This window comes from Danio aesculapii, chromosome 20, assembly GCF_903798145.1.
Source record: "Danio aesculapii chromosome 20, fDanAes4.1, whole genome shotgun sequence".
Taxonomy (NCBI): domain Eukaryota; kingdom Metazoa; phylum Chordata; class Actinopteri; order Cypriniformes; family Danionidae; genus Danio; species Danio aesculapii.
The window spans coordinates 5,568,062-5,712,240 of NC_079454.1; the positions used below are offsets into that span (position 1 = coordinate 5,568,062).

The window sequence follows — 144,179 nt, forward strand, 5'->3', positions numbered from 1 at the left end:
GCATAATATTCGTTCTTTCATTTTCTTTTCAGCTTAGTCCCTTTATTAATCCGGGGTCGCCACAGCGGAACGAACCGCCAACTTATCCAGCATGTGTTTTATGCAGCGGATGCCCTCCCAGCCGCAACCCATCTCTGGGAAACATCCATAAACACCCACTCATACTCATACACTACGGATAGCCTGTCCCAATTCACCTGTACTGCATGTCTTTGGACTGTGGGGGAAACCGGAGAACATGCAAACTCCACACAGAAACGCCAACTGACCCAGCCGAGGCTCGAACCAGCGACCTGTGAGGCGACAGCACTACCTACTGCGCCACTGTGTCGCCCCATAAGGCATAGTAATAATAATAATATAAAAATAATAATAGTAATAATGAACAAATATCTAAAATATAATAAAAAAATATTTTCTATTATCCTTGCCATTATGTAGTGTTTCTACACTTTAATGTTCTGATTTATTTTATTACAGGCTTATTTACTTATCCTTATTTTAAAAGTAACATTCAGTTATGGATTTACTTTGATCTCATGTCATTTTTTATTTATTTGCAGTATTATTATTATTATTATTATTATTAGTAGTAGTAGTAGTAGTATTTTATTTGTTTACTGTTTTCCTCTTAACTTTTTAGACCCCTTTTAGACCCCCTAGATTCTCCTTCACCTCCTTCGGGTTTCCGGACTACAACCCCTGCCCTAGATGATTGGTTACTGGAGATTTTCCAGTGACTTCGCCAATATGTATGTGCACACTCATGTAGTGTGCACACTCATGCTATTTTGTTAGAGATTTGTGTTGTGCGGTGTTTGGTCCTGTGTTGGACCTGTTTGTTTTGGTTCTTTTTTTGTGGTTTGCAGAACCTGCATGGTTGCTGATATGTGGGTAGGTCATCTCACCTAAAACCTATTATGTGGCGCCTATAAAGAGTCCAATATTTAACGTCAGGGTGGCGCTCGATTAGCAGACCTCCTTCCCTGTTGTTTTGATTACTTTCAAGAGTTCACACTTAGCTGATGATTCATCAAAAGCTTGTTTGGCATGCTGTCCCGGGAGAGAGCCCCGAGCTCAAGGGATCCTCGAGCCCGGGGCTTCCTCCCGTTTGCAGAGCGAGAGGGGAGCCTGAGCTCGGTGGATCTCAGAACTCCCCGTCTGCAGTAGCTAAGGGAACACGTGAGGAATAAAGGGGTTTATTGGGGGTTTATATCATTGACAGATGTTTAACAGGCTATTATGTTGTAACTGTTGCCTGTCGTGTTTTTGGAGAGCAAATTCTACCTGTGCGCTATGTAGGACAAGACAATGATCTTTGGGAGGACAAATGCTTTGAAACATTTATTTTCACGATGGTACTGCAGTGCTGTAGATAGAGCTTGATATTCATTGCTTAGCCATTTTTTAATAACACTATTAAAGCAGTGAATGCAGTGCAAAATAAAAAGCATCAGCCAAAAGCACACACATCTCATCTCTGTTCTTTTATGAAGTAATTTTGATGTCTTTAGGATACAGTATAGGCTAAATTGCTATCAAAAGACACAGTTGATGTCGCTGAACATAAATTTAATCAGATCAAGCTGGTCTTGTGACAGATAGTGTTTTTCTTTATGGTATGAGAGAGGAAAAACTCTGTCAAAACTGGTTGGATCGTACAAATCCACAGCATATTAGATCCTGCACCTGCCAAGCAATCGAAAGAGATGCTTCTAGGAGTTGTACCTAGTCGAACCTCTTATAAATTATTATTGTAATAATTAATTATTGTTACTTTAGTCATTAATCATTATATAATCATTACTTTTAGGATATGTGCCCCAAAATCTGTTATTAAAGGCATAGCTCAGCCTAAAAATGAAAATTCGGTCAACATTAGGCTTTCTCAACCCAGACTTGACCCAAAACAGTTTTTTTCTTCTTCTTTTGAACAGAAAACAAGAATGAAAAATGTTGGAAACACGGTCACTGCTGACTTCAATTGCATTTCTTTACCATCCCAGCAGGCACAAGATGTCAACTTGATGTCAGACTGACGTTGTACCCCAACATCGTGGGGATGTTGCATTTTATTTGGAAATGAAAATCAGGTTGACGTCAGAACCCAACGTCAGGTTAATGTTCAACCTAAAATCAACCAAATATCAATGTCTAACGATGTTACAGCTTGACTTTGTGTGGATGTTACCACTATGACGTCTATCAGATGTTGTATTTTGGCTGCCCATACATGACAAATAAATGTCAGTATTTGACGTCAACGTGACATTAGTTTAAGGGTCATTATCACTATAAAGTGCCTTTGAGACATCAAAATAAATAAAAAAAACGTTTGAGATTTTTGATTTAAGCACATAGTTGTTTTATTAATTAGACCTTAGGCTGTAAGGAATTAATGTTGGTCAAGCTCTTGCACTTTTTACAAATAATCTGCAAGCAGAAAACCAGTAAACAGACCTCAAACTGGGGCAACCCTGTCATGGACATCTTCAAAGTAGTATAAGTATATTTCCATTGAAGTGTGATTATAAAATGTATATTTTCAGAAAGGTAATGTGTCCCTTCACCAACCCAATGTTATAGATTATGGAAAAAGTCTATTTATATTAAAGAAATAATGGACAAAACATTTATTTCCCAGTAAAATATGCAATCGCTGCACGTTCTTTTCAAAATAAAACCCAAGATCTAAAATCTTTTTGTCAAACTTTTAATCAATATTAACTGGTCCTTATTGGTTAATTAAGAAATCCCACAAGATGTTTTGCTGAGGTTATAAATAATTTGTTTATTTTGCTTTATTTAGTGAACTAAATATGGAGGGACATTTAAAAAACGACAGATACAACAAGAAATATTAAAGGGTTAATATAAAAGGGTTTTGAAAGTTTCTTCTGTTTTCACTACCTACTGCAAACCACTGAGCCACCATGCCACCTCTTCTGTTATCAGTTAGCTTAATCAATATGCAAATTAATGGGGAAATAAACAATTATTGTCCTTCAAATTAAACTAAATTTGCTAATGAATGTAAATCTTTACATTGTACATTGTATTGAAGGAGTGAAGGGAATGTTGGATGCAACTCTAGGTAAACACCTCAATAATACAGTTTTTTTTTTTTTCAGAATAAGGTAAATATTAGATTACAGATGTTCACATAAATGTACAAATTCTTAGGGCTGTAATTTTATTTCAAAAAGTAAATGAGCTCCATTATATGGACTTTAAAAGGATATTGTTTATATAGACTGAGACAGATATTGCCAAAAGGTTTGTATAGTCCACTCATGTATTGCATCTATTGGTGTAGTATGTGTTTAAGTGTTGTGACATAAAAACATTAACTAATTAACAATAAAATATTGAATAAATAAATAAATAAATAAATAAGAAAGACACATTACAAATATGTCTTTTCTATCAGTTAGATGACACAGACCCCCAAATATAATCATCCAAAATATTATTTAGAAAATATTCTATTATGTTAGATTACATTTCTATTGATTAGTATAGATCTGCATTTGTTTATTTACGCATTTATGCACTTATTTATTCTAATCTAAATTATGGTTTTAATTTTTATTCATATAATTTGTAAATTGGCTTTAATCAAAACTTTATTTGTATTAGTTGTATGTTTTTTGTCTTGATATACATTTTTATTCTTATAATAATAATTAGGTAATTTAATTAGATCTTTATTTATTTGTTTTTTTATGCTAATGTGTTGTTAATCTTTAAAAAATATTGTTTATTTTATTTTATTAACGCAAGTGTTCATTTGTTTTAGTTTTTTTCTTTCATATGTATGAAGGAGGAAACCTGCAAAAACAATAAATAAATAAAAATAACTGAGTAAATAAATCCAAAGATTTCTGCATCAAACTCTAAATAAATAAATATGCAAATAAAAAAATTAATTAGTAAATAAATCCATAGATTCCAGCATACATAAAACAATAAATAAATACACAAATAAATAAATAAATAAATAAATGAGTAAATAAATTAAAAAATTCCTACATAAACAATAAATAAATAAATAAACAAGCAAATAAATAAATGAGTAAATAAATCCATGAATTCCTGCATAAAACAATAAATAAATAAATAAATAAATACGCAAATAAATAAATAAATGAGTAAATAAATCCATGAATTCCTGCATAAAACAATAAATAAATAAATAAATAAATAAATAAATACGCAAATAAATATATAATTAAATGAGTAAATAAATCCGTGAATTCCTGCATAAAACAATAAATAAATAAATAAATAAATAAATACGCAAATAAATAAATAAATGAGTAAATAAATCCATAAATTCCTGCATAAAACAATAAATAAATAAATAAATAAATAAATAAATCCATAAATTCCTGCATAAAACAGTAAATAAATAAATAAATAAATAAATTCCTGCATAAAACAATAAATAAATAAATAAATAAATAAATACGCAAATAAATAAATAAATGAGTAATTAAATCCATAAATTCCTGCATAAAACAATAAATAAATAAATAAATACGCAAATAAATAAATAAATAAATGAGTAAATAAATCCATACATTCCTGCATAAAACAATAAATAAATACACAAATAAATAAATAAATAAATGAGTAATTAAATCCATAAATTCCTGCATAAAACAATAAATAAATAAATACGCAAATAAATAAATAATTAAATGAGTAAATAAATCCATAAATTCCTGCATAAAACAATAAATAAATAAATAAATAAATAAATACACAAATAAATAAATAAATGAGTAAATAAATCCATACATTCCTGCATAAAACAATAAATAAATACACAAATAAATAAATAAATAAATTAGTAATTAAATCCATAAATTCCTGCATAAAACAATAAATAAATAAATACGCAAATAAATAAATAAATAAATGAGTAAATAAATCCATAAATTCCTGCATAAAACAATAAATAAATAAATAAATAAATAAATACACAAATAAATAAATAAATGAGTAAATAAATCCATAAATTCCTGCATAAAACAATAAATAAATAAATACGCAAATAAATAAATAATTAAATGAGTAAATAAATCCATAAATTCCTGCATAAAACAATAAATAAATAAATAAATAAATAAATAAATACACAAATAAATAAATAAATGAGTAAATAAATCCATACATTCCTGCATAAAACAATAAATAAATAAATAAATAAATACGCAAATAAATAAATAATTAAATTAGTAAATAAATTAATAAATTCCTGCATAAAACAATAAATAAATAAATAAATAAATACGCAAATAAATAAATAAATGAGTAAATAAATCCATAAATTCCTGCATAAAACAATAAATAAATAAATAAATAAATACGCAAATAAATAAATAATTAAATGAGTAAATAAATTCATAAATTCCTGCATAAAACAATAAATAAATAAATAAATAAATACGCAAATAAATAAATAAATGAGTAAATAAATCCATAAATTCCTGCATAAAACAATAAATAAATAAATAAATAAATAAATAAATACACAAATAAATAAATAAATGAGTAAATAAATCCATACATTCCTGCATACAACAATTAATAAATAAATAAATACGCAAATAAATAAATAAATAAATTAATGAGTAAATAAATGCATAAATTCCTGCATAAAACAATAAATAAATAAATACGCAAATAAATAAACAATTAAATGAGTAAATAAATGCATAAATTCCTGCATAAAACAATAAATAAATAAATACGCAAATAAATAAACAATTAAATGAGTAAATAAATCCATAAATTCCTGCATAAAACAATAAATAATTAAATAATTAAATAAATAAATAAATTAATTAATTAATTCCTGCATAAAACAATAAATAAATACGCAAATAAATAAATAAATAAATAAATCCAAAGATTCATACATAAATAAAACAATAAATAAATACGCAAATAAATAAAAAAAATTATTATATATATATCAATATATCAAATTCCACAAATTCCTGCATAAATAAATATATAAATATTAAATAGTGCGGGCAGAAAAATAACTAAATAATTTACACGAATGTTGAGGGAATAAGAAAATGCTAAACATTGTTGATTTCTTATTCCCCCTACATTCGTGTAATTTTTAAAAATTATTTATCTGCCCGCACTATTCATTATTCATATATTTATTTATGCAGGAATTTATGGATTTATTTACTCATTTATTTATGCATTTGCGTATTTATTTATTTATTGTTTTTGCCGGTTTCGTCCTCCATACATATGCTCGAACACCAGCTACAGAAGAGCAGTTCACGTTCACCTAGATTATAATTACATTGTCCATCAGAGTTAAAAATTAAACACAGCACAGCCTACTTAAAAAGGCAAACATTTAAATGAAAAACAGCATATGCTATCACCGTTTATCCCAAGAGAGCACAAACCTCCTGCGTCAAGCGGAGCGCCTCCTCCTCAGCTCAGCATCCAACCCGTACACATTTCCGCGATGTCGGACATCCAGCCCAGCCTCTAGGAAGTTCAACAAACACTACCATTACCAGACCTCTCAAAAACACACAATGAGCGAAATAAAAGCGCCAGAAGCGGCTTCAGCAGATAGAAAAGCAGCTCCGTCAGAAGAAAAAGACTGGGCGGCCGCTAAAGCGCACTATGAAAACTTGAAGTCTAAGAAACCGAGACCCGTAAGTACTGTAGCCTGATCTGTGAAGTTCAACAACACGACAGTTTGTATTGTTTAGTTGCTGACAGATGTCTTGAGTTTAACTTTCGCTGTTTTTGAACAGCCCAAGCCGAAATATGCTGTCACTATCGCAGTTTCTTCCCGGACATTGTTTGACTTGACGGCGGAAAGGAAGATCTTTGAGGAAGAAGGTGTGGAGAAATATGTTCAACATCAGCAGGACAACGAGAACCAGCCCCTCAGTCCAGGAGTTGCCTTTCCTTTCGTCAAAGTGAGAATAACACTGATCAACATTAGAGTATGCAGCAGCCACAAAACTGTGTACATTAGACTTTATTTTTATAATGTATTTTTCCTTTATTTAGAAAGGTTATATCATGTACACTGCAAATAAGCAACATGACAATCAATGCCAGATGTGTCAGCTCTTCTGAGAGCTACATTCTTGCAGAGTTGGGCATCAACTTAAAGGGATAGTTCACCCCAATTTTTTACCCAACATTTAACATCAATATTTAATCACCCTCAAGTGGTTTCAAACCTTTATGATTTCTTCTCAAAAAAATAAACATAATAAATAAAAATCAATAGCCACTGACATTCATAATATGGAAAATACTATAGAAGTCAATGGCAGCAGGTTAGCATACCTTCTTTTGTGTTCATCAGTTGAATGAAGCTTAAACAGGTTTGGAATAAGTGGAGGAAAAGTAAAAGATGACATAATTTTCATTTGTGGGTGAACTGCTTCTATAAATAACACACCTGATCTGGCCAATCAAGTCCTTCAGGCTTATTCAAACTGTAAAATCGTGGCCCTGTCATAGAAATATAAACTTTGGATTTTGAATCCCAAAGACTAGTTTTTGAGGAAACAATTTCTTAGTGTAAAGCAGATTTTAATGAGTAAAAATAACTGTATCACTTTTTGTGATTTGGAAAGGTCCTGTTGATATTAAAGGTTCCTCATGGAACTATTGGTGCCAGTAAAGAACCTCTATTTTAAAGACTGAATTTTTAACAATGTACTGAAAAATTAAAAACACTTTTTTTTAAGGTGTCCCGTTTCACACGTTCCATTAACTTACTAGTATTAACAATCAATTTTGTCAGTCACACATTATTTTAATGTACAATTCAAAATATTAAGGGTGTACTCACACTAGGCACGATTGCCGCCCCCATTCCCCTCGCACTCACTCAACTTGTATTATTTTAAGTCGTGGCACACAGTAAAATCTTTTGCTCAACCAACACAATCTCATGGCAATTCGTAACTTTTTTTTTAGTGGCTAATTCGTACAAATTCGTACGATCTAATTCGTACAATTTAGTACGATTTGCTCATCCTCCAATGACGGTTGGGTTTAGGGGCGGGGTTTGGTGCCACGCCTCCTTTTTAAAACCGTACCATTTCGTACGACTGAACGAACTCGTACGAATTCGTACGAATTAGCCACTAAACTGTCAAAACGTAAAATACTTACGTTTTCTCGTGAGATCAGGCTGGCTCAACAGATCCACCACTTTTGACGCTCATAAATTATCATAAAAGTCATCGTGCTACACTCATTAGGAGCTTTGCTGAAGGTGGCAGCTGTTGTGCAGCAGGGTTTTGTATCTTTAATAAACTAAGACAGTTCATGTTCATTGAAAAGTAGGATTGATAAATAAATCCATATGAAATAGTCCCCTAAAAGTGACGTCGGGTCTTCAGTTTCATACTCGGGCACGATTTGCACTCAACACTACAAGCCTACCATACCAAAGCCCAACCTAACCGTGCTCTGGCACGCCTCTTTCAACTGGGCCAGGGCCGGCCAACTGAACTGCACCTAGGTTCAATTCGGAACGAACCGGGAAATGGGGGTCAAACATGCTTGGGCACAGTGCAGATATCCTAGTATGAGTACACCCTAATAAACTATTAAATAAACTTTTACCTCAATAAATTACTAATTAGCTGCTTATTAACAGTAGGTAAGGTAGAAGTTGGATTTAGCTAAAGTGTAAGATCAGGGATGTACCATTTAATAACCATCTAATAATAGGCAGGTAATAAGCCAGTAGTAAATGGTGTGTAACCTTCATAATTCCTGACCATATAGCGAGTATATATTACTCAGTAGTTAAATGAATTATTACACTGTATTAAGAACACCTTCAAATTAAGCGTAAACTAAATTTTTACTTACAATTTTTTGTGAAGTTTCATGTGCAGACAAAGGCCGTAATGGTCTTGTGGTAAGACATTTGTTTCAAAGTATTCACATTTTTATTTATTGGAGTGTTTAGGTAAACTGTAAGTACAGTGAGGCGTCATTAAAGTAAGCTTAATAAAATTAACACATTTCATTCACCAGACATAGATAACACCTGATAACAAGTCCTTACAGTTGTATTAAGTATTGCTGTACTGTACACAAACAGACAATACCTGTAATATAGAGCAACAGACAAGTTGGACCAACACAATCACACTGCAATTCGTAACTTTTTGATTTAGTGGCTAATTCGGATGAATTCGTACATTCTAATTCATACGATTTAGTATGATTTGCTCATCCCCCAATGACGGTTGGGCTTAGGGGTGCGGTTAGGTGCCACGCCTCCTTTTTAAAATCGTACAATTTCATACGAATTCGTACGAATTAGCCACTAAACTGACAAAACGTAAAATGCTTATGTTTTCTCGTGAGATCAGGCTGGTTGGACAAGTTGTAGCCTGGAAAGGACTGACTGGGTAATTCCAAAATAAAGTAATAGTCCACTTTTGGCAATAGTCCAGTCTAGATGAAATAAAACATGTCTCGATCATGCTACTCTCGATTTACCTGCAGTAGTAAAATATGTTGCAAAGTAAATAACTGTACACAGGTTTTTGATTGTTCATCATGAGTATTATTCTTGCGATGTGCACACAGGCACTGATGACTGTAAACGAGCGTCTGAGGGAACTTTATCCGGAAAGTGAAGAGCTGTTTGACATTGTTCTCATGACCAATAATCACGCCCAAGTTGGGGTGCGGCTGATGAATAGCATAAATCACTACGGTAGGTGTGCCATTTCTTCCAACACTAACATTGTGCAAGTCTTGTAAGATCATCATAATTCTGAGCGACCCTTTGAAGTTTACAACAGAAGTCGAACTCATAGTTGACTTCTTGACTTTTTATTTTTATTTATTAAGTTTATTGACTAATTAAGAAGAAATTTGTCTGTGTGAAATACACCAAACAGACGAAAACACAGTCAATATAACACATTGGGATCATGTAATGTGGTAGTAATTTAAAGATTCTCCCCTTCCAGATTTGACCATAGAGCGATTCTGCATGACTGGAGGTCAGAGTCCCATCGGCTACCTCAAAGCCTACATGACTAACCTGTATCTCTCCAGAGATTCCAAGAAAGTCGGGGAGGCCATCGAGGAAGGTAAACTGATAACAAACTCACAGTTCTTGCATGACTAGGCCTACTACAGCCTGCATTTCGAATGAAATTAAAGTGTTCTTGTTATAGGTTTTTGTAAATGTGGCTCGATTTCAAATATAGCGTTTTTATTTTAGCAATTTTTTTAAAGCATGATGGTAAAACACGAACACGGTTCTGAATATATTAAAACATGTGCTTGTTTGTTGTAAAAATTCGTAATAACGACAAAAAACACTAATTTGTGGATCTCCTTACTTCCGGGTGTAGCTATGGTACTGTTGTAGCTGATGTATTCTGGGAAATTTTCTTAACCCTTGGTTTCGAGTGTGGTCTTGAAAAATCCCAGTTCGAAGGGCTATCTACCCCTTCCCCTTAGCCCTACGCCTTCAAGCTAAAGAGAATTGGGACACCCCTAACCTTTCAAGTGAACCCGCAAAACGAGGGGTAAGGGGAAGGGCTAAAGGGTAGAATTGGGATTGGGCCCTATTTTCTCTTGAATCGATTCTGAGCTTCATTTTTAACAGCAGATGGCGCTCTAAACTAGTTTTTAACCATACACTCAAATGCTCATGAGGAAGAGTTGTGCGTTTGGCTGTGTCATGCAAGTTGGCATTTATGCATTCCTGTCAACATTGGGATGTGAAAGAAGATAGCCCCCGCCCATAAATATGTTCATCTGGAGGTGTTTCATTGTAAATAAACAGAAATGGACAGTAATATGTTTTTATTATTGTTATTTACCAGGGATAAGATAAATAGCCTTCATTATAAAAAGCTTAATAAATAATTAAACAAATAAACAGTTTATTAATTGCTATTATAAAGAAACTTATTCAAATGATCAATTCTCATTAACCGTTTCATCACTGTATAATTTAAACATACTGATTAAAGAGCAGTGAATGATTCTCTCATTTAGATTTTTCATTCGATTACATTAAAGAGCCCCTATTCTGCATTAAAAAGGGTCATATTTTGGTTTAAGGGGTTAAACACCAGCATATTACGCTACTCTTAAACCTAACCTCTAGTAATAACAACAACACGCATTCAGTATTAATCCACAAAAAAAAAGTTGAACTATTTTGAAAATTGACCGCGTGTGTGAGGAACAGCTGATAGTGGCTATAGCAAAGGCAAGCAGCAGAGGATCGCCAGTTCAGAAACGCATTTAAATCGGTAAAGGTAGAAGCACGCGTCTCATTTTTTGGACGCGATATGTGAACAGCCCCTTACAGATTTAACCTGAGAGATACAGTACAAGCATTGATCTAAAATAGATACGTGATTACAACTTATAACACACAATTAAACACATATTTTGTAAACTACACAAAACGACGCAACAATTTTAATTACACTTATATGTTATGATCCGGAGGAAGATGAAACTGGTCCATATGAACTGTAAAAGTTACTGACAAAGTCCCAGTCAAAATCTGACAGTCCGATAGTCTCTACTGCTCCTTCAATAGCTAAAGGCTGGCAAATCCCGCATTGCAGTGTAGGTTATTGTATCAATCGTCAGAAAAATGACAGCAAAAAACTCAGCACACGGTTGGCTATACTGTGGTGTTGTTGTGAAAATGAACTTTAACCCTTTGTTCCTAGTGTGTGGAGGAAAGCGCGTGCACATTTTACCTGAACTGGAAGTACATATTTGGTGTTGTACCGTATCGACGTCGATGTGATCAATCAAAAGATCCAAACCCAGCTCGATTCGTTTATTCAACTCAGAGTCGAATATTTCACTAAAGAATCAATAGTTTTAAACATAGTTTTAAAAATAGTTTTAAACTTTTAGATTTAAACCTCAGATGGATGTTTTCATTCACTTAGAGCTATGTTACACACTGCATTCAAAAACCCATAATAGGTGCTCTATAAGTAAAAGCAGTGTCACTTTAAAAAGGCACAGATCTATAGTGAAAGCATTCGATTGCTTTCCTAAATTTTTATGTTCGTATAAGACAAAATTTGTTGTGTTTAAAAGAAAACCGACCAAGATCAACATGTTTAGATATTATTATTATTAATATTATTATTATTATTATTATTATTTTTACTATATATAGGGATGCTCCGATCAGGATTTTTGCAGCTGATACCGAGTACCGTTTCCTTGTCATGGTGAACGGCCGGTACTGAGTACCGATTCTGATGCTTCAAGCTTTATAATGCATTTTCCATCTAAGTATGGTACTTAATTGGAGATCTCTCCTTACCTAAGCAAATAAATTAAGGATGCAGCATATAATCCCTTAAACACATCTCTTATAACCAGATATTTAGGTGTGAACACATCATGGCCAGAAGCAGCTTTACATAAAATAATAGATAAACAGCTCAAAACACTGGATATACAATGGCTGCAGCAAAGAGACCATTGAAAGCCATTGTTCTTACTGTGGCTGCATTTTCCAACATTCTTCAGGATATGATGTTTTGTGTTCAACGGAAGAAGGAAAATCACAAACCTAGAACCACTTGAGTATGAGGAAATGATTAGGATATTTTCATTTTTGTGAGCACTGTTTTAGGATTAAAAATTAAAGAGGGTTCATAGCAAAATGAATATAATTTATAGGTAGGCATAGATATATATTTTTTAATCTAGATTAATCTTGGAATTAGTCTAGATTAAAATGGCTCATTTGATTTCTGCCGAAGGCATTCAGAATATGTGTGCTACCCAAATAATAAGTCTTTGAGAACGGGTTTCTCAAGCCAGGTGGCGCATTAGACCAGGGGCTTATCTCCTGTTTCCAAAATGCATCACAAACTGCTTGAGAAACTGTTCTGCTATGATAATTGGTGATGAAAATAAATTGTCCAATAAGATGTACTTGTGTTTACTAACTGTTCATTCAGTTAAACATGAATTTTGAACTGTAGGCCTACATAAGCTCCAAACAGCTATTTTGATTACCTTAATCCAACTAAAGTCATAACTGAACTAAACAGAAATGGAATTAAGACACGTGGAGTATGCATATATTAGTGGCATTATTGAAGTAAACACAGCAATCAAACTATTACCATCATGTAGGACTTTTCGCCATATTATGTATCTCGTATCTCAAAATGCGGAAGTTTTTTCTTTTCATTTGATGTTCGTTATTAAATTCCATAACACTCTCACTAGTCATTGCTCCTTATTTGCGTCTAATACACCAGTTTGTCACGGAGGCACGAATGAAATGTCATGAGTTAAAGTGAAACAGCCGAACTGCAGTTAAAGTCAGGCATCCTGCTGATTCGATACAGAAGGGCACTTTTTTTGTCAGACGGCTCACCGGTCAGGTATAAATCCGTACTAAAATAACAAGGTGAAAGTCATCATAGCTTGCGTAGAATAGACCCAGCTCCCAACCCAACTTTGAGAATAGATTAACGGGGATATTTATTATCGCGTGATAAGAGTCTTGCGTTAACGTAGCACGTTAATGCCTATAACAACCCACCACTAATATAAAATCCATACATATTCAAAATAAGAGATTCATTTCACAGCTTCAGTGATTATAATGGGATTTTTTATGAAAGCATGCTAGTCATTCTAGAGTAGATCGTTTGTGTCAACATTTGCTTCTTCTCAACAACACAAGCCAAAAACAGCCTTTGAGGGTCAAAGCAGATGCTGTTTGTTGCAGAGGACCAAGCTGGCAGATACAGCTTGTTATGGATCAGTGATGAAGTGAAACTGGAATTGCTGACAGCACGTTTCATCAGTTCAGAATTAAGTCTTTCATCTAGGACACAATCACTTTACTTTTAACTTTGCATATCTTTTACAGTCACAAACATCGACATTAAACACTGCATGAATGCTGATATTGGGGGAAAAAAACACGATAGGAGCACTTTAAAGAAATAGATAGACAATTCTGTTATCATTTACTCATTCTTCACTTGTTCCAAACCTGTTTGACTTTCTTTCTTCTGTTGAACACAAACAAACAAAGATATTCTGAAGAAAACTGGAAACATGTAACCATTGACTTTCATTGTATTTGTTTTTCTGGCCACTAATGTATACAGGTTTTCAGCCTTCTGCAAAATATCTTCTTTTGTGTTCAACAGAATAAAGCAACTGGTTTCTTGGACATGACAATGAGTTCACTGTACTCAAATGACCTCCACAGTCACCAGATCTCAATCCTATCATGTCAATCCACTTGTTAAGTCATGACTTATGGGATACTGTTTTTGAGTCCAAGCGGCTACTCATTTGAATTGAGTAATGCTCATTTATGACCACTTTTTAGTCATTTCATACATTAAAGTGAATTTTATATTAAAATCATGATGTACACAACAGTCTCTGCATCACAAACACCAATATTTTACCAATTTATAAAAAATTTATTACTTTTCGGCCATCTGATATTGGGCATGGATATATATATATATATATATATATATATATATATATATATATATATATATATATATATATTGTGATCGTGATTTTCGAAAGTATTACGTCGCTTTACAAATGTTTATTATTAACATTTGATGAGACTCCCCATTCAGTTTGATAGAGCACTTGGACCTGAAAGGCGCTTCGCGTGACGTCACACATAACAAACGGATATGGACCAAAATCTTTGAGCAATATTTCCAGTAGGCAAAATGGGGTCCAACCCAGTACTAGTAAGGTGTACCTAATAAAGTGGCCGGTAAATGCACGTTGCGATAAGTAAACAATACCAGCAGTTGGCTTAAATAGCTCTATTTGGAAAGAATTATTGCATTTAGATTGATTGAGATGATTCTGAAGGGTGGTGATTCGTGCATAAAATATAATAAACAAATTAGAAACATGGAAAAATGCAATAGAGCAAAAGTAAAAGTGAAATAAACACTGCTTTATGGTTTTCCGGACAGCCTATCAGTATTCAGGTACAGAATTAGGATAATGAAGAGTAAAATAAAACTGTATAGTCTTCATCGTGTAAATAATTCAATGCAATTTGTACTTAAATATTTACAAACGATACAATTTCTTGTCTTAAATAGCTCTTGAACTCTCTTTAAATGCTTAAGAACTCATGCAAATGATAAACTTTAACTTGATTATGGCTTAACTCTGCAGTGACTTCACAAATCTAATGCATTCTGACATTGCATATCCTGCGATGTGACTATTGTGGATGTGCACATTGCCATATCCATGCTGAAATGATATACTGTGCAACCATAATTTACAGTTATGGTGGCTTCTAAGAGTGGTCTTTGTATTTCAGTAGCCAAAACAAGTCAAATATAAAGTCAAAACAAGAAAAAAACCTAAATAATGTTTTTTTATCTTGAAGTTTGATGACTTTTATTATTAAATGACCCCCGAACACTATAAAAGTGATCTATTTTCATGTTTTCGTGAAGGCTGTACGCATGTAGGGTACAACAAAAGGCGCTGTTGTAATGCTGTGTTTATTGTGACAGGTATCGCAGCAGCCATCATGTTTAAGCCTGATGTGGAGACTAAGCTGTCTGAGACTCAGCTGCGTGTGGCGTTTGATGGAGACGCTGTGCTCTTCTCGGATGAGTCTGAGATCATAGTGAAACAGCACGGCCTGGACACCTTCTTTGAGCATGAAAAGCAGTATGAGAACAAACCACTCGCACAGGTACGTCAGGCATTTTGATGGCGATCACATGACCTCAGAGTCTTAGCGAAGCTTGTGATGTTAGATCAGCACAGTAACCGATGTATAAATGGCAAGTATATTCGAAAATATGTAGGAAGCCAATGAAGCCAGAGTGCTTTACTTTTAATGAGTTAATTTACTGAAGCGCAATCACATCAGTGTTCAGTGGTCAATTCGTGATGTTTTGATTTAGTGGCTGATTTATACAGTCTTATTCATTTTAGTATGATTTGCTCATCCCCAATGAGGGGAAGGTTTTGGGGTCTGGTTTGGGGGCATGGCTCTCCTTAAAAATGGCACGTTTTCATATGAATTTGAATTAGTGACTTCGACAATACATAAAATAGTTACGTTTCTTCTTGAGATCGGGCTGGGGTGTCATGATCAGCTGCTAAAGAAAGAAAACGGAAGAAATATATATATGTATGTATATGTATATATATATATATATATATACACTACTGAACAAGGGTGCTGATTGAGATGTACCCATTGTTTTTTTTTTTTGACCTGCATGAACAGCTGTCAATAATAGATGTTCAGACGCAATGCATCCCTTTATATATCTTCAGGGCCCTCTAAAATGCTTCCTGGAGGCTCTCGGGAAGCTCCAGAAGAAATTCTATGCCAAGAACGAGCGTCTGAACTGCCCCATCCGGACCTTCCTGGTGACAGCCAGAAGTGCAGCCAGCTCTGGGGCCCGTGTGCTGAAGACGCTCAGGAGCTGGGGCCTGGAGATCGATGAGGCTTTGTTTCTCGCCGGAGCCCCTAAAGGGCCCCTACTGCAGAAGATTCGCCCGCACATATTTTTTGATGATCAGATGTTCCACATCGAAGGGGCGAAGGAGATGGGCACTATTGCTGCCCACGTGCCATATGGCATCGGACAGAAATATAACAAAGGGAAGCTGATTGAACCAGAAAAGCAGCAGAACTGAAGAAACATGGTCAAACAGGTCAGCAGGAGTTCATTATACAGTTGAGATAAAGATGTCTACATGTTCTTGTAATGTTTTGGTGCTTTTACCAACAATGTAGAAATATGTTTTCTAGGACATCCATATATTTTTGCTTGCACATAATCATTGCTAATGAATTTTATTAGCAATAATGCAGGAATATTATCTGTAGTTTGTTTGACAAGAGAAAGGGCTACTGTTCTATCTATCTATCTATCTATCTATCTATCTATCTATCTATCTATCTATCTATCTATCTATCTGTCTGTCTGTCTGTCTGTCTGTCTGTCTGTCTGTCTGTCTGTCTGTCTGTCTGTCTATCTATCTATCTATCTGCCTACATATCTATCTATCTATCTGCCTACATATCTATCTATCTATCTGCCTACATATCTATCTATCTATCTATCTGCCTACATATCTATCTATCTATCTATCTATCTATCTATCTATCTATCTATCTATCTATCTATCTATCTATCTATCTATCTATCTATCTATCTATCTATCTATCTATCTATCTATCTATCTATCTATCTATCTATCTATCTATCTATCTATCTATCTATCTATCTACCTACCTACCTACCTACCTACCTACCTACCTACCTACCTACCCACCCATATATCCATCTATCCATCTATCCATCTATCCATCCATCCATCTATCCATCTATCATCTATCCATCTATCCATCTATCCATCTATCCATCTATCTGCCTATCTATCTATCTATCTGCCTATCTATCTATCTATCTATCTATCTATCTATCTATCTATCTATCTATCTATCTATCTATCTATCTATCTATCTATCTATCTATCTATCTATCTATCTATCTATCTATCTATCTATCTATCTATCTATCTATCTATCTATCTATCTATCTATCTATCTATCTATCTATCTATCTATCTATCTATCTATCTATCTATCTACCCACCCATATATCCATCTATCTATCTATCCATCTATCTATCCATCTATCTATCATCTGTCTATCCATCTATCCATCTATCTATCTATCTATCTATCTATCTATCTATCTATCTATCTATCTATCTATCTATCTATCTATCTATCTATCTATCTATCTATCTATCTATCTATCTACCCACCATCTAATATGTCAGTTGTTTTATATAAACATTGTCTGTGTACTATATTTATATGGAATATTGGAGATCAGGGTGCATATATAGCAAGGTTTACTTAATACATTACTATCCCAGCAAGCATTTTATGTGTGTGTTTAAAAGATGTCTAATAGACATCTAAACATAGCCGTCTTGGCTAAAACAAGGCTAAATTTGAGCTGTCAGGGAAAATCTGTCAAATAGACAATTTATTTGTGTAGTCGGTCATTTCTGTTTATTTGATGACTAGTCTAGTTTTGGGCTATTCTTCTGTCTATTCGATTTTCACTGACAGCCCAAGTTTAGTCTTGCTTTAGCCAAGCTGTCTACATTTAGATGTCTATTAGACGTCTGTTAAACACAAAATTATCTGGGAAAAGGTCTATTTAAAAAATAGGAAATTAAGTAAATAAAAATGTTTTAAAATAGATAAAGTTGTGTTTTAAATGCATTGTAGATTTTGTCAACAGTGTAAAAATCTATATTTTAGGTAACACATGTTTGCACAATACTAGTGCTAATGAAATTGTTTTATCAGCGGTAATGCTGGAAAATTAGTTGTCCAATATGTCCATTGGACAAACAAGACCTGCCTTTTTTTACTTTTTATACTTTTTATAGATTTATATCAATATATTGGGTTGACGTTTTACACATGTAAAAATTTGATTAACATGATAACAATTAACATCTGTCTGTTCTGAATGCACTGTTTTTGAGGAGGAAACATGCCTTCAGAATTCATTAGCGGAACATTCATTATGATTACAGTTTGCTGTGCAGTTCAGACTGATCATCTGCCCATTGCGCTGTTTTTGTGGTTGCAAACTGTTACTGTTGTGAAATATTCCCATCAGTGTTCTCCTGGGGTCATTTACTTGTTTTGCAAATGACAGTTACATAATGTGTTGATGCTGCTCCGCTTGTATTAAAAAGCTCAGAAACACTATTGATTGCTTTTAAGGTTGTGTTGCCTGTCACTGAATTTGATAATCGTTTAGTGAAGCTGTTATATCTGATGTCTCGGTAAGCTCCTATACCTTCAGTGTAATTGCACTGCAGTTTGTATGTTTATAAACATGATCAGGGCAGGTTCAGTAAATGACATTTTATGCTGCATTGGTTTTGTTTTGGTTTCAGGCTGCTTGGTAAAATTCAATTTCAGACATGTTAGTGGGATAAATAAAGGTAGGTGCAACATTTTTAATGTCGTACCTGTAATGTTCTATTAGTTTCTACGATTGGACCATGAATTGAGATACTCAGAGATATAAATTCTCCTCTTCATAATACATTGAATGTATATGTCAACATTATTATGACTCCTCTGTTCAAATAATAATAAAAACAATCTGCTGTACTCAAATTGACCAGCATTTGTTTTTTGACTCCTGATGTGAGCAATTAAGGACACATTGAGGCTTTAGCATCTCTAGAATCGAAGCATATAGGATCACAAATAGGATACCAAGAGTACAGTTTGTTAAAAAAATATGATATTAATATATCTTTAACACACACACAAACATTGGTTCTTCAGTATAGGTAGTTAAGTTACTTTAGCAAATAATCATAGGGAACCATAGTGCTATATAGTAGGGGTTCTCAAACTTTTCAACCTGCGATCCCCAAAATTACAATGCCAGTGACTCGTGACCCCCAATATGCTCTGAGGTTGTTATAAATATATAAAACTTTCACAGAATGATGCACACATACCAATAGGCCCAAGTCTATTTATCATCTATTTATCATCCATGTTCAGTTGTGGCTTGTATTTATTTTTAATGTACGTAAGCACCGTAAAGGTGTCTGAAAGTTTAACCTGGTGGGATAAAATCAATGTACTGTGTCTTTAATATAACATAATCACCCCAGGGTGTGCTAAAAACTCAAAAGGCTGACGGCTTTTTATTTGCATGTTGTTTTATAATATAACTATTAATTTTTTTCTTCTGTAGGTTATGGATAAAATATTAAAATTCTAATAGTTTAATAAAATGAATAAACTTTTTGAAAATCCCACGTCCCCCTGAGGGGTCCCGACCCCTACTTTGTGAAAAACTGCTATGTAGCACAAGTAATGGTTCTTTAGGGTGGTTAAGGGGCTACATATCACCATCTTTAAATGCATTGTTGCTATGTAGCACTCAAAAAGTGGTTAATAAAGTGCCAAGAAACACTTTTAGTATTATTTAGAACTTTTTAGAGTGTACTTCTTGAGCAAACCTTTTAAGAAATCAATAAACATTTCAGTAGTTGCTTATAAATATATATATATATATATATATATATATATATATATATATATATATATATATATATATATATATATATATATATATATATATATATATATATATATATACACACACACATATATATATACATATATAAATATACATATATATATATATATATGTGTATATATATATATATATATATATATATATATATATATATATATATATATATATATATATATATATATATATATATAATGCAATAACAACTGCTGATGAAATTTTCAATTTACATAAATATAATAATTAATCCCTCTGAAAATTCTAAATTATTTATCTATTCTTAGATTAATAATTGTGCAAATTCCAGTAAATTTACTGCCACAACTCTTATAAGATAGCTTTCTGTGATTCATTTCACATTTTTAAACAACTTTTTAACAATGAAAGAGGTTTGCAAGCTGTTCAGTCTGTGCCCAAATTCACATAACATCCTAAGGATAAAAGAATCGCCTAACATGCAGATTTTGTAGAACTTTGTAAAAATAATGGGTGTGTCAGTCCCAAATGTTGGACTTTTGCTCTAAAAGTAGTTTACAAAGTGTTCAAACTAGTTCCTAAATCAATCAAATGTTAGGGGTAGTAGAGAGAAGTCACTAAGATCAAACCACAGACTATCCTAAAATGTCTGTTTTCGGCAATGTTAAAAACATTTAACAACAATGAGCTCTCAATAAGTTACTGCCTTATCATAGAGGTATTCTATTACGGTAAGAGATGTGACCCTGGACAACAAAACAATATAATTGTGTGTGTTTTTGTTTTAGATCTGAGATCTCATTTGAAATCTTATTTCTTCTCAACTTTTGGTATAATGTAAGTACAGCAGTCAGGAAAATATATAACACTGTAACTATAAAACAAATTTATACTGTAAACAATTTTCTGTAGAATCTACAGTAATTCACTGTAAATCAGTTTCAGCAAAAATCCTGTATTTACATTTACAGCACTATTTATCTTTCTCTATATTTACTGTATATGTTTATATATGTACTGTTTTACTGTAAAATATACAATAATTTTAACAGTGCAACTTTAAAATACAGTAACATACTGCATAACTGCCCTACAGTAAAATACAGTTCACATCACAGTTAAATACTGTGTAATTTACAAAAATTGTTAACAGTGTACATATTGTGCCTTTAAGAGCAAACTCTTGCTAAAATCCCACGGTGCCTGCCTTGTGCGTAGCCATGCATCATACTTATGCGTGCTGTTTGTGTTGCTCTGCAATAACACTTCTGGAGCGGTCGCTGCCAGTAGGTTATGTTATGTTCCTCTTTATCGAGTTTCATGTGTGTACATGATGTACAAGTAGCTAAAACTTGCTTATTTAGAGGCAGGAACTGGCCGACGTGCAGCAACTTTTAATAACAAGGTAAACACAAAATAAAAGTTTCCACCTGGAGCTCCTTAACGGGACTTGACACTTGTAAACACTCGCTCCGTTGGGCTCGCGGCTCTCAGCACCGCCCACACTCAGCACAACTACCAAGCCGACCAATCACAGAGCTTGCACTGAACGTCGCTGCGACGTGTAATTACATTTTGTGAGAGGTGTGTGTCAGCATTGGTATCAGCCATGGCGAGGTCTATGCGACCGTGCAAAGGCTGTGCTGGACCATACGCGTGCACTTGACTCAGAAGTGACAACGGAGTTGAGAGTCCGAATGCAGTTTATCAACAGCTGTGTCAGGCAGACAATGGTCAAACAGGAGCAATATCATGAGGGTCATCCAATGGCATTGTTGTGGTCATAAGCAGAGGTCGGTGCAGGCAGCAAACAGGATAAATAAAGAAACAAGGCAAGGATCTAAGGGCATGGTAAGACTAGACAAAGAAAACGCTTAGCAATGTTACAGTTAAACACAACAAGACTCAGCAATGAGTACGTGTGTGAGAGATGAATGTATAGTCCATGTAATCAGCCTTTGATTCATTTCCAGCTGTGTGTGTTCAATCAGGGAGAGAGCTGGAAGTGGTGTGTGTGTGAGGTGCATGATGGGATTGAAGTCCAGTTCTGTGACAGATTTGTGGTTCTCCAGCAATCTGCCCAGGCTAAATCGCTGGTGATTGTGAACTCTCAGTGGTAAGAAATGCTTTATGAATACAGGCCTATATGGAGCCAGATCAGTCTCAAAAATTCTACATTTACGAAAGAAAATTCATACATGCACAGCACAATTCACATTTACAATATCCAATTTGTAATTTCAAAACACATTTCATAAATACAACACACAGTTTGTGAATTCACAAGTAAAAATCATAAATATTTTCATCAAATGAATGAGATTTGTCTATATTATGAATAGTGTTTTGAATTTACAAAAAGCATTTGTGTATTTTTGAATCGTGTTTTGAATTTACGAATTGGATTTGTGTATTTTTGAATCGTGTTTTGAATTCACGAATTGGATTTGTGTATTTTTGAATCGTGTTTTGAATTTACGAATTGGATTTGTGTATCTTTGAATCGTGTTTTGAAGTTACGAATTGGATTTGTGTGTTTTGAATCGTGTCTTGAATTTACGAATTGGATTTATGTAGTTTTGAATCATGTTTTGAATTTACGAATTGGATTTGTGTGTTTTGAATCATGATTTGAATTTACAAATTGGATTTGTGTATTTTTGAATCGTGTTTTGAATTTACGAATTGAATTAGTGTATTTTTGAATCGTGTTTTGAATTTACAAATTGGATTTGTGTATTTATGAATCGTGTTTTGAATTTACAAAAATGATTTGTGCATTTTTAAATCATGTTTTGAATTTCTGATTTGCATTTGTGTGTTTACGAATTGTGTTTTGATCTTATATACTGGAATTTGTAAATGTGAATTTTGTTGTGAATATATGAATCGTATTTTGCAAATGTACTATTTTTGAGACTGATCTGGCTCCATCCAGGTCCTACCCCATAATTTGTGGCATATTCCAGCGAAGTTTTATGAACCCATTTTAAAAGGAGCACACTGAGATGTTTTGACGAGGCTAATTCATCATTGACAATCATTCAGTTATACAACTAGTGCAAGACCAAACTCCTATAATCATATAATCAAACATGTCCTACTCCAAACATCCCTTCATCACCCCTTTAAACCCGATTTCTACTCAAATTGGAGCGGAGGCATTATGAGGCCGTTATGAGGCCAGGCTACACAGACTGGGACCCCTATCTCTCTCTCTTTCTCTCTCCTGACAAGGGAAATGACACCAGCTAGAGTGTCTTTCAGAGTCCTATCTTCAGACAACATTATGCATATTCTATATTTTAACTCATAACTCAGGATATAATGAATGCCTGACCAAGGGTTACATTTCTGCAAGTCTCAGTAAATGAGAAGAAAATACAGTGACAAGAGCAGTGAAACGTTTAAGCAACATACCATATCTTTTCTCAGAAAAGAAAACAGAAGAAAAAACAACAGACAGAGTAACTCACTTTGAGCTGTTCTCAAAATGAGCAGACTTAATGAAAATCCCGGTACTAATCAGAAGAGGGCACTATGAGTCTTCAGTATGTTCGCGCCATTAATGCGAAAGCCTTTTATATCCCCACAGAGCACTTTCTAGTTCTTCAAAGACTACACATAATGAAAAATCCTTCATGTTTAGTGAACTATTTCTCATTACAATTTAAATTCTATTCCAAAAAGAGCGCATATAAGCACCCGGGGCCTCAGACAGACAGCGTCCCTTCCCGGCGCCTGCGAGCGTTTGTCCATTCTCTTTGTGTTGGGCAACAGACCGCTCTCTTTATGAGCTCTGCCTGTCCTCCAGTTTCCATGGATACTTCAGCTCTGACTCCAGCAGAAGTGAGTGGGCTCAGTATGTTTGAGACATAATTAATGACAATGGATTACAGTCAGCGAGCACCCTGAGCTCCTGCACAAAAAAAAAGAAGAAGCTTAACCTCACATACACTATAATTAGTGTTCATGAAAGAGGACTAAACATAAAACACAGACTGACGGTTGGAGCTGAATTGTGCCATGCCTTCAGTCAGAGGTGATATGGTGATGTGTGTATGTGCCGGTTTGCACGTTCTGGGTATTGGGAGAAGTGTGACTGCGACACGCGTGGGTGTAAAATAGCATTAGAAAGTCATGGTCGGGAGCTCGGATGTTTCAGAGTGTAACTGAGAGTGGAGGTGAAACATGAATTTTAGTTTGGTGGTGACAGCGTATGTTGTGTTAAGAAACAAGTGATTGGACTTGCTAATCACCAGTTCGAGCACAAAAACTGAAAAACCGAGATAAAACAATGCCAAGTCAATCGGAAATAGAAAATTCTTGACCTCAAAATTATTTTCAAAATGATGAAACCAAAATGTAGGCACCTTGATGTCAAAACGAACGTCAAACACACACGCACGCACGCGCACGCACGCACGCACACTATGGAGAGAGATTAGACTCAATAATAATTCACGCAAAAGACACGATGTACACATGCGTAGCCAAATTCACGTACGTAAAATATTTATTTATACTTACAAAAACAATTCACATGCACAAAATAAAAATACATTTTCATAAAATACGTTTCACAAATGCACTCTGACTTAATTAACGGAGATAGTCCTCTAAGAAGAAGAATACTCCTCTATTTAGCATGGCAGGTGAAGAGCGGGATGCGCGGGTAAGTGGTTACTTGATTTCTATAGTGGTTTATGTATGCAAAGATTAAGTATCAAACGTTTGTTAAAGCAATGGCTGCTGTTATTTATAATGTAAACTTTATAACGTAAATTAAGATCATTTCCGTTAATTAAGTCAGACTGCGCAAATGGTGAGTTGTGATTGGTTGTGATTGGTTGAACAGTAAGCTCGCATCTTATTGGCTACAGGGCACGAGTGACTCACGTGGGAGGTGTGTGCTGACAGGAAAGTCTCAAAAATGCACACACTCGTATTCAGGGTGAGTCGTACGTGAGAGAGGATTTGCACATTCTCATTCAGGATGAACTCGTGAATTTTAAACATTCAAAACTTTTTGTACACTCTTATATATTTGCAAATGGTGTTTTGCATTTGTAAAACGTATTTTATGAAAATGTATTTTTATTTTGTGCATGTGAATTGTTTTTGTAAGTATAAATAAATATTTTACGTACGTGAATTTGGCTACGCATGTGTACATCGTGTCTTTTGCGTGAATTATTATTGAGTCTAATCTCTCTCCATACACACACACACACACACACACACACACACACACACGCACAAGAATCAAATCAATTGATGTCAATTGTAGTGGCCGAGAGAGCTTAACGTGCTGCAATTTAAGTTGGTTCTAAATAAACTTCACCTCATTTCGAGAGGATCACGTGCTTATTATTGAACACACCTGGTACTGCATTAGCTGTGTATTTTGCACCAATCAGATAAATACTGACACACTATAAATAACCAGAGCTTTCTACTCCAGTCATCTTCGTCTTGAAGAATCCCCCCTTCCACCCCTACTCCTCCCCTTTTCTGATTGTTAGCTAGTTGCTAGTTGTTAGCACTGTTGCCTCACAGCAAGAACGCTGCTGTTCTCTCCAAGCCGGTCGGCGTTTCTGTGTGGAGTTTGCATGTTCTCCTCATGTTTGCGTGGGTTTTCCGCGGGTTTCCCTGTTTCGTCCCACTGTCTAAAGACACACACTATAAGTAAATTGACTACTTCAAAATAGCATCTTAAGACAACTCTTAAGGGGGTCACACACCAGAAGTGCCGCTCGGCGACGCGCCACGCAGCGCCATGCATGTTAGAATTCTAAACATAATTAATTTGTTTGCGTTGTGAGAGTTTACAGCACATGTGTTTACAAATGGATGAAGATCTTTTCTCTATTTGCTGGTGTTTTTTGTAATTGTATGTGTTTTCTTTAATTGCAGCATGTTATGCTCTCTCAATTCTCATGTTATGCTCTAACAATTCTCTACTTTCAAGTCATGACATCTAACTTTGACATGAAAAACCATGTGAAAAACGCATATTTATAGAAATAAATAAATAAATATATATATATATATATATATATATATATATATATATATATAAATATATATATATATATATATATATATATATATATATATATATATATATATATAAAACATGTTTTTTGATGTTGCTTTGACATCAAATATCATAGATGTATATTTGCTGAGTATTTCACTGTTTTGTTGGCTGGGGTCACCTGAAAACTTGATGACAGGACTATTATGTTCTTTCTTACACAAGATGTTTAGGTCTGTTGGTAAAATATGTCGACTTAAGCAGTCTTTGTAGCAATATATGCCAATGTTGACAGCTCAAAAATGAGAAAAAGACCAGTCTTATTTCCCCTCCCCCCCCAGGGCACCTTCTTATTTTTCTCCCTGTATCAAAATACTATCAAAAATATGACAAAATAGTTATGTTGAGGGTCTCTGTGGCTTTGTTTATAATATTCTGTATTTGCATTAATTTCAGAGAATTTGTTTGTTTTACAGCTTTTATTAATTTCCTTTATAATCTTTTAATTTCTATTTTTATGAAAATATATTCAAGATTTATAGTATATTTATTATATTATATTGATTATATTTTATTATATCATACTTATATTTAAGACTTATAGTATATTTATTATGTTATATTGATTATATTTATATTATATCATACTTATATTTAAGACTTATAGTATATTTATTATATTATATTGATTATATTTTATTATATCATACTTATATTTAAGACTTATAGTATATTTATTATGTTATATTGATTATATTTATATTATATCATACTTATATTTAAGACTTATAGTATATTATTATATTATATTGATTATATTTATATTATATCATACTTATATTCAAGACTTATAGTATATTATTATATTATATTGATTATATTTTTATTATATCATACTTATATTTAAGACTTATAGTATATTTATTATGTTATATTGATTATATTTATATTATATCATACTTATATTCAAGACTTATAGTATATTTATTATATTATATTGATTATATTTATATTATATCATACTTATATTCAAGACTTATAGTATATTATTATATTATATTGATTATATTTTATTATATCATACTTATATTTAAGACTTATAGTATATTATTATATTATATTGATTATATTTTATTATATCATACTTATATTTAAGACTTATAGTATATTTATTATATTATATTGATTATATTTATATTATATCATACTTATATTTAAGACTTATAGTATATTTATTATATTATATTGATTATATTTATATTATATCATACTGATATTTAAGACTTATAGTATATTTATTATATTATATTGATTATATTTATATTATATCATACTGATATTTAAGACTTATAGTATATTTATTATATTATATTGATTATATTTATATTATATCATACTTATATTTAAGACTTATAGTATATTATTATATTATATTGATTATATTTATATTATATCATACTGATATTTAAGACTTATAGTATATTTATTATATTATATTGATTATATTTATATTATATCATACTTATATTCAAGACTTATAGTATATTATTATATTATATTGATTATATTTATATTATATCATACTTATATTTAAGACTTATAGTATATTTATTATATTATATTGATTATATTTATATTATATCATACTGATATTTAAGACTTATAGTATATTTATTATATTATATTGATTATATTTATATTATATCATACTTATATTCAAGACTTATAGTATATTATTATATTATATTGATTATATTTATATTATATCATACTGATATTTAAGACTTATAGTATATTTATTATATTATATTGATTATATTTATATTATATCATACTTATATTCAAGACTTATAGTATATTATTATATTATATTGATTATATTTATATTATATCATACTTATATTTAAGACTTATAGTATATTTATTATATTATATTGATTATATTTATATTATATCATACTGATATTTAAGACTTATAGTATATTTATTATATTATATTGATTATATTTATATTATATCATACTTATATTCAAGACTTATAGTATATTATTATATTATATTGATTATATTTATATTATATCATACTTATATTCAAGACTTATAGTATATTTATTATATTATATTGATTATATTTATATTATATCATACTTATATTCAAGACTTATAGTATATTATTATATTATATTGATTATATTTATATTATATCATACTTATATTTAAGACTTAGCATCATATTTAAGACTGAATGATTTTATGGTCTTAAAACTGGTTTCAAAAGAAAAGTTAATTAACAATATGAACATAATTTTTTAATTAAATTACTATTAAAACACATTAAAGTATATCAAGAAATGTTTATTAATTGTGGAGTTGCAGGCTTGTAAACTTTGGAACTTTTTAAAAATAATTTTTGGCACATTTTATCATATTTCTAGTTTTAAAAAGACAATTCATTTATTATTATTAGTAATTTATTATAATTTATTATTGAACAACTTATTCTTCGAGACACAAAGACATTTCTATATGTAGAACTGAATCATATAACACTTTCAAAATTTAAGATACCAAAAGAAAATAATGTTAACTACTCAACAATTAGGACTGAAATACTGTACAGCATATCACAATATAGTTAGCAATATATATATATATATATATATATATATATATATATATATATATATATATATATATATATATATATATATAAAACATCTCATAGCTACAAAATAATTGGCACAAAAAAAAATAATCCTGAAGAAAATATAAATATCCCAAATATTTAAATATGTAGGTAGATATACAGTATAAAGAGAATATAGACCGATGTGTGTGAGAGAAAATAGAAGTAATAGAATTTAGATGGACACATGTAGCTGACCCTTAATGATTCAAACCGTTCAGTTACCAAACTGCTTTAAATCTGAACGCTGTTGTTGACACTTAAATAAAAAAAGATGAGGAAACATTGTGAAACAGATCTGAAATACTATTTCTGTGAGCCCTTGAATACTGAGTATGTTTACACTGTAAGCCAAACCCACAGAGAGAGCAGACTAGAGTTTTTTTTTCTGTAATGTAATGTAATGAAATGCATTGAGGTCAGACCAGCCCTCGTCTCGCCTCTGGGACTCCCAGAGCACAATGCTTTCCAGGTCAACAGGAACCAAAACCAGTAGTCAGTAAAACAGCGTGACAGCATGTCTTTTACAGCGAGGCATTTAAAAAATTCATAAAAGCGTGACTGACAGCTCTAGTTTTCAGCACTTTGTGGGTTCTCCTGAATTATATTTAAATCTGTCCCGCTGCGACACATTGGGTCCCATTCATGAAACATGAGCAGAACAAATATTAGTGTGAATTGTTCATAATGCTTTGCTGATGTAGGCCGAAATTTTTGGATTGATAAGAGCATTCGTATTTTCCAAATAAAGTTGAAATGAAAGCAACGTACACCTGCTTCCTATGAGTTCTAAATGCTTCTTCTGATTACACTATCATATATATATATGTGTGTGTTGTTGTTCTGCTGTGACGTCGCAAAACGGTTACTAAAATAGAAATTTTGCACATCACTCTAACAGATGATTAGGACAAAAATTACTTTCAACATGAAAAACATATTGCAGTGCCTTGTCGCATGTAGTTAGGACATGGCTCAAACAAACATGGCTGTCCAAACCTAAGCTCTGTATTGATTTATGTAATAATAACTGAATGATGATTTATTTATAATTTATTTATATAGTGTGGCAAGCCAGCGTCATGGTGGCGCAGTGGGTAGGACGATTGCTTCACAGCAAGAAGGTCGCTGGTTTGAGACCCGGCTGGGTCAGTTGGCATTTCTTTGTGGAGTTTGCATGTTCTCCCCGTGTACGTGTGGGTTTCCTCTGCGTGCTCCGGTTTCCTCCACAGTTCAAACACATGTGGTATAGATTAATTGAATAAACTAAATTGGCCATAGTGTATGTGTGTGAATGAGTGTGTATGGCGTACACACACATACACTATGGCCAATTTATGAGCCACACTGTATGGGTGTTTCCCAGTGCTGGGTTGTTTCTGGAAGGGCATCCGCTGCGTAAAACATATGCTGGATGATTTGGCAGTTCATTCCACTGTGGCAACCCCTGATAAATAAAGGGATTAAGCCAAACAAAATGAATGAATGAGTGTGGCAAGCCTACCAGTGTGGCATCAGTGTTGCCATGGAGACAGCTCCCTCATCACAGTCAGCACGCCCCATGTGCTGATCAGCAACACCTGAAGCCCTTCAGGAGAGAGGAAAATAAGCAGTGACAGAGGAAGAAACTCTTCTCTCTTCTCTCAAGCATGTCCACCATAACCACAAGTTAGTCTAGACTTCATCCAGCCATTTATTAATAGACATTTTTTTCTATAAGCTATATGCTTAATTAAAGATCTAGTAATTTATTACAGCTCAGATCAATCATTTGTTTAATTAAATGTGTAATAAGTGGGATAATGTACATTTAGCCAGTTGTTTTTGCAAAATAAAGCCCTTTATGCCATCCTTCTACTGCAAGAACAACTGGCTGGATGTACATTATCCCTTATATACAGTCATGCTTGAAATTGTTCATACGCCTGGGGTAAACTTCCTTGATAAAGGTTTTGTTCCGGCCCTCCAAATAGAGTGACCAAGACATCAAAAATAAATTTAGTTCAGTCAAAAAACGGCTACTATAGTTATGAAGTGACGTACTGCAGGAAGGGCATTTTTCAGTAAAATGTATGCCAGAATAATTGGCGGTTCATTCCACTGTGGCGATCCCTGATAAAGAGACAAAACTCAGACAAAACTGAATTATTACTTATTGGGCCTAAATCCTGTACACAGCAGATCTCACAACTCAACCTACAATTAGAGGGATACAAAGTTAGCGTTAGCTTTACCATAAAAGATCTGGGTGTCATATTAGACAGCAGTTTACCTTTTGAAAATCATATCTCCCATGTCACAAAAACTGCTTTCTTTCATCTGAGAAATATCGCTAAGTTACGAAGTATGCTATCCATCTCAGATGCAGAAAAGCTAGTTCATGCTTTTATGACTTCTAGGCTGGATTACTGTAATGCTCTGTTCGCTGGCTGCTCAGCATCCTCTAATAACAAACTTCAGCTAGTACAAAATGCAGCTGCCAGAGTTCTTACCAGGTCTAGAAAATATGATCATATCACCCCAATTTTATCCTCCTTACACTGGCTGCCTGTTAGGTTTCGTATTGAATTTAAAATAATGCTTCTTACCTATAAAGCTTTAAATAATCTAGCTCCTGTTTATCTAACCAATCTTCTGTCTCGCTACAATCCAACCCACTCTTTAAGATCTCAAAACTCAGGGCTTCTGGTAGAACCCAGAACAGCAAAGTCAAGTAAAGGAGGTCGAGCCTTCTCATTTATGGCTCCTAAACTCTGCAATAGCCTTCCTGATAATGTCCGAGGCTCAGACACACTCTCCCAGTTCAAAACTACATTAAAGACCTATCTTTTTAGCCAAGCATACACTCAGTGCAACCCCTTAGTGGTATGATACATGAATATGCTCCACACAGGTTTCTGCATCTCGTTTATATACACTATGAACAGCAGCTACGCTAATTCTTCTCTTTATTCTCTATTTTCACCTGGGGATACTCATCCCGAGACCCTCAGACTATGCAGCGCAACTGATTCGATCCAAGACCAGCGATGAGATGATCCCAAGGTTTCCATAATCCTGGACCAGGCCGTATCCTGAGCAGCTGCTGTGGTGGTCGTGTAGGAGTGGAGAGCTGATTCCTGTGATGCTCCAGGGACAGATGAGTCTTCGCTGAGGTCCAGCTTCCAGCCTCCGGCACCTAGACTGCAGCTCTGCACAAGACGTTTGGCCAGTGGAGAAATGGTCGTGCCCAACTGAGTCTGGTTTCTCTCGAGGTTTTTTAATTCTTCACTTTCGCCAATTGGTGAAGTTTTTTCCTCGCTGCTGTTGCCATTGGCTTGCATGGTTTGGGATCTGTAGAGCTGCGCATCGATGGATTTGCCCTTCAGTGTTGGACTCTCAGTAGTGATTATTAACCACACTGAACTGAGCTAAACTGAACAGAACTTAAACTCTGATAACTGAACTGACACTGTTTCAGTTCACTATGATCTTCTATGTGAAGCTGCTTTGACACAATCTACATTGTAAAAGCGCTATACAAATAAAGGTGAATTGAATTGAAAGAGACTAAATCAAAGTGAGTGAATGAATAAAACTTTAAAAGGAGTCCAGAGTATCCCACTGCATTCCTGGACAAGGAACTTATAGAGAACCTATATAGAATTAATAGGTGAGGATTATGCTACATGTTTAACCATCAAATTGAATGTTTAAAAAAAAATTGTGAATCATATTTAGGAGTTTTTGGGAAGGTCTGTTTTACGCACAAATTACTTAGAGCTCACCAGTGTATGAATGTTTCATGCATGAGGCGCATATGCTGCTTTATGGCTCATACAAAAGCACCATGCCTGGTCCAGTAATGTTATCCAAAGCACAAATCCCCACCCATCTGGGAAAGCCTGTCTTCAGTCTGTTATTCTACAGACATTTCTTTAATGCATTTGTTTGCAACACATTTCTAGGTAAAGGCGATGCTGAGAGCTATGGAGCCCCGGTGGGGGGTGGTGATTTACTGTTTTAATTCTCTCTCTATCACTGTTTCCCACAGCAATACCTATAATAATTCACCCTGCTGGGGTTTTTGGATGCAGACATCTAAAGATTGTGTCTGTGGATGATAAAGGAAGGATTAAATGTAGCACTCAACTAAAAAGGAGAAGAAAACAAACAGTGCATTAACTGAATAACCTTTATTTATTGTTTTTTTTTAGAGCATTGTCATTATACTGTTTGAAAAACGCAACAGGTTATAAAATAGATTTTTTTTCACTTCATATTCTTTGTATAATCTAAGACGAGATGTTTTTCTATTTTTCAATACCAAATAAGCATATTCTTTTTAGTTTAATCTCCTGTGTATTCATATTAGAGGTGTAACAATGGATCAATACATTGATTAAAAGACTCAGCAATTTAATATTTCAACGCTAGATACAAAAAATTGACACCTACGTACATTTCTAAGCACCTTAATATTGACAGCTGATTGGGAGTCAGCTTCAAAATAAAATTGGCTCTCTTGATTCTGAGGCATTGGGGCAACTAGAGGTTGAGTTCAATGGTTGGAATCAATTCCATCAAGGGAATCAATTGAAAAAAGAATTGATTCGTTGATTCTGAGGCGTTAGGAATTCAATTAGGAGTCAAATCCAAAGGTGTTAAGAAGAGTCCATCAAGAGGTGATGATTCTAACTGATTACGTATACCAATATGCATTTCTATGACAGCGAAATACGCAGAGATGGATAGTAATGAAGTAGAACTACTTCTCTACTGTACTTAAGTACTAAAAGGCTGTATCTGTACTCTACTGAAGTATTATTTTTTTCTCCTACTTCCACTTTTACTTCAGTACATATTTTAAATGAGTTTAATACTTTTACTCTGATTGATTTTTCATGTGCTACAGTTACACGTTACTATTATAAAGATGTTACGAATCTTTCCAAACTCACATTATCAATGCCAGAGCAGCAGATGGCTCTGTCACAGGTTTGAATAAGCTGGCTCGTCATCATTCAGACGATCAAAGAAGACAGCGCTGCCAGCCTGCATTGAGAGCACTTTAGTTTGTTTCCGACATGGAAAACCCAGAAATCCACCTTCGACTCCTTCACTTTCAACTGTTCGTGGCGATGAGGAAGAAGACCACCCATGACCCTATTTAGAGTTTGCATTTATCAGAGTGAAAGACAATTCATATAGAATGAAGTGCATACTCTGCCTCCCCAAAGATTGCGAAATAATGGCCTTCAAAAATTCACCATCGAATTTGAAGAAACATATCAAGGTAAGTTCAAAATAATATAATACACAAATCACAACAGTTTCATCGCTAGATAAGTTAACGTTAGCTATCCGCGGTTCATAACATGCTGCGATGTTCACTTAATGTTAACTAGCTGGGTATCATAAAGGCTGTGTCACGCTGAATGGTGTTTTTGACCCATCATATATATATATATATATATATATATATATATATATATATATATATATATATATATATATATATATATATATATATATATATATATAAATCGTAAACCATGTTTCTTTTCATTGGTTTTTATTTCATGGTTTCAAGCAAAGTCACAATGATGAGGTCATTGTGTAATTTCCAGTATGGTGATTGGCTGTCTATACACTCTCAGAAATAAAGGTACAAGAGCTGTCACTGGGGCAGTACCTTTTTAAAAGATACGTATTTGTACCTGAAGTGTCCATATTGGTACCTCAAAGGTACATTTTAGGTGCATTTGGGTACTGATATGTATCTTTGAGGTACCACTAAGGACTCTTTAGGTACAGATATGTACCTTTTGAAAAGGTACTGCCCCAGTGACAGCTCTCGTACCTTTATTTCTGAGAGTGTACCAACCAGTACAAAGTGACATCATAGAGTTTTCAGCATGTCTGTGCTTTAATTTATGAGGAAAAAACTTGCATTCATAGAACTTTCACATTCCACAAAAGGAATTCTTTACTGTAAAATGCTTTAGATTATTAAAATGTTCTTCCTTTAAATTAGATTTTCTCATTGTTTTTCCACCCTTCACTTGTTCCAAACCTGTGAAAATTTCTTTCTTTCTTCTGTAGAAGTGTAAAGTAAATAGTGAGTAAACTTTCAATTTTGAGATGATGCCAAACACAGAGCACTTCTAGAGGTATCCATGATCCTGGACCAGGCCGTATCCTGAGCAGATGCTGTGGTGCTCATGGAGGAGTGGAGTGCATGAGACTGATTCCTGAAAGACCCCAGTGACAGATGTGTCTCTGTATGGATCCTGTGGGCCAGCCTGAACACCCGCCAGTGACCTACTCACACCTCCAGCTTCTCTACGATGGATGTCCAGCATTCTTCAGCCTCCGGCGCCTAGACTGCAGCTCCATTCAAGAATTTTGGCCAGAGGAGAAATAGTCGTGCCCAACTGAGCCTGGTTTCTCTTGAGTTTTTTTTTACTCCTTCACTTTCGTCAATTGGTGAAGTTTGTTCTTTGCCACAGTGACCATTGGCTTGCTTGTTTTGGGACTTGTGTAGCTGCGCATGAACTTCAACTCTGAAAGCTGGACTGACACAGTTTCGATTTACTAGAACTTCTATGTTAAGCTGCTTTGACACAATCTATATCACAAAAAAGGGGGATAGAGATAAACATGAATTGAATTGAATTGAATTAAGATGAACTATCCCATTGACTGAAAGGTTCTTTGTGGAACTCAACATGGTTTTTCAATTACCTTTCTGTAAATACTTGCAATGAAATTTTTTTGCAAGTGCGCCGCAGAGAACACTTGATAAGTCAAGTTTATTTTCTCATATTTAAAATCTGTGAGCTAGAATCTGTGAGTCTCAGATTCCCAGTTTTTCACTGTATCTCCCAAGCCACTGGGGTTTCCTGACGGTGAACGATTGGACTGTCTATTGAAGAAAACAGCGAGCACGTTTTTGCAGAGCCATCACCAATTATCCCCGCTTGTGCTGATGTAACAGGAATCAATTTCACAGCCACGAGCTCCCAAGGGTCCCATCAGCCCATCGTCTTCCTGTCAGAGAGTGCGGAGCTAAATTTGCCTCTGGCACCATCGGAATACAAAGATTATTAAAGGCATTTATCATAGGAGAATCTAAAGCTTTCCACTTATTATGAAGTACAGTTCATATAACAGAGATCTGCGGGGCCTTGTGGGATGAAGATTCTCTTTTCCTGGGCTTTTCCAATCCTTGGCTGCGAGATGGAGCCCAGAAGGAGTTGTTTGCCTGAACGTGTACAGAAGGCTGGGCTTGAAGCACAGCACCAGGGGGAACTCATGGGTTTGCCCTCCAGCCAATGCTATATTTAGTATCGTCCACAGCAGTAAGTAGCACCATGAGCCTGGGTTGGTTTTCTGGGTAATTATGGTAGGTTTCTCAGAGGGCTCCGACATGCATCTAAAGAGTTGCATTCTGTCACACTAGCTGTTTCCTGCTGGAGTGCCATTTTATTTGGTGCAACAATGAAAAGGCTTGAGTCAGTGCTAAAAAAAACTGTTATTTTCAGAGCCGGTTTATAGCCGCTGACAGCGCGAGGACTGTGTAGCACGAAAGGGTGTGCAGAGCTGAATCCTTCAACTGTAATTGGGATGTCAAATCTTTTATTCACTTAATAGCTTTCAGAAACATTGTGATTTGCGCACATGGATCTTGCAGGATTGTCCGTAGTTGTGCAGTGTTAACCTTCATGAATGCAGTTTCCAATAAATGTACATTGTGATGGGAAGACATATTACATACACCAGCGCCTTTGCATTAACTTGCATAACTTTCACGTTACACAGGGAAACTCAGCATTTGCTTGCAAAACGTTTTGTGTTCAACTGTTTTGTCAGAAAACACAAGAGCATTGAAATCTACTTTTTTCTATCACCATATTCGTTAAAGCACTCTGTATGCTTCTATCGGCTCTAACCTTGCAGCACAGCATAACTTACAACAGCTAGCAGATGGAGAAAAAGCAATGCATGAAAGTTATTCATACAATAGGGGTATTTAAACTACATTGTAAAGGTCTGGTAATTATAGTTGGCCATGTATCGTGTTATATACGGGTTTCTATTTGCTTTCAAATTGTAAACTATGATGACGATTTTTATGTTCACTATAGTGAATCTGATTAATGTTAGCTCCACATCTAACTATCAGGTACCTGTAGTGTTACTGCGTTCGAGTAAAACATATACAAATAAAATGGACCAGGTGCTTTTTAAAATGAACGACGGTGAATGAAAGTCAAACCGGTGAGACGTCTGACAAAAACTGCCCTTCTGAATCAAATCAGCAGGATGCCCTTCTGGTGTTTTCACTTACTTCGGAGAAACTACTGACTACGCTTACATGGACAACTGGAGTCTATAGTTATTTGCCTTAATAGACAATAATATAATTCAGGTGTTTACGTGAAGTGCTTTCATGTAAGAGTTTCCTGTAATTTTAGGTGACTTTAACTGCAGTTCAGCAGTTTCACCTTTACTCATGAACATTTCATTCATGCCCCCGTGACAAACTGGAGTATTAGACGCAAATAAGGAGTAAGGACTGGTGAGAGTGTTATGAAATTTAATAACGCACGCTGAATGGATTGCATTTCGTGATGTGTGCGTGTCTGCGATCCTTTACTGACAGCCGCATGTGTGGATCTTGTCGGAAAATATGGCAACAAGTCCTACATGACGGTAATAGTTTAAATGCAGTTTTCACTTTTATAATGGCACGGGTGAAATTGGCCAAACTTGGTGGTCCTAAAAGGTTGAAAACTCCTTTAAAGTCACTTATCAATTGCTTTTCATTTGCGCGGTGGCACAGTGGGTAGTGCTGTCGCCTTACACCAAGAAGGTTGCTGGTTCAAGCCTCGGCTGGGTCAGTTGGCATTTCTATGTGGAGTTTGCATGTTCTCTCCGTGTTCGCATGGGTTTCCTCCGGGTGCTCCGGTTTCCCCCACAGTCCAAGACATGCGTTATAGGTAAATTGGGTAAGCTAAATTGTCCGTAGTGTATGTGTGAGAATGTGAGAGTGTATGGGTGTTTCCCAGTGCTGCAGCTGGAAGGGCATCCGCTGTGTAAAACATATGTTGGATAAGTTGGCGGTTCATTCCGCATGGCGACCCCAGATTAATAAAGGGACTAAAAAACTAAAAAGAAATTGAATGAATGAAGTTTGTTCCTCGCCACTGTCGCCATTGGCTTGCTTGGTTTGGGACTTGTGGAGCTGCGCATCGATAGATTTGCACTTCAGTGTTTGGATTCTCAGCAGTGAACTTTAAACCACACTGAACTGAATTAAACTGAACTTCAACTCTGAAAGCTGGACTGACACAGTTTCAATTTACTAGAACTTCTATGTTAAGCTGCTTTGACAATATCTACATTGTAAAAGCGTTATAAAAATAAAGATGAATTGAATAAAATGAAACACTATTGGCTGTTTTTTAAAAAGGGGAGGAGCTACTATTTGTCCCACCTTGTCTTCATGTTTCAGTATGCAAGCCTCAAAGCAATTCATTGGGCCTTTAAAGTCATTTTGGTTAACTTTGTGTAACTTTTCAATATTAAGATATGTTGGAGCAGTTGGACCCATAATTTAATTCAAAAGGTTAAAATTGCCATGAATCAGAAGTTAAGATTGTCCTTTTCCCCTCTGTCAAGACGTACATGCAGGAAATGGTCAAAACAGGGACAGTCAGAAGCATGAAGACAATCCAAAATTGTAAATAGAGTACAGGCGGATGGTCAGGACAGGTGGCAAATTGACAATAACAGTAAAACAAAGCAAAGGTCAAAAACACAGCAAGACAAGACGAGACAAGACGAGACAAGACGAGACGAGACGAGACAAGACAACACTTCGTAATGCTCACTTACGGTTAAACAAGACTCCGCAACAAAGTGTGTGTGCTGTGTTTAAAGTCAATTTGATTAGTCCTGAACAGCTTCAGTTGTGTGTGTTTGCAATCAGGGGTAATCTGAGCCAGGTGTGTGAGTGAAGTGCATGATGGGATCTGTAGTTCATTAAAGTGGCAGATTTGTAGTTCTCCAGTGATCCTCAAATGCTTGATCGCTGGTGATTGTGACACTGGTGCATGATTTCATCCTTTGGGAATTAAGATGGATGGTTAATTGACACATATTTTATACCCCAGGTCCCCCATGAATCTCCACCATTTCCACCACTGTATAATTATTTTTTCTTATTTATTTAATTATAAAAAAATTATTATTGTTTTTTTTTTTTTACAATTTTAAATGTAATATATTTACATACAAGAAATATATTACACATCACTATATACCTTTATGATATCCATATGTGTATATACATAAATATATGCGCAAATAATAATAATAATAGTATTAATAATAATAATAATAATGAATTGTATGAATTGTATTTTGCATATAATAATATTTAATATATGCAAAAAACAACATCTACAATGATAAGTGCTTATGTAGGGAATAAAGATCTCTGCTCTATTTTAAACAAGCACAAAGACATTTTTTTTTCATAGACCTATGGAGTGAAAAAGTGCACAAACTGCACAAAGGGAAATCTTTCTTTCGTTTTGGGTGTTTTTTTTTTGCACAATGAGAATCCTTGTATCTGCGTATTCTGTCGACTCGATTATAGTTTGAAATGCTCAGTGTTCGATTGTGCTAAAATAGACTTGAGGGCTTTCTAACTATGCTAGTTTGAATTGAACAGAGCCATTACACTCAACTGAATTGTTTGAGCATTATCTTTGAACACCGCAGAGACATCTTTGCATGTCCAATAGTCCACTTCACACCTAACTCATGTTCTCACTTCAGAATGTCTCGGGACTCTACATAACCATTGCCATACAGTATATTGGAATATGCGATTGAATGTTTTTAAGTACATTTTTACCCTGTGGTCTGCAGATAAAGCTTCACTATGCTTTGAGAAGATATCTACCTATATATATATATATATATATATATATATATATATATATTCCCCAGCATAAACCACGCCACACTTGTAGGGATGAAAGGGATGGTAAGGAAACAGTGGGATGGGGGGGTGGGGGTGGGGGGACTAAGAGGATAAACAGTAAACAGGTAGGTAGGTCGATCGGGCGACCTACGATGATGCCCAGAGACTCAGAGTGGGGGTACCATCTCTGTAATATTTTGGTAGAGTGAATGGACCTGCCGATTCAACCTAGGAGGGAAGAGAGGGTTATAGGATTGATATATGTATATTTTAATCTGTAATCTTGGAATTGGAATCATTGATGGCTCATTTGAAATGGCTCATTTGAATTCTGCCGAAGGCATTCAGGATATGTGTGCTACCCAAATAATGACTTTGAGAACGGGTTTCTCAAGCCAGGTGGCGCATTAGACTAGGGGCTTATCTCCTGTTTCCAAAATGCATCACAAACTGCTTGAGAAACTGTTCTGCTATGATAATTGGTGATGAAAATACATTAAGTTCAATAAGATGTACTTATTCAGTTAAACACTAATTTTGAACTGTAGGCCTACATAAGCTCGACACAGATTTTTAATTACCTTAATCTGACTAAAGTCATAACTGAACTAAACAGAAATGGAATTAAGACATGTGGAGTATGTATATATTAGTGGTATTATTGAAGTAAACACCGCAATCTAACTATTACCGTCATGTAGGACTTTTTGACATATTTTCCGACAAGATCCACACACACATGTCAGTAAAGGACCACACACACACACACACACGCACACCGCGAAATGCGGAAGTTTTTTCTTTCCATTAGGCAAGCGTTATTAAATTCCATAACACTCTTCCACCAGTCCTTACTCCTTATTTGCGTCTATAACCCCGGTTTGTCACAGGGGCATGAATGAAATGTTCATGAGTGAATGCGAAACTGCCGAACTGCAGTTAAAGTCACCAAAATTACAGGAAACTCTTAGATAAAAGCACTTCACGTAAACACCTTAATTATATTATTGTCTATTAAGGCAAATAACTATAGACTCCAGTTGTCCATGTAAGCGTAGTCAGTAGTTTCTCCGAAGTAAGTGAAAGATCCAGAAGGGCATCCTGCTGATTTGATTCAGAAAGGCACTTTTTTTGTCAGACGGCTCACCGGTTTGACTTTCATTCATCGTCGTTCATTTTAAAAAGCACCTGGTCCATTTTATTTGTATATGTTTTACTCGAATGCATTAACTCTACAGGTGCCTGATAGTTAGATGTGGAGCTAACATTAATCAGATTCACTCTAGTGAACTGCATCCATGTTAGCACGTCACGTTTGATGTGGTAATTTCACAGTAGGAATACACACAGGTTCGAAGACTCGTTCTCACCACCTACAGTACAATTCGGCATCCGCGCTAAAATATCAAGGTGAAAGTCATCATTGCTTGCGTAGAACAGACCCAGCTCCCAACTCCACTTTGAGAATAGATTAACGGCAATTTTTTTTTTCAATAACACCAATAATGGTCCAACATAATAGTTTCAGCAATTGAAGCTTGATTAGTCTGATTAATACTTAATATTATAGTTAACAAACTTATATGAATGCCAAATGGCAATATAAAGTATTTGAAAGAAAAAAGAGACATAAAAATTAAACACATTTTATCTTGTTGATAATTCAGTTTTCTTTCTTCTTCATTTGTTCAAAATGTGTTTATTGTTGTTTGTTTTTTTTTATTTTTTTATTTACTGGGCTTAAAAATAAAGTTCAAGATTTTTTTTATTATTTACATAAGATAATAGTTTTTTTTCCCAGGCCTATTTAGAACAAGAATCATTTGAAGGCATTTTTAAGGATCACAGTGCAGCTCGAAAATACTAATTAATTGTCATTTTAAAACATTGTCCTTTGCTATTGTTTTTATGCCACTGTTTTACCCTTATTTGTCCCCAATATGTTTTTAGTTATTTACAATTTGATGCAGTTTGGTACGGTCACTTATTCTTTTATTTATTTTTATGAGTACAGGTCAGAAAAAGCATTGTGCTTCATTTTTGCACAAATATATATGCTATGGACATTCATTTACCCATATTTAGTAATTATATTTTCACAAACATTATTTAAAACATTTAAATTAAACAGATTTAAATAATTTAACGTTTAATGTACTACCTGTGTATATAAAATCCTACATTTTAATTTTAACTCCATGCAAACAACAAAATGAAACGTCTCATTTTTAAAAACGGTAAAAAATTAAGGCCTCCACACAATTCATTCATGTTATCCAAACACAAATTAAGTTAGCTGTTTTTATCAATTTAAGTGGACTGAACATAAAACAATGAAGTTGTCCCAAAAATGCAAGATACACTGAAAAAAGTGTTGCATGCAAAATTGTTGCAAACCATTTGTTTGTGTTGAATTTAAACAAACAAATTAAATTGAGCAATATTCAACTTAATTTGTTTGTTTAAATTCAACACAAATAAATTGTTTACAACCACTTAACGTAAAAAAATTGAGTAAATCCAAGGAATCATCTTTGAATATTTTTTTTCAGTGTAGAAATGGATTTTCCAGCTTATTTTTGATAGTTTGAACAAGCAGCAAAAAATGTCTTTGAGTGAAGAGATAGTTAAGTTCTGTCATCATTTATTCATCCTGTACCTGTTCCAAACATGTTTGATTTTCTTTATATTTTTAAACACAAAGGAAAATACTGATTAATGTTTGGGAAAAAAGCAACCATTGACTACCATAGTATTTTTTGTTCCTACTATGGATGTCAACGTTTAGAACCACTTGAGTGAGAGGAAATAATGCGGAAATTAAAATTTTTGGTTGAACTATTCCTTAAACCCAAAAGCATGCAATATATTCATTTGACGTTAGGATGATCTGTTATACCAACACAATCTCACGGCAATTCGTAACTTTTTGATTTAGTGGCTAATTCGTACGATCTAATTCGTACAATTTAGTACGATTTGCTCATCCACCAATGACGGTTGGGTTTAGGGGTGGGGTTAGGTGCCACGCCTCCTTTTTAAAATCGTACAATTTCGTACGACTTAACTCGTACGAATTAGCCACTAAACTGTCAAAACGTAAAATACTTACGTTTTCTTGTGAGATCAGTCTGGTTATACGGTGATAATGAAAATTATGAAACCCGTTTTAAATTTATAGCTAACAATTTCAAGCTTTGCAGGCTTTATTTTCCATATAGCTTTCCCAGCAGTGCGAATGCTAATAATGATGAAGTGTTTGGAAGGAGTCAGCAGTGATCAGCATCACTTTTTTTATTGTGTTCTCTCTTCTGTAACAGTTCTGCTCAATAAAATTAAAATTACTTGTGAACAAGCCCCCTGTAATCATCTAGCTGTTTTAGCGCCATTATTTCCCTTACTCCCTTATCAAAGCTCCTCTAGTCCTCTTCTCTCCTGCTCTCATTTAGATAAACATTGATTTACATTGCATCTCTGAATGTTGTTATACTCTTAAATCACTATTAAGCGTCAACTCTTCGTAAATACACATCGAAGTGAAAGTCATTTGTGTGTGGATTTAGATAAATGCATGTGAGCTTGCAAATTTGAGACATTCAAAAGAATATTAGTTTGGTATCACATGCTACAAGCCAAAATCTTTTCTGCAGTCCAATAATACTGAACTATTGCTTTTGTTATGGCTTTTGACCACAAAATTTCAGTTTAGTCAAGCTAGCTAGCATATACCACGGCTGTAGCCAGCAGATAATATATTGTGCAAATGGATCAGTGATGAAGTACAACTAAAAGATTAAATGAATATTAAACACAAACTTGGGTGACGCAGTGGCGCAGTAGGTAGTGCTGTGGCCTCACAGCAAGAAGGTCGCTGGTTCGAGCCTCGGCTCAGTTGGTGTTTCTGTGTGGAGTTTGCATGTTCTCCCTGCGTTTGCGTGGGTTTCCTCCGGGTGCTCCGGTTTCCCCCACAGTCCAAAGACATGCGGTACAGGTGAATTGGGTAGGCTTTATTTTATACTCTTTATAGAATTTATACTCAAGTAAAAGTACAAGTAGTTGCGGAAATTTTTACTCAAGCAAAAGTAACAATCTTAAAAGTTAGTTGAATAAGAGTAAAAATAAAAGTTACTAGTTACTTTTCATTATATATATATATATATATATATATATATATATATATATATATATATATATATATATATATATATATATATAGTCAGTTGAGGTCAAAATTATTTGCCCTCGTGTGAATTTCTATTTCAAGTATTCTTTCACAAATGATGTTTTGTCTTCTTTCACAAATATTTTTTCTTTTGGAGAAAGTCTTATTTGTTGTTTTTTTTTAGCTAAAAGCAGTTTTAATTATTCAAATTAGTCAAAACTATTAGCCCCCTTAAGCAATAAGGGTTGCAATTCTTTTGATTGTTTACAGAACAAACCAGCATTAATGATTTGCCTAATTACCCCAAATTACCGAATTAACCTATTTAAGCCTTTAAATGTCACTTTAAGCTGAATACTAGTATCTTGAAAGATCTAGTAAAATATCATGTGCTGTCATCATGGCAAAGATGTGTTCATAAAATCTTCTTTCAGTTAAACCGAATTTGAGTAAAAATATACAGGAGGGAATTATAAATATATATATATATATATATATATATATATATATATATATATATATATATATATATATATATATATATATATATATATATATATATATATATATAATTTTAAGGGGAACACTTTTGTACTTTTTTTAGGTACCAATATGTACCCTTGAGGTATTAATATGGACCTTTTAGGTACAAATTTAAATCTTTTGGAAAGGTACCACCCCGGTGACAGCTTCTGGACCTTTATTTCTGAGAGTGTAGCACTACTTTGAATTACAGCATGCAAATGTTATAAAGATTTTGTAACTACTAGAAACAAGAATGTAACACGCACCAATTCACAGCATGCAAATGTTACCTCTTGTTTATCGATGAAATTGGTGAATGAATGTCTCACTTTCTTCTGTAAACTCTTCTGTTTTTGATGACTGGACATCTCTAATTTTACAGTAATTTGCCAGACTACTTTGGTTTACTACAAATAGTTTTGTTACTAATAAAACCAGCCCAATCTCATAAGGAAACTTAACTATTTCACGTATATTGACAGAAAAGTGGCTAATTTGTATAAATTAGTATGATTACACTCTGTTACGAACCCTTTTTTTTTTTATCAACACAAAAGAATTAATCCTTAAAGGGAATGCAACATAATGAGTACACACGAACTAAGTGGTCTAAATGAATAAATTAGAACCAAAACAAAGAAATCATGTGTAACAATTACACTGAAAAAAAGTGTTGCATGCAAAACTGTTGCAAACTATTCGTGTTGAATTTAAACAAACAAATTAAATTGAGCAATGTTCAACTTAATTTGTTTGTTTAAATTCAGCCAAAATAAATTGTTTACAACAACTTAACGTAAAACAATTGTGTAAATCCAAGGAATCATCTTTGAATAATTTTTTTCAGTGTAAGAAAGAATGAATAAAGAATCAAAAACTCACGTTTTCCAACAAATATACAACAATATACAACAAAGACTAAACAACCCAACAATTAACAAAGCAGATCAAATTAAGACTTAAGGGAATCAAACCAGTAAATTAAAGAAACTAAAAGCTTGATGGCTGGCTGTGGTCTCCACTCTCTCTCCACTCAACGTTGGTCCATATTTATAGGCAATTTTCAATGAGCGCAACTCACCGCGGGTGCGAAAAGGCGGACTCTAGGAAACAAACAGTGAGTGACGTCATGACACACACGCAATTCAATTCAATTCAATTCAATTCACCTTTATTTGTATAGCGCTTTTACAATGTAGATTGTGTCAAAGCAGCTTCACATAAAGGGTCATAGTAAATTGGAACAGTGTAGTTCAGTTTGTAGTGTTTAAGTTCAGTTCAGTTGAGTTCAGTTCAGTGTGGTTTAATAATCACTACTGAGAGTCCAAACACTGAAGAGCAAATCCAACGATGCGCAGCTCTATAGATCCCGAACCATGCAAGCTAGTGGCGACAGTGGAGAGGGAAAAAAACTTCACTAAATGGCGGAAGTGAAGAAAAAAAACCATGAGAAAAACCAGGCTCAGTTGGGCACGATCATTTTAATTTCTCCGATTGCCAAACGTCTTGTGCAGAGCTGCAGTCTCAGCGGCGGAGGCTGGAAGCTGGCCTCAGCGAAGACTCGTCTGTCTCTGGAGCGTCACAGGAATCAGTCTCATGTTCTCCACTCTTCCATGACCATCACAGTAGCTGCTCAGGATACGGCCTGGTCCAGGATATGGAAACCTTGGGATCATCTCGTCGTTGGTCTTGGATCGAATCAGTGACTCTGCATAGTCTGAGGGCCTCGGGAAGAGTATCCCCAGGTGGAAATGGAGAATAAAGAAGATAATTAGCGTAGCTGATGTTCATAGTGTATATCAACAAGATGCAGAACCTGTGTTCACGCAAGCACAAACACAGACAGACAACAGCCGTAACACACTCCTATGAAAATCTATGAGTTTTATAAGAAGGCATTCCCCCCAAACCCCACCCCTAACCCTACCCCTCATTGCGGGAAGAGAAATTCAAACTAAAATGTATGAATGAGATTGTACAATTTAATGCGAAGAAGCCACTACACTGTAAAAAAAGAACTTCTTACTGCCTTAAATTGTTTAATTTAGTCAAAGGAGTTTTTTGAGTCATCCAAACTTACATTAGTCAAACTGGCTTAAAAAATAAAGTTAAACCTTATATAACAAAATATGTTTATTGAATAGAAAACTGATGAACACAGTAAAATAATTGAAAGTAACATAAAAACATTTATTGTCATGCCCTTTATTGTCAAAAAAATATATGTGCTGTTTGCTTAAACTACTTTCTTAAAATGAGCTGAAACAATACAATTCTTGAGCTTTGTAGTAGCAACTTAATAGTTTTATGTTCAATCCACTTAAATTTGAAAACTTTAAATTTGAACTTCATGTTTTTGGACACAAATTGATTTTGTGGCATTTTTACAATGTGACATTTTGACATATCATTTAGAGAGTATATCAAAAACGTATGAATTGCCATGGAAAACAAATCTCTGAAGGCCTCAAAATTAAGTTAAAGTAACATAAAAACTTTTGTTATCATGACTGTTTTGTCATATAATGTTTTACAGTGTAAATCAAGATGTTGGATGATGTGCTTTGATGGGATTCTGCTGAATAAAACAGATTTCTTTAGGCCCTAAAAGTGCATGGGCTCTTACAATAGAGTCATCCTGACTTTCCCCCACACTAAAAAAAAAAGGATTTTGCTGCTTGTTCAAACTACTTATATAAAATGAGGTGAAGCAACACAATTTTTGAATTTTTTTTGGGACAACTTAATTGTTTTATGTTTAATCCACTTAAATTTGTTAACTTAATTTGTGTTGGGACAACATGAATGAATTATGTGGAACCCAGATTTTTTTTTACAGTGCATTTGGTGGCTCCTGGGCTCATCAGAGGCTCTGTTTTAGTTCAGATCATTTGTTCGGTCTGCATCTGGGCTGTTTTTTGCATGAGAAACTTCACAGATGTATCATCGCAGAGGGCCATCTTTCATTGTGTTGAACTTTTGGTACATTTATTAGCCACAGAAGCAGCCTAATTAAAACTAGTCATCAGTAACTCATTGCTTTGCCCTCAAACAGACGAAAGAGGAGCGCCGATAATGTGGTGATATTATCAGGAAATAATGAATTTCCCTTTTTGCACACCTAAACAACAAACATTTTTAACATTCGCCTGTGTGACAGACGCCCTTATACTGAATGAAAATGTTGCTCTCAGCGTTAAAAGTGGGTCCCTGCGAGGTTATCTGCTTATTTGTGATCAATGTGTGGTAGGAAGCATTGGCCTGGAAGAAAGAAGTTGAAAAACACACACACACACCCTGTTGAGCTATCAATAGATGTCCTAATTAAGGGCAAACTTCTAAAGCAATTTTCCCCTGTGACCTCACAAACATCACTTCATGAAAATGAGCTGGATTAAGTATGTTAATTAAGTAATTCATTCATAAAATTGATCTACGTGTGTTTGGCTATACAATAAATATTTATTAAATAGCATGAATATCATATATGACTAATATAGTCTTGCTAATCTCTGAATTTTCTTGGCACACTTTGGGCCCATTAGTACCAATTGAGCATTGTGTCAGCACCACAGCCTACCTGAGTATTGTTGCTGACCATGTCCATCCCTTTATGACCACAGTGTACTCATCTTCTGATGGCTGCTTCCAGCAGGATAATGCGCCATGTCATAAAGCGCGAATCATCTCAGACTGGTTTCTTGAACATGACAATGAGTTCACTGTACTCAAATGGCCTCCACAGTCACCATATCTCAATCCAATAGAGAGATTCACATCATGGATGTGCAGCCGACAAATCTGAAGCAACTGCGTGATGCTATCATGTCAATATGGAGCAAAATCTCTGAGGAATATTTCCAATACCTTGTTGAATCTATGTCACGAAGGATTAAGGCAGTTCTGAAGGCAAAAGGGGTCCAATCCGGTACTAGTAAGGTGTACCTAATAAAGTGAGTGTACATTTTGATATATTTTGGTGCCATAGACAAAACAATGATGATCATGACATTAATTATCTCCACGTTCTGTGACAGTAGCATAATAATTTGATGGTATTTCTTTACATTTAGTTGTTAGTCTAGTGCATGTCAAGCTAAAATTCATAAAAAATTATTAAACACTTCAATAAATCATGTGGAGTATAAGTTGACATTCGTTTTTATATACACCAAATTCTATTATTGAGAATTGTTAAACAAACATACAAAAAAAGTTGCATATTGGTGCATGAAACACAACTACTGTAAACAAATGTCTGTTAGTTAACAGGTTACAGTATATATTTTATGATTCTTTTTTTTAAATATGATTTTTTTTTTATTGCGGTAGTAAATGGCTCTATGGGACTTTTATTTCAGCTCTGTTGATTTTTAAAAAAGTTGAACAAAGTGACTTTTATTGACACTTTAGTAGTTTAAAACAATATATTGTATAAGTAAGAATATATAGAGAATTAAACCTGTATAATAACAGGATAAGTCAACATAGGCTCATTCTGAAAACGTAGCCCTATATACATGTCTGGAGAACACGAATTATGTGGCCTGAAGTACGTATGGCTGCATTTGGTCTTTAAATGAATGCTTTTTGTGTTTACCAGTTGACCGCTTACCTCCATATAGACTGCTTTCTCGCTGTTACCTGTGTGAGCAGTGAGCTCGCCATGCATGTTGACGGATTTAAGACGCAGTTAGAAGTTGACCATGACGATGGGGTTTGAATCTGGTGAAGAACGGTTCCAGACAAAAAAACAGAAGCCCCCCCAAAAAAAATAAACAAGTAAATAACTTTGTGTAATAATAAAATTGTGGTAAAAATCAGGCTGGGGCTTTTTTTCTAGACTGCTTTTGAAAACTGTCGGTTGAGTTTAGGGAAGTGGGTAGGTGGGTCAATCGGTGCTTTTAAAACACTATCGGTTGAGTTTAGGGAAGGAGGAGGGTGGGTCAGTTAGTAGTCAGTCAATCAGTCAGTCAACAGCGGCCTCTGGTGGATTTACATGAGAACAGCAGGCGTGATTGGCACTTGCGAGAGAAATTTAAGAACTGAAAAAGCGTACACAGCTGCCTCTGGTGAATTCACAAAAACTGCAAAAAACGTAGCTCCTGGGACGTATTTGGTGCTCTCCAGAAAAATATTTAGGGGTACGTTTTCAGAATTAGTCTGGAATAGGTTCTGGTTGATGATAACAAGTTTTTTTTGTGCTGTAATTTACAAAACCAAACCAGAGAATATATGTCTTAAGTATTAAAAATGTCAATAAAAGTTCCTTTTTCAAACCTTTTAACATTTGACGATGTCGGAGGAAAGATCAAGGTCCAATATGCCTTTAAAAAGCATAAATCAATAACAAAACAAAACATGGTTTACAAAATATGGAAAACTGTTAAATTTCTGATATTTTTTGTGTATTTTTAGTGTATCTGTAGCCATTAGCGCAATTTTTAGATACCCAGAGGTTTTCATATGCTGGCTACAGCCATTCAAATTTGACTCTATTGACCTTATTCATCAATGTGAAAGTGCGCTCGATTTTGCGATTGTTTAAGAACTTCCGATTCAGCTGCCTATGGGAGAAATGATGACTAGGAATAATAAGCAGCAGAAAACGGTCAAACAACTTGCTCTACAAATAAGTGTGTTCCTGACTATGCCAATAAAGCAGAATAATATAGTAAGAAAATATCCGTTTGCAACATCAAGAAGCGTAACAAGCTGTTTTTAATGTCTAAAAATGAATGGAAGTGAATGAGATCGGAAGTCTCAAGCCAAAAAGATTCAAATGGCTGCGCCCGCTCGTACATGAAGAATAAGGTGAATACAGTATGTCTGTTTTAACAAATTGAATCATTATATATTAAAACATAACAGCTTAACTCTATTTTCAAAAGTATGCTGTTCATTTGTTTTTATTATTTAAAATCTTTTTATAAGTGACATCAAGTTACAACAATACATTTGATTCCATTGATAGGCTTAAGGGTCATCCAACACAATCTCATGGTAATTCGTAACTTTTTGATTTAGTGGCTAATTCGTATGAATTCGTGCGATCTAATTCGTACGATTTAGTACGATTTGCCCATCCCCCAATGACGGTTGGGTTTAGGGGTGGGGTTAGGTGCCACGCCTCCTTTTTAAAATCATACAATTACGTACGACTGAACTCATATGAATTCGTACGAATTAGCCACTAAACTGACAAAACGTAAAATACTTACGTTTTCTCGTGAGATCAGGCTGGGTCCTCACATCAACAAACCCAGAAATACTGACAAACTTTACAAATGAACTGGGATGCTAGTTATACTGTATGACAACTAAACGGGAGGTTTGGTAAAGCAGAGCACTTTTTGTTCTGCTTCCCTTGAATCCACAAAAAAAAAACTATGCAGTTATGTTTGCTTCAGTCTTCCCAATAGTTCTGCCTCCACATAAATTATTTTCTAGATCTGCCTCTGGGAATATGGTATTTTTTATGCCATCACAATGATGCGCCACTGTAAATCGGTATTTAATAAACCAGTGATGGGGTGAAAATGCTCTATATAAGAGCAGCAATTGCCACCTCATGCCACCCTGGAAGATCTGCCCCTGGGTATAAAGTCAGAATAATAAAGTTCAAAGTCTCTAATAATTATTTTTTAAAGCTATTTTATTCAAGTAGCTATGATTTACATCTATAAAAATGCCTGTCCACCAAATCATATCATAATGAGGACACCCACACACCCTCAAGGTTCAGGAGTTGCTTAAAATATAAGATTACTTAAAATTTTTAAGACATTTATTCATGAAATTGAACTTTATGCATAAATTATATTTAATATTAGTTAAAAAAATAATCACGATAATATGACAATATCACAATTTTGCTGCATGACAATTGTGAAAGCAAAAATATGTCTGTGTTTAAACAGTTGAAGTCAGAATTATTAGCCCCCCTGTTTATTTTTTTCCCCAATTTCTGTTTAACTTAAACATAATAGTTTTAATAACTCATTTCTAATAACTGATTTATTTTATCTTTGTCATGATGACAGTAAATAATATTTGACTTGATATTTTTCAAGACACTTGTATACAGCTTAAAGTGTCATTTAAAGGCTTAACTAGGGTAATTAGGTTAACTAGGCAGGTTAGGGTAATTAGGCAAGTTATTGTGTAACGATGGTTTATTCTGTAGAATATTGGAAAAAAAATGTGTTTAAAGGGGCTCATAATTTGGACCTTAAAATGTTTACAAAAAAAATTAAAACTGCTTTTTTTCTAGCCGAAATAAAACAAATAAGACTTTCTCCAGAAGAAAAAATATTATCAGACATACTGTGAAAATTTCCGTGCTCTGTTAAACATCATTTGGGAAATATTTAAAAAAGAAGAAAATATCAAAGGGGGGGCTAATAATTCTGACTTCAACTGTGTATACAGAGAAAAAACGCCATTTTAGCCATTTTTAACCCAAATGTTCTTATTTAGTCTAATTAAATAGTCAGAAGTGCCAATTTCTTATTTAAACATTTAAAAATGTTTTGTCATTGCTTTTGTCTGTGACAATAATACTTTCATAATAAAAAAGAAACTATCAAAACCTACAAATAACCTAAAATACTATTTATGTTTAAACATTGCAAACATCACATTTTACAAATTTAATCCAGCACATTTTATTGTTTTCCATTTGAGATTTGGGGGCAAAATCCATTAGGATTGGTTGATTTTAATATGCCACCAACAGGAGAAAAAATTATTCAGGTTGAGACCTTTGTTGTTTCCCTTAAAAGCAATATAGTTTCCATTTGGAACGTTAAAATCACTACAAATTATTTGATGGTTTCAACTGTTGTTGTTTTTTTCAGTAGCAGTGTAAAATCCTCTCTCATTTTCTGTTAGTAAACTCAACTGGATTCTAGGTGGAAAAACTTCCACATACGTAAATGCCAGACAATGGACTGAATGATTCAGTGGCCTAAATATTGAGCTGCTAATGCAAACGGTGGGCAGTGATTGGGGCTAAACGCTTTAAAAACTGGGTTTCTGGCTCATTCGCTTGTGCAGCCATCAGATCCTGTAGGACATTTCCAACCTGCGGCTTCAGCCAACAGGATTTACCAGGCTCCCCCGCTGTGATGGATCCCGTTTGCGGCGTGTACCACCAGCTCCAGCTGAGGAGACGATCATGCAGCTCCACAACCTCATCCAACTCGTCCACCTCACCCCAGATCTTCTATTCATCCCGGGGTTGTGTAGGCTGGTACCTGGCAGCTGGAAACACAAGCTGGGCATCCCGCAGTCTCACCTCCAGTCCCAGCGGAAGAAGCACCAGCAACAGCAGCGGCTCACGCGGCTCCTCCAGTTGGGACAGCACCAGCAGCTCGGAGGCGACCACATGCTTGAAGCTCAACACCAGCAGATATTATGAAGCAGAGCAATGCGGAGAGTCATTGAGAAGCCTCAAACTCAAAAGCTTCCAGCAGGGGGCGCTACTGAGCAGTGAAAGAATGGGAGTCAATGTGACCTCCAGTCAGGCCGTGTCGCATCCGGCGGTGTTACAGCATCAGCTGGAGCTAAAAATCGAAGCCAAACTGAAGTTCTCCCAGTTCCTGGATGAAGTGAGCACCCGAGTTCTTCGTCCCGCCAATCTGTTTGTGTCGTCCAGGCAAACCGTGTCTTCTAGATCCAGCTCTTCAATCTCTAATCGCAGCAAGACACCAGAACCTCAGACTGAGGATTCAGCAGGCCTTTCACAGAGCGTCCAATCAGTGGAGGATATGCAGGAAGATCAAGGCGCACCAGAGACTGTAGGAAAAGCCTACCTGGAGACTGATATTGACTGTGTGCGAAGGGAGGATGAGATAAAGGAAGTTAAAATAAAGAAAGAGACAGCCATCATCTTTGAGAGCAGTGAGAGGAATGAGGTTAAGACACCAGAATGTCATCTAAACCTCATCCAGAGGATGAGACCCGTGAGTGCACTGCACTATAGGGAGGAAAGCCCTTCTAGATACCCATACAGATCTGTTTCTCTGCCCCGGGACATTAATATGGTAAGGAACTTTTCATTTCATTATTACTTTTTTATTTTTATAGTTACACTGCATTTTGATCATCACAGAGGTCAAAGAGATCAGGGTATTCGCATCACATTAAGTTTACAAAAGTGAGTTTCAATGAGTCATTGAATTTACTATATTTGTGTAAGGTATGCGGTTGCAATTTAGTAATGTTCAACTTCAACACAGTGACACAGTGGGTTAGCGCTGTCGCCTCTCAGCAAGAAGGTCGCTGGTTCGAGCCCCGGCTGGGTCAGTTGCCATTTCTGTGTCATTTCTGCCCGATTCAAAGTTAATAAACTACATTTGGACCCTCACCTCTATTGTCACTTCGACTTCCTATGTTACATTAACAACATAACCTCAAGTGATTTTAGATTTCATTTCTCCAATGTCTCCAATTTTCCAACATAGCATAACTTCCACAATCTCTTCAGAGGTTTGCAAGAACAACCTCTAAGCATTATGTTTCCCTGTAGGTACTTCTGCCATCCAAAACAGAAGAAAAAACCTTTTTAACAACTATCTCGGCAGACATTTCAGAGATACAAAGGCTGTGTAGGATGCACTATCATACAAATCGTAACAGTAGTAAACAATACAGTCTGTCCCTGACTCATAAATATATCAGAAGGCATTGCTATTGAATCAAGCGTTTAGTCAAGCTGAGCCCTGGAAGGATGAGAGTATCACAACTGAACCAGCGCACTTTATTATCCACGTTAAACTAAAACCCAGGCACATACCATAGAGAGTGTTTCTAGAACACAGCATCCTCCCTTATGCTCTCGTTGCATGCATCGATAGTAGTATAATAAAGTGTAAACGAGATGTCAGCATAGTCCTAGTCTGTTATTGTGTGTTTACAGTTGAAGACACTGTATGCGTGAACGAAAATCAGATCAATAACTAATCCAGCACAAAGGGAGCCAAGTTTCTCATTAGTCTGTATGGACCATATACAGTATCTGCCAACTAATTGGATCGATTGTAGTTTTACGTAACAGTATAGTGTTGATAAACATGTGTGCGGTTATATCATGTCGAGCTGATTGGCTGTGATTGTGCACTTTTCGAACGCCTAATGGGATGTTATTCTGCAGGTGTCATTATTCCAGATGTGAACCTGTTAGCTTTTAAGTGCTTTAAACATGTTTACCTGTTCCATTCGCGAAGCATTCATTTGTAGAACACACACAAAAATCGTTGCCTTAATTTATTATCTGATTAAAATTCAGTCTTTGCCGTCACCTTAGCAACTGCTTGAAAAAAAGGTGGGCGGTGAGGGGGCAGAGAGACAAGTCTGTGTGCCTGAGAACAGAAAGAGAGAGAGAGATGTGAGTGTGTGTGTGTGTGTGTGAAGAGAGAGAGAGAGAAAGAGAGTATTTGTGTATGTGTGTGTGTGCCTGTCAAATGAAACTCGCAGTGCTCCCTTGCCATTTGTCGGAAAGTGAGATTTCCAGTCGTTGCCAGAAACAATCTTCATTGGAAAGAGGAGGCTGATCTTTATATTAGTTGATTGAGTCAGTTTCCTGCTTTAATGGACACAGCAGATATAATAAGTGAACCTTCACGCCATCCACTTCAGTGCTAGATTTTCAGAGGAACATCTCTAAAACAGAACCTCTTAATCGGAAATGTATAGGTGATTATAGTTTTATTTTGTAGCTGTTGTAGTAGTAGTACACATTTATTTTATCACAGTATAGTATTGATTCATTGTGTGTATATCCTAGGGCTTCTAACACTGCTCTTAACTCCTGATTATTGTCCATCCAAAAACAGTAATTTAACCTTTTGTGAAGCAATAGTCACACTTGTATTTTTACTTTGCTACTGTGCTTAAAGGGTTTGTTCACACATAAATGAAAATTCTGTTATTAATAACTCACCCTCATGTCATTCCAAAACCAACCCAGGCTCATTCTGATCAAGTTCCCCTACACACATTTCTGGAGAGCGCCAAATACGTCCCAGGAAATAACGTCTACATTTTCTGCAGTTTTTGCTAATCCACCAGAGGGCGCTGTATACGTAATTCTCAAATTTCTCTCGCGAGAGCCATTCATGCTTCCTCCTCTTGTGTACATCTACCAGAGAGCGCTGTCGACTGACTGACTGACCAACCGACCGATCCCCTCACTCACCCCTTTCCTTAAACCCAACCGATAGTGTTTTAAAGAGCATCGACTGACCAGTGCCCACCAGGGCTGGAGTGGGACTCCTTTTCAGCCCTGGAGTTTTAAGCCTTAAACCGGCCCACCTCAGTTCAAGACTGACTATATTAAAATAAGGTCATTTCCAATTCTACCCCCATTTCACCAGTGTAAGTACGTGCGATTTAAACTGTTGCCTCGTTTACTGTAGCTTGCAAATGATGCATTTAGTTGTGTTTTGTTACTTGTAACCGCGTGTACTGTATGAGGTTAACTCTATATATTCTCATATTGCGTGTAAAGCCACGTTGAAAACGCGACGCGTGCCGCTTTGTTTACGGATAGTCAGCTATGTGTGTGTGTCTCCTCTGAGGACGGTCGTTTGTGTGAGTGTCTCCTCTTAGGAGGTTAATGTGTGTGTGTGTGTCCTCTGAATAGGGTAAAGCTCTAGGCAAAGGGTGATCACGCCGCCCTCAACCCGATAGTGAAAACGAAAGGGACCAGTTTGTAAAGTGAGGACCGGGGGGTGGGGGGGGGGGTCGCGGATGTAACTGAGGACGCGGAGGGTGCGGGAGGTGTCGCCGCCGCGCCGTCTCTATTGTGGACGCGCCGGCCCTGTGTGTGTGTGCGTTTGTGTGTGTGAAAAGAGCAAGTAGACTGCTAGATCTCCTCGCCAGTTCTTGAACTTTTTGCTTGATAAAATAGTTAGTCGTCAGTATTTTCTAGTCCATCGTCTGTATTTACATTCACCCACTGGCAGCCAAAATCCACTTTGAAGCGTGTGTGCACTGTGACTACTTTTATATCGTTGATTAGCTGCTGGGCATTTCACTCTGTCTCTCCCTGAAGCCTGTCAGTGTCCTCGACCAATCGCAGCAGGCTGTCATCGGTCCAATCAGCGCAAATTAGCTTCGCGCTGAGGAGGGGTTTGGGTACAAATGAATCGCTGAACGATTCATATGGGAGTCGCTGGAATAATTAGGTAAAAATAAATGCAGATTATAAGACCATCAAAGTGTTTTTTGACCTTGCATGCATATTAGACTGTTGTTGGAGACCCTTACAACCTAAATATGACCCTATTTCATGTATAATATGGGCTCTTTAATATTAATTATTCGAATTCTTATATTCACTAAGGTGCCGCTGTTTAGGGTCGAATGACAGTTACGTCATCATTAACTTGCAGGCTGCATTTTGCTCACTGCAGGAAAATAAATAAAAAGAGATTTCCAGTCGTTGTCAGAAACAATCTTCATTGGAAAAAGGAGGCTGATCTTTATATTAGTTGATCGAGTCAGTTTCCTGCTATAATGGACACAGCAGATATAATAAGTGAACCTTCACGCCATCCACTTCAGTGCTAGATTTTCAGAGGAACATCTCTAAAACAGAACCTCTTGATCGGAAATGTATAGGTGATTATAGTTATATTTTGTAGCTGTTGTAGTAGTAGTACGCATTTATTTTATCACAGTATAGTATTGATTCATTGTGTGTATATCCTAGGGCTTCTAACACTGCTCTTAACTCCTGATTATTGTCCATCCAAAAACAGTAATTTAACCTTTTGTGAAGTAATAGTCACACTTGTATTTTTACTTTGCTACTGTGCTTAAAGGGTTTGTTCACACATAAATGAAAATTCTGTTATTAATAACTCACCCTCTGAACAGGTGTAATATTCATTAATATTAATTATTCAAGTTCTTATATTCACCAAGGTGCCGCTGTTTGGGGTCGAATGATCTCCATCCCTATTTTGGGTGTAGGAATGAATCCTTTTGAAGGGAAAACAGCGTGTGACATTAAACAACTTCCCTGCACAAAGGATCACAGGGATTGAAGTGTCCATCAGTTGTAGCCTTCCAAATCCTTAATTTCAAATGGTCCTTCAAAGTGGCCAGGCTTGAGAACTTCAGTTTGGAATGACACTTTAATGTGGCAGCCTTGTTTGTTTCTGTGCTCTTTGGAGGGTAATATACTCAATTTGGAATACACCGTGAATCTGCAGTTAGAGTCTAGTTAACAATAGAGTCTGAGTGTCTAGTTAATAATGATCGATTCACATACTGTATCTGGTCAGAATAAGACTCCAGGTAACGACTCACTGTTTCAGATGATTCAGTCAGAGTGAGTGTCTGGTTAATGATTCGCTGATTCACTTATTCAAATAATACAGACCAAGCAAGCCTTCAGTTGTGTGCTGGGTTCTGTAAATGACATTGACAGTACATATGCAAATAAGGACATTAATCCAGGTTTGTGAAAGTACAGTATGTACCTACTGCGGCTCTGCGGGTGCTATCAAAATATTACTGTTTGTTTTGGTCCAATACGTTTAGCAGGCATTAGAACGGAAGGGAAAAGCCTACTTGTTTGTGCTTAGGGTTTAACTAAAGCTGTTACTCAGCCACTTTTATGCTCATATTATAAATTATGAATTAGAAAATGGTCACAAACGGTGGTATGGTGGTTTCACCATGGGTTTCGAGTCCAGTGAAGAACAGTTCCAGAAAGCAGGTAAGACAAAAGCCAAAAAATAAAATAAACAAGTATATAACAGGGTGAGAATGTGGTAAAATCTGAAAATGTGGTGAAAAATCAGCCGAGGGCTTTTCTTTTTCTGCATTGCTTTTTAAAACTGTCAGTTGGGTTTAGGGAAGGGGGTGAGCGGGTCAATCTGTGCTTTTGAAAACACTATTGGTTGGGTTTAGAGAAGGTGGGTTAGTTGATCAGTCAGTCAGTCGACAGCGGCCTCTAGTGGATTTAGGTGAGAACAGCAGTCTCGAATGGCACTCGCAAGAGAAATTTGAGATCTCTCTGGTGGATTCGCGAAAACAAAAACTGCAAAAAACGTACCTGCTGGGACATATTTGGCACTCTCCAGAAATGTATATAGTGGTACGTTTTCAGAATGAGCCTAGGTTGGAAGCATTTGCACTCCTTTTTACACTTAAAAGACACTTACAGTTAACAAAATGACCATGATGTACGGACATAACACATTGGGTTCATGAGTTTTAAACATCGGCCCATGCGATATCGAATAGTATACTATGCAAAATCACATGCATCCTGCCTGGTGTTGAATTAATAGGACTGCGGGAACGGCCCCTGGTCACTGCTGCACACTAAATCTGAATGAGAATGTGAATTCCTCTGACATAATCTGACTCTTGCATTATTCATGGAGCGGCAGAAAGACAGACCGAGTTGGAGAGAAAGCTGTGGCACGCAGTGGATCTGCGAAACCCGAGTGCCTCCCCATCCCTTTCATCAACAGATGAGCCCACCTGTTTCCCTCCTCAACCCCTCTCCCGCTCTCACACTATCTCTCTCTCTTTCTCACCCTCGGTCGTTCTCTCCGCTCTGTTGTCTGTTTTCACATCCTGTGTATCTTTTCGATGAGTGAGTTACTCTTGTGGAGGAGAGAAAGACGAAGAGGGGGCGGCGTGTATGATGTTGTGTATCTGCATTCTGGCTGCGACTGTGCTTTCCATTCGCACTTAATCTGTCAAGATTTCTCCCCTCCTCGCACATGAGAACGATGCAGAAGTGTACTGGCACTGTTGGGTAGAGAGAGGGAGAGGGAGAGAGAGAGAGCTGTATGTGCTTCAGACTGCGCAGTGATGTCTTGGCAGCTTCAGGAACCAGGCGCATGTTCGTTTCAGTAATCCCCTCTTCTTCCTTTTCTAGGCTTCGGACGAGGAGATGCAGACCATAAGGTAAGGAGCTTCATTCATTTTCTGTCCCTCCACCCCTGTCTCTCTTTGCCTTCAGTCCGGGTTGCTCTTTAAAGCAGGACTGCAGCAGGAAAAACCCTCACGATGATGTAGGAAGCAGGAGTTGCCCGCGTTCTCCACCACGATTTGGGGGGTTTATCTGAGCTCCTGCTCCCCCAGGAGGATCAATTGTTTTGATTGCTAATGTGTTGTAGTTGAAATGTGTGCTTTAGATTATTAACATTTGCATAGTGATTACATTGCATAGTGATAGTGTTTACCCGGAGAAAACCTGTAGATAAGGCTGATAATTCCCAAAGTGAACGGCACCTTTCTATTGGCTAAGCATGTGTTGTCATCAGATCGTTTTTTTTTCCACCTTATGGCAACATTCGAGATGGGGCTTGGGAAATTATTTATGAATGTGCTAAGTGTTCACCGCCGCTGCTGTAGATTATAGTATAGAACCCATGTGGGGGAAAAAAAGGTATGACTCAAGCTCTGTGCGGGAGACTGGAAGGATTTATTGGGGGTTTCCCCTCCTTCACATGCATTATTAATAGATTACAGGGCAAAACGGAAAGGTTTCAAGTCATGTTGATGGATTTCAGGCTGCCTTGTCTTTATGTTGCTAAGAGAAGTTATGAATAAATGTGTTTTCAAGGACTCTGTGATAAAGAGGACTTGTCATAGTGGATCGCTGTGACTGACTGTGAAGCAGTCGAACATTCATTGCCTAAAACATTTTCTGATTAAACATGCATATCTAGTCTATTTACGATTAAAAACAAATATACATAACATTCTACATCCCGATCAGATTTTTTTGCCCTCGAGTTCGAGTCATTTGATTTTGAGTATCTGCCGATACCGAAACTCGATCTGATACTTCTGTAATACATAAAAAAATAACTAAGAAGAGCGAAGCAACAGATCCAGGATGTTTCTTTTTTTATTTACCTTATTTTAACATTCAACAACTAAAAAAAGCCTTTTCCTTTCCACCTTTGCAATCCCAAGTTTATATCCCAAGTTCTCTAGTTTGCTATGGCAATGTTGCCGTCATCAACTTTATAACATTTCCAGACCAGAGAGGTCTAACTCTGTGCCACTGCATAACTATAGATGTGTTAACAAAATAATGAGAATACATAAACAAATTAAATACCAATTTAAAACAAATCCGTTATTTTATGATTTTTTTCTGGCAGCTGGGGTACCAGAAAAAAAAAGTTAAATAACAGCTGTTAAATTACAGAAATTTACTGTAAAAGAACAGACGTTAAATGAATTAAATTAATAAATTACATTTCCATCATTTGAAATTACTGTGAATTTCTGTCATTTAACATCAGTTATTTTACGGTGGATTTCTGCAATTTTACAGCCGTTATTTTACGGTAAATTTCTGCAATTGAACGTCTATTATTTTACGGAAAATTTCTGCAATTCAACGGCTATTGTTTTATGGTAAATTTCTGTAATTTAACATCTATTATTTTATGGTAAATTTCTGCAATTAACAGGCGTTATTTTATGCTAAATTTCTCTAATTTACGGTCTATGATTTAATGGTAAATTTCTGTAATTTACAGTCTATTATTTAATGGTAAATTTCTGTAATTTACGGTCCATTATTTTATGGTAATTTTCTGTAATTTAACGGCCATTATTTTATGCTAAATATCTGTAATTGAACGTCTGTTATTGTACGGTAAATTTCTGTAATTTAATGTCTATTATTTTATGGTAAACTTCTGTTATTTAACATCTATTATTTTATGGTAAACTTCTGTTATTTAACATCTATTATTTTATGGTAAACTTCTGTTATTTAACATCTATTATTTTATAGTAAATTTCTGTAATTTAACGTCTATTATTTAATGGTAAATTTCTGCAATTAACAGGCGTTATTTTACGCTAAATTTCTGTAATTTAACGTCTATTATTTAATGGTAAATTTCTGTAATTTAACGTCTTTTATTTAATGGTAATTTTCTGTAATTTAACGTCTATTATTTAATGGTAATTTTCTGTAATTTAACGTCTATTATTTAATGGTAATTTTCTGTAATTTAACGTCTATTATTTTATGCAAAATTTCTGTAATTTAACGTCTATTATTTAATGGTAATTTTCTGTAATTTAACGTCTATTATTTAATGGTAATTTTCTGTAATTTAACGTCTATTATTTTATGGTAAATTTCTGTAATTTAACGTCTATTATTTTATGGTAAATTTCTGTAATTTAACGTCTATTATTTTACGCAAAATTTCTGTAATTTAACGTCTATTATTTAATGGTAATTTTCTGTAATTTAACGTCTATTATTTAATGGTAATTTTCTGTAATTTAATGGCCATAATTTTATGCTAAATATCTGTAATTTAAGGCTGTTATTGTATGGTAAATTTATGTAATTTAATGTATATTATTTTATGGTAAACTTCTGTTATTTAACATATATTATTTTATGGTAAATTTCAGTTATTTAATGGCCATAATTTTACAGTAAATTTTTGTAATTTAACAACCATTATTTTATAGTAAATTTCTGTAATTTAACGGCCATTATTTTACGATAAATTTCTGTAATTTAATTTCTGAATATATATTTAGATCAAATCCTGATCAGGAGGTAATGTCCAATCGAGTCTGAAACTGCGTGATCGGGCCCGATTTCCTATCACATGATTGGATCTGGATATCCCTAATGTGGAACCACATTAAATGCAGTATTCAATGAGGAATCTACGATACATTAGGATATGTTTTGAAGTAAACAGTGCATCAAAAAATTAACCTGCCATTTTGATTGATTATATCAGAAGGGATTGTTGGATAATTTTTCAATAATAGTTCCATAGGTGCTCCATTCCCAGCAAGCATTTTTTGTTTTTAAAAGATGTCTAATAGATGTCTTATAGACATCTAAACTTTTTAAGCATGGTTAAAACAAGGCTAAACTTGGGCTGTCTAAGCCAAAACTAAGCCAAAACTAGTTGTCAAATAAACAGAAATTAATAACTACACACATGAAGTCTGTCTAATCTTTCTATTTGACGACTACTCTTAGATGTCTATTAGATTTTCACTGACAGCCCAAGTTTAGTCTTGTTTCAGCCATGCTGTCTACGTTTAGATGTCTATTAGACGTCTATTAAACACAAAATTGTTTGCTGGGTTGTGTGGTATAATCATAAGCAAACTACAGTCTGAATCGTTAGGTCAGCAATGATGCTGCAAAGGCGATGCGTGAGGGGCTGATGAATAAAATTCGCACACATAAGGTGAAACACCAATTATGCTCCCAATTTATTGCAAACTGCCAGCGTGGCCTTGACCCCTCGGTGCAGCAAATCTGATGTAACATGCTGAAATCACGTCTTCTTGGTGCTTTTCTCTTCTTCCGCACAGAAAAATGCACTTCGGGTTCATTCATGTTAATTTTATGGATTATATTTCAAAAGACAGGAAGCAGCTTTTGTGCAAGTTAACATTTTATTGTATTTGTTTATAAATAAATAATATAAATATAATATAAATAAAACTCTGTTAAGAACAGTATAAGTATAAAAGGTAAGGTTATTCTCATTATTTAAACATGTAAGGGATAATTCACCAAAAAAAAAATGGAAATTCTGTCATTGTTTACTCACCATTCAATTGTCATTCATTCATTTACTTATCAGCTTAGTCCCTTTATTAATCTGGGGTCACCAAAGCAGAATGAACCACCAACTTATCCAGCATATGCCCTTCCAGCTGCAACCCATCACTGAAAAACATCCATAGACACTCATACACTACAGACAATTAAGCTTATCCAATTCACCTATAGCACATGTCTTTGGACTTGTGGGGGAAACCGGAGCACCCGGAGGAAACCCATGCGAACACAGGGAGAACATGCAAACTCCTCACAGAAACGCCAACTGACCCAACCGAGGCTCGAACCAGAAACCTTCTTGCTGTGAGGCGACAGCGCTACCCACTGCACCACCGCTTCGCTCCATTCACTAGTTTAAAGCTAATTTGGGATTCTTTCATCTGTTGAACACACATAAAAATATATTTTGAAGTATTTCTAGTTCTATAGTATTTATTTTTGTAATTTTACGTCAGTGGTTACCATTTAAAGCATTCTTCAAAATGTCTTCTTTCGTGTTCAACAGAAGAAAGAATAAACAACACGAGGGAGAACAAATGATGAGGTCATTTTCTTTTTTTTTTTTTTGGGTGAACCTGTCCCTTTAAATAAAATAAAATACACATTCATCAGCAAATGTAGCCCCCAAATTCACCACACCATAACACAGTGTTTCCCAACCCTGTTCCTGAAGGCACACCAACAGTACACATTTTCAAGCTCTCCCTAATCCAACACACCTGAATCAACTCACCAGAACATTGGAAGAGACTCCAAAACCTGAAGTGAAGGGTGAGATAAGGGAGACATCCAAAATATGTTCTGTTGGTGTGCCTCCAGGAACAGGGTTGGGAAACACTGCCATAACACACTCAATTGTTAACTGTGGTTATTTTGCAATTGTTCTCAGTGATGATTCTTATTAGATTCTCATTAGTGTTTTAGAGCAAGGAAAATCACAATCTTTCTTGATTATAAACTAGTGCTGGTTAATGTTACCCATTTCAAATGGGTTAATATTGTAGTTGTGCAATAAAAACAATATGAATACTGCATGAATAGTGGTTGCCGACACCATTGAATAGAATTAATGCAGCAAAAAAGTGACTTCTGATCATACAGACGCACAAAATATCCCCAGACTGTTTGCTTCAGCTGATGTTTCTTTGTGTATTTCCTTCAATAGTTGAACCATATCTGCAATGACGAAGCTAAAAACAGTCCATGTTTTAGCCTTGGGCTCTGATGTTCTCTGTCTGTTCTGAAAAATCGTTTATTATAACATGTTACCAATCAATCTGTGCTGCTATTTTTAACACGTACGCGATGTCTGTTTGCTGTTGTAAGCCTACAAAAGCCTGCATGTTCAGAAATTTCTACATGCCGTTCAACCTAAGATGAAGGCTCGGTATTTTACTAGCTGTTTTTGTATTGTGCCCTTTTCTTGTTACGTTTGTTTAATCCTTATATTATGTTAGCTTTCTAGGTGCAATTGCGGCCAAAGTACAATATACAACAATAAATAAACAAATCACATTATGAAAACACAACAAAAAGGGAATAACAGTAATCTTTTCACATGAATGATTCTTAAAATGCAAGAACAAATTAATTTAAAACTGTATTTAATAACTGTTTCACCGTTCTTATGGATGTTATAACCAATATGTGACTCTGTTCTCAGGATGTATAGGTATATTTTTGGCAATAGACAACAATGCACTGTGGGTCAAAATTATAGATTTTTATGCCAAAAATCATTCAAATACTAATTAAAGATCATGTTCCATGAAGATATTTAGTAAATGTCCTAACATAAATATATCAAAACTAATTTATTGACTTTCATATTACTACTTCTTGATAAGTAATATGCTTTGGGCTAAATCTGGAGATTTAAAGCAGATTTTCTCATTATTTTGGAATTTTATAGACTTTTAATGCCAAAAATCATTAAAATATTTATTGAAGATCATGTTTAGTAAATTTCATATCGTAAAATATATCAAAACCTCTTTTTTTGTTTTATATTACAATTTGTTTATTAGTAATATGCATTGAACTAAATCTGGACAGCTTTAAAGCAGATTTTCTCATTATTTTAGATTTTTATAGACTTTTAATGCCAAAAATCATTCAAATACTAATTAAAGATCATGTATAATGAAGATATTTAGTAAACGTCCTACCATAAATATATTAAAACCTCTTTTTTTTGTTTTGTATTACTACTTTTTGAAAAGTAATTTGCTTTGGACTAAATCTGAACAACTTTAAAGCAGATTTTCTCATTATTTTAGATTTTTACAGACTTTTATGCCAAAAATCATTCTAATATTTATTGAAGATCATGTTTAGTAAATTTCATATCGTAAAATATATCAAAACCTCCTTTTTTGAGTTTTATATTACAATTTGTTTATTGGTAATATGCATTGAACTAAATCTGGACAGCTTTAAAGCAGATTTTCTCATTATTTGGGATTTTTATAGACTTTTAATGCCAAAAATCATTCAAATATTTGTTAAAGACCATGTTCCATGAATATATTTAGTAAACGTACTACTGTAAATAAATCAAAACCTCTTTTTTTAGTTTTATATTACTACTTTTTGATAAGTAATTTGCTTTGGACTAAATCTGAACAACTTTAAAGCAGATTTTCTCATTATTTTAGATTTTTACAGACTTTTATGCCAAAAATCATTACAATATTAATTAAAAATCATGTTTAGTAAATTTCATATCATAAAATCTATCTAAACCTCCTTTTTTTAGTTTTATATTTCAATTTGTTTATTAGTAATATGCATTGAACTAAATCTGGACAGATTTAAAGCAGATTTTCTCATTATTTTAGATTTGTATAGACTTTTATGCCAAAAAGCATTAAAATATTTTTTAAAGATCATATTTCATGAAGATATTCAGTAAACGTACTACTGTAAATAAATCAAAACCTCTTTTTTTTTACTTTTGTATTACTACTTTTTGATAAGTAATTTGCTTTGGACTAAATCTGGACAGCTTTAAAGCAGATTTTCTCATTATTTTAGATTTTTACAGACTTTTATGCCAGAAATTATTACAATATTTATTAAAGACCATGTTCCATGAAGGGGTGTTGCAGTGGCTCAGTAGGTAGTGCCATTGCCTCACAGCAAGAAGGTCATTGGTTCGAGCCTCAGCTGGGTCAGTTGGCCTTTCTGTGTGGCGTTTGCATGTTCTCCCTGCGTTTGCGTAAGTTTCCTCCGGTTTCCCCCACAGTCCAAAGACATGCGGTACAGGTGAATCGGGTAGGCTAAACTGTCCGTAGTGTATGAGTGTGTATGGATGTTTCCCAGAGATGGGTTGCGGCTGGAAGGGCATCCGCTGCATAAAACATGTGCTGGATAAGTTGGCGGTTCATTCCGCTGTGGCGACCCCGGATTAATAAAGGGACTAAGCTGAAAAGAAAATAAATGAATGAATGTTCCATGAAGATATTTAGTAAAGTCCTCCCCTAAATATATCAAAACCTCTTTTTTTGAGTTTTATATTACTATTTTTGTAATATTTTCAAATATTTGTTCATTCATTTATTCATTTTCTTTTCGGCTTAGTCCCTTTATTAATGAAGGGTCGCCACAGTGGAATGAACCGCCAACTTATCCAGCATATGTTTTACACAGCCCTTCAACTAGTTGTATCTCGGCCAAATATTGATGTATCCTAACATTATTAAGGAAAGATTATTTATTACGCTTTTAAAAAATGCATTAATTGTAATTGAATAGTATTGTGGTACATGGTTATTCATAAATATTTAATTTCTTAAAAAAAAATTAAACTATATATATATATATATATATATATATATATATATATATATATATATATATATATATATATATATATGTATATATATATGTATATTTTATTTAATTATTTTTTTGCGTGTGTGGTTTTTAAAGCTCAAGCAAGATCGTGACATTCATGATCCTAATTGTCTTTAACTTTTTACTCGCATTTGACAAACCAGGATAACTGATAACTCATTTATGTTTCTATTTCAGTAGTACTGACAACATGATATAAAATATATCCAAAAGTATAATTTGTTTATTATGTATACATTGTCATTGTGAACAGACAACCTTTCAAAGTATACTTCGTTTTTTTTATAACATGAGCACAGGCTTATATATGTGTAAGTATTGCCATTTTCCTCCTTTCCTTCAGGGGTCGCCACAACGGATTAAACCACCAACTTATCCAGCATATGTTTTACACAGCAGATGCCCTTCCAGCTCCAATCCAGTACTGGGAAACACCCATACACTCTCATTCACATAATACACTACGGCCAATTTAGTTTCCCCAATTCACCTATACCGCATATCTTTGTACTTGTAGGGGAAACCTGAGCACTCGGAGGAAACCCACACGAACACGGGGAGAACATGTAAACTTCACACAGAAATGCCAGCTGAACGAGTCAGGGCTCAAACTAGCCACCTTCTTGCTGTGAGACGACTGTGCTAACCACTGAGTCACCGAGCTGCCCCTTATTGCCATTTTGTTACTGTATATTTAAATAAGTTATCTTTGAAGTTTGATGTGAAATGTTGTGTGACCCAGTCATGTTCTTTGCGAGATGCCGATATGGCCTGTCAAGCATTATTGGCTTTGAAAGCTTCAAACAGCAGACGATAGGCATTGATAAAAGCCTTAACTCAAGCAAAACCTTCCTCCGGGACGCAGCACTCCATTCCCATTTGGTGCCATGACAAGATCTCATCCCAGCAAACTTTCTATCCTAGTTTTCGCCCAATTTTCCAACAAAAAAATTATCTAAATCCTGCAGCAAAAAAAAAAAAAAAAGACTCCCAGTTGATTTGTAGGGCATCATGACACATTTTAACACGGCCCTCAGGGCAACGTGTTGCTGCCGCTTCCTGGAATCCCATCCCAGCCATCAGATTTCTGTAGCTCATCCTCAATTCTGCCCAGATCGACTGTCCCGATTCTTCTCCCTTTTCGTTTATCTGCCATCTGCAGGCCGCATAATCCACTTAAGCCATAATTATTCCCCGCTGTTTGCAAGTGGGTGGCTGGTGGAAGGAGGGATGATGTGAGATTGAAAGTGAGAGTGAGAGACCGAGGGCGAGAGACACCGAGAAAGTAACAACAAATCAGGTCTGCGCAGATAAATGACCGTATTGTTCCGCTGTGCACTTAACTCGGTGACTCGATGCACTCCCGTATTGTTAGGAAGTTTTGATTACGACATAATATTTACTGAGAAAATTGAAAAAGTAAAATGTAGGGCAGGACTTGATTGTATCCACTGGGAATTGAGCGCAAAATGTGGGCGTTTTGTGCCAGAAAGGAGCCAGACCTGAATGTATTTGTGGAGGAGTGTTTCCGTTTTGACTTTTGAGGAGGCTTCGCGGCCAGGAATGTGGAGACTGAGGGTTGTATTGTGCAAAACTGAGTAAAATAATATGTAATCGGTTATTTACCTTGGTGTAGAACTCACTGATGGTTAATGTTAAACAGTTGCCTGTGTATTTGATGTCAAATGAGAAGGTGCTTCAGAGGTATAGTGTGTGTTTTTAACATCTAAAATAGTGTTGTCTAAAATAATGCAATTGTTGTTTTGAAGAATGCGTGTGCTGACATTTGAGTATTGCAGAGCACTCGCTTTGCAAAAAATAACAAAAGAAACGCATCTTGGAAGTCCAAAAGCACTGACTGTGTGATGAAAACTGTTATAGTAACCCTATAATTCAAGCACTGCTGTATATATATATATATATATATTAGCGTTAGGCAAAGTCGACCAGTTTGCCATCATACAATGTCTAATGTGAAACATCGCAATGGACGATGGCATCGTCATCGTAGGCGGCTGTGAATTAATTATTAATTAATTAATTATTTGTAGCCTACCGTTTCAACTACCTGGCCCGCATGCTCTTAGATTTACCCATAAACAAATCATAAATAAATAAAGATAAGTTACTCATAAATTACCACCTGTCAGTCACTTATACCACAGGACTCTGGCATGTATAGGCAGAGTGATCTGTGTCGTTATAATGGCGTCGACAAACTTGGTTGGTAAAAAGGTGCACAACCAACAGAAACCAACCAAAAGTTTCGGAGGTTTTACTAAAATGACTAAGCACGTCAGCGCAATAGCCTAGTGGTTAGTGCACTGACAATGTTGTGCAGTAACACTTCAGGGTGTCCCGAGTTCAAATCCTGGCTCGAGGACATTTCTCGTCCCCTACTCCCTCTCTCTCTCCCGCTTCGCTTCCTATCTTAAATACTGTCCTATTCACTTAATAAAGGCCAAAAATAAATCTTAAAAAAAAAAAAAATTACTAAGCACAAGTGTGAAAGCGACAGACTAAAGCAGTGTACTGACGCTGTGACACATTACCTGATAGATTCAAAAGACAGAAGAGTCGTTAGATAGAGACAAGATCAATTCAATATCATGTTTAACAACTATAGTGAGAGGCAATCCAACAGTTCATCCTTGATAAACTGTCTGACGTGCGCTGCTCTCTGGGGTGATTGATGGAGTTTAGACGCTGCAGCGCATGACAGAGTTTGTGTGTGTGGTCACGTGATGTGCGTTTTCAGTGGTATAGTGTGGACGGAAAGATCTTTTCAGAAATGCTGGGTGAAATGGCAGTGTAGATGTGGAACGGTTTCGTTCTAAAATGCCGTATTAAAAATAAGACATATTAGTGTAAACAGGCCATGTGTATTTTTCGCGAGCGGGATGCTGCTGCGAAGGGGGCGGGGCAGAGGATCGCAATGCCGGCTCAGCATCGTGATGTCTATCTATCTATCTATCTATCTATCTATCTATCTATCTATCTATCTATCTATCTATCTATCTATCTATCTATCTATCTATCTATCTATCTATCTATCTATCTATCTATCTATCTCTTTCTCTCTCTCTCTCTCTCTCTCTCTCTCTCTATATATATATATATATATATATAGATCTATATATATATATATATATATATCTATATATATATATATATATATATATATATATATATATATATACACACTATGGTGTCACTTAGTGATTTCCAAAAGTCAAATAAATGTAATTAAGCTATTAGAATTACCATATTTCAACCCACAGAAGATAAAAATAGTCGTTTTTAATAGTAAAACATGCAAATGAAAAGCCATCAGCCATTCAGTTATTTTTTTTTCATTCTCTTTTGATTGGAGGTGTAGGGGTAGGAATAACACTTTTCAATTTTTCAGCCACCCACTTTCCCAAAATTTCCCAAGATTTTAATACATGTTTTTTAACGTTACATCGGAGATTGTGTTCATATCAACAACTTAGTTTTTTTCTTGTGATTATATCCATGAATACAAGAATGTAATGTAAATATAATAACGCTTACACTTTCATGCCAATACCTGTATGGACATGTAATGGTGTAGTAGTTGTGCACCATTTCATAGGGAATATTTCTGTTTTAAGGGGCAAGGAAAAGAGGAATAAAACAGATTTGGGAAATCCAAAAAACCAAAATATAACAGTAAATATATTCCTTAAGATTCTGATTATCTGATCCCAAATTTAATGGATCAACATTTCTTGAAAAGGATTTTGAGTTAGTTCACTTTTGAAGACTTTCAGAGGTGAATGCTAAATGCATGTAAAGGACCCGCTATTCTCCACCTACTCATCAAACACATGATTATTATAGGAAGTGTTGTGGGAAAGTTCACCAAAACAAACCACATGGATTATGATCAAAATTGTAGCCATTGACATCCTTTTGTTTGGTAGCTTTTCTGTTAACTCATAAGCAACATGGTTGGTTTTTTCACTCAGTAGATGGAATACAGGAGTTTTCTATGAGTCTAATTATTTTTTTCTAAATTGTACATTCGGATCGTAAGTTAGATTTATATGTATTCCCTCATATTTCAACACAATAACTCATATATGGCAACATAAGTGTGTTATATAATATATACATTGATTTATTGTCCAGGATAAATCTAGCTTTATACACCATTGCTACAGTTTTGACTAATTTTGATATCACATTATTTATTTGCGGTTTCCAACTAATTTTATGATCCAGTACAACACCAAGAAACTTAATTGCACATACTCTTTCTATAACTTCGTTATCAATATGTAAATCTATATTACAACTGCTTTTTAATTTCCCAAATAACATAACCTTTGTTTTACTTATATTTAATGACAATTTGTTTACATCAAACCATAATTTCAATTTATTCATTTCTGTTTTAATCAACTCCATAAGTTTTGGTAAATTATGCCCCGAACAAAAAATACTCGTATCATCTGCAAATAAAATAAACTTAAACAACTCTGATATCTTACACACATCATTAATAAAAATTATAAACAATATTGCACCTAAAACTGACCCTTGTGGTATGCCACACTTTACATTTAGATATGATGATTTCCCTGCTGAAAAATCCAGCTTAAACCAGCCTAGGCTGGTTGGCTGGTTTTAGCTGGCCGACCAGCCTGGTTTTAGAGGGGTTTTGGCCATTTCCAGGCTGGTTTCCAGCCATTTCCAGCCTGGTCTTAGCTGGTCAGGCTGGAAAACGACCAGCTAAAACCAGCTTGACCAGCCTAGTCAGGCTGGGTGCCCCGCCTAAACCAGCTAAGTCCAGCTTAAACCAGGCTGGTCAAGCTGGTTTTAGCTGGATTTAGCTGGTCATTTTCCAGCCTGACCAGCTAAGACAAGGCTGGAAATGGCTGGAAACCAGCCTGGAAATGGCCAAAACCCCTCTAAAACCAGCCTGGTTGATCAGCTAAAACCAGCCAACCAGCCTAGGCTGGTTTAAGCTGGATTTTTCAGATTGCCAATTTCCACGAACTGTTGCCTATTTTTTAAATAACTGCTTATTCAAATTTTGAATTTTTAAATTACTGATTAAATCCAAACAGTCACATTTGAATGCGACTGTTAAAAACAACTCCACTTTTTTGGTTCATTTTACAAGTCAACTCGAGTTAATCAGTTGAGTTTTAGCATTTTTTAATTCATTCAGCTGATCTCGGGTCTGGCAAGAGCTTAGCTTAGCATAAATCATTGAACTGGATTAGACCATTAGCATCTCACTCCAAAAACGTGTACTTTGCTGCTGTATCATGGTCACGTGATGTGCGTTTTCAGCGGTGTAATGTAGACGGAGAGCTGTTCAGAAACGCTGGGTGAAATGCCAGCGTGGACGCAGATCATTTTCATTCTAAAACGCCGTTTCAAAACTAAAACGTATTATTGTAAATGGGGCCCTAAAGGAGTCATACACTAGTTTTTTCTTGTAACAAAATTGTAATTTTCTGTCAGTTTTAGTACGCAATGTAACTACAAAAGAGTCAAGCTTTAATTAATTTCGAGCAAGATGCTAACGGTCTAATCGGATATAATGATTTATGCTAAGCTAAGCTAAAAGTGGCTGAGGGATCAGCTGTATGGATTCAGAAATGTTAAAACTCAACTGTTTAACTCTAGGGCACATGCTAAATAAGTCTATTTCCAAAAAAAAAAATGGAGTGTTCCTTTAATACCAGTTGCTAATTGTTTTGAAACATGGCTGCTGATTTAAGTTGGTCCTAGTTGGTCCTTAACAGCTAGATCCTGCTCAGGATTAGTTTAAACCATGCTTTAAAACATACCTAACCAGCATATGACGATTTTCTTCAACGTGGTAATGGATCTCGTCTGATTGCTAACAACACATTGATACTAAACAGTGTCTCCCATGGTTTGACTGCCGTTCGGTTGATCCATAGACTTGTATGTGTGTATGTGGTGGATCATGGGCTCTGTGACTCTGCAAATGTGTGTGTGTGTGTCTGAATGAGGGGTTTTCCTGAGAGATTATCTCTCTGCGTCGAGAGGCACAGAATACAAAGTGGAGATGAGATGAGAGTCGTTTCACACCTCTCTTTTTCTGTCATTCTCGTTCCTTTCTTCCGTCTCACTCCTGCCCCTCTAATCTTGCAGCTCCACTTGTCTTTCATTCCCTCCCTCGCGCCTCTGAAATGTCAGCTTCTCTTTCTGAAAGATCAAATGCGGCCAATGCAGCGGATGCAGCCCCCCGTGATATAAGATGCATTGACTTGCGTGGCCTGCTGTGGGAGTGTGTTTGCCCCTCGTGATGTGGTAAATGTTCGTGGGTGAGGATTTAGGGAGATGTGTTATATTGACACCCTGTGGTGATTCAGACGGGAGAGAGAGAGAGAGGGAAAGAAGTGAGCGCGCGATGACTCATAGGTGGGGGAAACCAAACAGAAATGCATAATCAGTTGTCGCAAAAATCTCTCAATTCTCAGCTTGATGGACTGGATGGAAATAGACGACAGGGAGAAATTTAGGCCTTTCGTTGAAGGTAATTTTTAAAAAATATATCAAAAGGTGGCAACACCAAAGCTCCAAAAATATCAAATATATTTTTCATACATTTATTATTGTTAGTAGTTTAAGATTTATTCATTTTTGTCTGATCTGTTAAACATGTTATTTATTAATGTTGACTTTTTTGGTGGTTTGTATTCTGTTTGCCTTAAATATTGCATGTTACACGTTACACTGCTGTGTTAGCATTTTTAAGTAAACATACATTTGAAGTCAGAATTATTAGCCCCCCTTTGATTTTTTATTTCTTTTTTAAATATTTCCTAAATGATGTTGAACAGAGCAAGGAAATTTTCACAGTATGTCTGATAATATTTTTTCTTCTGGAGAAAGTCTTATTTGTTTTATTTCGGCTAGAATAAAAGCAGTTTTTAAATTTTTTAAACACCATTTTAAGGTCAAAATTATTAGCCCCCTTAAGCTGTATTTTTTTCCTGATAGTCTACAGAACAAACCATCATTATACAATAACTTGCCTAATAACCTTAACCTGCTTAGTTAACCTAATTAACCTAGTTAAGCCTTTAAATGTCACTTTAAGCTGTATAGAAGTGTCTTGAAAAATATCTAGTCCAATATTATGTACTGTCATCATGACAAAGATAAAAGAAATCTGTTATTAGAAATAAGTTATTAAAACTATTATGTTTAGAAATGTGCTGAAAAAATTGTTGAACAGAAATTGGGGAAAAAATGAACATGGGCGGGGGGGGGGGGGGGGGGGGGTTAATAATTCTGTATATTTGATATTTTTGGAGCTTTGGTATTGCCGCCTATTCAGATATATTTTTGTTATACTTTTTGTTTGACTGAGCACACATTTAAGAGTAATATGCATGCATTTGTTGAATTGAATTGTTCAAAAAAATATATATATATAAAATTAAGCATTTAAGTAAAGAATCACATACAGTTTAAGAAAACATGTGTAGCACTTTCTATGAATAGGATGAAATCTGGTATGCCATTTTTACTGCCCCACCAAGAAAAAAAATTGTTAGATTGCATTTCTTAACTCATAGGGCCCTATCATACACCTGGTGCAATAAGGCGCAAGACGTGTTTGGCGGGATTTGTTGCTATTTTCAGACCAGCGCAACAAGCACGTTTTGAATATGTTAGATTTAAGATGAACTAAAAATGTAATAGGCAAGGCAAGTTTATTTATATAGCACATTTCATACACAGTGGCAATTCAAAGTGCTTTACACAAACAGGAATAAAAGAAACAAGTATAAGAGAAATAAAAACAAATAATAAAAATGGTAAAAATAAGCATAAAAACAGATCAAATGTGTTACAAAAGAATGAAAAAGAAGAGAAAAATAGAGTAGTGCGATCTGTTGGATGTAGCACAGTGCTCATTCAGTAAAGGCTCTGCTAAACAGATGTGTTTTCAGTCTTGATTTGAATATGCCTAATGTTGGAGCACATCTGATCATTTCTGGAAGCTGATTCCAGCAGTGAGGGGCGTAGTAGCTGAAAGCCGATTCACCCTGCTTTGACTGAACCCTTGGAATTTCTAGTTTATTTGATCCTAAAGATCTGAGTGATCTATTAGGTTTGTATTCGGTGAGCATATCTGTAATGTATTGATTTATAGACCAGTAATAATACTTTAAAATCTATTCTGAATGTAACTGGGAGCCAGTGTAAAGACCTGAGGACAGGTGTGATGTGCTCTGATTTCCTGGTTCTGGTCAGAATTCTGGCCGCAGCGTTCTGGATGAGCATAAACAAATGTAAAATCTCTCACTTTTGCCAATAAACATGAACTATTTTGATGAAATCACTCTGCGTTTCAGCTTGTCATCTTCCCAGGAGAAAGTTTTTCAACAGCTTTAGAACTTTACACTGTAATCTGATTTAGTTTCATTTAACCCTTACACATGTACAATCACACCGGTGTGATCAATAAATATTTCAGTAACATTTTCTAAATTAAGCTTTCTCCAAAGGCTGGGGTTGAGCTGGCGAAAGATGTGCACAGTGCTTGTCAAAAATCAAAACTTATCAGTGTTTTTAATGAAAATGTTTTCAGTTGCACGCTGATGTCTATTGGAGACGGCAATAATATGTTACACATAATCTGATAATCTTATTCACAACACATACACACGGTTTAGCTAACTAAAACATTTACTCAATTGTTCTCTCAGTTGAACAACCACTTATTTTCATGTATTTTGGGAGAAGTTGATGAATGAGCGTGTTGTAAATCCAGCAGCTCTAATCTCCCAACTGAAGTGCACAACGTTCACCCATCATAGATCACTGTTTAAATGATGAAATACTGTTATTAAAAACAATACGGATTGGTGCAGCGGCAGCAGTAAAGTGGTCGATGTATCGGTCCGTTGTGGTAAATAAGGTGCTGAGCCGAAAGGCAAAGCTCTCGATTTACCGGTCAATCTACATTCCTACTCTCACCTATGGTTATGGAACTTTGGGTCATGATTGAAAGGACAAGATCTCAGATACAAGCAGCAGAAATGAGTTTCCTCACAGGGTGGCAGCCAGCACCCTTATGGATAGGGTGATTAGCTCTGTCACCCGGGAGGAGCTCGGAGTAGAGCCGCTGCTCCTCCACATTGATAGAAGTCAGCTGAGGTGGCTCAGGCATCTGTTTTGGATGCCTCCTGGATGTCTTCCTAGGGAGGTGTTCCAGGCCTCAGGATCCCCCCAGAGGAGCTGGAGGAAGTGTCTGGGGAAAGGGAAGTCTGGGGTTCTCTCCTAAGGCCCCGGATAAGCGGTAGAAAATGAATGAATGAATGAATGAATGTTATTACACATATTTGAGAATCTAAATATTGGACATTTCACAATAAAATTGTAATGAAGTTAATTAAAGCTGAAATACAATAGATGATTAAAACATATAGTGTGAAGTAATGCCATTTTAATTAATTACACATTAAAAAATGATGGTGGGTCAGCTTAAGCATTTAAAATGCGTAAAAGGGTTTAAGTCCCCATGTCATCAAAATATTTTTGTCTTGTATACGTTAGACTTAAGATTTACTATATCTAATATGCTGACAAATTGACATTTTAAACATATAAGCATTAAAAAACGTACAATCTCTCACTTTTGCCAATAAGCATGAACTATTCTGATGAAATCATGCTGTGTTTCAGCTTCTCATCCTCCCTGGAGTAAGTTGTTTAACAGCTTCAGAACTTTACAGTGTATTCCGATTTAGTTTCCATGGCAACTGGCAACACATCGATTTAAGAAGAGTAGCCGATTTTACATTCTGATTTGAAATTCTGCCAGTTCTGTATCAGTTTCATCCTAAAATCTGAACATCTAAATCCCATGTGGGCTGTACTCCCAGGGGCACAGAAATAGCAATCCCACACGTACTGCGGGACCATACTGCTCAAAGGGTTAAAGTTATAGAGGGGATATTAGGAGGAGAAACTGTTAGACATACTCAGCAGTACTTTTAGACAGTGCCTGTCATATGTGTTTTTGCTAAATTCAGCTGTTCTAGCTGAGCTGTGAAACACGCAAAGAGATATTGGCTATTTGTAAAGGAGAGGAGTCGCTTTTTAATATGTTCCACCCTGTCTCCATGTTTCACTTGAAATTTGAACAATTAAGTCAACATAACATGTTTCTGGGCACTTCAGGTCTCAAATATTGAATAAAGGCTCATTAGAACTATATGTTTCATCCTATACTGTTGTGAAACATTTGCAGTTTGTAAGTAAAATGAATGACGCTAAGAAATTTAGTTCCTTTTCACACTAATGATATTTAAAGGGATATATTATAGAACATACAGTTCTGTGCACAACACCAAATAAATACCATAAAACAACTTAAACCCAGCCAAAGTCTCATTAAGGCAAGTCACTCGGCAGCCATCTTTGAAACGGCAGTGTGACATTCTGTCTGAACGGGGAAACATCAAATTTTCAAAAATGGTAGCCAAGCTTATGATTACATTGGGTATTTGAAATCCCCCCCAAAAATTAAACAGCAACCGTCTCAAAAGTTTAGTTTCGAAACATTTGAATCAAACAAAATCTTCATATTATCAGGTTGCTCGAGCTAATGCGCATACACACTCTAAAGCAGAGGTGGGCAAACTACGGCCTGCGGGCCATATGCGGCCCGCTGAACTCGTTCATCCGGCCTGCGAGGGAGTTTTTAAAATGCTGCTTCTGAGTAACGGTCTGGTTTCAGAATTAGTAAATTAAGGATGCAATACAAGTGAGCGCCATTTGATGGCAGTATTGCACCACAGTTAGTGCAACCAGTAGAATTAGGATATAACTCGCATATTATATATACTCGTATATTAAAACACACTCGACCGTTAATGACTGAAAATGACAGAAAGCAGTAGGTCTAATATGCCAAGAAAGTATTGCTGTTTTTAAAGACTACAACCTTGGGGACTGATCCCACCGAACGCGCATTTACGTTCCAAAACCGCGAGGTGCACCGCACTGGCTTTTTGTTGACAAGAAAAAAAGCAGCGGGGTGCGTTTTTTTTTTTTATGTCATTAGGCAACGACTTAATCAGCGAGGTATTTTGCGAGAGTGTTGCTGTTAATATTAATATAACTTTATTTTCAGGCTCATTGTTCACATTAACACACTCATAATACCATGGAAAAACAAGGACTAAGATTTTTCTTACGTTTGACCTCATAGTTTTATAATGATTGATATGAGCATATTAATACAAGCTCAAATGAGATTGTTGTGAATTAGACTCAAATTATATAGTAATTGCTGGTTAATTGTGTTAATATTTGTCATAGAATATATTTTCCATGCATACATCCACTTTAAAAAGTTCTTGATCAGGTTTTATCAAGTTTTATGATTTATAATTGATCTGTATATTTTAAAAGCAGTGCAAATTAGATCATTGTAAATTTGACTGAATAGTAAACTTTAAGAATTATTTTTAATATGTTAATATGAGATTTTTTCTATCAGCGAATATCTTTTCTATTCTCCACTGTAAAAAATAATACAATGTTATTATTATTATATTTTAAAGGATTATTTTATTGTTTTATGAAGATTGATAAGTAAATATAAATAGCAGTGCAAATTGATTTGACTTGTAAATTTGACTCAATAATAACTATTTGAAAAAATCTGTTTTGTATCACTGTGACATGTTTCTGTCCGATATTACATGTTCTGTGCATACTGCCACTATAAATAAAAGTTATTTTTTGAAGGATTTGACATGTGGCCCTTCACTTGGTTTGCAAAACTTGATGTGGCCCTCAAGTCTAAAAAGTTTGCCCACCGCTGCTCTAAAGTAACGAGATCACGACACCAACCTAATTTATGGCCATTCTGCACATTATCATCCTCCGAATAATGCTTTGTCAGATCATGTCTTCTGAAGTAATTCACAACTTGGTCTCGATGGCGAATCTCCCTTCAGTAATGACAGTGACTCTTTGTTTACAAGTCTGTGGGTGTTCGAGTAGTTGCTGCTGTCATGTGATGTGCGTTTGACAGTATGGACTGTACCTCGTGTTTGTTTCAGATTACAAAACCAGAAAACTTTTGTTTTCAAGTGTAGTTGGTTCATTTAAAAGCACAGATTTCAACCTTTATTTGGATATATTTCTTATGTCTGTGAAACAAGTATTTACTGAGATTCCAGTGTGTTTGTTGACCACCAAACTGTCGTAAAAGCACATGTCTGGTCTGAGCTCCCAGAGAAACATCAGTCTATAGTGATTGATGATTGGCTCCTGTACTAATAGGCGGGGCTTCATTAGCCATGTTGACCATTACACGTTTCACCATTTAAAACTATATAATTGACTATATGAGTGTATTCTATAGTCTTTGACCCAGCTAACAGGGAATGTTCTCAGAACATTTCAAGAGTTCACACTTAACTGATGATTAATTATAAGCTTGTTTGGCATGCTGTCCCGGGAGAGAGCCCTGAGCTCATAAGATCCTCGAGCCTGGGGCTCCCTCCCGTTGCAAGGCGAGAAGGGAGTTTGAGCTCAGGTGGATCTCGAGAACTCCCCTGCTGTAATAACCAATGAACAGCCAGTGATTGCTCTTGAGAGATAACCATTTACTAGGAGCATGCTATGGTGCCGGTTTGGATTAATCAATTAACTTATGTTGGATGTTTTTTTTTGGACGGTGGGAGGAAACCGGGAAACCCGGGGGAAACCCACGTGAGCACGGGGAGAAAATGCAAACTCCGCACAGAAATGTCTGCTGGTTTGGTAAAGCCTAGAACCAGAGACATTCTTACTGTGAGGCAACAGTGCTAAGCACTGGGCCATTGTGTCACCCATCTAGGAAGAAGGAGGAGTAGGGGTGGATGGGGGGATTCTTCAAAACGAAGATAGCGGTGGTACGTAACCCAGGGTATTTGTAGTAGCTTAGGAGTCGTCTGATTGGTGCATTGAGAATTGGATAATGCGGATCAAGCCGCTAGCAATCATAAGCACGTGATCCTCTCGAAATTTGTTTATAACTAAACTTCACTTAGTAAATTAGAATTCTTAGAAATCGGTAGAATCATTAGAATGTTGTAAATTTCTAATCCAAGTTAGAACATATTGTTATTAAAATGTTATTTTTAGAACATTCTTGTAATGTTGATAAAATGTTCTTAGAACTGTTTTCTTGGAACATCTTTAGGATGCTAGTTATTCTTAAAGCATGTTTTCATGATATTAATAGAAATTCATTCTTTCTGAATCAAATGTTATCACTCGATTGAATGGGGGTTATCAGTGGCTATCAACTGATAGAAATGGGCCAGTAGGGCCTTCTATGCCTACTGGTAGGCTCAGAAGGCTGTTATCATCCATCCACGTAGTTAATCAGCTATAGATCACATACGGCTGCGGCCAGAAGTTGACGAGAATTATTATTATTTATATATATTATATATTACTTATTAAATTTCATCCTTAATTGTATTATATTCAGATCTACCCCAACCCTAAAACCAACCGTCACAGTAATGTAAAAACAGATCTGGATCTGGACTTGTCTCTATTAGTATAGCTGATTAACCATGTGAATGGATGATAACAACCTTCTGAGCCTACTAGTAGGCGCAGAAGGCCCTTACTGGCGCATATCTATCAGCTGATAACCACTGAAAATGCATGTTCTTAGCACATTAATATAACATGAGACTGAAATGCTGTGGAAATATTTTGAATAATGTTATTATAACCAAAAAATAACATCAATACATCATCTAAAGAATTACAACATCTTAAAAATAACATAAGAACATTAAAAATAATGTTATATAACTTAATTAAAAGTTAATTGTAAAGTTTTTAGTACTTAAAATTTTCTAAAATGTATAGGCTAGGGTATGCATTACCAATGAAGTTACACATTTGGTAACAGGATTGCAACAATTACAGACCTCCCGGAAAATGAAGAATAAACGAGCTCATCTAATATTTAGTTAGATCGACAATGCTGCTCTGAATTTTAAGCACCTCCACCTCAAACTTTATAAAAGTTTCAGGTGGTGGTTGGAGCCCTATTAGCAGAGAGTGTCATAAATGTGCGGTATAAATATTCCCCGAGCCTCTGCGCTCTATAGATTAACTAGGCACGTCTCACACATAGGCTCTGCATGTGAATGTTCTTTTGATGAAGTCGCAAGCTGTCTCATTGCGTTCCCACCTTAATTCATCTCGTTGCTCGCGAACGCACCTGTGTGCGGGACCTCCAGTCATAGCGAAACATCAGTACAGTGCCATCGGCCCAGAGAGGTTAATTATGCCTGTCGCCGTGCTCCAGTTTCATGCATGAAGCTTCAAGTTGGATGACACGTCCTTAATTTGCTGTCGCTGTTATTTTGTAATGTGATTTCGAGCACCATCCGCCACTCTCTTTGCTCTGTTGGCAGGATCTCCAGCGGTCTGTCAGGGCTGCAAGGGAAAAATAACCTCAGACTCGAGCAGGAATAAGTGGACCCCCCCTGTTAGGGAGCAGAGAGTTAACACACAAACCTTCATGAGAGGTGGCCTACTGCGAAAAACCATGAAAAAGATATACATCGGGAAAACGGCCCTTAAAACCTCTCGAAATGGTTGTAAACATCAGAAAAAGAGGTAAGGTGCTCTCTTAACCCCGTCGTCCGCCCACCACCGTCATCTCATCCACCATGTGCATCTCCGTCGAGTGCTGAACCCATGATTTTATAACTGATTGGTCAATCACGAGTGCTGCCGCTGCAAGTGTTGACCAATGAATGTGCTATTGGACTCACTACATAATCATCTGCTCTCCAATGCACTTGTGACTATGGAAGTGTTATTGGTTTGCTAAATGAGGCTGTTTGAAGAAATTAGCAAACCAATACATGAGCCAAACACTTGTCGATAGGCAACAAGTGGAACCAATTACGCAGTGTCATATAGAGACTATCAGCATTGTAGAGATCTTTTCTCATTGTGTTCGTTCTTATATGGCATTTTGATATGTGGAAAGACACATGAGAGAGGTTATTTGTCACATTATACTGTATCTCGGTAAATTGGTGTATTGTGAAATATGGTCAATTACGTGGTGAAGGTTAATAGACCCTTTTCATAGTTCCAGGTTTGTCAGCATTGGAAGACTTAGTAAACTTGGGGAACAGTGATTGGGAGATCAAAAATACATTGGTATTTGTATTACAATTTGCTCTGTTAACTAAACAAATACTCCAGGATAGTTTTTCGTGACTTTCAAAAGAAAACAAAATGGTGTGGGGCTGATAATGGCCGATTTACTAATGGCTGATTTACTGTCCCACCCATAGATGCTTCATTAGAAACACTTTGCATAAGCATAACTATTTGCAGTTTGATGCAAAGTTGATTGAATACAAGATATAGCTTTATAAATGATTAACATATATTAAAGAATTTTTTGAGGATTTAAGATGATGACTGTTGAAACGCATCATCACTGTATTGTGAAAAGGGTCTATTGAGTTAATATGGAGCCAGATCAGTCTCAAAAGTAATACTTTTACAAAATATAATTAATACATCCACAACACAATTCACATTAACAAAACCCAAGGTGTAAGATCAAAACACAATTCGTAAATACACAAATCCAATTCGTAAATTCAAAACACGATTCAAAAATACACAGATCTAATTTGTGATTTCAAAACATGATTCAAAACTACACAAATCCAATTCGTAAATTCAAAACATGATTCAAAACTACACAAATGTGATTCGTTAATTCAAAACACGATTCAAAAATACACAAATCCAATTCGTTAATTCAAAACATGATTTAAAACTACACAAATGTGATCCGTTAATTCAAATCATGATTCAAAACTACACAAATGCGATTTGTTAATTCAAATCATGATTCAAAACTACACAAATGCGATTTGTTAATTCAAAACACGATTCAAAAATACACAAATCCAATTCGTAAATTCAAAACACGATTCAAAAATACACAAATGTGATTCGTTAATTCAAAACACGATTCAAAAATACACAAATGTGATTCGTTAATTCAAAACACGATTCAAAAATACACAAATCCAATTCATTAATTCAAAACATGATTTAAAACTACACAAATGTGATCCGTTAATTCAAATCATGATTCAAAACTACACAAATGCGATTCGTTAATTTAAAACACGATTCAAAAATACACAAATCCAATTCGTTAATTCAAAACATGATTCAAAACTACACAAATGTGATCCGTTAATTCAAATCATGATTCAAAACTACACAAATGCGATTCGTTAATTCAAAACACGATTCAAAAATACACAAATCCAATTCGTTAATTCAAAACACGATACAAAAATACACAAATGCAATTCGTTAATTCAAAACATGATTCAAAAATACACAAATCAAATTCGTAAACTCAAAACACGATTCAAAACTACACAAATCCAATTTGTTAATTCAAAACATGATTCAAAACTACACAAATCCAATTCGTTAATTTAAAACATGATTCAAAACTACACAAATGTGATTCGTTAATTCAAAACACGATTCAAAAATACACAAATGCAATTCGTTAATTCAAAACACGATTCAAAAATACACAAATCCAATTCGTTAATTTAAAACATGATTCAAAACTACACAAATGTGATTCGTTAATTCAAAACACGATTCAAAAATACACAAATGCAATTCGTTAATTCAAAACACGATTCAAAAATACACAAATCCAATACGTAAATTCAAAACATGATTCAAAACTACACAAATGTGATTCGTTAATTCAAAACATGATTCAAAACTACACAAATGTGATTCGTTAATTCAAAACATGATTCAAAACTACACAAATCCAATTCGTTAATTCAAAACATGATTCAAAACTACACAAATGTGATTCGTTAATTTAAAACATGATTCAAAACTACACAAATCCAATTCGTTAATTTAAAACATGATTCAAAACTACACAAATGTGATTCGTTAATTCAAAACACGATTCAAAAATACACAAATCCAATTCGTAAATTCAAAACATGATTCAAAACTACACAAATGTGATTCGTTAATTCAAAACATGATTCAAAACTACACAAATGTGATTTGTTAATTTAAAACCCGATTCAAAACTACACAAATGTGATTCGTTAATTCAAAACACGATTCAAAAATAAGCAAATCAAATTTATAAATTCAAAACATGATTCAAAACTACACAAATCCAATTCGTTAATTCAAAACATGATTCAAAACTACACAAATGTGATTCGTTAATTCAAAACATGATTCAAAACTACACAAATCCAATTCGTTAATTTAAAACATGATTCAAAACTACACAAATGTGATTCGTTAATTTAAAACATGATTCAAAACTACACAAATGTGATTCGTTAATTCAAAACATGATTCAAAACTACACAAATCCAATTCGTTAATTTAAAACATGATTCAAAACTACACAAATGTGATTCGTTAATTCAAAACACGATTCAAAAATAAGCAAATCAAATTTATAAATTCAAAACACGATTCAAAAATACAATAATCTAAATCGAAAATAAAAAAAAAACATTCAAAAATACACAAATCCAATTCGTACATTCAAAACACGATTCAAAAATACACAAATCCAATTTGTAAATTCAAAACATGATTCAAAAATACACAAATCCAATTCGTAAATTCAAACCCCAATTCAAAAATAAGCAAATCAAATTCGTAAATTTAAATAATGATTCAAAAATACACAAACCAATTCGAAAATTCAAAACACGATTCAAAAACAAGCAAATAAAATTCTTAAATTCAAATCATGATTCAAAAATACACGAATCCTGCACGTAAATAAAAAACTATTCATAAATACACAAATCCAGCTCGTAATTTGAAAACACGATTCAAAAATACACAAATCTAACACGTAAATTCAAAACACGACTCAAAAATACACAAACCCAATTCATTTACTAAAATATATATTTCTACTTCACAAGTTGTGTGTTGTATTTATAAAATGTGTTCTGAATTTACGAATTGGATTTTGTAAATGTGAATTGTGCTGTGCATGTATGAATTTTATTTCATAAATGTATTATTTTTGAGACTGATCTGGCTCCATAACCTAAAGTGTTGTAACGTGTGTTTGTGTGTGTGTTTTTTAATACACTTAACAAAGCTATTCACTGAAGAAAAGATGACTTGTCTGTTTGTGTTTTCAGTTGTTCTGACTTCCATTCATTCATCATTCATTCATTTTCGGCTTAGTCCCTTTATTAATCAGGGGTCACCACAGCGGAATGAACCGCCAACTTATCCAGCACATGTTTTACGCAGCGAATGCCCTTCCAGCTGCAACCCATCACTGGGAAACATCCATACACAATTTAGCTTACCCAATTCACCCATAGCACATGTCTTTGGACTGTGGGGGAAATCAGAACACCGGGGAAACATGCAAACTCCACACAGAAATGCCAACTGACCCAGCCGAGGCTCGAAACAGTGACATTCTTGCTGTGAGGCGATCGTGCTACCCACTGCGCCACCATGCAGCCTGATCATTATAAAAATCATTATAAATCTAGGCATGATCATATTTTATTGTGGTAAAATAAACGTAATCTAGAGGCCTTTGCCTTTCATATAAGCCACTTCTAATACCAAATGATCAGCTAGAAGTCAGGTTATTATTTGTTGTTCCTAAAACTTGGATGAGCGACAAGACGTTTGACAGGCAGTGTATAATATAATTCATAATAGAATAGTATAATTTTAAAAGTGGAATCCAGCTGTCAGGCTTAATGTTTAACTTAACACCAGATGATTATTAGCACAAGTGATCTTTGTGTGTGAATCTCTCTCTCTGTGTGTTCTGCTGCACATGTGGCATCATAACAACTATCATGTGTTATCTTGCCTGTATGCTGGCTTTTAAAAACACGTGTACATCGATTATCAGTACAACATCTCAGATTTGTGGAGTTCTCATTGGTCCAGACACGTGTCTGATAAGGCTCGGTTTGTGGAGTGCTTGAATGGGCCAGCTCTATCAGCAGCAAGTAAAGTCATTTACGTTCACCACACATGTGTCCATCAATACCAGACCATTATCAGCCCTCAGCGGCTCTCTCGCGCACCATAAAAAGCTGTGTTTGGTTCCATCCATCTCTCTCACCCCATCCCCGCCTGTGCGCTTGATCTATAAATAGACCGTCTCTCTACATGCCATTGGTCATGTGACTACGGATCAATGTGGGAAACGGGGAAAATGAGTGTTGGGGATTAAAAAGGTCAGTGAGAATGATTTATCAAAGCACCGGTGAGTGTGTTCGGATTACACTAAATATGACTGGCTTGTTGTTTGACAGTTATCGATTACGCCGAAGCTAAATATAATATGCTGAGGTTTATTCTCAGTAAATGTTCAGTCAAAACGGTTGTTTCTGTTATCACATTCCCATTATTGATCCAAAGTCTCTGTCTGATCTATGATAGATAGATTGAGGTGTATTTTGGTCATATGAAGTGAATGTAATGGTCTGTCTGCAGCTCTCTGCAGGAGCAGAAGGAGGACCTGCGCAAGCGTCTCTCATACACCACTCATAAGCTGGAGCTGTTGGAGCGAGAGTTCGACTCCACGAGGCAGTACCTGGAGACAGAGCTGCGCCGAGCTCAGGAAGAGCTCGACAAGTTTACAGACAAATTACGCCGGTAAGAAGACTGCTCATAGAGTTTTGCATCCACATATGCTTACTAACTGAGCAATTTATCAAACAGGATAATGGATCTGAAATCTTCTACATTCCAATTCCCCTTTTTATGTTATGCAAAAGGACATACATTTTTCATGCAAAACAGTGCAGTACACTCTCAAAATTTTACTTTTAAAGTGCCAATGAGCACATTTAAGGCGCAAAAGTATATCTTTTGAAAATATACTACCCCAGTTACTGGTTTTGTATGTACTTTTGAGTGGATGTACTGTAAAATCCACAATTTGCAGTGCTTCCCTACTGAAAAATCCAGCTTAAACCAGCCTAGGCTGGTTGGCTGGTTTTAGCTGGTCGACCAGCCTGGTTTTAGAGGGGTTTTGGCCATTTCCAGGCTGGTTTCCAGCCATTTCCAGCCTGGTCTTAGCTGGTCAGGCTGGAAAATGACCAGCTAAAACCAGCTTGACCAGCCAAAACCAACTATGTCCAGTTTAAACCAGGCTGGTTAAGCTGGTTTTAGCTGGATTTTGCTGGTCATTTTCCAGCTTGACCAGCTAAGACCAGGTTGGAAATGGCTGGAAACCAGCCTGGAAATAGCCAAAACCCCTCTAAAACCAGCCTGGTCAACCAGCTAAAACCAGCCAACCAGCCTAGGCTGGTTTAAGCTGGATTTTTCAGCAGGGATTAATGGAAATTTAACAAAGTCATGTGGTATTGTTTTGAGCAAAGTGTCTGAAAAAGGTTATTCCAGTTGGCATACACATATTCTACCATTACTTTATTGCATATTAGACATGAAGGCCTTTTTGGACCAATAACTACTGGCATCACTGGAACTGGGAATTAAATTAGCTCCTACACAATGCTGTCTTCCAGACACTGAGGTAAGAATTTCGGTAACACTTTATCAGTGTTGGGGAGTGACTAGTTACATGTAACGGTGTTACGTAATTTAATGACAAAATAAAAGTAACAGTAATTGATTACAGTTACTGAGAAAAAATGTGTAACTAAATTACAGTTATGAAAATGTTAAAGATTAAAATGGGGTTACATCTAAATCTATTCTTTAAAAATCTGGCATATGTTGAGTAATATTAACCCGCTTTACCTGTTTTTGATATGCTTGATGCTTTCTGTTGAGGCCATTTATTAAATCGATGCTATTCTGCTATAACTACATTTCTCAGAAGTGTGGCGGTAGCGTCGCTACTTTATAAATCAAATAGCTTTTCAGTAGCAAAGCTATTTTATTAGTCAAGTAGCGCAGTAGCGTCCATACAAGCTACATTTATCAATCGCAGATCAATAAGTGACGGCACCGACATTCACAAAGCTGTGAGGCCGGTGTCTAGCCGATGAAAGTAAATCACTATGATGGCGAAAATGAGGATTTCTTCTTCTTCCTGTTTTTCGGTGGTCGAAAACAAACTTTTTGGTGCGTTACTGCCACCTCTCACTCTGGTCGGTGATGTCGTCAACCAATTACTAGTATGGCTAACACGAGAAATTTCCTTGATGGAAAGATGACTGAGGGAGAGGAGATATATATATATATAGTTTACCGTAGTAAAGGCTAAAGTATACTATGGTAATTACTATTAGTTCATGATAGTTACTAATGATAACATTATGTAGTGTAATTTATTAATGAAAAGTTGTAAATCTGAATACAATATAAAGCTTATATACCTAAATACTTCCCTTTACTATAAATGACTATAGTATTTTAAACATGTAACACTTGGTTTTATTGTGTTTTTAGTTTTTGCTGTTATATATATGATAATTTTTTTACTGTTTAGTACAGCATATTATTTACAGTAAATAAATGAACTGACCAATTATGCCTTAAATGTTTAATTGACAGTTTTATTGATCATTAAGTTGTGATTGACTTGGATTTAAGTTGCTTCAATTTAAATATGAGAATTGCAAAAATTGCTTAGATGTATTTTTTATCGCAAATGCCACAAAAATCACCCTGCACAACTTACTAAAAGTTTGATTTTGTGACAACAGAAAACACTTTTTTGTTATAAGGTCTGGTATTGTGGTGGCTGTACTTTAAAAATTAAATTAATATAATCTTAATTCAAGTGATGAAGGATTTTGAAACTCTTAATAGTAAACAGAGCCACTGTAAGGTCATACCTGCTTGGTATAAATACTTAAAAATGATTTAGTTAAAAATATCAATGAGAACTTAAAAGTAATCAAAAAGTAATCAGATGGAATCAGTTACTTTACTTTTATAAAGTAAGTGAAAATGTTCACAACTTATTACATTTTAAATAGGGTAATTTGTAATCTGTAATCTATTACATTTTCAAAGTAACCTCCCCAACACTGCACTTTATTTTGATGGTCCCTATTGCACATGTTGTTGATTAAAAGTTGCATTGCAACTTTATCTATTTGTAGACTGTCTGCTTAAAATTCACTGATACTGCTCCTTCAATAGACAGTTAACTGACTCTAAGAAACTTTGCAAGTACAAGTCAACGTATGCTAAAAATAACCCTAACCCTAACCCTAACCCCAACCTAACAGTCCACTTATAATTTAATGAGAATTAGTTAAATGTATTTCCAATGTAACTTAAATTCAACACAGTGCGTGAAAGGGATCATCAAAATAAAGTGATACCAGAATTTCAGCAGTGAAATATCAACACAATCTCACGGCAATTCGTAACTTTTTGATTTAGTGACCAATTCGTACGAATTCGTACAATCTCTACAATTTAGTACGATTTGCTCATCCCCCTATGACTGTTGGGTTTAGGGGTGGGGTTAGGTGCCACGCCTCCTTTTAAAATCGTACAATTTCGTACGACTGAACTCATACGAATTCGTACGAATTAGCCACTAAACAGACAAAACGTAAAATACTTACGTTTTCTCGTGAGATCAGGCTGGAAATATCCCACTCCGACCTCAAAATGTTCCAGTTTATCTTACATTCATATTTTCATCACGACATAAAAATGTAATAACATTTCTTGTTATTGTGCCTATTATGGCTAAAACAAAAAGAATATTCTAGCTGTTCTTTGAATACAGCTGATTAATGACCAAAATAACATTCTATATTGCACTATAACACTAATAACATATCAGAATAGACTTTTTTAGTAGGGTTCCCACTCGTTTTGTACTGTAAACATATTTTTAAAAGTTTATTTATATGTTTTACTGTATATGCTCTGCCTCAAGTACTACGCTGTTTCAGCCTCGCTACAAACTCAGCACTATGGGAGGTAGGGCATTCTCTTTCCGTGCTCCCAAACTGTGGAATGCTCTTCCCACTGTCATTAGGAATGCCGGTTCATTGGACGCTTTTAAAAAGCTACTTAAAACTCATCTTTTTAGGACTGTTTTTAATTTGTGATATCTCTTTTATTCTTACTGTGTTTTTTTTTTTGTATTTTCTTATTGTTTACTGTGCTTTGTTGTTTTTACTTTCTTGTAAGCGCTTTGGGTTTTAGAAAAGCATGTTATAAATAAAATATATCATTATTATTATTATTATTATTATTATTATTATTATTATTATTATATGTAACTCTGCGTTAATCTTACTTAAGTAGAACTAGCTGTCAGTTGTTAAGTGATATAAAAATAACAGGATTCTTCAGTCTGCTCCGAGTTCACAATTGGCATTCTAGATATTATTTCCAAGTAGGAAGCAGGAAAATCCCAATTATGGGTTGTCTGGAATGCAGCACAAGAGTAGGGTCTAACCTAAACACATGAAAATGAGAAGTGACTTCAGTTGACATTGTTTGGGCAAGTGCTTGCCAAGAAACAGTGGCACAGAATTTAAAGTGTTACAAGACAAAAAAATAAAAAATAAATACAAAAAGCGACCATGCGCGCATTCTCAGGTCACCATTGCACTCTTAAAATTAAAGTATTGGAATCAGTGTTTAGATTAACAACCTTTAACTTGCACAAAAAAAATTCCAATGCACAGGTTTTTGTTGTGTTACATTATTTTTAGTGCTAATTAACGTGCTTTTTAGACAACGAGAACAACTGTGTGCCGAGTTAAGCCATTTGTTTTGTCCACCGTGCTCTTTAAAATAATTTAACAACAAATGAAATAAAACAAACAGCAAGCAACAGTCACATAAAATGTCCAGGCCTGGTCCTCTCTCGTCTAGCACTGGCGTCTCTCCTCCTTTTAGCGTCCAGGGCTCCTCCATGAGACTTGAGGCTCAAAAAAAAATTACTCGCCTTCAAGTCATTCCAATTGCCTGAGACTTTTGTTCATCTTCAGAACACAATTTAGGATAGATGAATTCAGAGAGCTCTCTTAACCTGCCATAACTAGCAACGGTCCCAAGACCATTCCAGAAAAGGAACTAAAAACATTGCCAAACATTCCATGTGACTTCAGTTGTACACACATGCACACAAACACACACAAAACCGTAAAAATTACTTTGTTTTCCAATGTCTTCCACATCAGTGTGTGTGTACACTATTGCCAATATGACATTTGCATGTTGCGCTTCTAACTCTAAAAGCAATATGTTGTACTGCTCATAGAAAATACATACCGTGACATGACGTTGGAGATACTGACTTACAAAGTCATATTCATACTTATTTTATTTTGTGTTCTTGGAGCTTGGAGTAATTACAGTCCGACCACTGAAGGCACATGGAATGTTTTGGGTTGCTTTTCTGGACTTCTGGTTGTCGTCAATGGTGGAGGAGGCAGCTCTCGGATTTCATCCAAATTTTTTTTTTTAATAATTCATTGTGCTCTGAAGATGAACGAATGTCTCAGGGGTTTGAAACGACATGAGGGTGAGAAATTAATAACAGAATTTTCATTTGTGAGTGAACTAATCCTTTAAGAATGCGTCTGTGGTGTTCTGTTCTTCGCTAAGCCTTGATGATATGAACAACAAGCTGTTGTTAGTAATTTTATCTCCTAGCCATCCTAAAATACAGCAATCAGCCAGAAAATACATACATCATGTTCCCAACTGATCATATAATTAAGTCGTGCAAGTAATCAGGCACAGCATTATCACATCCCTCTGAAAAAACAGTCATAAAATGTAACAAACTTGGTGTGTGTACAGTAAGTGTTTCTGAAGGGGAGATTTATGGGTCGGCACAAGAGACAAATATCTAATAGATGAAATAGAAACCTCTAAAAGTAAGTTTTGGAACTTTTCTTTTACATTAGACTGAAAATAAAACTGTTCATAAAAGACAAATAACGACACAGAGCTCTAAATTGACAGGTGCATGAAAAACTGTTACTAACTTTTTAGTTTAATGCAGTGGTGAGCAGTAACTCCAAATACGTATTTTAAAGCATGTTTCTCTTACATGTTGCATTAAATGAAAAAGTACTGTGTGAAGTTTAAATTTTAAACTAATCTCGAGAGGAGCATGTGCTCATGAATAGCCGCATTTCCACTATCGGGCCAGTGCGAGCCAGGGCTTTAATCGGGCCAGGCCGGGCCAATAGCCCGGGAGGTTGAGAAATGAGGCCGAAATCATGTGGCGTTTCCACTGTCAGGCTAGTTGCTCGCAGCGCGTCACGCAAACACCGCCCCCAGAACGTCCCCTGAATCAAACGTCACACAACCCGTCACACAACCCGCCCACTTCAGCGGGAACAAAAAACTCAAATTATAACCACAAACACAACCTGGCGTCACTACGAGAGCTGGAAGATGGAGAACACCGAAGCGATTGCTCTTTTACTGTTTGTGGTCTGTTGGTGTAAGGCCAGACAGCGATCCCTGGATAAGGACATTCGAGTTCGGCGGCATTTACTTCGAACACAGATTTTTCTTAGTGAGTTGATCAAGCGCGATAGCAAAACAAATGTAAGGGAAGAAAGCATCTTGTCTCCTCTTTACCTGACAGGAAAACTCCGCCTTTGTACGTAACCCAGTTGGCCCTCCTTGGCCCAAGGTATTCGGCGGGCCGAAAAAGGCCGGACGCTGGCCCCAAGGAAGCCCCGCTTTGGCCCGATTACGGCCCGGAAGTGATAGTGGAAACGCGACTGGCCTTGGCTCGCCCTGGCTCGCTCGCTTTAGGCGCGATAGTGGAAACGCGGCTATTGACCCAGCTGGTCCACATTAGCTAATCCTGCTCCTCCAATCAAAGGATCCCAAGTCACTATATATATATATATCCTCATTTCCTCTCTACAACTATCTTCGTCTGGAAGAAACCCCTCTCCTCCCCTTCTTCCACCTTTTGGGCAGCACGGTGGCCCAGTGACTAGCACTGTTGCCCACAGCAAGAATACCAATGGCGTTGGGTCTTCACTGGGCCATCTGGTGTTCCTGTGCGGAGTTTGCATGTTCTCCCCGTGTCTGCGTGGGTTTTCCCCGGTTTCCTCCCACCATCCAAATGTGCTCTATATTATAGATAAAATAAGCCTAAATTTTTTTCTAATGTCTTACTCTCAGGACGTTCACCTTGGCCTCTGCAGCGGGGGAGTTTCAGATCGACCTGAGCTCAGTCTCCCCTCGCCCTGTGAAAGGAGGGAGCCCTGGGCTCGAGGATACCTTGAGCTCAGGGCTCTCTCCCGGGACAGCACGCCAAACAAGCATGTATAAATCGTGAGCTAAGTGTGAACTCTTGAAATGTCTGAAATTCTCATTTTGATTAAAAAAATGACCTCTAAATTACCTTCTACTTATATTTTATCGGCAATGTGTGAAATGTGGCAAATGAATAGAATGCCTAAAATCGAATATCAAAGTATGAAGTGATCGCTACTTTATACATTGCCTAGGTGTTCTATAGAATGCAGAGTTCCCGTGTGGCAAAGTATGTAACTGGGCTGGTCTACGCCTGCCATTTTTCCCCACCACTGATGTTTGCGGTGGTGCTTGAGTCGTTGTTTGATGATGGTGAACGAAGCATGTGAGTGTTGAACGTTATTATAAGACAAGCGTATTGCCGGTACAATATTCCACTAACACATCACAGACAATATTGACAATATAATTCTTCTCAAGATGTCAGTATATATTATTCAGCTGAGATTCTTTACTAATTCGTGAAATATGTAAGTGCAAGACCAAAGTGCCAAAATATGAAGTGTTTTTGTGTGAAAGAAGAAAATGAAGTACAATTCTAAGTGTCATTCCAGTCTTACCTATTGTAACAAATACTTCTATCTCAGTTCTTTTTCAGTTGTTTTTCCGGTAAAAGCATCATATGCTTTATTTCGTATCCTTTCCACTTTAAAATGCGCAATAATCAATAAAAGCTTTTATTGTGCTCTTGTGACACTTTGCCTAAATGATACTTGTCATTCTATATAATGCCTAGGAATTGTATGAAATGCCAAAGAACAGTTTGCAAAATCATTATAAATAACTTATATGTAAAACCATCAGGCATTCTACATTTCCTTGGCATTCTATAGAAGGCCGAACTTCACACATTGCAGGTAACATATACATTTCTGAGGTGCACATTTAGTAGACACTTTATGGCCCATTTCCACTGAGTGGTACGGTACTGTACGGTTCGGTTTGGTACGCTTTTATGGCCATTTCCACTGTCAAAAAGCGTACCGTACCACTTTTTCGGCACCCTTTCGAAAGGGTACCAAACACGAGAAAGGGTACCAAAAGGCGGAGCCACACGCGCAGCTGAACACTACTAGTTTACAGAGATACGTCATTCGCTTACGCAACAAGCCAGAATGAAAACAAAAAAACCGCCATGTTTGAATTACACAGCAAGAGATTTTAGCGGAATTATAAATACATATAATAACGAGCCATGGTCGACCCGGGCTCAAACAAACCTTGTCGTCGTCTTGATGAACAGCCACAAATCCAAGAAGAGCAGATTTACCCTGTGCCCCGTAGTTTTTTTACGAGCCAGTCTGAGTCGCGAGCGGTTTCGCTTTCTTGCTAGCGCTCGCGCGCGTCTAACATTATATCTGAAATAACAAACTTCTTGAGCTGATGATAATAACCTGCGCTTGATTATTGATGTGCTTTTGAAACCTGATTCTGTCAGACACTGACAAACGCGAGAGTGAAGCGTGAAGAAACAAAGGAGAAGCCGGAAAAAAAGGAGCACATTATTTATCAGCAAACATGAACAAACTGTCATGTATAACTAACTTATTATCTTCACATTTTGGACTAATATGAACCGGGAATGACGGAATTACTCTCTAACAGAGGCTACATGTGCTGCTGAAGATTACAGACACAGATGAGAGGTTTACACTGACTTTTTTCACTGTGAGCTATATTTTGTGTTGTTTTGAACCTAAATATGGACAAAATGTCTGCTATATGTAGTTCTTCTGTAATTGGTAACATATCGGAGACTGTAAGGGGCTGTATGTGTTCATATATGTTCATTTATTTAGTTATTTAATATAATTACAGACGTTACAGTAGGCTGTTTCATACTGTCTTTCATCTGCAGTTATAATCAACTCATGTTCATTGAAAAGTTAGTAATAAACATTTCTACACAAGTATTTATGTGTATGAAGCATCTGTTTTGTGAGAAGTGCTTTTCATATGATATGTAAGTGACCCATACAGCTTTATTGTAGACATATCCTCGAGCTAGAATGACGTCGATTGAAACTTTCTGTCATACACCACGCCCACCAAAAGGGTACCCTTGTTAGTGGAAACGGAAGCCTGATAAAGGTGACCCGTACCAAACCGAACCGTACAGTACCATACCAGTCAGTGGAAACGAGCCATTAGTGCCCACTGGAGAGTTGTTGTTATTAGCAGTGAAGCAATGCAACTAGACCATGTGACTAATAGCAACAGTCCATTTGAGTACAGAGACCTTCATTCTTGTTCTCACAACTCAGGCTATATTCACATTTCTGTGCTGATCTGAGAATTGTTTTTTGACAAATGAAGTGTTCAGATCTAAAAACCTCTTTGTGCCATCTATTTTCTTGTAAAAGGAGCATTTTTCTCATATTTCTATCTTTATGCTCAGTTATTTCATTTTAAAAGAAACAAAAATAACCAATTCTTTGTTCATTCATTCATTTTCTTTTTGGCTTAGTCCCTTTATTAATCTGGGGTCGCCACAGCGGAATGAACCGCCAACTTATCCAGCATATGTTTTAGGCAGCGGATGCCCTTCCAGCTGCAACCCATCTCTGGGAAACATCCATACACACTCATTTACATTCATACACTCAGACAATTTAGCTTACCCAATTCACCTGTACCACATGTCTTTGGACTGTGGGGGAAACCGGAGCACCCGGAGGAAACCCATGCGAATGCAGGGAGAACATGCAAACTCCACACATTAACGCCAACTGACCCAGTCGAGGCTCGAATCAGCGACCTTCTTGCTGTGAATTGACAGCACTACCTACTGCGCCACTGCGTCGCCCAATTCTTTGTTATAAAAATTACTAAACCTACACACAAAAAGAGTTCAAGACTTTCTTGCTTGATGCTACTAGCAGGTTTGGCATGCTGTCCCAGGAGAGAGCCCTGAGCTTGGATGTAATTAACCCCAGGGTTCCCGCCTGGTCAATTAGGATGTAAGAGGGTCAGAGATCAGGTAGTTCTCGAGATCTTTCCCAAGTAAGAAGGAAAAGGAGGACATGGGGTGGAAGGGGAGATTCTTCCAAAATGAAGATAAGGCAGTAGGGTGAAATCGGTCTATTTATTGTAGGCTTGAATCAATCTAATTGGATTATTGCTGATTACCAATGAAAGACCAGCCGAAATCAATTATATCACACGCTCTTCTCGAAATAAAGCTGCAGTCACACTGGACTTTTCCCAACGCAAGGTAACGCAAGATCGTGCATCAAATTTCACAGAAGTTTCGTGTTGGGAAGTTCAAGGTTGGTGAACTCTGACCTGCGAAATCGCATCACTTGACTGCGTGAGACCAATCGAGGATCAAAACATGACCTCTCCGGACAGAAATTGAAAATATGGAGCAATCGCTCGCTTTTTTTAATGTCTAATCATCTTGTTTAATCCCGCCCCTTTTCGCAGCGCCATACGACAGAATTTCGCAAGCACAAACTCCAGTGCGACAGCAGCATCAGTTTGTAAAACTTCATTTAAATAATTGCAGATGCCAGACCTAAACTTAAAATTGTGGTTGAAAAGTCAGAATTGTTAAAATTGTTATATAAATTCAGTACAAAAAAAGTCGCAATAACTTGAGCAAGCTTTCTTACACATTTATATAATATTATCTTTCCTTAATCTATTTAAAACCAGAAAATAATTAAGTATTGTCGCATTATGCCTTATGTCCATTTTACCTTGGAAAATATATATATATAACATGCACAACTGTTGATATAAAACATTGACAAAGTCTTTTTCCCACAGCACAAGGGGTCATAGGCAAGATTAAAGAGAAACTTTCATGGTGACGCACTTCAAAATTGTACTGTTTCAAAAACATACTATGACTGCAAGGCACAATATCCAACTTTGTGTACTGTTTTAAATGAATAGTATGCAAATGTTTCACTTGTGTCTTATGAGGATGATGCCAGGTGTGTAGGAGTCAGTTGTACAGTTATAGCTTGGCCATGTGTTGGTCTTCTTAGTCCATTGTATATATATATATATATATATATATATATATATATATATATGTATAAAACATGAGTTATGAATTGATATCACAACAGAAGCCATAATAAAATGTGCAAGATGAACAGGTGCGCTGGCAAGAGTTTTGGCAGCGGACTTTAAAAAAAGCAGCTTTATCTAACAGATGTCTAAGCAAACAAGGAAGCCGTTTAAGACCTTTCTGTACACGCTGGATCTGAAGCAAGACGTTTTGTTCATGTGTTTCCCACAGAATACAGAGCAGTTACTCAGCACTGCAGAGGATCAACCAGGACTTAGAGGATAAAATCCACCGAAATGTGAGTGCGCACATTGGCAATACACTCGAAAATAAATACAAAATAAGGTGTTTGGGTGCACATGCACTGCTTTTTTGGTTTTAACGTGCGAATGGTTTTGTTCGCATGTGTTTACGAGTACTCATCTCGCTCTTTAAGTGTTTTCCCTTCTAAATGGGTTTTCAGGAGAAAGTGTTTACGCCGCTGTCCACATATGTGTGTGTACGTGTTTCTGTAATGTGACAGATTGGTGAAGGTGTTAAATATGTACAATAGCGCTGAATGCACTAAGAGTCTATTTGAATATCAATACAGTGCCACTGGTGCGCCTGACGTTAATTATAGTCCATTACAACAGCCCGTCCGCCTTCATGTGACAGTGTGATAGTGAGTCTATTATACGCCGCAAATCTGCATCACGGCCTGTTTGTTAATTTGAAGTCGCAAACAATTAAATTATAATTAGCCTGCCTGCCGCAGTACATTGCGTGACCATTACATGTCTGTATTAGGAGCTACAAGTAGGCTATGTCAAAGTAAGCAGGCTTTTTTTAAGCAACAGGTTGCGTCTATTATGACGTCAATGATGACACTGAAGGTTATGGGTGCAGGTATGAAAGGAAAATGATCTGATATCAGCCTCCTTTTGATATTTCTTTGAGTAGGCCTATTAATTCCCATCTGCTGGAGGAGAAAACTACTGTAGAATGGCTTAATGTCCGCTGAAAGCCTCCCTTAAGGGATTTCAGAAAGCTTTGTTGAAGCGTTATCAGCCAAAATCAACCTACTATCTATGAGGAGAATCATAATATAATAAACTTTCCTTTTAAACAAAGTACATCAAAATCCAAAATAATATTACAGTAATTAACAGCTTTTAGCAAGGAAGAAACTAATTCCAAATGAAGAATTTTGTAAGACAAACAAATTAAATGTTATTATTTAAGTCGTTCATTCATTGATTTTCCTTGTAAAAACATGTAAGACATGTAAAAACATGCATTTACGCAATAGGTACATTGTAACAAATGATTAATTTCAGTTTCAGTAAATATAAGTTAAGGACACCTAAGTCGGACCACCGACTGTGAGGGTTCCAACTCATTCAAAGTCATAAATAACCAAACAAAATCTTCAAAACTGTATAGGGCACGCATTCTGAAGCACTGTGCATTGATACTGTATATACCTCAGATGCCCATGTGCAGCTTCCTCTGTTTGAAACAAAGCACAGGCACATCTGATTTGAGGTATTGACCTTATTCTTGGAGCCAGATCAGTCTCCAAAATAATACATTTAAACACATTTCATAATTACAACACACATTTTGTGAAAAGTCATAAAAAAAAAATCATAAACATTTTTGCTAATTGGATTCGTCTATATTAGGAATTGGGTTTTGAATTTATGCATTAAATATGTGTATTTTTGAATCACGTTTTGAATTTATGAATTGGATCTGTGTATTTTTGAATCGCGTTTTGAATTTTCTAATTGGATCTGTGTATTTTTGAATCGCGTTTTGAATTTACGAATTGGATCTGTGTATTTTTGAATCGCGTTTTGAATTTACGAATTGGATCTGTGTATTTTTTTAATCGCGTTTTGAATTTCCGATTTGGATCTGTGTATTTTTGAATCATGTTTTGAATTTACGAATTGGATCTGTGTATTTTTTAATCGTGTTTTGAATTTCTGAATTGGATTTGCATATTTATGAATAATGTTTTTAATAACGAGTTGGATTTGTGTATTTTTTAATAATGTTTTTAATTTACGAATTGGATTTGTATTTTTTAATGATATTATTACGAATTGGATTTGTGCATTTTTTAATCGTGTTTTGAATTTATGAATTGGATTTGCGTATTTATGAATGATGTTTTTGATTTACGAATTGGATTTGTGTATTTTTTAAATGTTTTTACGAGTTGGATTTGTGTATTTTTGAATCGCGTTTCGAATTGGATTTGTCTTTACAAATTGTCTTTTTAATCTTACATATTGGATTTTGTAAATGTGAATTGTGTTGAGGATGTATGAATTATATTTTGTAAATGTATTACTTTTGAGTCTGATCTGGCTCCATATGTACGAGCAGGTGCAGTCATTTGAATCTTTTTGGCTCAAGACTTTCAGCTTGTTATGCTGCTTGATGACGCAAGCTGATATATTTTTTTATTACATTGGTCTAATTTGTCTACAAAATCATGAACACACTTGTTTGTAAAGCAAGTAGTTTGACCGTTTTCTGCCGTTTCTTATTTCTAGTCATTTCTCCTATAGGCAATGCAAAACAGGACACACTTCTGGTTCACAGAATAAGGTCGATACATCAGGGATGCAACCGAGTGTGACACGGATAAAAAGCTCATCACCTTCATGAACATGAGCCTCATCTGACACTGAGGAACTGTTGAATAAAGTCATTATTTTATTTATTTATTTTGTGCACAGAAAAGTATTCTCTTAACTTGGCTCAATTCAGATTCATCCACTGAAGACAAATGGTCTGTTTTTAGAGTTTTTGGAGTCTCAGAGGTCTCAGGGGTTTGGAACGACATGAAGAACAGAATTTTCATTCTTATATGAACTAACTCTTTAATTAGCAAAAAATACTACGATTAATAATAATAGTTTTATACACAACTATTAGTGAACCATTTTCAGTTTCAAATCATCTCTACTCTTGCCTGTAAGAACAAAAATGGCAGGGTATATTTTTCAGCTGGTGTAGTGACTGTGGCCAAAGAGCATAGAATCACCAAGAGGCGACACTCTAGTGCAATTTGGGAAACAGCCACTAGATGGTGCGGCGGCCATTTTGGAATTAAAACTCCAATAGAACAACAGCATATAATAAGTCTGTAAAATAAACTATTAAAAGTGCTGATGATTGTGATAGTAAGTGTTGTATTGTCGTCTTTCAGGTTGTTTCTCAGCTTTAATGCGCTTTTTAAATAAATAAATAAAAAACAAAGCAGCTGCTTGCCATCGCGACAGCAATAAGATCCAATGGACAGCCGATCGCTTTCACTTCAAAATGGCGGAATCCGGGGCTGTTGCAGGGCGCTGCTGTTGCAATGGAACGTTTTATTGAGTGTCGCCTCTTGGTCATTCTAAGCTCTTTGCTGTGGCTGAAAATCTATTGACCTAACATGGCATCAAGATGGCTGCTTTTAATCAAGAATCTCTAAAATTGTGATATCAGCATTAGCTATGTTTCCATCCAAAGATACAAATTAAACCCATGCACAAAACTGCAATATCATATAAAACATTTGTAAATAAAGCATCGTTTCCATCCAATGAGAATAAAATCACTTCCAGATAAACTGGCACCAAATATCAAAAAGAAAAATGGATTTAAAGAATTTTAATAGCCTTATTAAGAAAACATATGCCAAAATTAAGTGAGTTTTTCCTTAAAGGGAACATAGTTTACCTATTTTTTATGATTTAATATTAATATTATGGTTCTTCTGAGTGTGCCAGTTTAGGTTCAGTTTAAAACACAATTCAGATTGTTTTATTATAATGTGTTAAAAAGTGTCATGTTGGGGGCGTGTCCACAGTTCTCTGATTTATGGGTGTGTTGCTTCACATGTAGACTAGTTTCGGCTTCCCGCCAACGTAACAAGGGGGCGGGGCCATGAGCTCACCCGCTCTGCGTTTGCAACAGAGTCTGACAGGCAGACGGAGGAGTGAGAGGATCACCATTCAGTCGTACATATACGACTCTGACACAGACCAAGCAGAGAGTACAAAATCATTTGTGTCTTTGTACAGTTTTACAGCCAACTGTGTGCTAGTTTCAAGTGCCGAGCTTGTACACAGAAACTAATAACCACGCACACTGAATTAACTTTGACTGAGGCACCGGATGCGCCGCTCGAAGCCGCGACACGGCACACCAGACACTCTCTGTGGCGCACCAGTAGCATGAAGTGTCCCGAATCGTCGCGCCACGCATTTTTGAATTATAAACATAGGTTTCTGCAGCGGTCCGCGGCGCCCAGCCGTCGACTTGAGTGTACCCTGATAGAAACCTATGTTTAGAATTCTAAAACGCATGCTAGTTAAGATCAGAGGGAGCTTCTGGGATCGCGAGAAAGGCAAACGGCTGAAGTATAAGGTAGACTCAATGAGAAGTACACATGTTTGCAAACCTACCTAAAGATACAACCAATAATTCTGATTAGAGCAATAATGTGGAGAATACTGATCTTGTGTTGAGCCCAATAAGCCTTGCATCTAAAAATAGAGCTAGGGTGTTCCTTTAGTGATATCGCTTCGACTCACGCTGAAAATGGCGGATGTGAATTAACAAACAGGATATGATATGTCAATGATATGATATGTCAATGATATGATATGTCAATCAATATTGGTGGGCGGGGGGACCGCTCTCCTACGTCAAGTTGCGGTGGGTTTGAAAACAGCTCCAATTGGTCCACCGTTTTTTATGTTGTTAAATTGAAAAAAAAAGCACTGGGTGTGTTTATATCACCCCAATATGACAGTCTATACACCATACATACACATATGTCTGTCCAAACAGCTTGAAAAGTAGATTTTTTACCATAGGTGCCCTTTAAAACAAGCAAAATAATCTGCCAATGGGGTAATCAAAGTAATCATGTTTTTCTTTTTGACATATGATTATTTTACTTACCCCACTGACAGATTATTGTGCTCGTTTTAAGGAAAAACTCACTTAATTTTGACATTATTTCTTAAAACGAGAATGCTTATTGAAAAAATGCTTATTGATTTAAGCTTTTTTAGATATTTGGACTAGAAACAAGACAAAAAAAATCAAAGTAAAACATTTTTGTAGTGTATAACATTGCAAATCTGTCATTTTTTCCCTCACCTGAAAACATTCTCCTTTTCATCTAGTCCCAGCATCACGATGATGAGAAACGGGCTCTCAGTCGCGAAATCATCGTTCTTAACAATCATCTCATGGAAGCCAAGATGACCATTGAGAAACTCAGAGAGGACAATGTAAGAGAAATAATGACAATGTGATTTCCCTTTGCACACTGAGGCTTAGCGGCAACCCTTTGGAGGATGGTTTGCTTTAGATTACCAAATGTTCCTTTTCTCCCTCTCTCAATAGGACTTGTACAGGAAAGACTGTAACCTTGCTGCACAGCTCTTGCAGTGCAATAAGTCACATTACAGAGCCCAGTTGTCTGAGGTAAGTTAACAGTTCTGTACATTATCTGACTGCATTGGTTAGTCCTGTTACATGGTACATTTGTATTTCCCTATAGCATATACATCTTAAACTCCTCCTCAAATCAGTATTGAAGTTTTAAGGTTATCTTTAAACTAACATGCTCCAAAACAAAGACAAAATTCACATTTCACTTCACCAATATAGTTATAGTTTTATATTTTGATGACATTACTCTACATTTCAGCTTGCCAATTTTTTGTCCAATCAAATGCTCTCTACTAGTGTTTGATTTCAACTACATTATAAAAAGATTCTTAAGGTAAGACTGAAATAATTCATACAGTTACTATTTCTATGTTGAATGGGACTTAGGGTATGGAGGACCAGTAGTGCCGGTTATAAATAAAACAAAGAACCAAATTATCAATTTAATAAATGAAGCATAAAATCCTATATAAATAAATCACAATTTAAATGCACAATTAATGGACAAATAGACATATTTAAATGTGTTTATTTATATATAGTGTTTTTTAATTGTTATTTAATAAAGCAATAAAGTAATGCATTTACAAATCATCTTTAAATGTACAAATAAATAAAACATTTTATAATATGTTAATTTAATTCATGTTTTAGAATGCTGATTAATCAAACAATAAAAAGTGTATTTATACATTATTTAAAATGCATTTAAACTGTACAGCAGGGCTTTTTATCAATAAGATTTGTAGGGCTCTTATTTTGTAATTGCGAATAACCCAGAGCCAAAAATCCTGTTATTTTGTGCTTTCCTTTGTTATTTGCTTCGTTATTATTTAATATTTCATCATCAGACAGTGTGGGGCTGACATAATATGACATAATTGCTGCATTGGAAATACTTCCATACTATATAGTACGCTAAAATCAGTATGTGAGCCGAGTAGTATGCTTGAATTCGTAGAATTCGAAAATCAGTATATGCGAGAAGTACCTTGTTGACCCACTACTTCTGGCGAGATTCTGAAGTGTGCATCGGATGGACGCTATGCTATCACATGATGCCCCAAGAGAAAATTCGTGAATGGGAGTGAAGCAACGCAACTCACACTGGTAGGTCATGCGATCATGACAAAATGGAAAACGTATATGGAAGGCCGTTAGGGCCAAAACATATGCAACAAACGCGTTTAAACGTTATTACATGTTAACATGTAATCTACGCGTTAACACGCAATTACACACTAACACGTGATTTACGTGTTAACATGCAATTTACGTGCTAACACATTTTTTCTAAACTAGTGTCATTTTTTAAAGCATTATAATTTAATAATTTCTCTAACCTGCTCATTTTAAAATGTATAATATCAATTCACTTAAATCACAATAAATGTTTTGCAGTCAATGATCTGATACTGATTTCTCTGGACACATTTTTCAAAGAAATCTCAGCAGCTGAATGACAAGAATTATAATGTTCCTGGCCATCAAACACATTGCAGAAGATGTCTGGCCTTTCATAATACAAAATATCTACTACAGCTCATTGACTGCAAAACATTTGTGATTAAAGTGAAATTACATAATACATTTTAAAATGAGTAGGTTGGACGATTTTGATTACTTTTCAATTAATCGCCCAGCCCTGGGTCGTGAACTTTGGTATAGTATCCAATCACAGTGGCCGCCTGAAACTCGCTGTTCTGTCGATTTGTCCAACCTCCCATTCAAAAAGTAGGTAGCACATTTTGATGACGCAATATGCTCCCCATCAGATTTTGCTACCAGTTTAAAGTTTAATGTGGGGTAGTGTGATTTGAAGCTGTAATATTGCCCTAACCCACCTAATCCCTAACCCAAATCTTAGACCCATTAAAATGCAGTGTTGGTAGCATAATCTAATGGGTAGGATAAAATGTCAGGACACTGGTCTATACAGTTACTACCACGGTTCTAAAGCTGTGTTATTCATACAAACACAGAACGCCACCCGCCCCCCCCCTCCACCCCTGTCTATAAATGTTGGCAGGTATGCATCGTTGTTCGTTCTTTGCTTGCTATTGATGAGCTTTACTAATACTAATTAGCAATATTTGCCATTAATTCATTATTTCTAATTAATTTAGTGCTTGAAATTAACCAAAGAATATTTGTAAATTTATAAAATACATCCCTGAATTATAATTAATTAATTTAGCTAACATTTAAATTATATTAATTTAATATTTTTTTGCACAAATATTGTAACGTATCATTTTTTAGATGGATTTGCTTCTGAAGGTAGAATTAAAAGGGTTTAGGTGTCAAGGTACATATTTGATACAGTGTTATGGAATTTCTAATATACAGTAAATAAGAATGGACTAGAAAATCTGAAATATAATTGCACGCCTGTATAATAATGAACAAAAAAACAGAGCATGAAGGAACATTTACACCTAGTCTCTGGATAATAGTTATTTATAGTACAACGGCTTGTACACAGTCTTTATATAGCCTATATACTTGATGCACTGTTTCCAAGATACAGTATGTCATCTGTATAAACCCAACCGCCACAATTATCATTTAAACGCCATATGACTTAAGTCTTTTAGCTTGAGAAACCTGCATATATTAATGTAGCAAAGCACAATTCTTGTTATTTAGTGGAATCAGCAAGGCAAAACATAGTAAATCAAGTTCTTGTTTTTTTTTTATATTGAAGTTCTGTCCCAATTAAGAACAAGGGATTATTCTGGCAGGACAAATGTGGGGGTGTTTAAGTAATAATAGTATTTGCCAATAAACCTGGCAATTTATTAATCTGCTCCAAGCCTTATGCCGGTCCCATGATGCCTAGTGCAGACCTTGTGTTGGCATGCTGCCTGCTGTAAAAACCTGTTCATATTTGGCAGATACAGCTGAATGGAAACATTACTGCGTCTTATACGTGGTGTTCAGGGAATTAAGCCTTTCATATTGTTTTATTTGAAAATGCCAAAGAACTGGCATGAAGCATTCGTTAAAATAGTCATTCGGACAGAGCTGGACAAAAGGTCTCATTCTGTATGCCCATAGCAAGATTTCTTTAAAAGCAGCCAACAAAAGCCTTGAAAGCAAGAACACTCGGGTCAACAGATGTCCTATGAGTTAAATATCAAATGAGATTTTTTTAACAAGCATCAACTCTTTTTATTTTTTAAGAACTAAATTTTTTGTTTTATCTTTGCTTCTCTTATGCTTCTATAATTAGCCATGTTCAGTTAGCTAATTAGCTGCAATTTACTTTCTTCTTGTTGCTATGGTGAAAGAACTGAGAGGTAAAAAGAGTTGTGATATTGGACTGATGCCTAGTACTCTGTGTGTGGTGTCAGTAGCAATGAAATCTGTGGTTCTTCCCTCTGGCCAAGTTTCACTAAATGGAAAACTAGAGCCATATACTTGTGTAGACCATTAGCACAGACTTAATATTGGCTGTTAACAATATCTTTGGACGCCTGCTTTGCAGGTTTTCTTCTGGGTTTACTGAGAGCTCCAGTTCCATTCATCTTTTTTGTCTATTTCTTACTGCCTGTAAGGATACTGACCCGACTTAAGCTTTTATTCTCCCTTATCCCTATCTGCTTTCTTAGTGGGTGTGATTATGCCAAGTAGGATGTGAACCTGGATTAACATCTATGTTGATCCTGGAACATCACTCCTGTTCGAAAATGTAATCCACACCTAATTCCTACCCATAACCTTAACCCTAACCGTAAATTATTCACAATATCAGAGGGGATTAAGAGTTGGATAACAATGATATAGAAGCACATAACCCCAACTGTAAGCCTAAATACATACAACATAGATGTTGATCCTGTAGCATGTCTTGGTGTAATCACATTAACATTTCTCCTCGTGTGCAAGTCTCTCAACTTTATTGTTTACTGGTTCCATCTAATAGATGTCTATGTTTCTCTCTCAGTTGCCTGCAGAGTTTCAGGAGCGTGTGAGCTTGCACATGGAGGGTTCTTCCCTCTGCCACTCCCCATATGCCGACACAGTGCCTGCCTCTGTCATTGCTAAGGTCCTGGAGAAACCAGAAGAGGCCTGCAGCAGTCAAGCCTCTCGCTCACCCAGCCCACAACCTCAGGAACGCCAGGGCTTCCTTGTGGGCACCAGCCTTGTGGGTAGCACTGAGCGTCTTGGCCTCCGAGCTACTTACAAGTCAGACCTGTACAGCAGTGACACAGCACTTTATTGTCCTGATGAACGGAGACGAGAGCGCAGACCCAGCATGGACCTCCATGGACAAAGAAAGGTTTACGAGCCCCAGAACTCCACTGATAGCAACCCAGAGGAGGGATCAATGTCCCTACAGCCCGGCTTCTCACAGGACCACTTCCGAAAGTTTACAACCTCTCTGGGAGGAGGCTCCAGCTCTTACTCCAGCTTTAGTGGAGGGGGATCGGAGGACAAGGGTCAGGATCCTCCGAGTAGTGCTGCATCTTCTCCGCGCCACCCTGCCCTTTATATGGACTGGAGGGATGGGGGTGAATACGAGCACAAGAGCGATTCCTCCTGGGAGCGGGAGAGTCCAAGCGCCTTTACAAAGGCACATGCTTTTCAACAGCCTGAGACCAGCCACCATCAGAATGGTAGCTCGCCCATTTACAGCAGAACAATGTCCTCCTGTTACAGTGAGCCTTACGAGCCCCTGCCACCTTCCACCTCTCCAAGCATCACCTACGGTGACAGTCGCCGCGGAAGTGCTTTTGCTCCCGAGGAAGAAGAGCTGATTGGGCGGTGGAGGCAACTCAGCGTGGAGGATCTGAGTGCCCACTCATACCGCAGCCCAGGGCGAGCATCGCCCTACAGTTTCTCTGAGCAGCACTTCTCTGTTCGGCCTGCAAAAATTCGCCTTGGTCCACTCTACAGTAGCTTCCAGGAGGGTACTGATGTATACCATCATGCTGGGGTACTTGACCCCTTCTCCAGCCCAAGCCCTGACTGCAGCCCAGGTTTACGACAACAGCAAAGCCAACCTCATCTGTACCGCTCCAAGGAGGATAGCCAAGAGTCCGAGCATAGCCTCTACAGCCCTAAGGACGGTGGGGTGGCAGCTGGGGGCCAAGCAACTGAATATGTTGATGTAAGTCCAAACAGCTCAAATGAGTCACTGGACCATGGATCTCTGGAAATGGGTGCTGAACTGCAGCATTATCAACCCGAGAGGCACAGCGTGTCCCCTCAGGGAACCACCCCACCACCTCCTCCACAACAACCGTACCAAAAATTTGGCACACTAGGGCTGTCACGTAAGGACAGTCTTACCAAGGCACAGCTCTATGGTACTCTACTAAACTAGGTGTGGGGTTTCTTGGTTACTCTCTTTTGCAGCTCTATGGTACTAAGAGCAGGGTGTCCTGGTTACCCTCTTTTGTTGGTAGGTTTTGAATGTTAAGCTACAGTTTGAGCCAAACACTAGATGGGATTTTCTGCTGAATCTTTTCATTCCATCAGCTCTCTTATCTTTTTTTTCCCCTCTCGATTTCTGTATCTGTTACAGTGTTTTCTAAACATCAAACATGAATCGCTCATGTTTGTACAGTTGATATGAAGCTCTAACACTCAGCACTATTTGTATAGCCTATTTTGAAAGTTTATTAATGGTTCTGTGTGGTTTGTGAGAAAGTATTTTAAGTGCATTAGGTAATTATGGACTTTTGGAAACAAGTCTTCAGTCTTCAGAGAGAGAGAGAGAGAGAGATTAATTTTGTTTTACCAAAAGCCTTCGGCTCGAAAGGGTTTCTGAATGGACAGCACATGCTATGTAAAAAGAATTGCTAATTTTGACAAGAAATCTGATCTTTTATTATTTAATTCATGAATAGCTGTATTTATTGTTAAGTATGCTATATCTATTATTGTTTAATAAATGTAACACTATAGGGAGATTGAACAATCTATATAATTGTAAATTATTTATATTGCTATAAATAAGGCAATCAGCACAATCATACAAGCTGCAAACGATTAAAAATGCCTCAAATGATTCACGTCATGACAACGATTTGGGATTTCATGACAATCCATTGATGGATCCTTCCAGAGGTTTGTGAGCAAGACCTTGCGCAAATATTTGGGAATAAAGTCTGCATGAATTCATATTACCCTAAGTCAGCCCTTCAAGATCAAGTCTCAGCCAAAGCGATACTTCTAATCTCTTTCTATTCCACATAGGTTTGATACAGCTCAAATCTATTGCACCATCAAATGAGTACAATATCTTGGAAGCACTGGGCATTTTATTAAACTCCTGATGTGTTTTGTTGGGCGATGGAATTTCTGAGGTGATTGTTCTTTTCAGTGTTTTCTCTCTTTTGTTCCTCAGTGCTGTAAGCCCCCCGCCCCCTCCCTCAGGCCCTCTCTACCTCACGATTCAATCCCTCTCTTCTTTCTTAATCAGCTGGGATCCTGTGTCAGTTGACACAATGATGCATGACTCTTTCTTCTGTTTTGCTTTCTATATCTAATAAAGCACAATAGTTGCACCATGTCCGTCTCTTTAACTCCCTTTTGTTTCGTGCACTGCTCCTGTCGGAGAGCCAGGTTTGCTGCTGAGGTGTATTGAGGAGAATTTATAATTCAGAATTCTGTCTCCAGTATGAAATGTTTCCTTGTACAGTGCGAATGACACTTACAAAGCTTACAAAGGAAGGACCTTGGTCCTCCTCCACACAACAACCAACCTTTTTTGTCCAAACATTCATTTATTCAATCTTTAGATTATATTCGAGCACTGCATTTACACCCAAAACACGTCATGTTAGTGCGTGTGATTAAAGACTGTAGATAGTAAACTCCCTACAGCACCACTGCAAATGAAATGTATCTAATAATGGCTAATGCACAGCAATATATAGCAGAGGCAATGCAATTTACACAGCCAATATACTGGTTCCTTTTTTAAGTCCACTATCTGCAGAGCAACAGCCTACGTGTTTCCTTTTTGATTATGTGCCAACTCGGAATGGCACAAACATATTTAAATATATCGTGAATAAGTCACAGGGTGGCAGTTTACTCCACAGCATTATGAAAAGATGAGATTCTGAGAGGCTGAAATGTATCTAGTTCACTTCATAGATGAATAACTCTGTTCAATTAATTGCACAACAACAATCCGCACTTGGTTAATCTACATCGAAATATATGCAGTGGTCCTCTGTGTTCTTGTTAGCACCGAGCCACATGTTTCTTAGGCACGTTGCTCCTGTCATTTGTATTCAAGGGATATGTTGGACTCAATACTTTCCGGCTCTCATTCACAGAGAAGAGTGAGTCACAAGCCCGAGGCCATCTCTGAAAACACTGCAGCAAAGATACGGCGAACAGATGGACATTTTAATTTCCTGTCTCTTATCCAGTAAGTCCCTCAGGTACTTGGCCAAAAACACAACCCAAAAAGAATCGACTGCATTGTTTTTCCGAGGCTTGAAATTGCCACAATTGCGAAGGGATCTTCCCTTCATCTTCTAAGGCCCACCATGCTTTCACTCAGGTCCCATAACCGCTTGGCCGCATGGTCATCGGTGGCCTTAGAAAGCAATTGTTCTTCTTCGCAATTAGCAAAGCATTTTCCAGACACACCTTCAACTTCAGACGAGCATGCCAGGTACAGTGGGGTCTGAGCACCCTCCAGTGGGCTTTTAAAGAACAACCAGGAGACCAGCCAAAAAAGAGGCTTAATCAGCAGGGGGATGTTGACGTGCCGGCCCAATCTGGTTCTTACGATACCCGGAGTGAGGGCGTTTACAGTTACCTCAGTGCCATCCAGCCTGCGGGCCAGCTCGCGAGTGAAAAGCAGGTTGGCGAGCTTGCTCTGGCTGTAGCAGAAAGATTTGTTGTAGTTCTGTTCGCTGTTCAAGTCCTCAAAGTTGATGCTCCCATACTTGTAGAGTTTGGAGGAGACCACGACGATGCGGCTGGGAGACGACTGCTTCAGGAGGTCCAGCAGGAGGTTGGTCAGAAGAAAGTGACCCAGGTGGTTCACTCCCAGCTGCATTTCGAAGCCCTCTTCTGTCTTACTGTAGGGACACTGGTAGAGGCCGGCGTTGTTGATAAGAACATCAATCCTTGGCTCCTCCTAATTTAATAACACAATGAGTTTAGAAATTCTGGCCACAATTTTTATACAATGTAGATCATTTTAACATGGTCATGTCATTGGCCCATGAACATTTCCTGCTTTCAAAACTGTAACAAGAGTGAGTTCAATCATAACTTAATGTTAAAACAGCTATCATGGCAGTATTTATTAATATGTGGCTCTTTTTGGATTCTCGGAAGCTATAGAAATTAAAAATGTAAAACAGGAAATACACTGGGACCCCTGTTTTTGTTTACATCCCTCAAAATGGTCTATATACTGCATAAATGCAGCACAGAAAACATTGGTTGTATATTTAAATAGGTTAAAATTGACTTAAAATGTAAAAATACTGACATAGAGAAAAAATGAATTGATAAATCTAGTTAAAAAGCAGAACGCCATGCCCCAACAACATGTGATGCAACAAGAGTCCAGCGACACGCAATTCGTCTGTCTGCACCAGATGCGACATGCAAGAAAAAATTAAGTACCAGGGGCCTCATGTATCAACGCTGCGTACGCACAAAAACTTTGCGTACGCCAGATTTCACGCTCACTTTTGGATTTACTAACGATGAAATGAACGTGAGAATGTGCGTTGGTCCACGCCAACCTTATGTCTGGCGTACGTGCATTTCTTGTGTGTGTTTGTTTTATTTCTATTGGCGACTCCTAGAGGCAATTATGTAAAATTGCACACTACAAAGTACCTTTTGAGCCGTGCAATGCCAGCTGTATGGGACGGGATCATCCGCATGTCTAGCAGGTAAATAAGGTTTCCATACCATGCAGTTGACCAGCTAAACGTTAAAAGCGCAATTTGCATCAAGCGCCGGTTTTCCCAATGTAATCTGAGCGATCGACTGCACGCACATTGCTATAAAGGTGCCATCTGAAGACGAATTTGCATACGTGAATCGGAAACGTTTCCATTCAATAAATGTGCAAATAATATGTGCTGCTCAAATGCGCTTAACATAATACACACACTTATTAATGATTCCTACTTGTTTTCCTCGTGATGAAGAGTAGGCAAAATCTGATACGTAGAGGGGCAAAGAAGAATGAGTTCATCAGACGCTGAATTCGAACCGAGTTCATGATCGAAAGTGTCAAAACATGTCGCCATGCGCTTTACGAGCTACACCACTCACGCGGATATAGACACTACAAAATGTTACACCTTTACATCGGACCATTTCTTTTTTAATTCACTGAGTGCGATGTTCAGACCCAACTGCGTTAACCGCATCAGCTAAACTCTCCCACTCTATTTTTTTCTTTTGTTATTAATTCCGGAAAGACAAACTTGCAAATAACAGTTTTCCTCCGGTCTACCTCCGATAGGAGCACCTCCAATTCACATGAATACGCGTGGGATTCAGCGTACGCAGTGTTTCATACATCTGATTTTTTTGCTGCGTACGCACATTTACAGCTTGGTGCGTACGCAATGTTTTAGTATGAATTCAACGCAAGTCTTTGTACATGAGGCCCCAGAGCTGTTCAGAAGTGAGGAATAGTGCACTTCATTCCCAAAGAAATGGTATAGTATATAATCTAATTAATTAATAATAAACTACTTTATTGGTTCTAATATACATCTTCAAAATACTGTATCATCTGCTAGTAGGGTTGTGCAATATAGACAAAATAATCATATTGCGATTTTATGAACAAATATTACGATTTTATTTGCAATTTTGGCATTTTTCAGTGCGCAAGAAGTGCATAATAAAACATTTCACAATGAAATAAAATAGTATTAAGTTTAATAAACAAAACTGTAGTAAAATTGTCTTTAAAACAGACAACATAAAATAAATGTGGTGATAGACACTTGCTGCTCTTCACAGAGTCCCCATGATTCTAAAGCTTCTTTTAAACCTTTAGATCAGGGCTATTCAACTGGCGGCCCGCGGGCCACATGCGGCCCAGAATCAACCTCCGAGCGGCCCAGCCCGTGGTTCCGCCCATAGACAATAAATTAATATATATTATTAATTAATTGTTATTTAATATATTATATTAATATAAATATAAAGTATTTATTATGTCTATGGTCCTGTCAAAAACGCAAATTCCTACGTAAATTACGTAGCCTGCAACACGCAAACAATGCAGAGCGTGCCCGATTGGAAGCGGTGTGCCTGAGCACGGTTCACTTGGGCTCAGGCGCGGTACACTTGTAGGGTGCAAAGCATACCTGAGCCCGAAACTGAAGACGAGACGTGACTTTTAAGGGCCTGTTTCATATAAATTTATTAATCATTCTTACTGTTTAATGAACGCAAACTGTCGTAGATTATTAAAGATGCAAACCCCTCACTGCACCACAGCTGCACCTTTAGCAAACCTTCTAATTCCGGCAGTATGAGGATTTTATGATTGTTTATGAGCGTCAGAAGTGGCTGATCTGTTCGGCGAAATATTTGACTGCGAGTCACTGCATCCTAAACCACTAAAATGATATAACGATATAAAGAAATCTTGACTGTGCTGAGCCGGAGCGCTTCTTAAACTGAACAGTGTATCATCAATGACGTAAGCGTGCTCAGGCTTGAATGCAACAGGAGTGCGGGCCGTCGGGGGAGACGGGAGGGGGGACTAGCGTGCTTCAGCCCAGTTCAAGGCAACTGTACATCATGTGAGTACACCCTCAGATTCTGTAAATTCAGCTGTTTTTTTTATGCACCTTCTGCTCTGTAAATTGACCAAAGTTAAAAGAGAAACAACGAATAAACCTTGTTTTTCAATAAATTTGTTTGTGTTGGTTTTAAAATTTGTCCATATGAGCAGCTTTGCCGCTAAAATGACTGGCCCAGCTAACCTTCTTGGTTTGACAATCTGGCCCAACTAAATTTGTAATTGAATAGCCCTGCTTTATATATATTTTCTCCAGCGTGATCTTTTGGGAAGAATGCTGTTTGCAAACATCGACTTTTCATTTCAAAATTGTCATTAATATAGTGGACCGTTAAACTCAAGTACGGCTCCATTGTTCTGCTGGACCACATATCTGTGGTCGTGGCGAAGTATTCAGTAAACCTGCTTGAGCTCGTGTTCAACGCTGCTTTACATTTCGGGAATAGCAAATCATGTGAAATGAGTGCGAGATGGCAGCTGGTATCTTTTGTCAAGTGTTTGTATTAGTCTTCGGAAGCCATCTTTACTAACGATGTGCGCAGGCATCATATCTTTGCATATATGATAAGTGATTGCGTCTGTAATTTCTTTGTGCCGTTTTCACCCTTTCTCATAAGGCATGGCGCTTGAACAATGGATACTTGTTCAGTCTATTTGGGCTGGCTTTAATGTGTGCTCTTGTTTTGTTTTGATGGACTTTGTCGAAGGCATTGATCATTGATATGACGCTGTTTTAAGCGAAGGAACAGATTTGTAGCGTTGCTCCATTTTGTTGAAATAATCATTTCACAAGTCTTGCAAATGACCTTGCTCTGTGACACATGCTCTCTCCTGAATCCAAAATACTCACAAACGACTGACGTTGAATTTCTCTTTGGCACCAAATCATGTTTATTTTGACCCGCTTCCATAATTTATGTTCTTTCCTCCTGCTCGCCTATTCGGTTCTTCCACTCAACTTCAGCCGGTTAACATCTTTCTCGAACTCAGCTTAGCTGTAATTGCCCGGTGCGCTGCGTCAGCTCTGATTGGTTAACATATTAAAATCACGCGCACAAGAACATATTCTGAATAAAATTCGAAATAAATTAATACATAAAAATTGCAGCCCTATGCGGTTTAGAAATTGCATGTGCTTAAATCGTGTTTTTTTTTTTTTTTGCGATTGCGATTAATTGCACAGCCCTATTTGCTAGTTATTTTATTGTTCAAGATCTGAGGAAAACTACTTTCCTCAGCTACAGTTTGGCAATAAATGCCATAAAACGATACTCAAACGCACATTAGAAGCATTTAACATTGCATAAAGCACATAATCAGCACCTGAAGTGATCATAGTCATAGTAGTTTATGTTGTTGTTCCAATCGCAGAAATATTAATTGTTTTGGGCTTGGACAAAATTAATTTTAACATGGAAAACATACTTTTATTGTGTGTTTTTACATGGGGTGTCCTCCAAGTAATGCAGACTCACTCTTTTCTGCTTCATATAAATGCAGCTGTTTTGCCCCTCTGTTATATTGAGCAGCTGTATTGAAAATGTTATCAGATCATTCAGTATTAATAGTACTGTAATATTGACATTGTTGTTCTTCTTCCTAGTATGACTCTTTTGTAGACTTTAATTGATAAGATAATGAACAGGTAACAATTTTAAATGGTTTAATCTCAAATTACTACCTTTAAAGCTTTGCATTCAATAGACTAATAAAATATTTTGGTCCCACTTTATATCAAGTGGCCCTAACCAGGGGCGTAGCGGACATTTTAAAAGTAGAGGGGACGGCTGTATGAGATCATACGTTCATATAATTATTAATCACCCGTTTTTAAATGGTCTGTCTCTAAAAGTGAGGGGGACGGATCCCCCCCGTCCCCCCAGCATTTAAATTAATCCTTTGATACTTATTGTACATACACTTTTTACACTGTACTTATATTTTGAAAATCACCTATGGAGCTGTAATTATTCATTTTCCTTCAGATTAATTTCTTTATTAATCAGGGGTCGGCACAGCGGAATGAACTGCCAACTTATCCAGCATATGTTTTACACAGTGGATGCCCTTCCAGCTGCAACCCAGTACTGGGAAACATCAATACACACTCATTCACACACATTCTGTACACTACAGCCAATTTAGTTTATATAATTAATCTGTTGACCCATCTATTTTTCTGTAAAAGAATATTTATACTTAAAAGAAATAAAGTTTGGAACCACTTGAGGGTGAGTAAATTCCTATTTTTGAGTATACTGTCCTTTAAAGATACCCATTATACCAACAAACCTGTCTCTAGGGGTATCCCATAATAGGTGTTGTGCAATACAATACATTGTACTTAATTTCTGACGCAAGTATCAAGTAGTTAAGGCCACTTAATATACAAGTGGGAACAATATTCAAAATCTAAATAAATATTCGGAAGCCAACTATTTACTAATGTGATATTAAAACGGAAATCACAATAATAATAAAATATACAGACGAATTACCAAACTACGTCACACGGGTTCCCGGTTGCAAAAATAGACCGGTCATAATAGCAAACATGTTGTGGTTGTCTTTAGGATGCCAAAGTCCAAAAGTAAAAAAACTTAACTTTTACCGTACACCACACTGCTTTTAATGACTACCGCAGACGTCTTTGGCTAAAAAGGAGCTGAATGGAGTGAGCACCTAATTAAAAACGCTCGACTCTACGGTTCTCATTTTATATCAGGTAAGTTCACGCTATGCTGAATCATACACATTACTGGTTTTTGATTGCAGCAATGATTTCAGCAAAAGCAGTTAAATATGGTGAATTAAACTGCGGACACGGAATGCTTAGAATGAAATGTAAACATGTAAGTTCATATTCCCTGCCGTACAGGTGCAGTTCGCTGTCAGAATGCAGTTTTGCTTGTTGACGATTACTCAGGCCTTGTATATTTCTATGTTTCTTGTCTTTGGCTAGGCAGAACCTCGGTTTTTAGCACTACAAAGTTTTGAATCTGGTAATCATGGAGCATTATTTCTTGCATATGACCACACAGAACAAAATTGTTGGCATCCAAAGACTTGCAGGCCTTTAACTTCTCTCTTGTAAAATCACTTGGAGTTTCAATGAGATAGTTGTATACTTCGGGCTGGATGTTTGGCCATTTTGTCTTATCCAATATTCATTGGGAGGGTGCTATCGCAGATGGACCCGTCAGACGGACACCGCTCACTTTAACGATAATTTTGCCGAATCACTGTGCTTATCACTGGGTGACAAGCTATTATAATACGCTGAAAGAATTATGTATATAACATGTATAAAACATGTAATCAATATAACTTATTTCTAAGACAACAACAAACTCTGCACTGCATCGGATGTCATTCCCTCGGTGTAAATGCTAGTGCTCCCGGGTTTTTTTCTGCAACCTCGCTGCGCACGCATTCTTAATGTTTACAAACATGGTAGTTCGTCTATACTCACTAAATTCTTTCAGATGCCTTTATATCTATAGGTCTTTATTGATTTATTGTTATTGTGTAATATTAATAATCTGTAATAAGAATTACAACAACAAGGAATTGCATTAAAATGTTATTTTCAAACATGAAAAGTGAATGTTGTTTATGATAACTGTAGGAACTTAATCACCACTGTCATCTACTGTAACCTAGGTTAGCAAGATTAAGGGAATAGCATCAAGCCTGTCTTATTTCAGGACACTGGATAACTCATTTCCCCTAGAAACATGTGCTCACTGCTTGACCTTTTTAGAGTTGCACAACATGTAGGCTAACCATTAGCATTGTATATAATGGTTGATTAGTTTGCTAATTACTGAATTTGTTCTATAAAATGCTATTTCTGCGTTATTAATATATTATATGTGGAATTTTAACGTCAATATGACCCAAATTCGTGGACTGAAAGAGAATGAGAGAGATGTAAACAAACCCTGATCACTTCCTCGCAGAATCGGCGCACAGACTGGAGAGACGTGAGGTCCAAGTGTTTGATCACGATCTCTCCCTGACTCGGACCGGCCTGATTCTGGATGTCCCGGGCCGCGTCTTCCGCCCTCTGCCTGTCCCGACAAGCCATGATCACGCGGGCCTGCAGCTTCAGCAGCTCCGCCGCGGTCGCCTTCCCGATGCCGCAGTTCGCCCCGGTCACAATTACGGTCTTTCCGCGCATCAGAGCCGCGGGGTAGCTCATTAATCTCAGCGCTTTCCGCCTGAATATGATCCTCCGGGCGATGAAGAAAACGCCACCGCCGAGGACAGCGGCTAAAACCACCGCTGCCGACATCAGTGCATGAGTAGAGGCCGTTGAATGACAGCGTGCGACGGCGTGTGTGTGAGCGTCGTGGACCACATTACCCAGAATGCATTGCTTTGTTGTTGTAATGCAGGCCAATTTCATCACACGATACGGCAGTTGTTCTTAACTACTATAATTTGTTGTCTTGACGAGCATATTAAATGTTTGATGTGATGTTTACATAAATAGATTTACGTTAATATATATATATATATATATATATATATATATATATATATATATATATATATATATATATATATATATATATATATATAATTTAAATAAATAAGCATATGTATGTAATGCCAAAATAAATGCGATAAATAATTGCGGTGTGGCCTAAATATATAGACACATTATTTATTTGTGTATTTATTTATTTAAATACATTTAAAAATCTTCTAATTGATTTTATATAGTTAATTTTCTAATTTAAACCTTCACCAGAGTTTCCCAGTGATGGGTTGCAGCTGGAAGGGCATCCGCTGCATCAAACATATGCTGGATTAGTTGGCGGTTCATTCCGCTGTGGTGATCCTTGATTAATAAGGGCCTAAGCCGAAAAGAAAATGAGTGAATGAACGTTCACCAGATCCATGGTTGTTTTTCTATGAAATGTCAATGGCATTAAGATAAAAAAAGATAACATTTTTGACAAATACACACGAACACACACTTTTTAAAATGTTTTATTCAAATGTTTTTTACATTTTCTTTGTAGCCTAATTACTTGCGAAATATAATAGCACTTCTCAATAAAAATGGCTTATACCGTTTTTAATGTATAATTTGTATATTTGTGGGCTATAAACATATTACGTTACATGTATTTCCAATCATAATTCTTCACAAACCATGTAATTTGCATTTCTATTAATTTTTCAGAGTTTTATTAATTTATTTTTGTGTTTTATGATAATTTCCTTTTAATTAAACTCTAAGAGCTTGCAGGGGAATTTGTACGCACAAAAAGTGAAACGAAAACAAACCATTTCAATACACTTAACAATACTTTTTAATTAGAAATACAAACATATTTTACATAAACATATTTCAAGTGCAAATTTCAGAAAACATATGCTGTACTTCAGTAAACTATAATATAAGTGCGCTAAAATGCTACACAAAACTAATCCTATATCAGAACTAATGTCAAAAATTCAGAACTAATGTTTTTGTGTACCTGTAATATAATGTCACAGTCAAAAACAAAAACTACATTCTTAAATTTATCAAAACCATATATAAATACAGTAAAAAGCCTAGACACGGATTTATATTAGTAAGTATTAATACTAGCTCATTTCAGTAAGTATGTAAGTGGCACTGTGTTGATAAAGATCAGTTCAGACTCGAGAAAGAGAGGAAGTGGATTTAAAGAGAGCAGAAGACAGGACTGATCTAGGATTGTTAACACTGCTGGTTTGGTCGTGGTTCTTACTCCTGGCCCTCAGTGTTTGGGTCCTCATATATGTAACTGCCGACACCTCCGGTATTAACTCCTAAGTAAAAACATCATCAATATGTATCATTTCGATTTTTCTTTTGCTCAACAGAGCTGCATTTATTTGATCAAAATACAGTAAAGTTAGTAGTGTATTGTGAAATATGTAAATATAATAATTATCTAGAGAAAAAGTATTACTGTTGATGTGTGTTTTTATATAAAGAATGAGGTGAAAAGTACCTTTTGGTCCAAAGAGAACAGCGTAACAAGGTTTATGGCAGTAGGGCTGGCCGTCGTGCTGTAGTTTAGAACAAAATCCATGTAATTATACGATCTGGTATTTTTGAGTTGTACCTTTGTGTAGCTTTGTCAATATTAAGGCTAGATAGGATATATATACACTTTTTTCCAGTTAACAATACAGATAGACATTGTTCAAAACCCAAATTTGGTTCATAAATATTTTAAATTTATGTTTTAAGCAGCCTAGTGGAATATTTTAAACCATTTAAAGTCTGCGTATATATATATATATATATATATATATATATATATATATATATATATATATATATATAATATATATATATATATATATATATATATATATATATATATATATATATATATATAATATATAAGTAATATAAGTAACAATACACAGTACTATAGTACTAAAATATTGAAATATATAAATACTAAGTGCCTCAGCGTCCCACCAGTGACGATATACAGCCACATCGCACTGCTACTTGTGTGATGTTGCGTTTATACAACAGTTCAATGACATAATAGTGTATATAAAAGAACATCAAACACGAAGAGTCTCAAAACCCTTTTGTATTAGAGACTACTTTCTTCTTATTCACATCTTCAGCTGACGTCAGAACAGCAGAGACTGTAGATAATTCACTAACATCACTTTAGAGCTAATGTTTGAATGATTCTCTAGCGTAATGTCTAAAGTGATGACAAAATGGGTGATTTTGCCCACATTTTAAGATGATAAGACTCAACTGCATGAATCAGTCTACAGAGATCTAACTATTAGTCCATTACACTCTACAGTATTTCTCTGTTGCAATTGGGAGATCACAATAATTAACCCCGAAAATGCAGCAGAATCACTACCAGATTGCTGTTGTGTTTGCGATAAGGAAAACCGCTAAACACATGCGGGCATTTCTTCTTTCTTTCTGCCAACACAACACACATTCCTAATATGCAAGTCCCATCTCATACTCAATACACTACAATTATATGGTATAAATACACCCCTACAACGTACAAAAGAGAGAGATCGACTTAGAATATCACTTACCTCTTAAATAATCATTTGATCAGCTGTAGTTAGAAATTACGCTGTTTTAGCTTATAATGGCTTATTATGCGGTCTCTGTCGCCATCTTGTAGATGGACAACATCTTTAGTCTGCTCAATGATAGGTTAATGGCCACCGACGCAGTGTCTCTCAGAAATAATAAATATTTAAAATTGCATAGTTGCAATCTAAACAACTACATTCTCCACTAAAAAAGCCTCAAATGTACATTATAATGTCCAACAGCAGTAATATTCGTCAAACTGTAGAGTGTCCTCTGCTTGTTGCTGTAAGTGGGCGGAGTAATACACAAGGGTGAAGGGTGAAGTGGCGGTACAAGTGCTGTTACTAACAGAATATCGCACGACTATCAGCAATCAGATTCAAGAACCAGACAGAACTGTTGTATAAACTAAAATATACTTATATTATATTTATTATTTGAGAATCCAAAACAGTAAATAAGTAAACCTGCAGTGTTTTGTCACTGTGTTCCTCACCTCCGCATGGCTGCCCGCAGCTAGAGTCTTACTGCACCTCTCGCAGCGCAGGCAGGGTCTGTGCCAGTCTTTACCCAGGGAACTGACCTTTTCAGCTGAGGCACAAAGAGAAAAACACAGGCCCCTCGGTAAGCATCAGGAAACCTCCAGAAATGCTAATGTATGTCCTGCTACTGCCGAGCACACAAGAGCCGGCGCAAGTCCACATTTGGTGAACTTTAATGTCTGAATGTCAGCGCTTACCGAAGTACACTGTTTTGTTGCACCTTGGGCAGATGTTCGGCTCACCAGAGAACGAACTGAAACTTGCAGCTGGAAAACAAATGTAGCAAACTATCATTCTCATATGTAACATTCATTGACATGACAACAGCATCTTTTTTCAAAAGAAAATAATGCTTATTATCGCATTTTTAACATTTTTTATTATCATCACTTAACAAACTGATCTTTACTTAACTGCTCGTGATCAATTTTATTATCATCGCTTAACAAAAGAAAATAATTATGTAGGCTAATCAACATCTGCGCGTATAAACACGTTTCCTTATCTATGAAAGAGTGAAAGTGAAAGTAAAGGCGGAATGAAGGAGGCTCATTCTTTATCCTCGCGCTGCAGATGGTCTGTTTAACTGTTTTCTCGCTATAGTGAAGCGTTCAGTTTTTCCACTTACAAAGTCCGCCATGTAAATAGCCAATGCGCCAGAGACTCTGATTGGTTTATTTTCAAAACACACCTATAACTCATTAAGAGAATAAGCTCAACCCTGTTAGACCATGCTCCGCAGTGCAGAGCGGATTTTTCCGTCCTTAAAATAGCAAAAGTGGATTCAGACATGCCCTTAATGCTTTCGCGGCCTGCGCTTCAGACTTTGTGCCTAAATCGTAAAAATAGAGCCCAAAATGTAATATCCATTTCAATCAAACTGGATGCTATAGGGCACCCAACTGCAGCAGCTGATGTTGAATGAATGTGAACTTAAAGTGAAAGTTTGACAGTAAATCTGTTAGTGAACAGGCAACACAAACACATGTGTATTGCACATGTGCTACTGTACTACATTCATTCACCGCAAAGAAAAATAAATATATGTTTTATCACAACTATCATGTTGTTTTTATCACTATACTTCAAACGATAAGATCTCATCCATCCCTAAACCATAGACAGGCATTATAGAAATCTGTTACAAACGATTACAAAGATACAAAGATTTGTGCAGGAATTTAAAAGATTGTTCACCCAAAAATTTAAATTTCCAAACCTTTATGAGCTTCATTTTCCTTCAGCTTAGTGCCTTTATTAATCGCCACAGCGGAATGAACCGACAACTTTTCCAGCATATGTACACTACAGCCAATTTAGCTTATTCAATTCCCCTATAGCAGTGGTTCCCAACCTTTTTCCTTGGAGCCCCCCATGTACATATATGAAAATTTGAAGCCCTCCCCCTACTGTGTGTGTGTTTGTGTATTACTAATGTATAATATGTTTAAAAAATATAAATTAATCAGTTTTACATTTATTAAAATTAAGTTTAATTAAATTTTTAAAGGAATACACAGGAATTTATATTTTAATTTATAAACAAATAAATGTTTTTTTAATCTGTGTATGAACACACGTTATGCATAACGCTGATCTTATTGTCTCTGGGTGTTTCGTTTTCTGGTGACTTTTCATTTTGCTTGGTTTCATGCTGTCGTTTCCCATTTTTTTTACCACAGAAGACACATTCTGGCCGTAACTTGTCTTGACCTTCAATAAAACCAAAATTTGTGTACGTTTTGTCATAGTGTCTAATCTTTTTCTTTGCCTCTAAAGAATCACTGCATTCACGTTTCTCTGCCATTTTTGTTTTGATTTTGCCCTTACGTTGACAAGCACATTGCGCGAGTGAGCAAAATTTAATTAAGTATTTATATAAGATTTTTTTTTACTATTATATTGGAATTTTAAGCATATGTTTTTATTTTTAGTCTTTTGGTACTTAAAAAAATAATAAATAAATAAATAAATATATATATATATATATATATATATATATATATATATATATATATATATATATATATATATATATATATATATATATATATATATATTAGTGGAGCATTTTATGCATGTTTCTACCTCAACACTTATCCACTCCCGCGCCCCCCCTTGTGAACTCTGGCGCCAGGTTGGGAACCACTGCCCTATAGCGCATGTCTTTAAACAGTGGGAGAAACAGGAAGACCCTGAGGAAACCCATGGGAAAACAGGGAAAACATGCAAACTCCACACAGAAACATCCAACTGATACAGCCGGGGCTCGAACCAGCGACCTTCTTGCTGTAAGGCAACAATGCTAACCACTAAGCCATTGTGCCGCCCTTCAAACCTTTATGAGTTTCTTTATTTTGTTGAACACTAAAGAAGAAAATCTGTAACCATTGATGCAGGGGCGTCGCTAGACCCAATTTACTGGGGCACGTGCCCCAGTAAAAATCTCTAGTGCCCCAGTAAATGCATTGAGATATGTTTTACTTTATATGCAAGTGTATTTATTAAGAGTGGTAATTCCGAAATCAAGACGTTATTCTCTATGTGCAACCGAACCAACGCTGGTGAAAGCAATGTAGTTTAATCAAAAAGCAAACTGGCACATCTTTGCGTGTGCGCAAAGAACACACGTGCCTCTCGCACGCGCTGCTCTTCTGCCGGTGCGAGTCCCGGTAGTTAACATGCGTGCCAAAAAAGCAGGCTACTTGCTTGTCACGCGTCGCTCATGTGTGGTGTCGACAAAACTAAAGTTTAAACAATATGGTGATCGTACTAAGCATGCCTCCAGATAGATTTTTTTGTATTAAGCAAAAATGGGATGACGAGTCAGGGAAGTAAGATTTAATAAGTGAAGTTTTCAAACTAATTTCGAGAGGAGCACGTGATATGATTGACTGCAGCTGGGCACTCATCTACATTCACTAGTTAGCCAATCAGATTAACCCCAACTCACTGTAAGTAGCCTAGCTAGAACTACTCTCTTATCTTCATTTTCCGAAGAAACCCCCCATCCACCCCTTCTCCTCCTTTTTTCTTTTACCACGGGGAGCTCTCGAGAACCACCTGATCTCGTACTCCCCTCATATGCTCTATGGACCAGGCGGGAGCCCTGGGCTCACCTATCTCCGAGCTCAGGGTTCTCTCCCGGGACAGCATGCCAAACTTGCTAACAATTGTTAAACAATATCTAAGTGTGAACTCTTGAAACCTAATTCTCTGCCATGTGTCAAGTCTAAGACAACAGATAATTCTATAAAACATATTTTTGTTGTATTTTATTGAATTCAAATGAATTAAATATTTATGCAAAAGATTTCTTAAATGATCTTAGCATATCACTCTAGTTGTGTCTAAACATTGTTTTCCAGATATATTTAAGATTATTTAGAATAATAATTGTATAATAACAAGAATACTTTTATTTATAATAAATATTTATATAAAAAAAATACATATATATATGTGTGTGTATGTATGTATATAGTGTGTGTGTATATAAATATAGTGTATATAGAGTAGAGCTTTATGTCTAGCAACGCCCCTGCATTGATGTAAATATTAGCGACTACTATGTAAGTCAATGGTTATGGGTTTGCAACATCCTGCAAAGTATCTTATTTTGTGTTGAACAGAGCAAAGAAAGTAAAACAGGTTTGGAGCAAGTGAAGAGTGAGTAAACGATCACAGAATGTTCATTTTTGGGTGAACTATCCCTTTAAGGCTGAAATTACCGACTCGTTTCAGGCATGTTAAATGCGACAGATAATGTCTGAAATGTATAATTAAAACTTAATTAGAGATTTGATGTATGTGATTTTCTTTACACTAGTAATAATCGTATCTCAGACAAACTCACCTTTCACTGGGCCTCTAGTGGCCTTTTTCTCTTCAGTTTTGGGTTTGGTTTCCATGGCAACAGGAACAGAGTCATCGCCGACAGGTGCATCATAGACGTATGATCCAGCCCCTCCGATATTCACACCTACACACAACACAGTACAGTCGCTTCTTCTTTAATTCTAGTCTACGGCTGATATTTAAACAGCTCAGTGAGCAAGAACTTTAAATCCATGTAGCAATAACCCACATCTGGAGATCAGAGATTTAAGCAAGGAAGCTCCTCATGTGTGTCTGCCTCATTAAGAAATGGGTAGCATCAAAGGAAAGCGTGTCCCACTTGCTGCAAGCCCCACAAATTAGGAAGAGACACATGCAAGACACTAATTAGATGCACTGTACCTTTCGGTCCATAGAGGGCAGCATAGCATGGCTTGTGGCAGTACGGCTTCCCATCATGCTGTTGACAGGGAGTAAAAGCACATCACTGAGATTAATTAGGCCTCCGGTTCCTGCCATCCTTGTCTGTTGTCATCAAAAATTAACATCGCATGCTGTCCAAATATTACAGCACAAAATATTCGCAACATCTAAACTGCAAATAACTGCACCTGCCCTGTGAAAAAGCATTACATGTATTCATTATATATATATATATATATATATATATATATATATATATATATATATATATATATATATATATATATATATATATATATAGCCGCATCGCAATGCTACTCGTGTGATATAGGGTATATGCGGAGCTAGTGTTTCTTCCCATACTGATGAACTTCCGGTGAGTGGTTAAAGTGACTTTTTACCATTTTATACTGTTCCTTTTACAGCATCGATGTTGTAATGTAATCAAAATATAATCAGTTAAATAGACTTCAGCAGTAAGTTAGTTGCTCAAGCATAAAAACAAGATGAAAAGCTATTTACATGCATGTGCCCGTCAGAATTAGCAGGCTAGCAGAGAAGCTCCATTGAATATACTGAGGTAAAATAAATGTTCATATTTTAAAGACATGGTGGGGGGAAATGTAATTTAATGCAGTGCTTCTTGTACATTCTGAGACCCACTTTATATCGGACATCACTCAGGCAGTGGAGATCGCTAATTTTTAAAGAAAACAGACCTTAAACGCACCGATTTTGTAACTGAGTACAGCTTGACCCAGGTAACTGACAAATTAAAAGTCCTTCCGCATACTTCCGCATATACCTTATTGCGTACATGTGTTCCGCATGTATCATCTGCATACATATGAACAAAGACATTTGAACAAACTGAAGGAAGGTTGTTTATGTAGAGAGAAAATAACAAAGGTCCCAGAATGGAACCTTGAGGTACACCCGTGGACAGAGAGAGCGGGGGGAGAGTGATAATCATTGATTCTGACTGATTGTGATCGATTTGATAGATATCATTCAATCCAATTCAATGAATCTGGTGAAATGTAACATTTAGTTAGCTTGGTCAATAATATTTTATGATTTACAGCGTCCAAAGCTTTTTTTCAGGTCAAGAAACACAGCACCAACCACAACTACACCACCTTTATACAATAAAAGTTTTATATTTTCTATGAAAGTCTCAGTGAAGTCTTCAGTCAAGCTCTGATACCGGATTGCATTGGATGAAGAGAAAAGGAAGCGTTGTTCAGATGTTTAACTAATTGTTTGGCGATGAGTTTCTAGCGAACTGATAATCTGTAGTTGAGCAATTTCAGCGTTATGGATGAGACATTTGCATTAAAAACTCAAAACTTAAATTTACATAGAAAGGATGTTAACGTTATATTGAAACATCTGTTTATATTTTTCAGAACAACTGACCACAGAGTTGTGGGGGCAGAAAAATATCAATCTGTAAACATGTTTTGTACTTCAAATAAGCAAAATAAACATGCGTTATGGATGTGACAAAAAGAGTTAGCAAGTTTACAGTCTACAACATAATTTGTAGAAATTATTTGTAGAGTTAAACTGCACAATCCAAATGAAATAATGCTCATCAAAAGCATAAGAGTTGGATCTAGAACAAACATGATTGATTTTATTTGACTTAATATTGTTGCATTTCTGAGGAAAAAGTGTTGTTATGGATGTGACATCTCTCCGTTATGGATGTGACCGATGTGAAACTGCCACTTGTGCGACTTTGGTAAATCAAATATAATTGTTTGAAAACACTGACAAAGACATTTGAGTATTTCTAAAGTACTGTAAAATACAAGCCTACACACACACACACACACACACACACACACACACACACACACACAACGGTTTTCGTATTTTGGTGAAAACTTAATTTTTTTTCATGGCAAGGTTGACATTTGCATGGAATTGCTCAGTAAACACTGTAGTATACTTTAGTTTTTACTAACTGTAGTGCGTTGTAATATAATAATTCCCTACAAGGTATTAGGCCCAATCCCAATTCTACCCCTTAGCCCTTCCCCTTCCCCCAACCCCTCGTTTTGCGCGTTCACATCAAGGGGTAGAGGAGTCCAAATTCTCTTTAGCATGAAGGCATAGGGCTAAGGTGAAGGGGTAGATAGCCCTTTGAACAAAGATTTTTCAGGACCACACTCGAAACCAAGGTGTACATCAGTCACAACGGCAGGATCGCTGCTCCCGGAAGTAAGGAGATCCACAAATTAGTGTTTTTTGTCATCATTACAAATTTTTACAACAAACAAGCACATGTTTTAATATATTCATAACCGCGTTCATGTTTTACCATCATGCTTTAAAAAAAACGCTAAAATAAAAATGCTAAATTTTACGATCTATAATCCCTAATAATAACTCCTGTACAGCAGTCCCACAACATTCTGACACTGGATGACACTCGAATACCCTGTCAGAAAAGTCTAGTGGCTGGGAATGAGCTTTTTACAGTGTCTGCTATAATGTTAATGTTGTTTATTGTGTGTTTACATAATTATAGCCACGGTGTAAATGCGCAGTATAGCTACAATCTTATTGCCACATTAGATCATTATGATAACATGATATATGCCTTCAGTGATTTCCTGAAGATAAATCCCAAAGAATAACACAACTGGAATCTCTACAGCAGTCGCGATCGTCTGATCTCATATGAAGCAAGAGATCGCGATGACATATGATGACGTGTGCAGGTGCTGTAGTGCTGTCCCATTTCTTAGGGGTAAATTTTGAAGCCCTTCCCATTCACACTTCGTTTTAAGGGGAAGGGGTAGGGGTACAAAAATAGAACTGGGATTGGGCCTTAGTATTGGGTAATTTACTGTATTTGTTGTGTTACCACATCAACAAAAACACCACAAAAGATTAATTCAAGTAATGTACTATAGTATTGTTTTAAAACACTGCAGTATTTACCATACAGTACTATAGTATTTATTTTCATGTGTGAAACACCATTGTTTTCACTGTAAAATAAAAGTTTCATCGTTTACAGCAGTGATCACCAAACTTGTTCCTGGAGGGCCGGTGTCCTGCAGATTTTAGCTCCAACCGTAATCAAACACACCTGAACAAGCTAATCAAGGTCTTCCTAGGTATACTAGAAACATCCAGGCAGGTGTGTTGAGGCAAGTTGGAGCTAAATCCTGCAGGGACACCGGCCCTCCAGGACCGAGATTGGTGACCCCTGGTTTACAGTTACTTGATTATTAATTCATTCATTTTCTTTTCAGCGCAGTCCCTTTACTAGGTTACTTGATTGTTAAAGTGTCATTTTTTTCTGATGGTTGTGATATTTAAACATCATTCTTGCTCATGTAATAGTGCTTAAAAGGGTCACGACATGAGAAATCAACTTTTCTTTCGTTTGACATAGAAGTGTTTTGACATATAAGAGGGCTTTGTACCATTAAAAAGAGCATTTATGTAATCAAGCTCCAAAAACAGCTTGTTTGGCTCCTGTGGGATTTGTGAAATCACACGGGCAAATGCATTTGGGTCACAGACCAAAAGGGGTTTTCAAGCATCTAAATAAATAAATAAATATTACCTTTACATTTAGCCTTTTTCTATACTGTAAATTTGAATATGTCTTGTTTATCTGTTGTTTTATGCGAAAGATGATGACTATTGTACATTTTTACCATTGTTTACAGTAGACATTCACTAACATGTCATATACAGTTGAAGTCAGAATTATTAGCCCCCCTTTGATTTTTTTCCCCCTTTTTTTTCAGCTTAGTCCCTTTATTAATCTGGGGTCGCCACAGCGGAATGAACCGCTAACTTCCAGCCATCACTGGGAAACACCCATACACACTCATTCACACACATGCACTATTGACAATTTTAGCCTACCCAATTCACCTGTACCGCATGTCTTTGGACTGTGCGGGAAACCGGAGCACCCGGAGGAAACCCACGCGAACACGAGGAGAACATGCAAACTCCACACAGATATGAGCCAGCCAAGGCTCGAACCGGTGACCTTCTTGCTGTGAGGCGATCGTGCTAACCACTGTGTCACTGTGATGCCTTCAGAGTATTTTACTGCAGATTACTTTGCAAACGGAACTCAGAGTAATTGAGAGTTTTGCAGAGAAACTTATTGAAAGATGAAGCAGCCATCTGTACCGGGGCTGACAGCAGATCCATCCCAATCCACGAGTAAACCATTTCAGAATCCTTTGCCAGTAAATGATGGATCTATATGAATAATGCTTTCAAACACAAGAGCAAGAGGTCGTGCTGTTGATGTTTTTTTTCATGCAACTGTTACAACCAAGCTGATATCAGTGGAATGCATACTGTATCTGTTTTATATTTGATTAACTAATAAAAAGAGTACACAAGAAGGACAGCAAGGGGCGGCATGGTGGCTCAGTGATTAGCACTGTCGCCTCACAGCAAGAAGGTCACGAGTCCTGGCTGGGCCAGTTGGCATTTCTGTTCTCCTCGTGTTCGTATGGGATTCCTCTGGGTGCTTCGGCTTCCCTCACAGTCCAAAGACATGCGCTAGGTGAATTGGATGAACTAAATTGGCCGTAGTGTATGAGTGTGTGTGTGAATGAGGGTGTATGGGTGTATGTCTCCTAGTACTGGGTTGAGGCTGGAAGGGCATCCGCTGTGTAAAACATATGCTGGAATAGTTGGCGATTCATCCCGCGGTGGCGATCCCTGAAACATAAGAGACTAAGCCGAAGGAAAATGAATGAATGAATATTTAAATGAATTAATTAATGAAGAAAGACCAATACTCCCATCCCTAACGGTCATAACAATGCATCTGTATGAATTAATGCGAACTAGCCTCTAGTTCAACACAATGTTAAATATCTACAAAACTCCATGAAACTGTGTTACAACAGTGGCTGTTTACTGACTAGCCTCAAAGGAGACACTACTTATTAACAGTGGTGGAAAGAGCACTGAAAAATCATTCTCAAGAACCATTACTTGCCTAAACATTACACACACTATTTAAACAGCACGCTCACTTAGTGATGTAACGTTGTGCGCCGAGGCTTCGAAGCATGTATCAACAAAACGATACATCCCGAAGTGAAGCAGTGTACCGGAGCTTGATTCGTTTTGCCCTATGGTTTAGCCATCATCACGTGATCAGTGACGTCCGAAGCTTCATTTTCGCCTATACCCTCGTGACTGCTTCGAATTTTGATTCAAAGGTTTAAACATCCCCATGGGTTAGTAAAGTGTATAGAGAGAAATTAGGCATCGATTACATACATTTCTAATGTTTCAAAGCACTGCACCGGTCCCACACACCAGTAATTAAACTAAAATACAATCGTAATTTATAGTAAAAAGGTTTTGAACCATAGTAAAGTGTATTAGCGTATTTTTTTTACAACTATCTTTAAAGAAAATCACTCATAGCGTAGTATAGTGTTTAACGGAGGCCAGCTGGCGAGTGCAACCCGAAAGCATTACTCACACAGCCTCCTCCTTAGAGCATTTGCCACCCATGCAGGAATTGCTGGTTAGATTCCCGCTTGGAACGGGACTGGTTGTAATTTGATAAATGTAAGTACTTTTGTACATAACAAACCTTATGTATAAAAACTAGAGTAATTTGTTTATATTACTGTTGTTGTACTACTACATGAATGGGCTGGTCAGTTATGAACGTTTGACATTATTGCAACACAGTGCTTTCCCACACTCTAACCAGAAGAGGTCCTCATCGAGCATTGATTTAGAAAGCTTCGAGTAACGAATCTTTTTTCCGATAGAATTGAGTCGAGCGCTTCACTGGTTCAAAAAGCTTCATTTCACCATCACTACACTCATTCATTCATTCATTCATTCATTCATTCATTCATTCATTCATTCATTCATTCATTCATTCATTCAATCATTCATTCATTCATTCATTCATTCATTCATTACCATTGCCATTGCCGAGTCTTGTTATTTGTATAGTGACACTACAACGCGTTGAATTGTCACTAACAGTAAACAAGACTCAGCAATGAGTGAGTGTGCTGTTTAAATAGTGTGTAACAAGTCTTTGACAATCCTCAGGTGGTGCGAGTGTGATCAGTAGGAATGAGGAAGCATCTGTGTGTGTGAGCGAAGTGCATGTATGAAAATGTAGTCCAGAAATGGCGGATTTGTAGTCCATAAGTTATTGTGAGTGAGATCCAGCGATCTTAGGAGTTACAATCGCTGGTGATCGTGAAAATCATATTGACGTCAAATACTGACATTTATTTGTCAGGTATGGCAACCACAATCCTACATATGATAGACGTCTTATTGGTAACTTCCACACAACATCAAGCTGTAACATCGTTAGACGTTGATATTTTGTTGTTTGTAGGTTCCGTTGGGAAGTAACCAAACTGCAACGTCTGTCCGATGTTGCACATTGACGTCGGTCTGACAGTGGGTTCTAACATCAACCCAACTTAACGGTTTCCCAACCCTGTTCCTGAAGGCACACCAACAGTTCACATTTTCAACCTCTCCCTAATCAAACACACCTGAATCATCTTATCATAACATCAGAAGAGACTCCAAAACCTGAAGTTAATGGGTCAGAAAAAGGAAGACATCCAAAATATGTACTGTTGGTGTGCCTCCAGGAACAGGGTTGGGAAACGCTGCTCTAGAGTATATACACTTCTGGAGAGCGCCAAATTCGTCCGAGGAGCTACGCTTTTTTGCAGTTTTTGTTTTCACGAATCCACCAGAGGCCGCTGTGTACGCTTTTTGAGATATTTGAGATTTCTCTCGCAAGTGCCATTCACTCCTGCTGTTCTTGCGTAAATCCACCAGAGTGACTGATTAACTGACTGACCAATCGACTGACCCAGCCTCCTCCTTCCCTAAACCCAACCAATAGTATTCTCAAAAGCACTGACTGACCCGCCCACCCACTTCACTAAACCCAACCGACAGTTTTAAAAAGCAATCCAGAAAAAAGAAAAGCCCTCGTCTGATTTTTCCCACGTTTTTTAGGTTTTACCACAGTCTTACCCTGTTATTTACTTGTTTATTTCATTTTTTTGGCTTTTGTTTCACCTGCTTTCTAAAACCAATCTTCAACTGACTCAAACCCTATCATCAAGATCAACTCCTCTCTACGTCTCAAGTACACCGACTTACATGGCAAGCTACTGGACAAACTGGTAACAGTGGTCAGCTGGTAAACACGAAAAGAAACGACGTCATACCGCCCCCTAGTGTTCGTTTTAAAAATGAAATGCAGCCATACGTTCTTCTGGATACATTACATGCGATCTTCAGAAACATATGAAGGGCTGTGGTTTCAGAATGAGCCTATGTCTCATCAATCTGATGTCATGTTGACGTCCTGTGCCTGCTGGGATCTGTCATTTTCATTTCACAATAAAAGTGAAAAGGTCTTTAGGTAAATAAAGGTCAGTGAAAAGTTCTTTGTGTAACCCCAAATGGTTCTTCTTTCTATGGTATTGCTGCGAAATACACTTTTGGAACTTTTTAAGAGTATAAATTGATTTCAGAGCATAGAATCACCAAGAAACAACACTCTAGTGCGATTTGGGAAACAGCCACTAGATGGTGCGGCGGCCATTTTGTAAATGAAAATTCCAATAGAACAACAGCACATTAAAAGTCTGTAAAATAAACTATTAAAAGTGCTGATGATTGTTATAGTAAGTGTTGTATTGTCATCTTTCAGGTTGAATCTCAGCTTTAATGCGCTTTTTAAATAAATAAATAAATAAAAAACAAAGAAGCTGCTTGCCATCGCGACAGCAATAAGATCCAATGGAGACCCGACCGCTTTCACTCCAAAATGGCGGAATCCAAGGCTGTTGCAGGGCTCTGCTATTGCAATGGAACATTTTATTGAGTGTCGCCTCTTGGTCATTCTAAGCTCTTTGTTTCAGATCTATGCTTGACAATTTAGCAATAAACTGAAATGTTTTATTAAAATCTCAGAGTAATCCAAAAGTAATCCAAATACATTACCTCAAATAAGTAATTTAGATTACATCACAGACTCAATTTTCATCATGTAAGGAAATGGCAGATGCCTTTTAGTAGGGTCTTTATCTTCAACACTTTCTCTTTTCCTCCATTTTCTGTCTCTTTTTTCTCTTTTTTCAATTAAGGAGGCGTTCAGCGATTCAAGAAGAGGGAAGACACACAAGAAATGTTTGAGCTCAAAGAATTAAGTGCTAGAGTTAGGAGGAGGGAGTGCAGTTTAGTTTAGTTTTGTTTTTTAGAGAGAAGAGTGTTTTTACAGGTGGTTTGTCAACCCCACTCACCTGTGTGAAGCTCACTTCATAAATGCACATATTAATATCTAATCAATAAGTACTAGTGTCTATTTATTCATTCATTTTCCTTCGGCTTAGTCCCTTATTTATCAGGGGTTGCCACAGCGGAATGAACCGACAACTATATTTGTTTTACGCAGCGGATGCCCTTCCAGCCGCAACCCAGAACTGGGAAACACCCATACACTCTCACAATCAAAACCACACTCATACACTATGGCCAAGTTAGTTCATCCAATTCGCCTATCCTGCATGTCATGTAACCGGAGTGGGAAAACCACGTGAACACGGGAGAACATGCAAACTCCACACAGAAATGCCAACTGGCCCAGCTGGGATCAAATCATCGACCTTCTTACCGTGAGGCAACAGTGCTAACCACTGAGCCACCGTGCTGCCAAAAATCACAATTATATGAATATTATCTAGTAAGTAAATGCAGCCTATATATAATAGTGAGTACTAATATCTTCTAAAAAGGCAGTATCTAATGAATAACGTAATGGATCAGATACTACACTCTAAAAAACGTTGAGTTATTTATTTAACCCAATGGTTGAGTTTAAAATATTTGGTGCTTTGTTGGGTTGTTTTTAACCTTTACTTGGTTATTTATTAATAACTCAACCTGTTGGGTTAAATATTTGGTGCTTTGTTGGGCAATTTTGAACCTTTATTAGGTTTATTTATTAATAACTTAACCAGTTGGGTTAAATATTTGGTGTTTTGTTGGGTTATTTTCAACTGATTTAACTGACTAATGTCGTTTTTTGCATTATGAACTTTATTTAAGCTCTAACACAATAATGTAATTTTTTTTATCAAATGACCTCTCCATGTCTTGTTTTTTATATCCATTTCACCAGCATTTTTAATTATTGATGATACAAACATGCGCTTCACAACCAATCTATATTAAGCAGATAAACAAGCTACACTCTAAAAAATGCTGGGTTATTTATTTAACCCAATGGTTGAATTTAAAATATTTGGTGCTTTTTTGGGTTATTTTGAACCTTTATTAGGTTTATTTATTAACAAAACCAGTTGGGTTAAATATTTGGTGCTTTGTTGGGATATTTTATAACCTTTGTTGGGTTATTTAATCAATAACTCAACCAGTTGGGTTAAATATTTGGAGCTTTGTTGGGATATTTTATAACCTTTACTGGGTTATTTAATCAATAACTCAACCAGTTGGGTTAAATATTTGGTGTTTTGTTGGGTTATTTTCAACTGATTTAACTGACTAATGTCGTTTTTTGCATTATGAACTTTATTTAAGCTCTAACACAATATTGTAATTTTTTTTCTCAAATGACCTCTGCATGTCTTGTTTTTTATATCCATTTCAGCAGCACTCTTAATTATTGATGATACAAACATGCGCTTCACAACCGATCTATATTAAGCAGATAAACACGACTGACCCAGCCTCCTCCTTCCCTAAACCCAACCAATAGTATTCTCAAAAGCACTGACTGACCCGCCCACCCACTTCACTAAACCCAACCGACAGTTTTAAAAAGCAATCCAGAAAAAAGAAAAGCCCTCGTCTGATTTTTCCCACGTTTTTTAGGTTTTACCACAGTCTTACCCTGTTATTTACTTGTTTATTTCATTTTTTTGGCTTTTGTTTCACCTGCTTTCTAAAACCAATCTTCAACTGACTCAAACCCTATCATCAAGATCAACTCCTCTCTACGTCTCAAGTACACCGACTTACATGGCAAGCTACTGGACAAACTGGTAACAGTGGTCAGCTGGTAAACACGAAAAGAAACGACGTCATACCGCCCCCTAGTGTTCGTTTTAAAAATGAAATGCAGCCATACGTTCTTCTGGATACATTACATGCGATCTTCAGAAACATATGAAGGGCTGTGGTTTCAGAATGAGCCTATGTCTCATCAATCTGATGTCATGTTGACGTCCTGTGCCTGCTGGGATCTGTCATTTTCATTTCACAATAAAAGTGAAAAGGTCTTTAGGTAAATAAAGGTCAGTGAAAAGTTCTTTGTGTAACCCCAAATGGTTCTTCTTTCTATGGTATTGCTGCGAAATACACTTTTGGAACTTTTTAAGAGTATAAATTGATTTCAGAGCATAGAATCACCAAGAAACAACACTCTAGTGCGATTTGGGAAACAGCCACTAGATGGTGCGGCGGCCATTTTGTAAATGAAAATTCCAATAGAACAACAGCACATTAAAAGTCTGTAAAATAAACTATTAAAAGTGCTGATGATTGTTATAGTAAGTGTTGTATTGTCATCTTTCAGGTTGAATCTCAGCTTTAATGCGCTTTTTAAATAAATAAATAAATAAAAAACAAAGAAGCTGCTTGCCATCGCGACAGCAATAAGATCCAATGGAGACCCGACCGCTTTCACTCCAAAATGGCGGAATCCAAGGCTGTTGCAGGGCTCTGCTATTGCAATGGAACATTTTATTGAGTGTCGCCTCTTGGTCATTCTAAGCTCTTTGTTTCAGATCTATGCTTGACAATTTAGCAATAAACTGAAATGTTTTATTAAAATCTCAGAGTAATCCAAAAGTAATCCAAATACATTACCTCAAATAAGTAATTTAGATTACATCACAGACTCAATTTTCATCATGTAAGGAAATGGCAGATGCCTTTTAGTAGGGTCTTTATCTTCAACACTTTCTCTTTTCCTCCATTTTCTGTCTCTTTTTTCTCACCTCAGCATGTCCTCCTGGATTCAGGGTCTTGTTACAGCGTTCACACTTCAGACAGAATTTGTGCCAGTCTTTCCCCAGAGACGTCACTTTCTCCGCTACAAGACACAAAGAGATTTATCCCATTTACAAATCACCGTTTATTTGAAGACGTACATTAGGACGACTGCTTAAAAGGCTCTTTAAATGAAAGTGTTCAAACTCTCCCCTGAAGCAAGCAGCTTCATTGTAACACACGAGCTGAAACGACTCTGCAGAGACTCTTACTGTAATGGTGCCTGGCAAAGATCAGAGCTTTTAGCAAATGGTGGTTTGAGTCTAGTCAGAGGACAAATGTCCACCCAGCCCACCGAAATGACTTTATCCATTTAGTCTGGTGTTGGCTTTTAAAGGGATAGTTTAACAAATAAAACGGACATTTTGTCATTGTTTACTCACTGTTTGAGTTTTTTTTTTTATTACTATTCTGATGAACACAAAAGAATATATTTAGAAAAATGTTGGAAACGTAAGTATGTAAAGAAAGACGAATAATGTGGAAAGATGTTTGGGATAGGGACAATAATAAGCTTGTGCTTCATCCCGTTCCGTTTCCATAATGACGAAATTAATTTTGTTAATTATTAATTTGTTAGTTAAGAATTGTTTTAAGTGAATGATTTTTTTGTTCGAAATAAAATAAGTCAAATCAAATCAAATCAAACCTGTAACCATTGGCTTACATAGTATTTGTTTTTCCTACCACGGAAGTCAATGGTTACAGGTTTCCAACATTCTTCAAAATATCTTCTTTAAAATTTGAAACAAGTGAAGGGTGAGTAAATGGCTGAACTTTTATTTTTGGGTCACCCATATCTTTAACTATTTAACAGGGGGTCATAGTGGCCTGGTTGGCCTAGTGTTCATAGTTGTACATTCAATTTCTAAGTTTGGTGTCATGAACACAATTTAACAAAATATTGGTCAAAGTAAAAAGAAAAATATTAAATGTTGGAAAAATAAATAAAGGGTTAATAAGTATATAAAGGGATACTTCACCCAGGAATGAACATTTACTGAAGAAAACTGAAAACCTGTAACCATTGACTTCCATAGTAAAAAAGAAAAGACAACCATAATAGAAGTCAATGGTTACAGGTTTCCAACATTCTTCAAAATATCTTCTTTAGTGACTGAAACAAGTGAAGGGTGAGTAAATGACGACTGAACTTTTATTTTTGGGTCAACTATATCTTTAACCCTTTAGCAGGGGGTCATAGTGGCCTAGTTATTAAAGAAAGAAGCAGTATTTATTTAGCAGTACTATAGCTCTAGAGGGGTGTCCATACTCTGTCCAGAAGGGTCGGTGTCCTGGAGAGTTTAGCTCCAACCCTAATGAAGCACACCTGAACCAGCTAATTATATTACATTCACCTTATTCTCCCCGTATGAGCAGCCATTTGAATCTTTTTGGCTCGAAACTTCAGGTCTTATTTGTGTCCATTCATTTTTAGAGGTTAAAAACAGCTCGTAATGCTGCGTTATGTTGCAAACTGATCTTTTCTTATTATATTATTCCCCCATAGGCAACTGAATCGGAAGTCCTAAAACAATTGCAAAAACGAGCACACTTCCACATTGTAGAATAAGGTCAATATGAACTACTAGATCAACTAGAAACTTCCTGGAAGGTGTGTTGAAGCAAATTGGAGCTAAACTCAGCAGGACACCAGCCCTCCAGGAACGAGTTTGGACACCCCTGATCTAGAAGTATCCAGAAGTACAAGCATCTGTTAATAAGGACAAGTATGAACAAATACTGTCTAATAAATACATATTACATTTACATTTAGTCACTTAGCAGACATTTTGGTCAAAGGAGCAATTAAGGAGGCGTTCAGCGATTCAAGAAGAGGGAAGACACACAAGAAATGTTTGAGCTCAAAGAATTAAGTGCTAGAGTTAGGAGGAGGGAGTGCAGTTTAGTTTAGTTTTGTTTTTTAGAGAGAAGAGTGTTTTTACAGGTGGTTTGTCAACCCCACTCACCTGTGTGAAGCTCACTTCATAAATGCACATATTAATATCTAATCAATAAGTACTAGTGTCTATTTATTCATTCATTTTCCTTCGGCTTAGTCCCTTATTTATCAGGGGTTGCCACAGCGGAATGAACCGACAACTATATTTGTTTTACGCAGCGGATGCCCTTCCAGCCGCAACCCAGAACTGGGAAACACCCATACACTCTCACAATCAAAACCACACTCATACACTATGGCCAAGTTAGTTCATCCAATTCGCCTATCCTGCATGTCATGTAACCGGAGTGGGAAAACCACGTGAACACGGGAGAACATGCAAACTCCACACAGAAATGCCAACTGGCCCAGCTGGGATCAAATCATCGACCTTCTTACCGTGAGGCAACAGTGCTAACCACTGAGCCACCGTGCTGCCAAAAATCACAATTATATGAATATTATCTAGTAAGTAAATGCAGCCTATATATAATAGTGAGTACTAATATCTTCTAAAAAGGCAGTATCTAATGAATAACGTAATGGATCAGATACTACACTCTAAAAAACGTTGAGTTATTTATTTAACCCAATGGTTGAGTTTAAAATATTTGGTGCTTTGTTGGGTTGTTTTTAACCTTTACTTGGTTATTTATTAATAACTCAACCTGTTGGGTTAAATATTTGGTGCTTTGTTGGGCAATTTTGAACCTTTATTAGGTTTATTTATTAATAACTTAACCAGTTGGGTTAAATATTTGGTGTTTTGTTGGGTTATTTTCAACTGATTTAACTGACTAATGTCGTTTTTTGCATTATGAACTTTATTTAAGCTCTAACACAATAATGTAATTTTTTTTATCAAATGACCTCTCCATGTCTTGTTTTTTATATCCATTTCACCAGCATTTTTAATTATTGATGATACAAACATGCGCTTCACAACCAATCTATATTAAGCAGATAAACAAGCTACACTCTAAAAAATGCTGGGTTATTTATTTAACCCAATGGTTGAATTTAAAATATTTGGTGCTTTTTTGGGTTATTTTGAACCTTTATTAGGTTTATTTATTAACAAAACCAGTTGGGTTAAATATTTGGTGCTTTGTTGGGATATTTTATAACCTTTGTTGGGTTATTTAATCAATAACTCAACCAGTTGGGTTAAATATTTGGAGCTTTGTTGGGATATTTTATAACCTTTACTGGGTTATTTAATCAATAACTCAACCAGTTGGGTTAAATATTTGGTGTTTTGTTGGGTTATTTTCAACTGATTTAACTGACTAATGTCGTTTTTTGCATTATGAACTTTATTTAAGCTCTAACACAATATTGTAATTTTTTTTCTCAAATGACCTCTGCATGTCTTGTTTTTTATATCCATTTCAGCAGCACTCTTAATTATTGATGATACAAACATGCGCTTCACAACCGATCTATATTAAGCAGATAAACACGCTACACTCTAAAAAATGCTGGGTTATTTATTTAACCCAGTGGTTGAATTTAAAATATTTGGTGCTTTTTGGGGTTATTTTGAACCTTTATTAGTTTATTTATTAATAACTCAACAAGTTGGGTTAAATATTTGGTGCTTTGTTGGGTTATTTTTTAAACCTTTGTTGGGTTATTTATTTAATAACTCAACCAGCTGGGTTAAAATTTTAGAATTTCAACAGTCAACTGATTTAACTGACTAATGTTGTTTTTGCGTTGTGAACTTTTTTTAAGCTCTAACGCAATAATGTTATTTTTTATCAAATGACCTCTCCGCTACACTCTAAAAAATGCTGGGTTTTTTCACCCAATTTTGGGTGTAATATGGACTAAACCAACTGCTGGGTTAATTTTGTAAATTAAATTTATAGAACTAAATTAAACCCAATGTTTGGGTTTGTCCATATTTTACCCAAGTTAGGTTTAAATAACCCAGCATTTCTTATAGAGTAAAGGTCTGGAACTTCAAATGTAATGGAAATGAAGCATTTTCAATATTTTTGAAAACTGTATGTTATTTATTTACACCAGCCATAATTATAACATTAATAGTAGTACTTGTAATATTAGCAATAGTTATTCCAGAATGGGAAAAATAACATTTAATCAAAAATAACCCAATGCATTGGGTTAAAATAACCCATAGTTGTGAAGGTGCTTCTATAACCTACAGCTGGGTTAAATATTGGGGTATTTTTAATCCAAGTATTTTAACTGAGCAAGCTAGGTGCTAGATAATCGGTTAAATGTTAAAACACTTGCCACACTGTCTCACAGAAGATGTTGGGCAGATGTGAATGACGGTGAAACCCTCTTGAGAAGTTTGAGTGAAAGGTTCTTATCAAACGTGACCCCATCATATCAAGGCTGGAATATTCCAGGCACAGGCCTCGGGGACACAGAAAACCCTCACGAAGCACATCACGTCACTGTGGGTCCGGACTGAAAAACAGCGCAACTTTGCCAAATCCATTCGGGGATGTTTTTGTGTTTATTTTTCTGTGTTCTATTGCAGGATGTTGCCTCAGGGTAACAAATCCATTTTCTTCACTTAGCAAGCACATGATGCATATAAAGCAATAAAACAGCTAATAAAGAAGGGATGACTTTGAATAAGCCAATGAAAAAGGGGCTTCTTTTATTATGTTGCGCTATAGTGATTATATGTTTAAAAATAATCTGTTTTCTTTCTCTGGAATGGTACACCATAGGAAAGATGCATAAGGGTCAAAGACGAACAGGGATTTTAAACATCAAGCATGCATACTGTTAAATTCATCCATTCATTCTAAACTTGTTTTACTAAATATTTAAATAAGGAGATGAAAACAAATAGGCTAATGGGACAAATTTATACCCTATTTTAAAAGTGAAACCACCTCATATCCACTGATTATAAGTTCAGTATTTATTACACGACGGTCTCTTCTTTACATTTACACTATAACACAAGTAGCTCTGAGTTCTGGTCTGTTATAATGACTGTTTACATTTATATGCTTAACCAGCATTTCATCACAGTACTCTGAAACTATTTCGTTACTTCTCATAGCTATTCACCTTATTCTCCGCGTACGAGCGGGCGCAGCCATTTGAATCATTTTGTCTCGAAACTTCCGGTCTCATTCACTTCCATTCATTTTTAAACGTTAAAAACAGCTCTTTTTGCTGCTTGGTGTTGCAAACTGATATTTTCTTATTATATTATTCTACTTTGTCTGTATTGTAATGCAAACACTTGTTTGTAGAGTAAGTAGTTTGACCGTTTTTTGCCGTTTATTATTCCTAGTCATTTCTCCCATAAGCAACTGAATCGGAAGTTCTAAAACAATCGCAAAAACGCGCACACTTCCGCATTTAAGAATAAGGTCAATAGTCTATTAGTTTTCATCGTCTTATCAAACATTTAGTTAAACAAGTTTAGCCAAAACAAAACAAAACAAAAAGTGTAGGATTGTTTACATGGAGTGAAAGACTTATCTTTAGATATCTTCGATGTGTGCACTGTTTAATAATTGTGCACAGTACATACATGTAAATGTGTAACTAAAAAAACATATACAACTGATTCAATTGTTTAAAAATCACACAACTGTGGCATACAGGATTAATTATAACAACACTGTAATTGTGACATAAAATACTGTGTGTTTCATATTTACATTCAATGTGGTTCTTTTCTATCCTACACTTTAAAAAACGTTGGGTTATTTATTTAACCCAATAGTTGAGTTAAAAATATTTGGTGCTTTGTTGGGTTATTTTGAACCTTTATTGGGTTATTTATTAATAACTCAACCAGTTGGGTTAAAAATGTAGAATTTCAACAGTCAACTGATTTAACTAACACAAAACAGCTGTATTAATATGCGTACGTAATGTTGTTTTTGCATTCTAATGTTTATTTTAGCTCTAACGCAATACTTTTTTTTGATCAAATTACCTCTCCAGGTCGTGTTTTTCATATCTGTTTTACCGGCACTCTTAATTTGATGATACAAACGCGCACTTCATAGCCGATCTATATGCGGATAGAAGTGCTTTCTCTACCTCCATGTTCATTTCTACATTTTTTTTAAAGGAAATTAAACACATATTTGAGATATTAGTGGTTTAGCCACTTTTTGGCAAAATAACCCAACAAATGACTTATTTTGTAACCCAAATTGTTGGGTTAAGCTTAACAAGTCAATGGATTGGGTTAAAAAAAAACAACAACAACAACCCATCATTGGGTTATCTGTTGGGTTATTATTAACCCAACTGTTTTAAATGAGTACAATACTTTTTGTTGTGATACTATTTAAGTGTGTTCCTTTTTTGCTCTGACAATATAGCTATGATTTCCATGGTTCTGTTTACTTTTTATTTGCACAACAGCACAGTAGCAGGAAAAAACCCTGTACTGTATTTAATTATCAAAGATTTTTTTTTTATAATTTGAAATCTTGTTCAACACAGTTTTAAGCTGGAGAAAAACCTGTACTGTATTATATTTATCAAAGATTTATTGCAGCTGTTATTTTTTGTGCATCTGTTTATTTGTAAACAGGGAGGGAAACCCCTGCGTTTGAATTATATTTTGCTCAATAACTGTTTAATAAAGGTTTTGACTCTCAAGTAACCATTTATAGGAAAATACCGAATATATATATCGTATACCGTCATTCCTCCTAAAAATACCGGGATATGATTTTTTGCCCTTATCGCCCAGCTCTAGTGGGAACGGTGGGCGGAGAACTAGAATTAAAGACACAGGCAACAAAAACAGCTACATAGTGTTTAGAGCAGAAAATCCAAATATTCTGAAAGGTCTAATAAATAATCTCAACCCAGGCTCATTCTGAGAACGTAGTCCCGTGGACGTTTCTGGAGGCCGCGAAATACGTCCCAGGAGGTACGTATTTTTGCACTTTTTGTTTTCGCGAATCCGCGAGAGGCCGCTGTGTGTGCTATTTCCCGCGCCGTTCTCGCGTAAACCCGCTAGAGGCTGCTGTCGAACGACCTTCCGCCTGTCTGCCTGGATGACAGAATGATTGACCGTGCGACCGGCCAATTGGCTGACCCACCCTCCTCCGTCCCTAAACCCAACCAACGACGATTCGCAAAAGCCGTCCAGAAAAAGAAAAGCCCTCGTCTGATTTTGACCACGTTTTCAGATTTTGACCACATTCTCACCCTGTGACGAACTTGTTTGCTTCATTTTTTGGATTTTGTTTTTGTTTTCTTACCTGATTTCTGGAACCGCTCTTCCCCGGACTCGAACCCAGTCGTCGTCGTGGTCAGCCCCTCTCTGCGCCTCGAGTCCGCCAAAGTACACAAAGAGCTAACCGGACAAACTGGTTGCAGCGGGAAAGCGGAGTGGAGACGAGCGGCCGGCCGGCAAGCGCCGAAAGGATTGGCGTCACGCCACCCCGCAGCATTCGCTTAAAAAAATGAAATGCAGCCGTACGTACCCCCGGCTACGTATTTCGCAGTCTACAGAAACGTCCATGGGACTACGTTTTCAGAATGAGCCTGGGTTGAATAATCTGATGGATGTTTTGAGCTAAAACTTTACTGACACATTCTGGAGACACAAAAGACTTGTCCTAAATCTTGAAAAAGGGGTAAAATAGGTGCCCTTTAAAAAACGCAACTACACAAATCTAATGTC

The 144,179-nt window shown here is 36.3% G+C and overlaps 4 protein-coding genes across 4 annotated transcripts in view; 2 read left to right on the top strand and 2 right to left on the bottom strand.

Moving 5' to 3' along the window:
- Positions 1 to 6,502: 6,502 nt before the first annotated feature.
- On the top strand, positions 6,503 to 17,074 carry nt5c1bb (5'-nucleotidase, cytosolic IB b). Its single transcript, XM_056480977.1, has 6 exons — positions 6,503 to 6,701; positions 6,804 to 6,971; positions 9,625 to 9,754; positions 10,014 to 10,136; positions 15,585 to 15,769; positions 16,363 to 17,074. The coding sequence occupies exons 1-6, from the start codon at positions 6,579 to 6,581 to the stop codon at positions 16,726 to 16,728; spliced, it is 1,095 nt and encodes a 364-aa protein (XP_056336952.1). The 5' UTR covers positions 6,503 to 6,578; the 3' UTR covers positions 16,729 to 17,074.
- A 42,065-nt stretch (positions 17,075 to 59,139) lies between these two features.
- On the top strand, positions 59,140 to 108,567 carry si:dkey-174m14.3 (uncharacterized protein LOC563117 homolog). Its single transcript, XM_056480970.1, has 7 exons — positions 59,140 to 59,496; positions 81,493 to 81,697; positions 86,621 to 86,782; positions 97,620 to 97,686; positions 102,569 to 102,676; positions 102,792 to 102,872; positions 106,789 to 108,567. Exons 2-7 carry the CDS (start codon positions 81,600 to 81,602, stop codon positions 108,169 to 108,171), a joined length of 1,899 nt encoding a protein of 632 aa, XP_056336945.1. The 5' UTR covers positions 59,140 to 59,496; positions 81,493 to 81,599; the 3' UTR covers positions 108,172 to 108,567.
- A 989-nt stretch (positions 108,568 to 109,556) lies between these two features.
- On the bottom strand, positions 109,557 to 117,961 carry rdh14b (retinol dehydrogenase 14b). The gene is made up of 2 exons (XM_056480978.1): positions 117,548 to 117,961; positions 109,557 to 110,952 (listed from the first exon to the last, which is right to left on the bottom strand). Exons 1-2 carry the CDS (start codon positions 117,899 to 117,901, stop codon positions 110,335 to 110,337), a joined length of 972 nt encoding a protein of 323 aa, XP_056336953.1. The 5' UTR covers positions 117,902 to 117,961; the 3' UTR covers positions 109,557 to 110,334.
- Positions 117,962 to 118,589: 628 nt separating this feature from the next.
- Positions 118,590 to 144,179, bottom strand: part of crip2l (cysteine-rich protein 2-like) — a 31,433-nt gene continuing 5,843 nt past the window's right edge. Inside the window, exons 2-8 of the mRNA XM_056480983.1 lie at positions 136,527 to 136,621; positions 125,470 to 125,527; positions 125,087 to 125,212; positions 121,428 to 121,496; positions 121,185 to 121,279; positions 119,604 to 119,661; positions 118,590 to 119,418 (exon numbers count right to left, since the gene is read on the bottom strand). Of these exons, the coding sequence (XP_056336958.1) occupies positions 119,354 to 119,418; positions 119,604 to 119,661; positions 121,185 to 121,279; positions 121,428 to 121,496; positions 125,087 to 125,212; positions 125,470 to 125,527; positions 136,527 to 136,621 (566 nt within the window). The 3' untranslated portion in view covers positions 118,590 to 119,353. The remainder of the gene's footprint in view (positions 119,419 to 119,603; positions 119,662 to 121,184; positions 121,280 to 121,427; positions 121,497 to 125,086; positions 125,213 to 125,469; positions 125,528 to 136,526; positions 136,622 to 144,179) is intronic.

Excerpts from the sequence above, each read along its gene's own strand:
- nt5c1bb (XM_056480977.1), top strand. The coding sequence starts at position 6,579 with ATGAGCGAAATAAAAGCGCCAGAAGCGGCTTCAGCAGATAGAAAAGCA. Across the intron at positions 6,702-6,803 it reads AGTCTAAGAAACCGAGACCC|CCCAAGCCGAAATATGCTGT; the intron begins GTAAGTACTGTA and ends GTTTTTGAACAG. Across the intron at positions 6,972-9,624 it reads TTGCCTTTCCTTTCGTCAAA|GCACTGATGACTGTAAACGA; the intron begins GTGAGAATAACA and ends ATGTGCACACAG.
- si:dkey-174m14.3 (XM_056480970.1), top strand. The coding sequence starts at position 81,600 with ATGAGAGGTGGCCTACTGCGAAAAACCATGAAAAAGATATACATCGGG. Across the intron at positions 97,687-102,568 it reads AGGATAAAATCCACCGAAAT|TCCCAGCATCACGATGATGA; the intron begins GTGAGTGCGCAC and ends CTTTTCATCTAG. Across the intron at positions 102,873-106,788 it reads ACAGAGCCCAGTTGTCTGAG|TTGCCTGCAGAGTTTCAGGA; the intron begins GTAAGTTAACAG and ends TTTCTCTCTCAG.
- rdh14b (XM_056480978.1), bottom strand. The coding sequence starts at position 117,901 with ATGTCGGCAGCGGTGGTTTTAGCCGCTGTCCTCGGCGGTGGCGTTTTC. Across the intron at positions 110,953-117,547 it reads TCTGCGAGGAAGTGATCAGG|GAGGAGCCAAGGATTGATGT; the intron begins GTTTGTTTACAT and ends TTATTAAATTAG.